The sequence below is a fragment of the Pan paniscus genome, chromosome 11 (assembly GCF_029289425.2).
Source record: "Pan paniscus chromosome 11, NHGRI_mPanPan1-v2.0_pri, whole genome shotgun sequence".
NCBI classification, from domain to species: domain Eukaryota; kingdom Metazoa; phylum Chordata; class Mammalia; order Primates; family Hominidae; genus Pan; species Pan paniscus.
The window spans coordinates 36,708,782-36,852,960 of record NC_073260.2 but is presented as its reverse complement, the minus strand read 5'-3'; the positions used below and the strand labels follow the sequence as shown (position 1 = coordinate 36,852,960).

At 34.6% G+C, this 144,179-nt stretch overlaps 1 long non-coding RNA gene across 1 annotated transcript; it reads left to right on the top strand.

The window, feature by feature from the left end:
* The first annotated feature begins 29,996 nt into the window (after window positions 1–29,996).
* Window positions 29,997–139,502, top strand: LOC130540476 (uncharacterized). Its single transcript, XR_008954446.1, has 5 exons — window positions 29,997–30,054; window positions 60,143–60,268; window positions 67,600–67,667; window positions 125,177–125,260; window positions 139,269–139,502. It is a non-coding gene; the product is annotated as an uncharacterized LOC130540476 (long non-coding RNA).
* The last annotated feature ends 4,677 nt before the right edge of the window (window positions 139,503–144,179 follow it).

Below are 144,179 nucleotides of genomic sequence, written 5' to 3'. Positions count from 1 at the left end.
ACATACAGTTGGTCCCCTGTGTCTGTGGTTCCACATCAAACCAAATTCAAATTAAATATATTCAAAATAATAGTAGTATACACAGTTTATGTTCTAATAAACAGAGATAGACATTGTTGAAAATATTTCTAATTTTTTTAGAATATTTAGATATGATTTGGCTCTTTTCCCCAGCCAAATCACATCTCGAATTGTAATCCCCATAATTCCCAATTGTCAAGGGCGGGACCTGGTGGGAGGTCATCAGATCATGGGATGTTTCCCCCATGCTGTTCTCATGATAGTGAGTACTCACAAGATCTGATGTTTTTATAAGTGTTTGACAGTTCCAGCTATACACACTCCCTCTCTTGCCTGCCACCACATAAGACATGCCTGCTTCCCCTTCCGCCATGATTATAAATTTTCTGAGGCCTCTCCAGCCATGCAGAACTGTGAGTCAATTAAACTGTTTTGTCTTTGTAAATTATGCAGTCTCAGGCAATTCTTGATATAGTGTCAGAATGGACTAATACAATTGGTTTTAGATTATTTTAGATCTCAGTATCAATAATTCAATTAGATCATCACTGAATTAGTTTAGTAAATATTCTTGTACAAATACACTATAGTGTTGCAAAATTAGCATTTGCACTTGATAATTAACTATCATCTCTGTTAAAAAAATCCAATTATATATTAGCAAACAATTAAAAATAAAAAACACATTTTACAATTTTATTAAAACAAAATACTTAGGAAAAAATTTAACAAAAAAATACAAGATTGCAATAAAAAATAAGAATTCATAAGTAAAATTTAAAAAACTAAGTAAATGAAGAGGCATACTGTGTTCATAAATTTTATCATTTTATCATTTGATATTCAATATGTCTATATTCTCCAAAAGGATTTTTATAATTACACAAGGTCTCAATCAAATCTCAGTAGCAATTTTGTAAAAATTGATTATTCTAAAAACATATAAAAAAGTTGGAAAGGCCTAATATAGTGAAAACAATTTTGCAAAATAAGGAAGTTGAAACACTTAACACTGTGTGATTTTGAGACTTAATTTAGACTGAGACCATCATATAATTCATCAAAAATATTTTAAATAAATACTACTGAAAATAATTACTGGGCACAGGTACTTTACCAATAAATTGGATTACAAAATTTGACCTTAAGACCATGAGTAATGTCTATTCTTTTAAATGTTGTCTGCTTACTAATGAAAAAATATGACTTAACAAAATTAGAACCAAGTTAATGAATAAATATCCAATTATGAAATTTCCAGAAAAACAAGGATAATCATCAAAATCTAATAAAATAAACTAAAATAACATAAATAAGACATCTTTAGGTAATTGTAGTTACTTTGTTTTATCTATATTTTGTATATATACAGTACCATATATTGCTTCAGTAAGAATTTATCAAATGCCTATTGAGCTGATCACCAGAAACTGAATTGAATGAAAGGCTTCATCAAATACTTACTGAATGCCAGGCACTGGGTTGAATGCTCAGATTCAAACATGTATAAAGCTGGGCGTGGTGGCTCATGCCTGTAATCCCAGCACTTTGGGAGGCCAAGGCAGGTGGATCACTTGAGGTCAGGAGTTCAAGACCAGCCTGACCAACATGATGAAACCCCGTCTCTAATAAAAATACAAAAATTAGCCAGGTGTGGTGGCGGGCACCTGTAATCCCAGCTACTAGGGAGGCTGAGGCAGGAGAATCACTTGAACTCAGGAGGCTGAGGTTGCAGTGAGCCAAGATCGTGCCATTGTACTCCAGCCTGGGCGACAAGAGCGAAACTCCGTCACGAACAAACAAACAAAATGAATAAGATGCACAGTCAATTTAGTTGTGGTGCATAATGGTGGGGGTAAAATAAGGGAGGAAACAAAAATAGAATTGTGTTTTTTATTTTATAGAAAGTACAGGTTTGTCTTAGGCCAAAACATAGGCAAAGGCTGAGAATAAAGAGAGGAAACGATTTCCTCTGTTTCATGAGTCATGAAAGAACAAACTGTACTCTGGTTCTATTAAAGGCTTGTATTCATAAGTAGAGCATCTTCTGTCTTTGCTACTCTAGGATTATAGGAGTATTATGAGTAAAACCTCTATGTTTAAACACATTCCAAAACCTGTTAATCAAAGCTGTAAAGTTACCCTCGGTCTGTTTAGCATGAGTTTTCATGGCTTCCTCGAAACCCTGAAGTGGGTTTTCTTTTTTCCATCTTCTCAGAAACCACAGTCAGATTCAAGAAAACGTGATTCTTGGACACTAAATGCTCCCCTGTCCCAGAAGACAGGCACTGTTTATATTAGATTAGATCCTTCAAACCTAGTTCATCACAGTGTACAGATATTTAACAGATAACCTGGCAGAGAAAAATACGATAGAACAGAGAGACTGAAGCATCACCCAACAGTTAGTAAAAGTATGAACCAGTGAAAATGAGCCTATTCAACATACTGAACATACTTGAATAGAATCAATTTATCAAATTGTGCCTGTATTTATCCTAGGATTATCTGAGCCCATGTATTACAAAATTGTATAAACAAAGGGATTAATCTATGTCCTTAGAAAATTTGATACATTCCTGATGTCAATGCAAAATCACTATCTTCATATTTGTGATATAAAAGTAAACAGAAAGTAGTCATCTTTTATCATGCAATATTTGTCAACAGTAGTTCAATTATTTATTTAATACTTAGCTCCTAATTTTAATTTATACATGCGAGTAGTTACATATGAGTTTAAATACATTTATTTTCTTAATCACTGGTATTATTTTTTACTATTAAGTCTCATTCAATAATATTTTTTATTATTTACAGTGAAATATTAGTCTCCATTTTAAGTGTACATTTTACCCAAACCAATAATACCAGGACATTAAAGAAATGTTGAATGTCATCTCTTGAGGCTTTTAAAAAATATCCTTATTGATAGAGTCATGCTCTGTTGGCAAAAATAAAACACTACGATTAAATTAATTTAGCATGTTTGAACTCAGTATAAATAATAATTAAGCATTTCTAAGGAATTATTTTATTAAACATTATTTCACTAAACAATGACTACTTGCACATAACAGTTTAATCTTTTTGCTTTTTTTTTTTAACTTTTATTTTAGGTTCCAGGGTACACGTGCAGGTTTGTTATACAGGAAAACTGTGTCATGAGGGTTGGTACACAGATTATTTCATCACCCAGGTAATAATTATACTACCTGATAGGTAGTTTTTTGACCTTCTCCCTCCTCATACCCTCCACCCTCAAGTAGGCTCTGATCTCCCTTGTGCCCTTCTTTGTTTTCATGTGTTCCTGTTGCTTAGTTCTCACTTATAAGTGAGAATATGCGGTATTTGTTTTTTTGTTACTGCATTAGTTTGTTTAGGATAATGGCCTCCAGCTCCATCCATTTTACTGCGAAAAACATGATCTTGTTCTATTTATGGCTGCATAGTATATGGTGGTGGATATGCATTACATTTTCTTTATCCAGTCTACCGTTCACGTGCATTTAGGTTGATTCCATGTTTTTGCTATTGTGAATGGTGCTGCAGTAAACATACATGTGCATGTATCTTTATGGTAGAATGATTTATATTCCTTTGAATATATACCCAATAATGGAATTGCTAGGTTGAATGCTAACTCTGTTTTAAGTTCTTTGGGGAATCACCGTTCTGCTTTCCACAATGGCTGAACTAATTTACATTCCTACCAGCAGTGTATAAGCATTTCCTTTTCTCCACAACCACTCCAGCATCTGTTATTTTCTGACTTTTTAATACTAGCCATTCTAGGTGGTGTGAGATGGTTTCTCGCCGTGGTTTTGATTTGCATTTATCTAACAATTAGTGATGTTGAACATTTTTTCACATGCTTTTTGGCCCTGTGTATGTCTTCTTTTGAGAAGTGCCTGCTGATGTCCTTTGCCCCCTTTTTTGGGGTCGTCTGTTTTTTGCTTGTTGACTTGCTGACATTCCTTAGAGGTTTTGGATATCAGACCTCTTTTGGATGCATAGTTTGCAAACATTTTCTCCCATTCTCTATGTCATTTACTCTGTTGATAGTTTCCTTTGCTGTGCAGAAGCTCTTTAGTTAGGTCCCATTTGTTAATTTTTGGGGGTTTTTTGCAATTGCTTTTGGCATCTTTGTCATGAAATTTTTGCCAGGTTCTCTGTCCAGAATGATACATCCAAGATTATCTTCCTGGATGTTTATAGTTTTAGGTTTGTTAAAATTTTTAATCCATCTTGAGTTTTTGTATATGGTGTAAGGAGGGGGTCTAGTTTCAATCTCCTGCATATGAGTAGCCAGTTATCCTTGCAACACTTATTGAGGAGAGTCCTTTCCCCATTGTTTTTGTTGAATTTGTCAAAAACCAAATGATTGTAGGTGTGCAGCATTATTTCTGCCCTCTCTATTTTGTTCCATTAGTCTATGTCTCTGTTTTTGTACCAGTACCACGCTGTTTTGGTTATTATGGCCTTCCAGTAGACTGTAAAGTTGGGTAACATGATGCCTCCAACTTTCTTTGCTAAGGATTGCCTTGGCTATTTGGGCTCTTTTAGATTCTATATGAATTTTAAAATAATTATTTTTCTAAATCTGTGCAGAATGTCATTGGTAGGTATTCTTGAGTTTCAATTTCCTGATTTTATTATTTTTATTTCAATGGTTTTTTTGGGGGTACATGTGGTTTAATTTACATGGATGAGTTCTTTAATGGTGAATTCTGAGATTTCAGTGCACCCACTTCCTGAGCAGTGCACACTGTACCCAATTTGTAGTCTTTTATCCCATACCTCCCTGATAACCTCCCCCAGCCGGAGTCCCCAAGTCCATTATATTGCTCTGTATATCTTTGTGTCCTCATACCTTAGCTCACTCACTTGTAAGTGAGAATATATGGTGTTTGGTTTTCCACACCTGAATTACTTCAGTTAGAATAATGATGTACAGCTCCATCCAAGTTGCTGAAAAGACATTATTTTATTCCTTTTTATGGCTAAGTAGTATTACATGGTTTGTATGTGCCACATTTTTTATCCATTTATTGGTTGATGGGCACTTAGTTTGGCTCCATATCATTGCAATTTGCAAATTGTGCTGCTATAAACATGTGTGTGCATGTGTCTTTTTCATATAATTTCTTTTCCTCTAGGTAGATATAGTGGGATTGCTGGAGTTAATGGTAGATCTACTTTTAGTTCTTTAAGGAGTCTCCATACTGTTTTCCCTAGTGGTTTTACTAGTTTATATTCCCACTGGCAGTATAAAAGTGGTCCATTTTCACCACATCCATGTCAACATCTATTGCTTTTTTGGCTTTTTAATTATGACCATTCTTTCAGAAGATGGTATCTCATTGTGGTTTTAATTTGCATTTCCCTGATTAGTGATGTTGAGCATCTTTTCATATATTTGTTGTCTGTTTGTATATCTTCTTCTGAGAAATGTCTATTCATGTCCTTTGCCCACATTTTGATGTAATTGTCTATTTACTTCTTGCTGATTTGTTTGAGTTCCTTGTAGATTCTGGATACCAGTCCTTTGTCAGATGCATAATTTGTGAGTATTTTCTCCCATTCTGTGGGTTGTCTTGTTACTCTGCTGATTATTTCTAAGGCCTCAAAAGCAAATGCAACAAAAACAAAAATAAATGTCATTGGTAGTTTGAGAGGTAGAGTATTGAATCTGTAAATTGCTTTGAGTAGTATGATCACTTTAACCATATTGATTCTTCCTATTCATGAGCATGGAATGTTTTTCCATTTGTTTGTGTCATCGCTGATTTCTTTGAGCAGAGATGTTTTGTAATTCTCATTGCAGAGGTCCTTTACCTCCCTGGTTAACTGTACTCCTACGTATTTTACTCTTTTAATGGCTATTTCATTTCTGATTTGGCTCTTGGCTTGGATATGCTTGGTGTATAGGAATGCTGCTCATTTTTGTACATTTATTTTGTATTCTGAAACTTTGCCAAAGTTGTTTGTTAGAAGAAGGGATTTTGGGACAGAGACTATTTCTAGATATAGAATCATATCATCTGCAAAAAGGGATAGTTTAATTTCCTCTCTTCTTGTTTGGATGCCTATTATTTATTTATCTTGCCTGATCACTCTGGCCAGGATTTCTAGTACTATGTTGAAATGGAGTGGTGAGAGAGAACATCCTTGTCTTGTTCTGGTTATCAAGGAGAATACTTCTAGCTTTTGCCTGTTCAATTGTGATGTTGACTGTGGGTTTGTCATAGATGGCTCTTATTATTTTGAAGCATTTTCCTTCAGTGCCTAGTTTGTTGAGAGTTTTTAAAATGAAGGATGTTGAATTTTATTGAAAGCCTTTTATGCATCTATTGAAATAATTACTTTTTTTTCTTTAGTTCTGTTTATGTAATGAATCACATTTAGTGATTTGCATATGTTGAACTAACTTTGCATCCCAGGAATAAAGCCTACTTGATTGTAGTGGTAGCTTTGTGATATGCTGCTGGAGTTGGTTTGCCAGTATTTTGTTGAGGATTTTTGCATATATGTTTATTAAGGTTATTGGCATAAAGATTTTTTTATTGTCTTATTGTTTTAATAATGTAAGTGGTTGGTTAAGAATAAGGACTTTGGACTCACATGAACCTACAGTTGATTCCTAGCTCTGCCATAAATTCTTTGTGTATTTTCTGTAATGTGCTAAGACTACCTAGACCTTACTTTTCTCTTCTATAAAATGGAGATGATAATGTAATATTCTAGGGTCACTTGGAAAATTAAATGTCTTATTCAAAGCACTGAATATTGTATCTGGCACATAGTAAATACTCAATACCTGTTTAAATGCATATGTATTATATGTAAATCCTTATTCTTTCAGGATATACAGTACCTAGAACTTGCCAAGTGGCTTTAGCTTCTTTGGTTGATGTTATCCAAAGTGCAATGCTATTTAGGTAAGGTGAATGAGAAAAGCTTTTATCATCACCTGTGCACATGGGCCATTTCATTACTCTTCAGGCGTGAAGCCACAGTTCCACTGGGCTATTGCCTCAGCATCTCTTTTATTTCTCCTCTTTGTTTACTCATATAAGAAAATGAGTTCTTTTGAATCATTTTAGAAAAAAATCAGAGTTTTTGAGATTTCTTTCTCATAATATAAAGAGGTTTTATGATAAAGAAGGCAAAATGGGACAATTGTCTTTCACTGTTAATTTTAATCACGGGGTTAAATATGTTAAGTGGCTGAGTAATGAATAATTAGGTCTTCATCCAGTGTATCTCTTAATTATTAAAAAAAAACAAAGAAAATCACAAACTGTCCAAAAACAAATCAAACAAATTGTTCTTTAATCATTTATGAAACATGTTAATTTGAAAGACATCAGCTTCAATTGATATGGTAGTTTATAAAATCCAAAGCAGTAACATCTCAACACCAGGGCCAAGACAAGGATTACAGCACTTCAAAAAATAATAATAATACTTTCCTGAGGTGTAAATATATATTTTTTTCTGTCAATAGAAAAAAGCTGAGTAGAATTCTGTGCCTTGCTATTCACATTGATTTTGTACCAAAGGTTTGATAGATTATGCATAGCACCTAGAAAGCAGGAAAGCAGAATGCCCTACGTAGAGCAAATTCTTCATCACTGGGTGCATCCCTGTGGAGATATTGACTGAAAGGAAAACTGCAGTCAGATCAGTACAGCAGGAATACCATGTCATGCTCTGAACACTCCTTGACGGTGTTTCTTCATCTTTTATTTTCAATCAACTATACTGTGGCCTTTCTTCTATTTTTATAGAAACATATACCTTTCAAATTTATATGTACATGTTATATAACAGTCTTAAAAGGACAGTACATTTTTAGAATTTAAAACAATAACAAAATATACAAATTTACACAATGTAGAAGAGTATATAATTTAAATATTCTTAAGGATTTAAGATTCTTAAATAATCCTAAGGATTTTTAAAGTTGGCATTTCTGGATAAAAATATATTTGATACTTAAATCTTTGATATTTAAATTATTTAATATCTTAAGAGTTTTTAAAGTTGGCATTTCTGCATAAAGATATATATATATATAGCAAATATATATCTTTATGGAGAAATGGCAGATTTTAAAAAATCCTTAAAGTTGCCATTTCTGCATAAATATATATATATAAATCAAATAGATCTATAAATCAAATATGTATCTTTATGCAGAAATGGCAACTTTAAAAATCCTTAAGATTTTAAATTCAATATGAAGTTAAAATTCATCACACTGAATTTAAAATCTAAAATTCACTGATATTTGATTTAAATATCAAATATATATCTTTATCTGGAAATAGCAACTTTAAAAATCCTTAAGATATTAAATGCTTCATGTAAACATAAAATAAATGTTTTTATAAATTTTGTATCATACTATAGATACTGTGTTTGTGTTTTGTACTCTGCTTTTAATCTCTTAATGCTTTTTCCCTTGGCATTATATTTTTCGTATTTCCCCTTATTTTTCGGACATATAATGTAAATGAGCAGCTACATAGCATTTCACTGTATGAATCACTCTAATAAATTACTGTATTCTTGGAAACTTCGGTGTTTTAAAGTTTGTTGCTGTTGTTGTTGTTATTTGTACCTCTACAGAGGGATTGTGCTGAGTCCCCAATGACCCATATGGTAAAGAATGATAAGTATGTATTTTCTAATATTAAACTCTTCTTAAACTCCTGGACAAAAATATATTTGGTCTTTTTAAATATAGAGTCAATGAAAAAAATCCTCTTTTACTGCAATTTTTGGGTTTGGCAATAGGAAAACTCCACTTTGTAAGAGAGATTTTTTGCTTTTTACACAAAATTGTTCTCTAAATTATTTAAGGCCTATAGACCTTATTGTAAAGATGGGTTATGAAATTAGATTACAATACAACAACTTAAATATTACACCAAATATATGTTGTAAATATCAGTGTGTTATTGGTTTATAGTGAATTTTGTTTGAGGGTCTTTGGACCCTAATCTTGAAACCACTGAAACCCACAACAAAAATGTGTTTCAATTCTCCATTAACCCTGCAAGACATAATTTGGATTTATTGAGAATTTATAGGAAACCAGGATATATGCTTATCTTTTCATAACATTCTCCAAGCTCTAACCCCTATTTAGATTCACAATGAAATACATCCATTAAGATTCCTCATTAGCTGGAGTTTCTTTATAAATGCTTATATTCATTTAGAAGAAAATGAATCTGTTCCACCTTTGAACTTAAAGGATTCGTTTTTCTTTAAGCTTAAGTGATTGTGGCCAATCATTTGTCTAATGCATCACTTTATTTGTTATTTTATGTAGAAATTTTTGTTTATACATGAGACCTTTGTCTGTAGCTGTATATTTTAATTCTCAGGTGTTGGTGTGACAGTATGAACATTATCCCACTTTTATATAATTAATTTTTAAAAATTATTGCTTTTCCTTTAGATGAGATGGAATACCCCATTTTTTGTGAAATGCCTTTAAAAGTATATGCTTTAGTCCATTTTTGCTGCTATAAAAGAATGCCTGATACTAGATAATTTGTAAATAATAGAAATTTATTTCTCACATTTCTTGAGGCTGGGAAGCCAAAGATCAGTGCACCAGCAGATTCAGTGTCTGAGGAGGGCTGCCCTCTGCTTTTAAGATGATGCCTCGGTGCTGCATCCTCACATGATGGAAGACAGAAAGGCAAGGAAGGTGAGAGGGAAGGAGGAGGAAACCCCAACTTGCTTTTGCATAAAGAACACACTCCAGAGATAATGACATGAATCCATTTATGAGGGCAGAGCCCTCATGGCCTAATCCCCTCTTAAAGGTCCCATTTCTTAATATTGTTACAATGGCAATTAAATTCCATCATGAGGTTGGGAGGGGACAAACATTCAAACCATGATCATATAACACTGTAGGCATTTATTTGCGGGTTGGATTTTTTCCATAGATATGTGTTGTACAATCCATGTATGCTTATGTATATAGCTCTGGCTCATTCATTTTAACTGCTATATAATCTTAAATAGCATGAACATTTATTTAAAAAACTTATGCAAATGGTCAAGGAGAACCTACAGAAATAGCACAGACTGTTGGGAACAATTCTTGAAGACTGGATCAAGAACCAGTGTACAGGCTCCTTAATGTCAATTTAACCTACATTCATTCACACAGAGCTAACAAGGACAGATATTAGACTCCAGGAAAGGACTCTGACTTTTGGGTAGAGATCCTTTATGCCATGTTGTTATGCAAATATCTACTTTCCTCTGCTTTTCCCGTGATCAAGAAAGAAACGATAGCAATGTAACATGATAGGACCTTCCCTCTATCTGTATCCATGTAGTTCAGGGTATTTAGTTAAAGTAGCAACCCTGGTGTGATTAGGAAGCTAGAGAAAGCCCTGATGTTGCAGCTGTATAAAATAGCAATCTGGTGGCAAGATTCACCACATCAGTGTTTACGGTTGGGAAAGTATCAATTCATTCCCTGGTATGATACAGGTTTGGTCAATACTTTGCAGTTAATGAGGATCAATTGCTTATGTACTATGAGTAGTTAGTTTTCATGTAGCATTACAGTAAATTAACAGTCTAACTGGAGAAAAATTAACTCTTACCTTTTTTGCCACCCCACTGATCCAAAATTCACTCTCTACCTTATGTGCAATCTGCACTGTTCCAAGCCATAAAGATTTGCTGTGAGATTGTCATTGATATTTCTATAAAAGGGGTTGAGGAATGTCTAAAATTTCTAGGGATTGCTGGATGGCTACTTGTGCTGCAGATCATTTTCATGTGAAACAAAACAAAGAAAAGGCCACTTTTAATACAAATTCAGGAGGGCCCCATTACTTGACTCCCAAAAGTATAATAAGGCTAGCTATAGCACATTGACAGAGAAAAATTTAATAAAGATACACAACACTGCTCAGTACTCTTCAAATGACAGAGACTCACTATTTTTCTCAAGAAAGGAAGAGTTATTGGGCACGGTTTTCTTAGCCTGTGTCCTGGTATCAATTTATAGTTCGTTATAGTGGCAAATACTACCTGGTATAACTCAGTAATGCTTGCCAGGAAGGCACCAGAAGAAAAATAGTGGGCTTAGACACTCTTATATTTTGTTGGGCTATGAAATTGCATTAATAAATTAGATTCATTCTCAAATGTACTAAATAATGCCACTATTAAAACAAAAAATGTTGTAACAATATTTGCACACTTCATCAATATACAAAGTTCCTATGATATAAATTCTCTTCAACAGTTGATAATGCTACACTTTTTAATTTTTACCAGTTTTGATAGTATAAAATATATTTTCTCACTTAATAAACTAAAATATCTTCAATTAGTAATGATCATTTATTTTACTTTTCTGTGGAATCCAAGTTCAAGTTTTCTGCTTGTTTCTCCATTGTAATTGTTTATTTTTCTCGTTTATTTTGAAACTCTTTCCAAAACCAGGGAATGATAAAAATACTTCCTAATTCATTTTATGAAGCTAGTGAAACATTGATACCAAGACCTGAAGAAGGAAATTGCAGACTAATAGCTTTCATTAGCATGTCTGTAAAAATTTTGAACACAACACAAACAAACAGAATTCAGAAAGGCATAAAGAATAACGCACATCTTAACAAGCTATGATTAAGGAAAGAAATATATGTTGACAGATGCAGAAAAAAAACTTAAAAAAAGGTTGATAAAAACCCTTCAAAAACCAGAAAGAAATTGAAACATCCTCAGTCCAACAAAACACACCTACAAAGATAGTCTAACCACATTGTACTGAGTAGTAAAAAAATTGAATGCTTTCCACCCAAGCTCAAAAATAAGACAGGGATATTTCTCTCACCACTTCCACATATTACCAAAAATTTTAGCAAAGCCATGAGGAAAAAAGTCAATATTAAAGAATTAATGTGTGAAAGGAAGAAGTAGAACTGCTATCATTCACAAACAATGTGATTATGCATGTAGAAAATTATGTGGAATGTATAAAATGTCTACTAGGATTAAGTGAATTTAGCAAGATAGCAAAATGGAAAATTAACAAGCAAAACTCATTGTTATTTCTATATATGAGAAGTTAGCACTGTAAAAATGAAATAAAATGTCATTTTAAAATAGCATCAGGAGTCACATATGAAGAATAAGTATAATAGGATATGTACAGGAATTCTATGCTGGAAACTACAAAATATTGCAGAGCAAAGTTGAAAAAGATCTGAAAAATGGAGCAATATACTATCTTTATGGATTGAAGTATTCAATTTTGTAAAGATGTTTATTCTCCCCAAATAGATTTTTAGAATGATACTTTCCCAAGCAATACTTTATCATGTTTCTTAAAAGAAACCTACAATATTATTCTAAAATTAAAGTAAAATGTAAGGTATCTGGAATAGACAAAGAGCTTTTAAAGGAAAACAAAATTAGACACTCCAACTACCTTTAAAAAGACGTGCTCTAAAACCATTACAAGCAGAGTAATATGGTTTTGATGACTCACCAAAGTGTCAGGTTAATTCAATGAGAAATATAAAGTCTTTGCTGTTGTTGTTACAGATGGTGCTGGGACATCTGAAAGTCAATATGACAAAAAAATGAAGCTAGCCCTTATTGTGTGCCATATAATAAAATTATTTGTAGACAAATTGTTTACATAAATATAAAAACTAGAGCCCATGACTTCCACCACGAAACACATCTGATATTGTAGTACATTTTGGGTAGGCTAAGACTACCTACATAGGATTCCAAAAGTACTAACTACAAAATAAGATAAATAATAAATTGTATTTAATTAAACTTAATTATCTCTGATTTTAAAATATGCTACTGTTGTCCTAATGTTACATTATTTCTTTGAAGCCAAAAAGATGGCAAAAGAAAATATGTAAAAGGTTCAAATAGGCAGTGATATGGAAAAGGCGACACAAAAAACAACTTAAAAAATCTCAGCATCATTAGTCATCTAAAAAATATGCCCACAGAAAAACAATATAGAAGAATGCTCATAGCAACTTTATTATAGCCCAAAATTTTAGAAAATATATTTATCAAAGATTCATGGGTAAACAAAATGTGGCATTTTCATTCAGTGGTATATTTCTTACAAACAGAAAGAAACAACTACTGATACATTCAGCAATATGGCTGAAACTCAGCGCCATATGGAGTGAAAGAGGCTAAACACAAAGGGGTATATTATGCATGATTCTATTTAATTGATGTTCCAGTAAACAAAAACTAATATATGGCTGTAAAAATTAGAAAGTGATTGCCTTCTTGAGGCATGGAGGTCTAGCATTTGCCTGGATAGATACACAAGGAAACTTTCTGTAGCAATGGAAACATAAGTTTTCTTGTTTGGGGTGGCAGTTAAACCCATTGAATTAAAGACTTGTGATGAGTGCATCTCACAGTTTAAAGTGTATTCAAACAGCCAAAAAAGGCTATACCAAACTATTTCCTAGAGGATCTCTTATTTACAAAAGCTAACATAAAAATTACTTAGCCTCATCTTATTAATTATCCCAGATAATATTCATCAACATATATTATCTTTAAAATGGTCTTTTTTGCAGCATTACATTATAGGCAATGTAAACATAGGAGGAATTTATAATAAATTTTCATATGTCTATGTTTAGTTTTCATATAACATATTTACAATTAGTTTTTATATAACATATATTTTGATGTAATCTTTTATAAATATTAAAATATGTTAAATTATTTTCATAATAGTTTTCTATTTAAATTCAAAATCGATTTCTTTGATCTAAGAATTCTGGATGAGGTATTCTGTATCACTGAGTCAAATTATGAAAATAGAGCTACTACATATTTTTTAAATTCCCAGCATCTGAAAGTGTCCATGCTATTATTTTGGCGCCAATAAATATTTCTAAATGTGTGAGTTAGTGGTGTCTGTGAATTGAATGCATTAATTTATAGTTTTTGACTTTTGAAGCTCTTCTCTAGTATCCTAATAATCTCAATATGGCCTTTATGTTTTATACTTTTTCTGTTGGGTGCCTAACTTTCTGGCTTAGGACAGTTTCTGGGACTACCATACATATTTTGGGATGAGGAAGCTATATTGAGCACATGCCATATGGTAAGCATCAAATGAATTATGAAGAACATTCCTGTGTTTTCTTCATTTATTCCTAAGCTTTTGAAACATTAGTCCTCAAATTACTGACATCATCTAATATTTTATGCAAAGATGACCTTTCTCCCCTTCTGCACATACTTTATCAGTCCAAATGACAGTTCCCATAAATATGCCTATGTGTACTGGGGAAAGCAAGCATAATGCTTACAGGTATAGTTTTGTACGTGTGTATAGCACTGTGTTTTCTAATAGAAACTTGGCAAGTAAAATACATTTTACTGATTGACAGACTAGCTCCTCTTAAAGCTTTGGGAAGGAATGCCCTCCCATCTCATGGCTTTATGCTCTCATTTGCAATATATGGAATAACACCACTACACAAGTTCTATCTCTGATCAAAAACTCTTACTCAATATTTGGTATGAAGTCACTTTGCTCATGATTGAGTCTGTTTTTTAGAAAAAAAAATAAGTTTTTTAAGCATTCTGTAAAAGCTAGTAACTCTGGATTCCCTGATCTATCAAAACTAACTTACAAATGATTATAAAAATTTAGAAACTCAGTCAAGGCAGGTCATTGGATAAAAGGTTTTTTTATTTGTTTTTGGTAATTGCAACTTCACTTCTGAGGATATGAACCTCCAGCTGTCATATGTATGTGATTAATTCAATGCCTTCCAGCCATTAAGGATGCCCCGCTACGTTTCTGTTTTCTGGCAAAAATAGAAGATAGCTTAACACAACATCTTGGCATAAGATTACTGGCATAGAACAGCAAAACACATGCAAATTGGCAAGAAAAATACCTTATGTATGCAACCATTTCCAAAAACAGCAGATGCAAAGCCAAATTCACCTTACCAGATCCTGTAGTATGCACATGCACAAAAATGTAATACTTGTCTAACTTAGTGTTATTCTGAATCTAGATTTAGATTCTCGTTTTCATTTTCTTGAGGAAAGTAAAAGCACTTTTTTATAATTTGAAATGATAAATATTTCTGTCTATACATTTATTCTGGTAAATATAAATTTATGATACTGCACATTCAACATTTGTCTCACATTAATAAATGCTAAGTGTGATGGTTAGTTTTATGTGTCAACTTGACTGGGCCATGGGATGCCCAGATATTTGGTAAAACATTACTCTAGATGTGTCAGAGAGGATGTTTTGGGATAGGATTAACATCTGAATTGATAAACTGAGTAAAGCAGATTATCTTCCCTAATATGCAGGGCTCTTACCCAATCAGCTGAAGGCCTAAATAGAACAAAAATGCCAACCCTCTGGAAGTTAAGAGGGGATGTATCTTGCCTGAACGCTTGAGCTGAAGCATCAGTTCTTTCCTACCTTCAGACATAGGCTGAATTGTTGGCTCTTCCTGGGTCTTCTGCCGGCCAGTTTTTAGACAGGAAGTTATGCCATCAGCTATGCTGGTTCTCAGGCCTTCAGACCCCCCACTGGAAGTGTACCAGTGGATCTCCTGGGTCTCCAGCTTGCTGACTGCCGATATTAGGACATTTCAGCCTCCCTTATCACATGAGCCAATTCCTGATATTTATCTCTTTTTATATATGAACATCCTTTTCACTGTTTTTCTGAAAAACCCTAATACAGGTTTTATATATTTTATATTATATATGTATATATTTCATACACTCACATATTATATTTCCTCCAAATTGAGCTTGTGGCCTAGCATTTAATGATGCATTAATCTCGAGTCTACTTATCATTTTCTGGTGGCATAAGTATAATTTATTTTTTCATGAGACATAAGACCCCCATTCCATTTCAATGAAAGTAGCTTTCCCACCCTCAGAGTCCTCTCTTATGCCTGTCTATGAAATTTTTCCAGCAAAAATTACTGCATTTACTGTATTCACACCTTTGGAAGCTCCTTTTAACTGTTGTAATAACAATAGCATGGTGTGTGTGAGTAGTGTGCATGTGTGTTTTATAGTATAAAATTATGCTGATTTTACAGGTTCATCAATTTTCCTTTTAAAGAACGTTTTTGTTATGTTCATTATTTTGCTTACTTACTTTATAGACATGCTAAGTCATGGGAAATAATGCTTTCATTGGATTTTCTTATTTATTCTAACCTCAGTGAATTTATCATAGATACAGAAACCAACCTCAAAAATCGAAGGATTGCTTTATTTTTCATTCACCTGCCATTCAATTGTTAAAAAGGTGAAGTTGACTCTACCTCTTTAATATTGTTCACACCTTCTTTGTAAGCATTGCCCCAACTGAGACTTTAATAATCTCACATAGAAACTGCATGTCTCTCAAGTATTCTTTTTGCCTCTATTTGCACTTACTACAGATGCTAGAATAACTTTTCCAAAACTAAATTATATCTGTGCCTTATTTAAAAGAACTCTCTATTGTCCACAAAATTAAATTCAACCTACTTAATATGATATAAAAATCTCCATATTTTACCCACTCTCTACGTTTGAATACTTACCTAGCAAGTTTATGCTTCCACCTGGCTTTCTGTACATCAAAACAACTTTTAGATGCAAGAATGTGCCAAATTACATTATTCACAATAGCAAAGACTTGGAACCAACCCAAATGTCCAACAATGATAGACTGGATCAAGAAAATGTGGCACATATACACCATTGAATACTATGCAGCCATAAAAAATGATGAGTTCGTGTCCTTTGTAGGGACATGGATGAAATTGGAAATCATCATTCTCAGTAAACTATCGCAAGAACAAAAAACCAAACACCGCATATTCTCACTCATAGGTGGGAATTGAACAATGAGATCACATGGACACAGGAAGGGGAATATCACACTCTGGGGACTGTTTTTGGGTGGGGGGAGGGGGAGGGATAGCATCGGGAGATATACTAATGCTAGATGACGAGTTAGTGGGTGCAGTGCACCAGCATGTCACATGTATACATATGTAACTAACCTGCACAATGTGCACGTGTACCCTAAAACTTAAAGTTAATTAAAAAAAAAAAAAGAATGTGCCAAATTAGAACTACCCTTCTTAGAAAATAAGGCTTCTTGAGATTTTCTTATTCATTGTTGATTTCCAGTGTACCTGTGGAAGTTTTTTTGAGTCATTGGCAGAGAAACCTTCAGGAACCTTATATATATTTTTCTTAATATAATTCGATCATGAAATGTATAATATCTGAGTACTTTCAGAAATTCTTTTAAGACTATAAGACTTTTAGATATTCATTTTAGACTATAAATTCTTTGATAAAATAGGTTTCTCTTTGAATTCCTAGATAATTTCCTCATGTAATGAATTCTGTCCTTTAATTAAGTTTACTAGGCCTTTGAATTCAGAAGATCAGTCTATCATTTCTGACCACAGCTGACCAAATCCTGCCTAATGGAAAAATAAGAAGCCTCTAATCCAAAAAATATTGCCGAACACACAGCACAGTCTCTCACTAACATCATCCTTAAATAGTTGGATTTTTAACATACTCTATGAGGAATAATAAAATAGCTATTGTTTGGGGCATTAGCTTTTGATTACCTTTAGGTAACCAATATTCCTGACGGTCATGTGAACTTCTATAGCTGTGCTGGAAAATCATTTAGCACTATCTACTAACCCTGAACTTGTGTAACCTATCACTTAACAGTTCCATTCCTAGGTGTATACCTAATAGAAATGTGTACGTATTTATAACAGCATTTGTTGAAATAGTCAAAAACTACAGACAATTCAAATGTCTAACAACAAAAGGGTAAGTAAAGTGTATTATATTCCTAAAATACAATATCATCTAGCAATTAAAATGGACAAGCTGTAGCCTTATACATCAATGTGGATGAATCTTGCAAGCATGGGTGAATCAAGCAAGAAGAAAGGAAGCCAGATACACCATAGTACACACCACATGACTCCTTTAAAAATAAACAAACAAACGAAGACAGGCAAAACCAATCAATGGAATCCTAGAGAGCTGTCAACTTTGTGGAAAGAGCTGGACATAGGCAACAAAATCACCTGGAAATGATCTATTTCTATATAGGCATACTCACTGTGCAATAATACACTGGGCCCTGCACTTACAAGTGGTGCATTTTCCACGTGTGTATTATACTCTCAAAAGAGGCTTAAGAATAGGAAAGCGTTTCTAATTTTATTTTTTTAAAGATTCTAGTGACTACTGTGTCTGTGTTTCCAGAATTAAACAGTCACTGAAAAGAAATACTTTTGAGATAAGGAAGTTGAAAAACATTGAAAATATGATGCCTAAATAAAATAAAAAAGAATGTAAGGAGCAGTTAGGGTATTACGCATAATAAAACTGGTGAAGTAGAAGAAAAATTTTAAAACTTCATGCAAACCAAAGTGTTAAAGCCAAAGGTAAATAAGATGAAATTTAGATATGGAGACAATAACATTAACTCTTAATCTAATGGGATTCCTAGGAAAAATATCAGATGAGATAGAACAAAAGCAATATTGAAATTAATTACCTAAGTAAACAAATTTAATAAATTTAAGAAAATTATCTAATTAAAAGAAATTCCTGGCTATAGATAACATTTAATAAAAATAATATCTTCATTGCAAAGATGGTATAAAAAATAAAATTTTCTGGCCAGGCATGGTGACTCACACATGTGATCTCAGCACTTTGGGAGGCCGAGGTGGGCGGATTGCTTGAACTTTGGGGTTCCAGACCAGCCTGGGTAACAGGGTGAAACCCCATCTCCACCAAAAAAAAAAAAAAAAAATTCTGGGCATGGTGGTGCCTGCCTATGGTCCCAGCTACTTTGGAGGCTGAGGTAGGAAAATCGCTTGAGCCCAGAAGGCAGGGGTAGCAGTGAGCCATGATTGCACCACTGTACTCCAGCCTGGGTAACAGAGCGAGACCCTGTCTCAAAAATTAAAGTAAAATAAAATATAAAATAAAATAATCTAGAAGGGAACACTATTTTCTTCCAAAGATTATTGTTCTACCCTTCCAAATATTAAAAAAAAATAGAATCTGTGGGGGAAAAAAACCCCTAAAATTTCAAGCCCAATTTGTCACTCCTATGCAAGGTAATCAAAACATAATCTCATATACCCATAGGGCCAGAAAATTTACTCATACAATAGTCTTACCATAAAACAAAATACTCTTAAATAGACTTTGGCCAATTATTAGAATTATTAGAAGTCAATCTGAAGAAGTAGAGACTTGATAAACATTGAAATCAAAAGACAATGTACAATGAAATGACTAAATTAGAGATATTTAAATAATAATAGTTAATATTTTTAAGAAATGTTGTAGGTAAATTATTATCAAAAAAACCCTATTAATAATTGAGCAAATAGCTTGTTTAAATTTACTAGTTAGAAAGATAGGACCCATTATATAAGCACTTGATAGTAAGAGGTAAGAAAAATAATGCTAGATTCATCATCTTAATTTATGAGGCTGTAGTCCGTACATACAAGTATAACTTTGTAGGTTCAAGTAGGTCTTATACATACTTATGACTATTCACTAATGGAAACATAAACTATGTAACTTTAAAGTAAATGTAAAAGAAGTCCAAATAAGCAATATAGATATAGCCCATATATTAAAAGACACAGAATTAAGAGAATTATATAGTGAATGTAAAAAATTAAGAACCAGAAACATAACTTAAGACCAAGAAACAAAAATATAATACTGATAAGAGCTCTTTATTGAGTATTCATTATTTTGAATCATATCTTTTCTTATACAACATATCTTTTCTCATAAAACTCATTTATGTAGGTGAAACTGTACTCATTTTGCAAGCAAGAAAATTTAGGCCTAGAGTAATTTAGTAAAATATAAAACCATAGAGTTAGAGGTACTGAGACCACGATTGAAACAAGGTCTAATAATGCCAAAGCCTGCACTCACGGTCACTGTACTTTATAGTCCTTTATTGAAACTATTTACAATTAAAAACAAAATCAAAGTGACAGGTTAACAGTAAAATATTTGACACATGTGTATCAGGTAGATACTAACAGCAGCAAACATAAAATATATCATAAGGGCTAAGATACTATTAAACAACATTGGAATAAATAGAACATTTATACAAGGTTACTTTAATACTAATAAGGCATATTAGTCACTTCTGAAATATTATACTCATTATTATTTTAGCATTACATATAATGCTAAAAATGTGAACACCAAAGAGAAATTGACAAAAAGATATTTCTTGGAAACCTGAAACATATTTTTAGTAAAACACTAGAGATGTAGGCATAATAAACCTAGAATTGTTTATAGAAATAAAGAATATTAAATAGAGTAAACACACATATATAAAATATTCCATGTTTGTTGTAGCAAACAAACATTTTCCAGGATGCTACCCCTTCCAGTTCTCTGCCCATAGGCTATTTCTTGCAAAGATATAAATAAATTAAAATAACAAAGGTGATTCTCTATTTTGTTTATATTTTGATTCTGACCTGTCTTTCTTTGTTGCCAGAAGAATCACATTTCTTGCAACCCTAGCAAAAGTGGCCTCCCCAACCTCAGTGATAGCAGCCTCCCCAACCACACTGGTATAAGTATTTTCCCTTCCTCTGAGGGAATTAACTCTGCATTGCTCGAGAAAGCAGTAATGACCTCCACTGCGGCAGTGGCTATGTAAGGCAATGTTGATTCTCCCCCCACCAGCCCCTTTGTTTCCAGACCTATAAGTAGACAAGAATCCCAGAAGGACCTTATAGGTGAGATACAAAGTGTTACCTGTGAGGAAGTGTATTCCACTCCCCAACCAAAAAAAATCTTCGGAATATATACAAGCAGAAATCAGGTGAATATGTGTGGGAATGCCTATTAAGGGTATAGGATAATGGTGGAAGGAACATAAAGATTGAACAGGCCAAATTATTGATATATTGGCCCACTAAACAGGAATTATTTTTTATTGTTGCTGCTCATGGAGTTAGAAAGGTCTCTAGCAGTATGGTTAGTTTGCTGAAACATACATCAAAATGGTCCACCATGAGTGAATTGGAGATGCCGAACCTCTCTTGGTTTCATGCAGAGGAAGGCATTCAAAGATCATTGAAGCGTTAGAGTGGATTTGTCATTTAAGACCTACCCTCCCACACTGGGAAGGTCCAGAAGGCATGTCTTTCACCAATACTTTTAGAAAGGAATGTGAGCAGAGCACTAGCCAGCATCTGCCAAGAGGTCTGCAATCGCTCTCTTTTCTGTATGCTAGAACTGTAGCTACTGAAATGGAAAATCTTAATGCAATGGAAATTTTTGTGTCCTGGGGGTGGCAGGGGCCAAGTAGCACTACTCAATTGCCAGGGGCAAGGTGGGTATAGTTACAGTAATGGATGTCAGAGTCAAAGCAGCATTCAGAATAGCCTGACTCATGTGGATGTATGGTGTTGGCTTATTAACTGTGGTAGTCCTAGAAGTGAAACAGATAGGAAGTCTGCTAAATTCATACTTATCTAGATAAGCAGAAAAGTTCCAGGTCAAGTGAACAAAAGTATAACTCAACCATAAAAACAGAGAGTGAAGGCCTCTCAATCAATTCCCACACTTAAACTTTTCTCTCTAAATCAACCCTTATGCCTTCATGGAAGAATCCCCTATTTTACAGATCCAGAACATGTTTAAGGAAAGCGAGGACAGATCTCCTTGAGAAACAAACTTAATATATGTTACTGAGGCCTGACACTGTTAATTTTCCTTCTAACTTTTCCCAAAGGTTCATATAGCCTTCTACTACAGTAACTAAACATAGGGAAAAGAAAATAATCAGATCTTTTGGGAACTACTGGACACTGCCTCTGAACACTGAATCTAGGAGACCCAAAACGTTACTGTGACTTTCTACTTAGAGTAGGAACTTATGATGGTCAGGTGATCACTGGAGTTTTAACTCAGGCCCATTTCACAGTGGGTCCCCATACCCACTCTGGTTATTTCCACAGTCACAGATGCATAATTCCAACAGACATATTTAGCAGCTGGCAGAATACCACATGGATTCCCTGACTTGTGGAGTGAGAACCATTATAGTGAGAAAGGCCAAGTGGAAGCCATTAGAACTGCCTCTACCTAGGAAACTAGTGAATCAAAAACAATACTGTATTCCTGGAGGAATTGTAGAGATTAGTGCCACTCTCAAGGACTTAATGTAGCGATGGTGATTCCTACCACCTACACATTCGACTTTCCTATTTGTTTTATGCAGATGACAACCTCTTGGAGAATTCTGGATTATCATAAGCTTAACCAAATAGCGATTCCAATTGCTGTCACTATAGCCAATGTGGTTTCATTGCTTAAGCATTTTAACACATTGCGTGGTAACTGGAATGTGGTTATTGATCTGAAAAATGCCTTTTTCTTTATCTCTGTCCATTAAGATCCACCGGAAGCAGTGCACTTTCAGTTAGCAAGGACAGCAATGCCTTCACTGTCCTTCCTCAAGGGTATATTAATTTTCTAGCTGTAGTTCATAATTCAGTTCATAGGGATCTTGATTCCCTCTCCATTCTACCAGATATCACACCAGTCCATTATATTTATGATATTATGCTGATTGGTAAGACATTTGAATATCATAGAGTGACTAAATTCAGGGACCTTTCATCACAGTGAAATTTCTAGGGATCCAGTAGTATCAGGGATGTCAAGATATCCCTTCTAGAATGAATAATAAGTTGTTGTATCCTCTCTACAACCAAGAAAGAAGCAGAACACCTAGTGGCCTATCTGGTTTTCAGAAGTGCCATATGCCTTATTTGAATGTGTTTCTCCATCCCATTTACCAAATGACCCAAAAAGCTGCTAGTTTTTTGAGTGGGGCCTATACGAAGAGAAAGCTCTGCAGCTCATTTAGGCTGCTGCACAAGCAGGTCTGCCACTTAGGCCATATGATCCAGCAGATCCAATGGTGTTTGAAGTGTTAGTGACAGATAGAGATGCTCCTTGGAGCCTTTGGTAGGACTCTGTATGTGAATCACAGTGAAGGCCTCTAGGATTTTGGAGCAAGATCCTGACATCATCTGTAAATAACTATTCTCCTTTTGAGAGACAGCTCTTAGCTTGCTACCGGGCCTTAGTAGAAGCTGAACATTTGACTATGGGCCATATATTTACCATGCAACCTGATCTACCTACTGTGAACTATATGGTAACTGACCCACCAAGCCATAGAGTCTGGGGTGCATAACAATAGTCCATCACTCAATGCAAGAGATACAAGATCGGTCCTGAAGAAGCCCCAACTGCACAAATAAATTATATGAAGAAGTGGCCCAAGTGCCTGTAGTTTCCAATCCTGCTACACTGCATCTTCTCTCTAAGTCAACCCCTATGTTTTCATGGAGGAATCTCCTATTTTTGTTTTATTTTATTCTGTATATTTCTCATTGGTGCCAGAAGAATAAAATTCCTTAACAATTGTATTATTCCTCTGCCATCCCTTTTGTTTATTTCTCCAACTTAAATTCTGCTAGTAGGTAAGCACTTTATTCAAAATATTATGGAAGTTATTTTGGGGATTGCACTGCTTTCATTAAATTTGGTTGCATTTTCCACTCACTTGCTGTATGAACATGTGATAAACCAAATAATAGGGCATAATAACTGTGCTTATTTTATATTGTATGTCTTTATTATATAGCCATGTTGACATATGCCCTATTACATTTCAAACAAATAAAAGGGATGATATAGAGATGTTCAAGGGGAAAATATTAACTTCGTGTATAAGAGTAATCAGTAGAATATTCAATTTATTAAATTTTCAAACCCTCTTATGTGTTAATTTCCTCATACACTAGAATGTTCTAACTTTTTAGTAACATTCTGATAAAAGGAAATAATCCTCTTTGCCATATGGAAACAGTAGAGACAAACATCATAGTTTGTGGTGAATATAATATTTTTCTAGTGTCCATTCAACCCAAGAAAAGCTTGTATCAATCCTTTTTGTAGGACAATGTTTTAATAATAGTGTAAAATGTTTACCATAGACTCTAAAAATGTTGAAGAACCAAATTCTAATTCTCATTCTATATAATAAGCATTTTAAATTCTGTTTTGTTATCTTGCATAATAGTATATAATAGTAACATTTTCTGAGTACACACATATAGAATGAGTAAAAATCAAGTTACATCATACAACTGAGTATATTTTCAGCTTCATTAAAAATTTGAGGGGCTCTGTAAGAAAACTTACGATGCATTTTACTATTTAACTTTCACAACCTTCGTCATCTTTAAACATAGGAAAGAGGCCAAGATAGGCAAAATAACCTGTATAATTGCAAATCTGTAATTCAAGTCCAGTTAATATAATTCATATCCCACTGCACTTGCTATTACATACTTGTATTTGTAATCCACTTCACAATCTACAATTTGTTTTTACTAGCTTTAATTTTCAAAGCAGGTTTGTAAGATGAGTGAAGCTGCCATTATTTCAACCTTTAGGATTTCAGCAAAGTCAGGGTCATATAGCAAAATTATGGAGTAAGAAAATGAACAAAACCTTTTTATAACAAATTCAGTGTCTTCTAGATTATAAGCAAGACTCTCCATCCCATTCCTCCTTCACTTGTTTTATTTCCTTTCCTTATTCCTCTAGCACATTGTTTTCCTCCTCCCCTACCTCCCACCTATTTTTAGTGCCAAATGTGCCATATTTAGCTTTTCTCTTTTATGGAAAAGAAAATGGACCTCAAACTGGACAAGATAGGAAAAACAATAGTAAGTGAATATAGAAACTCAAGTATGAGAGAAAATAATAAAAGTTAACCTTGCACTTTTAATAAGCCCTAGTCATTAGTTCCAGTTGAACTAAAGGATAACATTATAAAAGTTGGAGTTAGATGTGCAAATGATTATACCCAGTTGCTTGAATGTAGTTCAAAAAATTGATTAAAAGACTTCCCTCATTCCAGAAGAAGAGCAGAGAATTCTGGTCATCAGCCTTTCTTTCTCTGATTTGGATACAATTTTAAATTGTTTGACAAATGTGTATTTGTATACTCCAGAGCAGAAATAAATACTTTATCTACTGGGAATATTAATACACATACTACTCAAATATAAAACAAATCATAGAAAAATGCAAAGTTTTATACTTATGTAGCCAAAGATGATATATAAGTTCAGAATAGGAATACCAGTTGGAAGCTTCTTTTATATTTTACTAGGAATAGCCAGAGTTCCTACTGACATGAATAATTAAATCATTCATTTATTCATTCATCAAATATTTATTTGTGACTGTTATGTACCAGACACTGTCTAGGCACTGGGGATATCAACGAACAAAGGCAAAGCTATTTACATAATAAAATAATATTAGATGATTATATTACTTTTCTATTCAACAAAGGTTTTTCTCCAGAAAATATTAAATGAGACTTTTAGAAATATGTTTTATTTAAATAACTAATAGTGTGAAAGTGGATTTCTCAATGAATATAAATACCTAGGTTAAATTAAGCAGTAGTCTTTTCTGTATTATTGAAAACTTGAACAGAAGTTATTTTGGACTAAATGTGTTTTGGGGAGGAAATTTACTTGTTCTTTTTAACCTCGTTTTTTGGTCAGTATCACATTTGGCAATAGAAAGTATTATAGCTTAGTGGAAAATAAGTCATATTCTGGAGTCTTCCAGATTTGGTCCAAATTCCAGTCTTGTCACAGAGCTAGTATATGACCTTGATTACTCAATATTTCTATATCTTAGTTTCTTATTCATAAACTGAGTTAATTATAGAACATATTCCACTACATTGTTATGAGCATTAAATGAGACATTACATTTACAATATGGGGGTAATATTAAAACTAAAAATACCACTATTATTGTTATTATTTCAGACTGAATATTAAGTTGAACATGTACTTGAATCTAGGGTAAATTAAATAGAGCTAGCTATGTGTAAGAAGTAAATGATTTAGAACACAGTTTTACTAGATCATATGATAACGTTGTCTGAAGTGTATATAACAGAGTCTATCAGTGCAGTGAATTAGTCTTTCAATGACACAGTTCTAAAAGTTGACCAACTGAAACATGGAGTAATCACAGTGCCTTTCCAAACATTTTAAGATATTTATATACTATAAAACAGACAGTTCCTTAATTATGCCAACAACTTTGATACTATTTTGAATTTCCTACCTTAAATGTGCTGACACAAATGCTTAGTATGATGCAGGGAAGAGAAATGATAGAGGACAACTGTCATATGCACCTTAACTGGGCTAAGGCATATTCCTAATAGTAGATGAGCCCATGCATACAGTAGGTAGCTCCTGAAGGGTGAGGAGAAAGATCAGATGAACATGTAAACTCATAAAGCACTATGAAGCATATTTTGATGTCTTTAAACTTATATTTGAAAATTGTTATTTTTATTGTGGAATAGGGATGTACAGCAGAAATGGAGGGAAAGGCTTCTTAGAGTGAAAAAAAGCAATTTCTAAAGAAAAATATAATTTAGAGGGTATCACTTAATTTCAGTAATTCTCTTGGTTAAATCATTCTTTGTAAAATATTTGCAAACTAAAGCTTCTTATATTATTTCTATTGAGAAAGAGTTTTCAAGCTCACAAATGTCTTATAAATGAAATTGTGATACACAGCCCTTTTATATGTTGAAACTGCTTACATACTGCCAGTGAGTTTTAAATAGCAATGAGTCCAGCTTACTCACACAATAAAAAGCTGTCTTTTATGTTCTCTTAATTAGAGTTCAGGTTATTCTCTTGATACTTAAAATTATGGATAATACTTGTACTTGGAAAGCCATAATGAATTTCTGATGATGGTTAAGAGTATGGGATCTTGGGAGTAGTTGCCCTCAGCAAGAAAACCAAAATTTTTTGTCTGTAAATAGACTAACATAATTTTGTGTTCTTCATGGTATTATCACTAACTGGTAATAAAACCTTCTTAGAGATTCACAGTGTATGAACATTTTAAAAGACATTATGATTTTACATAACACCGTCACATTTTTGGTTTATTTACTTTTGTATAAGTATTTGCGAAGTACTTTTCATCTATCCCTTTTAATTATGGATAAAATATTTTGCCCTTAAAGAAATGACTACAAGTTAGACAATGTTAGCAAAATTATGTTTTCTATTTGTTTTTCCTAAGAAGAGTAAGGAGCTTCTTCATAATTTGATCTTTTTTCCAAAACTAGACACTAGGTCATAAATGTACAGAATTACATTAGATCTGGAGGAGAAGGTAGACAATGTGGAAATTATGATCTAGACAATAACATCATCTTCCCCTCAAGGAATATACTCTCAATACCTAATAGGTCTTGAGAGTGATGTGAAACTTGCTTTCTTCATTCAACACTTCGTTTTAGAGATCTATCCATGTATAAGCTTTCAAATTTAGATAAACTTCATTCATTTTACTTTCCACATTGTATTTTGAATATATATAAAGCAATATTTTAATTCATGTTTTCACTTTTAGACATTTGTGTTGTTTCCACTTTTTTTTCTGATAGAAACCATACCTATGGGAGCATCCTAATACATATCTCTGGTATACATATGTAGGAAATTTTTCTAGACAAAAATACAATTAGAAACAGAAATGCAGGGTCTTGGAATTCTATTAAAAGTGGTTATAACATTAGCCATGACCTATCATTAATTTCCTGTTTATTCATTGACATGGTCTGGCTCTGTGTCCCCACCCAAATCTCGTCTTGAATTGTAATTCAAATTGTAAAGCCCATGTGTTGGGGGAGGGACCTCGTGGGAGGCGATAAGATTACGGAGGCAGTTTCCCCATGCTGTGCTCCTGAAAGTGAGTGAGTTCTCATGAGATCTGATGATTTTATAAGGGACTTTTCCCTCTGCCACCATGTGAAGAAGTATGTGTTTGCTTTCTCTTCTGCCATGGTTTTGAGTTTCCTGAGGCCTCCCCAGACATGTGGAACTGTGACTCACTTAAACCTCTTTATTTTATAAATTACCCAGTCTCAGGTATTGTTTCATAGCAGCATGAAAATGAACTAATATGGTAAATTGGTACCAGGGGTGGGGCACTGCTATAAAGGTACTAAAAAATGTAGAAGGCAACTTTGGAACTAGGTAACAGGCAGAGATGGAACAGTTTGGATGGCTCAAAAAAAAGGCAGGAAAACGTGGAAAAATTTGGAACTTCCTAGAGATTTGTTGAATGGCTTTGACCAAATGCTGATAGTGATATGGACAATGAAGTCCAGGCTGAAGTGGTCTCAGTTGGAGATGAGGAACTCGTTGGGAACTGGAGCAAAGGTCACTCTTGCTATGCTTTAGCAAAGAGACTGGAGGCATTTTGCTCCTGCCCTAGAAATTTGTGGAATTTTGAACTTGAGAGAGATGATTTAGTATATCTGGCAGAGAAAATTCCTAAAGAGCAAAGTGTTCGAGAAGAAGCAGAGCATAAATGTTTGAAAAATTTGCAGCCTCTGTTAATGTGATAGAAAAAGAAAAACTCATTTTCTGAGGAGAAATTCAAGCTGGCTGCAGAAGATTGCATAAATAATGAAGACCTGAATGTTAATCATCAAGACAATGGGGAAAATGTCTCCAGGACATGTCACAGACCTTCAGGGCAGCCCTTTCTATCATAGGCTCAGAGGCTTAGAAGGAAAAAATGGTTTCCTGGGCTGGGTCCAGGGCCCCCCTGCTCTGTTCAGCCTCAGGGTATGGTTCCCTGCATTCCAGCCATACCAGCCATGGCTGAAAGGGGCCAACATACAGCTAAGGCTGTTGCTTCAGAGGGCACAAGCTCCAAACCTTGGTGGCTTACATATGCTGTTGGGCCTTCAAGTGCACAGAAGTAAACAACTGAGGTTTATTAACCTCTGCCTAGATTTTAGAGGATGTATGGGAATGCCTGGATGTCCAGGCAGAAGTTTGCTGCAGGGGTGGAGCCCTTGTGGAGAACCTCTGCTAGGGCAGTGTGGAAGGGATATGGGGGTTGGAGCCCCAACACAAAGTCTCCACTGAGGCACTGTCTAGTGGATCTGTGAGAAGAGGGCCACCGTGTTCCAGGTCCTAGAATGGTAGCTCCACCAACTGCTTGCACTCAGCAGCAGAAAAGTCAGACACTCAACACCAGCCCATGGAAGTAGCCAGCAGTGGGGCTGTACCCTGTAAAGCCATAGGAGTGGAGCTGCACAAAGCCATGGTAAGCCACCTCTTGCATCAGCATGACCTGGATTTGAGACATGGAATCAAAGGAGATCATCTTGGAAATTTAAGGTTTAATGACTGCCCTATTGGATTTCAGGCTTACATGGGGCCTGTAGCAATTTTCCCATTTGGGATGGGTGCATTTATCCAAAGGCTGTACCCCCATTGTATCTAGAAAGTAACTAACTTGCTTTCAATTTTATAGGCTTATAGGTGGAAGGGACTTGCCTTGTCTCAGATGAGACTATGGAATTGGACGTTGGGGTTAATGCTGAAATGAGTTAAGACTTTGGGGAACTGTTGGTCAGGCATAATTGCATTTTAAAATGTGAAAAAGATGAGGTTTGGGAGTGGCGAGGGGCTAGGGGTGTAATGATATGGTCTGGTTCTGCGTCTCCACCCAAATCTCATCTTGAATTGTAATCCAAATTCTAATCCCCACATGTTGTAGGAGGAACCTTGTGAGAGGTGATTAGATTATGTGGGCAGTTACCCCATGCTGTACTCATAATTTTGAGTGAGTTCTCATTAGATCTGATGATTTTGTAAGGGACTTTTCACCACTTTGCTCTGCACTTCTCTCTCCTGCCACCATGTGAAGGATGTGTGTGCTTCCCTTTCTGCCATGATTATAAGTTTCCTGAGGCCTCCCAAGCCATGCAGAACTGTGAGTCAATGAAATCTCTTTTCTTTATAAATTAGCCAGCCTTGAGTATTTCTTCATAGTATCATGAAAATGAACCAATACATTCATATTCTGATGATAACTGATACAGTTAAACTTTTTGACTATCCCTAATGAAATTCATCTAACACTATCACGTTGTTGGTTCAATTAGCATTTTCTGATTACCAGAGATACAAAATTTTTATTTATTTTATATCTATAAAATATTATAATTTGTATATTTTATTTTTAATGGCAATTTGTTTTTCTTTTGGAAATTGAACACTTGTAGTATTCTTCAGGTATTGAAGTCTTAGTTATTTATTGGTAATATGTAGAAATTCCTTATACATACATACATACCAATTTTGTGCTTGGAAACCTCTTTCCTGTAACTTCATCTACTCCATCTTGTGATCTTACACCATTGCCCTCCCATGTGCATATTTAGAATCAGTTTGTCTAATTACAGAAGTAATCACACATCTTAAAGAGTAAAATGGGAAAATGTGAAATGATTACTGATGTATCCATAAATCATAGGGATATTTTGATATCATTCACACTAAAGGTTATAAGGCAAACCTATGATAAAATAAAAAGGAGGACAGATAATAAGTATTTTAGCTTTTCAAGCCACACATGTCTCCGTTTTTTGTTAATTCAGATGATTTAAAAAAAAGACACATGTATTTAACTATGTAAAAATGCCATTAAAAGACACTTCAATTATGATACTGCAAAAAAAATCACTGAATAAAATGCTAAATAAATAATATTACAGTCTGAGTGCTTTTGAGTTGTAGGAAAACACATTTTCTGATGTAATATATATTGTTAAACTACAAATTTCACAGTGTACAATCAGTTATGTGGAATTTGCCTGAATTTTGAAGTCTGAAAGTTCACTAATCAATAAGTATTAGTAAGATTAGCCTGGTTTTTCTCTAACTTGTATAGGCTGAACACAGCTTATTATTTTTTAAATTCTCATACAAAAATTACAGTTATCCTAAGATTAATGACATACATGAAAACTCTAAGGCTAGAAGGAGGAAACACTGCATTGAAAATAGGTTTTTGAAAGAGAAGGTGGTTTACATTAGTCATGTGCAATTAAACCAGTCTTAAAATCAAAGTACAATAAACCCCAGGAGTCCAGCCCTGATTATCTATGAGTTAGTGATGCATGAGATAGGATATTCAAGGTGGTAATGTGAAGTGTAACCATGTGAAAAAAGCCAAGATCACTCATAAGGAGCTTCTAGTGATTTAAAGTATAGTACATTCTACTATGGAATTCTAATGTAGTTATTTTACCCATACTACCAATGGTACTTATATTAGAGTTTTTTTTTAATTTCATGGGTCAAATTCAAATATGGTCCTATGTGTTCACAGTAGTTTCACTCAACATTAAAAATATAACTTGGAAACACTGTTGATTATTTTGATCGCTGTGTATTGTCATACAGATGCTGCTCAAGGCTGCCCAACTGAGGAAGAGAGCCAGTGCTGAAATTCAGCCCAAGTTGTTTGCCAAGCCCATACCCAGGCACAAGGCTGTACAAGCTAAAAAAAATGCCTTTCTTATAATCCCACAAAAATAAAATATAAACTAATGCTGGCCTGATTTAGCTCTTCTCATGATCATCATTATATCATGATCTCCTTACAGTATTAAAGGTCAATACAATAGCATAAAGAAAATATGCAATTGCAAAGTCCAGAATGCCAAAACTGTGACATAAGTTAATTAGCACCCTCTGGAACAGGATGTAATCTAAAAAATGCCAGATCACATAACTTTCTAGGCCACATTTCAAATTAATTTGCTTTGTAGGTTGATCTCGATATTCCACCAACAACTTAATCCAGTATAATCAAAACCAAATTTATAATCTATTTACCCCAATATGCTTCTCCTCCTAGCATTTTGTTTAAATGATCACATTTTATATCAAACAACTTAATACTCCATTAGTATCACTTACTCTTTCCTGTCACATTTATTTGATATTTGACCAGAACACAATTTCTTAGAGCCTCCTTCATCTAATTCTTTATATGCCTTCCTACTACTTACTATTTCAGGTATACAGCTCTGATTTTGTCATTCTCCAGGTGAAATGCCTTTGATAGCTCTTTGTTCCCAGCACAATTACTTTGTAACTACTTGCCCTGATATTCAGTCGTCCATAAACTGCTGCAACCTACCATGTTAATCTTTTTTTTTATTTTATTATTATACTTTAAGTTTTAGGGTACATGTGCACATTGTGCAGGTTAGTTACATATGTATACATGTGCCATGCTGGTGCGCTGCACCCACTAACTCATCATCTAGCATTAGGTATATCTCCCAATGCTATCCCTGCCCCTCCCCCCACCGCACAACAGTCCCCAGAGTGTGATGTTCCCCTTCCTGTGTCCATGTGATCTCATTGTTCAATTCCCACCTATGAGTGAGAATATGCGGTGTTTGGTTTTTTGTCCTTGCGATAGTTTACTGAGAATGATGATTTCCAATTTCAACCATGTCCTTACAAAGGACATGAACTCATCATTTTTTATGGCTGCATAGTATTCCATGGTGTATATGTGCCACATTTTCTTAATCCAGTCTATCGTTGTTGGACATTTGGGTTGGTTCCAAGTCTTTGCTATTGTGAATAGTGCCGCAATAAACATACTTGTGCATGTGTCTTTATAGCAGCATGATTTATAGTCCTTTGGGTATATACCCAGTAATGGGATGGCTGGGTCAAATGGTATTTGTAGTTCTAGATCCCTGAGGAATCGCCACACTGACTTCCACAATGGTTGAACTAGTTTACAGTCCCACCAACAGTGTAAAAGTGTTCCTATTTCTCCACATCCATGTTAATCTTTACCTTCCAGGATTTACTTTACGTAAGCTGTTTTGCCCCATAGATGTCTCCTGTGAAAAACATCTTACTGAAAAAGTTTAACACCAATACACTTTACTGAATTCCCAGATTCTTTCATTTACTTAAAAAAATCCAGCTTATATATCTAGTACAATTTACCAGTTTAAAATATATAATTCATTGGTTTTTAGTATATTCAGAATTCAATTTTGGAACATTTAATCTTACAAAAAAAACCCTTATACCTATTATTAATAACTCCTCATTTCTGCCTAATGTTCCATTCCGAGGCAATTACTAATAGATCATCTGTCTCTACAGACTTGTCTATCCTGGACACTTCAAATAAATAGAAGAATTCAATATGTGGTCTTTGTGACTGGCCTCTTACACTTAGCCTACTGTTTTTAGGGTTCTATCCATGACATACTTTAACATACTGTAGCATATATTAGTACTTCACTTCTTTTTTATTGCTCAATAGTATTCCATTATATGGATATACTACATTTCATTGATCTATTTATTTATCTAAATATTTGGGTTGTTTCTGATTATAGGCTATTATGAATAATGTTACCAATAACATTTCTGTAAAAGTTTTTGGTAGGTATGTGTTGTCATTTCTCTTAATAGTATACCTAGGAATGGAATTGATGGCTCATATTCTAACACTAGGTAGAAATTTTTGAGGGACTGAAAGCTTCCTAAGGTGGCTGTACCATTTCACATTCCTGTCAGTAGTGTATCAGCATTCCAATTCTTCCACATCCTTGTTAACACTTGCTATTATCTGACCTTTGTTGTTGTTTGCTTGTTTTTTGAGACAAAGTCTTGATGTGTTGCCTAGCCTGGAGTGCAGTGGTGCAAACTTAGCTCACTGCAACCACCACTTCCTAGGCTCAAACAATCCTCCCACCTCAGCCTTCTTAGGTGCTGGGAATACAGGCACTCGCCATCACTCCTGGCTATTTATTTTCCTTTTTATTTTATGTAGAGATGGGCTTTTGCCATATTGCCTAAGCTGGTCTCAAACTCCTGGGCTCAAGCAATCCACACATCTTGGCCTCCCAAAGTGCTGGTATTACAGGTGTGAGCCACCATGCCTGGCCTGACTTTTTGATTATAGCCATCCTATGTATCTGATTCCCACCTACTGATTTACCAACTCTTTTTCATTTCAACTTTTATTTTAGGTCCAGAAGGTACATGTGTGAGTTTGTTTCATGAGTATATTGTGTGACACTGATGTATGGGGTACAAATAATCCCAACACCAATGTAGAGAACACAATATCCAATAGGTAGTTCTTCAGGCCCTTTCTCCATCCTGCCCCCCCCCACATGGTAGATCCCAGTGTCTATTGTGCCCATCTTTATGTCCATGCATAACCAATGTTTAGTTCCCACTTATAAGTGAGAGCATGCAGTATTGGGCTTTCTGTGCCCACATTAATTCACTTAAGATAATGGTCTCCAGCTGGATCCATATTGATGCAAAGTACATAATTTCTTTCATTTTATGGCTGCATAGTATTCCATGTTATGTTTGTACCGCATTTTCTTTATCCAGTCCATAGCTGATGGACATCTACATTGATTCCATGTCCTCATTAATGTGAATAGTGTTTTGATGCACATATGAATGTATGTGTCTTTTTGGTAGAATAATTTATTTTCCTTTGGATATACAGCCAGTAATGGAATTGCTGGGTTGAATGGTCATTCTTTTGTAAGTTCTTTGAGAGATCTCCAAGTTTCGTTCCACAGGCACTGAAATAGTTTACATTCCCACCAATAATGAACACGCATTCCCTTTTCTCCACAACCCTGTCAACATCTGTTATTTTTTTACTTTTTAATAGTAGCCATTCTGACTGGTGTGTGATGGTACTTCATTATGGCTTTCATTTGCATTTCTTTCCTGACTTGTGATTTTGTGTAGTTTTTCATATGTTTGTTGGCGACATGTATGTCTTCTGAGAAGCGCCTGTTCATGTTTTTTGCCCACTTCTTAACAGGGCTGTTCATCTTTTGCTTGTTGATTTGTTCAAGTTTCTTAGAGATAGTGGATATTAGATCTCTGTTGGATGCATAGTTTGCAAATATTTTCTCTCTGTCTGTTTACCCTGTTGATAGTTTCTTTTATTGTGCAGAAACCCTTTAATTTAATCAGGTCCAACTTATCCATTTTTCTTTTGGTTGAAATTGCTTTTGAGGACTTAGTTATGAATTATTTGCCAAAGCTGACGTCAAGAAGGGTATTCTCTAGGTTTTCTTATATGACATTTTATAATTTTAGGTCTTATATTAAAGTCTTTGTTTCATCTCAAATTGACTTTTTTTCTCTGGTAAAAGGTAGGGGTCCAGTTCAAGCTAGTAGAAGAAAAGAAATAATAAAATCAGAGCAGAACTGAACAAAATTGAGACCCCAAAATCCATACAAAGTATACATGAAACCAAAATCTGTTTTTTGAAAGACTAAACAACAGCTATAGACCTCAGTAGGAAGGTTAACAAAGAAAAAAAGAGAAAATATCCAAATAAGCACAATGAGAAATGCAACATAAAAACAATCCTGCAGACATACAAATGATCCTCAGATACTCTTTTCCTCTCTGTGCACCAATTCTAAAATCTAGAGTAAATGGATACATTCCTTGGAAATGCACAATCTCCCAAGACTGAATCAGGAAGTAATCAAAACTGAATAGACCAATATCAAGTTCCAAAATTGAATAAACAATTAAAAATCTACCAAATATAAAGAGCTCTGAACCAGATGGATTCACAGTTGAATTCTACCAGATGTACAAAAAAGAGTTGGTACCAGTCCTATTGAAACTACTCCAAAAACTTGGGAAGAGGAGGTCCTCCCCAACTTACTCTTCAAACCCAGTATCACTCTGACACCAAAACCAGGCAACTAAGCAACAAAGAAAGAAAGCTGCAGGCTAATATCCCTCATTAACACAGATGCAAAAATCCTCAACAAAATATTAGCAAACCTAATTCAGCAGTACATCAGTAAGTTAATTTACCACAATCAAGTAGGCTTTATTCCTGGGATGCAGGGTTGGTTCAAAATATGCAAATCAATAAATGTGATTCGTGCATAAACAGAATTTAAAACAGAAACCATATGAAAATTTCAACAGTCACAGAAAAAGCTTTCATTAAAATCCAACATTCCATCATAACAAAATCTCTCAACAAACTAGGGACTGAAGAAACATATCTCAAAATAATGAGTCATCTATGACAGCCAACATCATACTGAAGGAGAAAAGCTAGCAGCATTCCCCTAAAGAAATGGAACACGATAAGGATGCTCACTCTCACCTCTTCTATTCAGCGTAATACTGAAGGTCCTAGCCAGAGCAATCTGGCAAGAAAGAAAAATAAAAGTCATCTAAATAGGCAAAGAAGAAGTCAAACTATCTCTCTTCAGTGATTATATGATTCTATGGCTAGAAAACCCTAAAAACTTCACCAAAAGGCTTCTTGAGCTGATAAATCACTTCACTAAAGTTTCAGGATAAAAATCAGTAACATTTCTATACACCAATAATGTTCAAGCTGAGAACAAAGTCAAGAATGCTACTCCATTTACAGTAGAAACAAGGAAAACAAAATACTTAGGATTATATCTAACCAAGGAGATAAAATATTTTTATAAGGAGAAATATACAACATTGCTGAAATAAATCATACAACAAATGGATCATACAAACAAATGGAAAACATTTGATGTGCATGGATTGTAAGAACCAATACCATTAAAATGGCCATACTGCCCAAAGGAATCTACAAAGTATAGTTTAAAAATGTATAAACAACTTGTACCAATTTTAAAAGGATAAACAATACAGTAGTACAATGAGCAAAGAATTCCCAAAAGAGGAGTTGGAATAACCAATAAAAGCATGTAAAGAACACCAATATCACAAATAAACAGAAAATGACACATTTAAACAGTAAAATATATGTTCATACCTTAATGAGAAAAAAATATACAGAAACACTAACTTTATTTCTCTGAGGGAGAAATAATTTTAAGTCTTTTAAGTAATGATGGACACTTTAAGCCTAATAAGTCATGTTGGAGAGGAGTATGACAGTAACTAGCCAAATTGATAATACAATTGAGTCCTTATTTCCACTTCAAGATATATGCAATCAAACATTTTAAAAAGCCTCTTCACAAGGAGTTACGTAAAACAATGTTAATTGCAGCATTGCCGTTAATGATGAAAATGAAGCTATGTAAATGAATAGCATACTGTATTTAATGCTATGTAACTGTTAAATGAATTAATTACATACACTTCTTTGTTTACGTGAACCATTGATGTGCAGTAAAATATGTTTTTTAGACAAGAAATTATCGATCGCATATTATTTTAACACAAATATAAACAGAAAACATCTACATGTTTTATACGCATATGTATACAGAAATCTGATAAAATAGATTGTAGTGATATGCATAAAAAGTCTGACAATATGAATTGTGTGACTTGTGCAGAACAAATGAAGTGGAGAAGAATAAAATAATGTGGTAAGCTTCTTTAAAAAAAAGGTAATGGACGAATGTATAAATCTTTAAAAATGAAGCCTGAAATATTTAAAAATGTAAAAAGTTTTTAACTCAAAATGCTTTGTTAGATCATTTCCTTTGTTCTTTGTGCTAGCTGCAGCTTTTATATTGTAAATAAAAATTGGTAAAAAACATTGAAATGTAAATTCATGTATCTATCAATAGATCTATATGCTTATATAGGCATATAAATACATAAGGAAATACAAGGAGCAGATAACAGTGGCTACCTCTGTGAACTGGCGGCAGACATTGATAAGACAGTTAGCTTCCGCTGCATATAAACTTAAACTGTATGAACTTTTACCAGATAACTGTATTATCTATACATATAAACCAAATATAATTGAAGAATAAACAAGCAAAAATGAATGAATAAACAACAAAAAAGAGAGAAAATAGATATAACATCATGGAGGTATAGAAATATATATGAGAAGGGAAGAAGTAGTAGAAATTAATTCTGAATCAATGTTTCCCACAAAGGTTGTTACTACAGGTATCATTTGAGCAAAGTCCTGAAAAATTATTCCCATTAAAAATAAATAGAACAGGCAGGGCACAGTGGCTCACGCCTGTAATCTCAGCACTTTGAGGGGTTGAGGTGGGCAGATTACCTGAAGTCAAGAGTTCAAGACCAGCCTGGCCAACATAGTGAAACACCATCTCCATTAAAAACACATACATACACACACAAAAAAATAGCCATTCATGGTGGCATACACCTGTGGTCCCAGCTGCTCTGGAAGCTGAGGCAGAAGAATCACTTGAACCTGGGAAGCGGAGGTTGCAGTGAGCTGAGATCACGCCAATGCACTCCAGCCTGGGTAACAGAGCAACATTCCATCTCAAGAAACAAAATAAAATAAATCAGAGGAAACAAAAAAGTACATGAAACCAGAAAAAATAATAATGAGGTCTTGTATCATCTGAAGTTTTTAATGAATTAATAGAATAGTTAAAAATATGTAATATCAAGGAACTTACTTTCTTCTTATTTGCATTTATTTGGCATCATTATCTAGCCTTATTTCTACTTTCTGCTACTATTTTAATATCTAGTGGAAATAGATATTCTAATTTTAAGTAAACATATGTATTCAATTTGTTGCTTTATAACATAGCCATTTTTTTATCTCAGTTGTGATAGGTTTTACCATACTGCCTATTTTTAATATTTAAAAACATTTATTTTACTCCATTTGCAAAGGTGAGTACTTTTACCAATAAGTTTTTCAATTTTACTTATATTTTCTACATTATCAATTTTAAATATATTTATAAATTTTATAGATTTTACATTCATCTGTATACTACATATTATATAGTATAAGTACATTCTTCTATATAGTATATATTATATACTATAATTATACTATGTATTATATACTATAATTATACTATGTATTATATACTATAATTAGATATACTACATAGCTATTAATATCCTTAGAAAGCATGTACTGAGTTTCCATTCTATTGATGAAAATTATGATATGCTCTGATATTTTCTAGGAACTAAATGAATGCTACATCTGACCTGAGTACTCTATTAAATACAAAATAAAAGATTCGAGTGTACATTTACACACGAGCATGGTAACTGCATCATTATTTTTAAATGTTTATTTGTAGATACCACATAACATACAATAAATGGGAATGTGTATAATACATTCTTTTTCTATATTATGGAATAATATATAGCTACATAAATTATAGTAAGTGAATATTTAGTGATTTTAAAAATTGGTAAAAATATTGCGTTATATGAAAGGGTACGTTACATATTTCAATATCATGATTCTAAATATTTTACAAGTTATCCGAATAGAAACAAATGTGCTTATAGACATGGTATATGAATCATTTTTTTTCAAAGCTGAATGGCATAAATTTCTAGGTCCTACCTCAATTGTGATTTTTAACAAAATGTATTAAAAATTCAAATTAGTCCTGTCCAGTAGCTCAAATCTCTAATTCCAGCACTTTAGGAAGTAGAGATGGGAGGATTTCTTGAGCCCATGAGTTTGACACCAGCCTGGGCAACATGGCAAAACCCCGTCTCTACAGAAAATACCAAAATTAGTGAGGCATGGTGGCGTAAGCCTGTAGTCTCACCTACTTGGGAAGCTGAGGTGAGAGGATTGCTGGAACCCAGGAGGTTGAGGTTGCAGTCAGCTGTGATCATGCCACTGCACTCTGGCCTCAGCAACAGGGTGAGACTTGGGTCTCAAAAAAATTAAATCACTTTATATAATGTTATGATGGGGCTTGGCATCAGGGGATAGTTTTATACTCAACCATAATATTATTATGTTTTTTTAACTTTTAATTTTGAAGGAATTTCAGCATGATGAAAGTGGACAATTTTTACCCAAGAACTGAAATTTAGTATTTCTTGTAAATGAACAACTATGCATTTTGCTGCTTTATACAAGCCATACTTTGTTTCAGCTATTGTTAGTGCACTTAATAGGAATGCGGATAACAGAATACAAGGTTTCCTAAGACCTTTTCAGATACTCATTGCTTTGTAGTCCATGCCAGACTGAGGTAAAAATTCTTCACATTTTAAAGTATGACTACTTGAGGGAAAACCAGAGGTCTGGGAAAAACAGCATGTTAGCAAAGATTTGAATCATTCAATCAATATATAAGTAAATCGATAATTTATTGTTTAATGGATCAATGAACATTTGAATAAGATGTAGTAAAATTTTCTCTATATATTTGAAGTTTGTATATTCCTTGATTGTAAATGCTATATATATAATATTCTATATGTTATTGAATAACATATAATTCACTAAAAGCTTGAATATCCTTTTAAAGTATATTAAATATAAGCAGGTCTTTATGCAAATATTTTTAAATCTTTGCACAAGGAGATTGGTCCTCTCTAAGTTTTGCATGAGATGGGAAAGGAGTTTGGACTAAATAGTTTTTACAATCCCTTAAAATCTGAAATGTATTTTGAATGCTAGTTCTCCTCTTCAAAGAGTAGTCAATAAAATGGGGAAAGACTAGAAATAAAGACTCAACATTATAAAAGTTCTATAGTAGACATGGTTAGGTACCTTTTCCACCTTTGAAACACTATATTATATTTATTTATTTACTGTGGAAGAGCATCATCCACAGCACTGCACCCTCACAGTCAACATTATGTCCAGTCCCATGGTCCACATTAATTTGACTAGTGTTTAAAACATCCTTATCAATCCATTGGACCTCCCCATAGGATGCTGTAATAAGCCATGGGAGACTCTAAGCCAGTTCTTGCTGATGATTAAATATGTAACCTGTAAATTCAGGTTACTCTGTGAAAATGTGCTTGGTAATGAGCAAGGAATAGAGAATGCTTGGATTAGAAATATTAATAGACTGCAAAGAAGAAAGTAATCAACAACAGAGACTTAGTTCATTGTAAGGGTCTGTTATTTTCTGGATCCTGTCCATTGCCAAGGGAATCATCACTATATTTCAGCTGCAAGATTTTGTGAAACAACCATATATCCTCATTCCAAATTTTGCTTTTGAACTCTTAAGGTAGCTTAAGTTACTTATAGTTAGTTGCAACTGTAGTTTAATAGATCTAAGTTCTATATAGGAGAAATTACCAAATCAATAATTTTAAGAAAGCTAGTCCCTAAGTGCTCCTAAAATGCCACACTCAAAAGACATAGTGAGAGAATATAACAAGCATGCAGTCTAGCGTAAAAATGAGTCAAAGAAAACACCATCAGTTAGAATTCTAACACAAGCTTGTTCAAGCACAGAATATCCCATTTTTCTTGATTTCATCATTTTGCTAAGCCATTCTTGAATCCTCAGTTTTTAATAGGGTTATTGTAATTAGACTTAGATAATAACGTTCCTTTTCAGAGACCTAGTCTTTTTTTTTTTTTGCTTTGCTTTCTTTATATCATTCTTTGATTCTCAGTGATTAATAACAGTGTCATTAAGCTAATAGCAGGTCACTAAGTGGATGCAGATTGGCAACATTAACCAGAGGATACCTGTGAAGCAGACTGAACCACCACACCCAATAAATCATGCCTATTGCCAGGCTGGAGTAAAAATTCTCTGCTTATTCCAGAGGAGTTAATTTGCAGAGAAGAGACAAAATTCAAAAGCAAGTTATAACTCCATTCTTAGAAGTGACTGAGATTTTCTACTTGTTATTAATGGATATATCTTCTTTTAAATACTAACTTTTAAGTTAGTGTTATTCAAGTAAATTGTTGATTGATTTTCAGCAAGTTATTTAAAAGTAAAGAATTATGAAATATTTTAACAGAAAAAGACAGATATAATCTATCAGCTATTTGCATAGATTAATAAAGAGAATGTTACTTTCTCAAAGTCACATAGAAAATGGGTCAAAAGTTTAGGCTTACATCTGGTTCTGATGACTTTGAACAGCTGTTGTGTGTGTGTGTGTGTGTGTGTGTGTGTCTTGTGTAGTTTATTTTTTTAATAGATACGGGATCTCACTATGTTGCCCAGGCTGGCCTTAAACTTTGGGCTCAAGCAATCCTCTCACCTCGGCCTCCCAAAGTGCTGGGAGTACAGGAGTGAGCACCATGCTCAGCCCTTATAGCCTTTCGATTGTATGTAATTGTTTATTTACATTACTAAATAAGCAATTTATTAAATTAACAACATTTTTAGCTCACTATTTTAAAAGGCCATTATGGACCAATTCCTGTGATCATTTCTGAGGTTACTATGGAGAATAAATATGGTCACAGTCCTCAAGAACCCACGATGGAGAGAGATCGGAGCTACGAATGCAAATATCTATTATGTAGAGCGGTATGTAGTATGTAAGAGGATTGATAACCTGATGGAGAAACACACAATATGCTTTGGAGCCTCAGAAAGAGACTTTAATTATAGAAAATGTAACAATTGACTATGCTGTGTTGTATGTTTGGGTTTGAAAGTAGAAAAAAACTTCCCATTAATTGGTATCAATAATTAAGCATCTTCTGTGAAACTAAAATTATTTTAAACACTCATACTATCTATCTATCCATCCATTTTTTGCACTTACCTATCTACTTCCTTATAACAATATCAGAAATGAAAGTTATTTGTCTGTTTCAAATAAAATAAAATTAAAAGAAAAAGACCAAGAAAAATATTTTTAAAACAATTAGAACTATAACAAATCCAAATTTGCCTGATTCTTTCCTTAAAAGAGGAAAATTTTGCAAATGAAGTTTTTTTCCCCTGCAGAGTTGAAAGCCAAACTATAAAAATTTATTGGTTTCTGAAATTTATTGGTTCCTAAAATTTTCTCATTTTCCCAGATTCATGTTTCATATGACAAGTTAAACCATGCAAAAGTATATAAAGTGTTCAGAAATAGAAAGTAAATAGCATCAAGTAATCTTCTAGCTGCATTATTCACAGAGATATTGCTGTGCATAAAATGAAATGGTAACAGTCAGATCCAGGATGAGTGTGAGGTACAAGAGTCGATCCCTAATATTTGGTACTGATATCTGCAAAAGTTTGTATAGACTTTTGTCCTCTGAAAAGCACATTGCTTTCAAGTGGTATCAATATTTAGTTTAAAAAAAAGTTCATGAATTCATGATTTCTGACTACTTCTCAGATTTCTCTCTTGAAAAAAGGGGTCTTACACCACATTTTAAATGTTGACAATATAAAAAATGATAAATCTGAGCCAAGTCTCTCTTCTGATGAAAAATAGGTTCTCCTCCATACTCTCAAATTCCTCCTATCTGTGGTACCCATTTTTCGTATTTGTAGAAATGTAATCTAGACATTTAAACAGTCCAATTACAGACATGAAAATATTCCATTATGATTGGCCTTCTTACAAAATATAAGCTGCTTCTAATCCTTAAAGCAATTTAAATTATGGGGCGAGGTACTGAGGGGTGAGAAATAAAAAAAAAAGAAATAGGTTGTGTGCTACATAAATCATTATATATATCTATATATACACACACACACACACATATTCACATGTATATGAAAGTGAACATCTCACTGGTTTTGAAAAGTACACATTAATTTATTTTTATATATTTCACTGTACCAGTATAAACCTTATATTTCTAAAGAGACTTTATTTAAATATAATTTATTTTAGCCAATGGAAAACATGTGTCTTTTTTCTTTTTCACTAAAATGATTTTCCAAACTGTAGCACTTCATTGAAACTCTATTGCATCCTAAGTGAAATTTTCCTTATGATTCATTTTCACTTAATTTCCATTGAACTTATCTAATGATTTGCTGCAAAGATTAAATAAAACGGAGAAAAAATGTATTGATAGTTATTACATAACACAAAATGTCCACATATTATAATAGCTAATATTGTACTAAACTAAACAAAAGGTATTACCTTTATTTAAAAATACAAAATATAGGTTCATTTATATGGTGCCATAATAATGAAATTATTATCATTATATTATAAATTTTAATTCTATGGGATTAAATATACATACATATGATTTATATATATATGTATATTCATTCAACTTCCTCACATTTCCTGCTGACTCTCCTCCATTTCTCTGTCATGCTGTATATACACTTAAATCTGTCACACAGACACTGTCTACTTGATTGTAATGGATAGTAGACAGCACCACAATGTAATATTGCCTTGGACTCAGAATAGCTATTGCTCCTGTGCTCTGTAGGGTAAGCCCCACTATTTTTTCATTTTTCTTTCAATGCCTGTCTACCTTTTATATCATTGGTTTCTTATGTCTGCTGACCAAGACATAAGAAATTCTGTGAGCCTGTCAGAATCATACAATCATGAAATATACCATTCCTTGTCTTTCATGTGCATTTAAAGGGTCATATGAGGATGGACATTTAGGCTACTTATAGTTTAACACTTTTGCAATAATGCAGTATTCACAATTTTTTATGTACTAAGTGTTCATTATGAGTGAAAGAAAATATTAAAATTAAAATAGTGGGGTTAAAGGTATTGTCCTCATTTTAATACAGATCGGTGTCAACATTTACACTAAAATAGTGCTCTAATTTACATTCATAACATGTATAAAGGGAAGCACCTTTTACTCTATCTTTTTTCCAACCGTGGAGTTTATTTATTATGTATAATAATAACTTGGTGTCAATTACACAGGGAGAACAGTATAGGCAAATTGGGTGTAAATTACAGAGAGCAGTCTTTACTTACACGGAAGAGTTTGGCAATCTGAAGGAGTGGTTTGGAGCACACTTTATCCTTAGCCTGAGGTATGAATACTTGCCTATAATTTAAAATAAAAAGGGCATTCTTCTTTCGTTGGTTTTTATAAGAGTTTAGGTGAACTCCACTTCTGTTGACAATAAAGGTATTTATCAAATGATAAAATATGCAAGGGGGAAATTACATATTTTAACTTAACTGGACTTTGAAGGCAAGAGTCATTAGAAAATATTGACTCTGGAGCCAGGCTGACTGATTCTGAAACCTGGCTCTAGCATTTATTGTGTGGTCCTTGGCAAGACAGCTAATCGCCCTGTTTCTGGTCTCATTTATTTGTTTTTGAAATGGAATAACGATATTACGCAGGACTTTACAGGAGGATGTAAAGACTGACTTTTTAGATTCCACATATAAGTGAGATCATACGGTATTTGTCTCTCTGTGCTTGGCTTATTTCACTCAGTATAATGTCCTCCAGTTCCACCCATGTCACAAATGACAGCATTCCCTTCTTTTATAAAGCTGTAGCATTCCATTGTGTAAATATACCACATTTTCTTTATCCATTTTTATATTGATGGACACTTACATTGTGTCTTTATGTTCAGTATTATGAATAATGCTGAAATGTTCTTTAAAAATGTTATTTTTAAAATAAAAACAACCTAGATTAGGTACCAAAAAGAAGACAAGAAAAAGAAAAGAAAAGAAGTGTACCTAGAGTAAGAACTAAAGGAGTAAAAACGTATGTAGAGTGGTTAGAACAGTTTCTGGTGTGATTTTTAGCTAGTAATTTTATTTCTATACTTATATAGTACGTTAAAATAGTATAAAACATTTTGCATTAAATAATAACAATCTAATCAATAGACAAATATTTATTGATGTCACATTTATGGCAAAAATATTTGGTATTGAAAAGAAATATATACTTCAAATTATAAATATGTAATAAATGTTGATTGCTTAGGTTTACATAAATATTGTCTAACAATAAAATGCAGCACGTGCCGTGCCAGATTTGTGACCCAGAAAACAATCTGGAACACTGGGACTTCCCAGATATTGTAGTAGCAGAAAGACCCTGGTAATGGAAAGATAATCCTGGCATAAGATGTTAAACTGGACTGCATTATGAGATATCTGAATAACTAGACTCTTAAAAGCAAATTTATATTTATGGATCTAAATTCCATCATTTATTAAATAGAAGTATGGGACCATAAATTATCCAAGAGGTCTTCCAACTCCCCAGTTCTATTTGTTTTAAATCTGTGAACAAGCTCTGCAGGTATATAGAATAATGAGAAAAAAATGAACATAATAATAAAAGAAGGAACTTAAGTATTCATATTCAGGTTCAAGTGGTAATTATTTTCTAGAAAATTTTGCTGCCTAATTACATTTTTTATTGGGCTTGTTATTATTTTCATGTATTGGTCATTAAGGATGTGCTAGGTTTTATGTTAAATGGTTTTATTTTATCTAACAGCTTTGTTTAACTACATAATCGTAATTTTTAATAGATAGTTTTAATACAGTATGTCATCAGTATAACCTTTTATGAACTATCAAGGTGGCTTATTCGCTGAATTGTTTTTGAATTCAATACAAGTTAAAGGTTTGTAAATAGGGCGCTGTGACATAAGAACTATCGTTCAAGAAGGATTAGTTTTTGTGACAAGGAGAACTAGGGCAATCAAATGGGCCTTAGTCTTCTATTTATAACATTGGGATACTAATGCTCACTTAATGATGTAATGAATATTAGTTACACATTGTGGCTGCAAACATCTTTTACATAACCTTCATGTGTATAAAGAATTCATCATATTATCAATCTTACCTCTAAAATGTAGGAGCCAGAATGTGGCCTTGACTATTCCAATCAGATGAGCCCCCAGAAATCTTAGAGTAAATAGAAACCTGAGCAAAGAGCTTTGCAGACTCTATATCCTGGTAAAGGTTCTAAGTAGAACATCTGGCTTTTGACATGACTGGTAATGGGGTTGCAAGCTCTTCATCTGTATAACCAGTTGTGGTATCAATGACAGGAAGCAATGCTATCCATGCTGCAAAGAAGCTGATGTGAATTAAATTTTTTTTCCTGGCTACAAATACTCAAATCCAGTTTTGGTTTGGTGAGCATTCCTGGGTATATTGTGAGCATTCTACTTTTTCTTTCTTTCTTTCTTTCTTTCTTTCTTTTTTTTTTTTTTTTTTTTTTTGAGACAGGGCCTCAGTCTGTCACCCGAGCTGTAGTGCAGTGGTGCAATCTCGGTTCACTGCAACCTCTGCCTCCCGGGCTTAAGTGATACTCCGGCCTCAGCACACTAAGTCCATGGGACTACACGTGCATGCCACCATGCAGGGCCAATTTTTGTATTTTTGTAGAGACGGGGTTTCACCATGTTGCCCAGGCTGGTCTCCAAGTACTGAGTTCAAGTGACCCCATGCCTCAGCCTCTCAAAGCTCCAGGATTACAGACGTGAGCTACCATGTCCGGTCACATTCTAATATCTTTAAATTGACAATATATTTTTACTAGCCAGAGTAGGTCTCTAAAATTTACAAGTATGTATTTTGGTTGATATTTTTGTTAGATAAAATAATTTAAATGCCCAGAACATGTGATTGTGCAAAATTTGTTTTCAATGGATGTTCATCTAAAGAAATGTTTGACTTCAGGGTCAAAATAGTGTGACTTCAGGGTAAGATGATGCTTCAAGAAGAGGTGTATATCTCAACACTTGAAGAGAGATTAATGACATTAATCAAAACATTGGAAAATAAAAGTAATAATAATAATAAACTTTTGCCATTGCAAATGGGATAAATGTACCACCCATCTTTCATTCATTTCAATATATTTATTTTAGACTGTGTGCTTTTGGGAAAGTGACGGCTGTCCTAGTCATAAATTCAAAAATATACTTGATAGTATAAATATCTTAGTGATTCGAAAGTAGAAGGAATTAAAAATTTTAGATACAGAAAATATTTCACCAGAAATTTTGTTTTAATTTTGTAATTTAAAATAGACTTTACTTATTCTATAAAGAGTTAAAAATAACAGTAACATGAATTCCTCTTCTTTGTAAGAATTTAATTTTTTAAAATATAAAAGCGTTCAGATATTGCCTTTGGGAGCTTTAGTCTGTGTGTTATAGAAAGAGTCCAGCTTTGGGCCTGATTAAGGCTAAGTTCCTAAGTCTGATTATATGATTCACTGCATTTGTTGTGAGCGTAAAGCAAATCTGAAGTGCCAGTTCAGTTCTCTAATGTAATTTCAAAATTCTATAAATATCAGAACATAATAGGGAATTATTTCTGAGAGATATTTACATTTTTATTTAGAATGTTAAATGAACAGCAAATTTTAGTCTTATCGTAGTATCATGGAACTAGTCTTCTAGAGACACTAAAAGAACATATATATACATATATATATATACAATCAAGATATCATGTTATACCCCTCAAATATATACAATTTTGTCAATTATACCTTCAAAAAGATGGAAAAAAGAACAGGAAGCATAACTCATAATTTAAAAATCAGAATTCAGAGTTCAGAGATACTCTGAAACTATGTGGAACAAAAGGCCTACAAGTCAAAAATAAAAATCCATATATTTTCTTTGTATATTCCAAGTAGAAAAATTATAAGCATATTTCTGTCTCTCATTCTTTAAGAAATGGAAAATTGAAGAATAAAGGAAGGAAAGACAGATGGATGCTCTGGGCTAACACCTAACTTAAAGACTTTGCGATGATTGCTCCTTCTGGTCATACTGTGCTTTCTCCCCGATATTCGTATGGCTAATTCACTTGCTTACCTTAAATGTCACTTTCTTGTCAATGTCTGCTCTGACCATCCTATGTGAGATTTGAATTTTCCCACATCTCTGATGTTCTATACTCCATTTCATTCTACTTCCATAACACTTAAAACTGTTCGATACATAATTTATAAATTATATAACATAACATATAATTTGTAAATTTATTTTGTAAGCACTGAAAAAAATAGATTTTTATGTCTTTTGTATCTTGAGGGCTGAGGATATTCCTGACATATAGTAGGGGCTCGTTGTATTTGTTTAAAATGTGAATGATATAAAAAATATGTCAATAATATATTGTTAAATTACATAAGTATGTACTGAAAAATATGCAATTTTAACATAAAATCCCATTATTAGTTTTCAATAAATAGGTATGTAAATTGTGTGTGAACAGATGTGCCCCAAGATATTAACAATGTTAATGTAAGTATATTCATATTGAAGAACATACATATTGGCTTGCTTGTTTAGTTTACTTTTATCTTTTATTTTCTTTTTTTCTAAATTAACATTGATTACTTATTTTAAGAGATATACATGGAAAGAATAAAAGAACAACAGAAAAAAGAAAGACAGACGAAGAGTAATAAAGCTATGGCTTATATTTCAAGACTCTCCTCTGAAATAAAAACAAATGGCTGAGAGAATATAAAAGTTTGGGGAAAATGCAGTACTTTTTCAGAATTCACTTTCTTAAATGCACTTTTATTCTGTAACTACTCCACAAAATTAGTTTATCCACCTTTAGCAATTTATTATTCATATTAGTTCATTATTTTGTATGTAGTCTTTGCACTGAAAATGCACAAAATTTATGACAGCTACTTTATTCAAGTGGTTTATACACATGTAGATTATTAGACAGACTTTAACTGGACATCATTTTCATAGGATGTTAACATAATCTCTTAAAAGGAATGCCTCCCAGATACACTAACACTTAAACATTAGTTAGTACTTTGCATTTATATTTGCTCATTCTGTAATTCCATTTCTTATCATGCTGTCTGATTATTTTTCTCTTTAAGTTAGAATACAGAGTCACAGATTGTAGCCTGAGTTCTGATTGGAATTGACTCAAACATTAGCATTTAATCTTCTCCAATCAAACTGCAATAAAGAATCATGAAAATTAAAGAGAAAATTAATAACAAATTATACAAATATATACTCCTCAAAAGTAAGTGCACTGGAGTAATGTCAGCAAGATAGCAAAATAGAAGATTCTCCAGCATTACTTCACCCACAAAAGTACACTAGCAACTATTCAAAGACAAGAATATCACCCTGAATACATCAGAACTCTGAAGACAAGCAGAAAACCCCATGTGCACACAGAAATGAGAAAACCCATGACTGGTAAGAGGAATGGTCATTTTAGACCATTGATCCTGTCCCTGTCCCCCAAGCCAGCATAAGATCACTTGCAGAGAATTTCTCTAGATCTACAATTTCTCAGGTGAGAGGAAGAAATTGGAGGTTAGGCATTCAATCTCCCCACCAGTTTGTGAATATTTGTGGGGCACCTGATCTGATCCCATCCCGTGGAAGTACCAGGAGGGATAAAACCACTTGGGTTGAATTGGAGACAAGGGGTGAGGGCACTGATCACAGAAATTGGTATGTGGATCTCGGCTGCTGCTCTGCATTCTGATCAGTAAGGATGCCACAGTGAAGTGATTGGCTGACACCACAGTGCTGCAGGGGGCACCATCTGTGAGAAGGCCTAAATTCCTGATTGGATTTCTCAGAAAACCCAGATGCTTTTGTGGAACATTTCCGTGATCTGGAAACAAGTTAAAGGTTGGCAATGGTGTTTGCTTAAGTCTTCCCCAGACCCAGAAACCACTGCAAGTCTGTATTTAAGTTCCAGTGCAGCATATAAGTTCTGATGATAACCATTCCAAGCATACAACAGCAGGGCAGCAAGTTAGTTCTAGTGCAGGGCTTTAGTTCTAGTGCTCATTTTACTTCCTCCCCAGAATGAGAAGCAACGGCAGAGCAGTAATTCAATATTATGTAGTACATGTCTAACACCACTAAAGAACACGTGAAAAAGCTGAAAGAGATAGCTGTTTCCTCAAATACATAGGCATAAACATAAAGATGTAAAGATTGTGAAAACTCAGGAAAATATAACATCAAAAGAAACAAAGCACCAGTAATGGTCTTAGAAAAATTGAAGATCTTTGAAATGTATGACAAAGAATTCAGAGTAACTCTCTTAAAGAAGTTCAGATTCTTATATGGCATTTATGGACCTGTGCTGGGCCAGAAGGAAGCCCAGTGTCCTGAAGGGTGAGTCCCAAGCAAGGCAGCATTCACCACAAGCTGACTTAAAAGACCTTGGGCCTTAAGGGAACATGGGTGGTAGTCTGGCAGTACTCCTTGTGGCCAGGGGTGGTTCTGGCTATGGAGTGAGGCACCTCTCCCTTTGGAAAGAGGAGGGAAGAGTGGGAAGGACAGTATCTTGTGGTTTGAGTACCAGCTGAGCCACAATACAATAGAATACCAGGTAGACATCTAAGGTTTTTGACTCTAGTTCCTGACTCCCAAATGCTAATTGTGGACCCACTGGAGTCTGCAGGACCTCACCACACTGAATGGACTAGGACATGAGCCTGGCTGGCCTTCTCACCTGCTCTACCCCAACAGGCCTTGAGCAAACATAGGCAGTATCCAGGGAGTGGGTACAGCAGGCATTAGGCAAGACCCAGCACTGTGCTGGGTTCAGGTCTGATCTAGCACAGTCATAGTGGTGGCCACAAGGGTGCTTGTGTAACTCCACTCCCAGCTTTAGGTGTCTCAGAACATGCATGTGCGCACACACACACACACACATGCACACATCCAGAGAGAGAGAGAGAGACAGAGACAGAGACTGTATGTTTGTGAGAAAGTAAGGGAAGAGAAAAAGAGTCTCTACCTGGTAATCTGAATAATTATTCTAGAACTTGTCCAAGACCATCAAGGCAGTACTTCTATGAGTCTGCAAAAACCACAGTATTACTGGGCTTGGGGTGCACACTAAAGCAGAAACAGTTTAGATCACAACACCAAAGTCCTCTCAAATATCTAGAAAGCCTTCCTACCAAGGACTACTACAAATAAGCCCAGACAGTGAAGACCACAATAAATACCTAACTCTTCAAGATCCAGACACTGAAGAATACCTACTAGCATCAACAACATTCAGAAAAATATGACCTCACCAAATGAATTAAATAAGTCACCAGGGACCAATCCTGGAGAAACAGAGATATGTGACCTTTCAGAGAACTAAAAATAGCTGTGCTAAGAAAACTCAAAGAAATTCAAGATAACCCAGAAAAGGAATTCAGAATTCAATGAGACAAGTTTAATGAAGAGATTGAAATAATTACAAAGAATTAAGCAGAAATTTTGAAGCTGAAAAATGCAATTGGTGTACTGAAGACTGCATCAGAATCCTTTAATATCAGAATGGATCAAGCAGAAGAAAGAAGTATTAAGCTTGAAGACAGGCTATTTGAAAATACACAGTCAGAAAAGACAAAAGAAAAAAAGAATTTAAAAATTAAACATGCTTGAACAATGAGATCACATGGACACAGGAAGGGGAATATCACACTATGGGGACTGTGGTGGGGAGGGGGGAGTGGGGAGGGATAGCATTGGGAGATATACCTAATGCTAGATGACGAGTTAGTGGGTGCAGCGCACCAGCATGGCACATGTATACATATGTAACTAACCTGCATAATGTGCACATGTACCCTAAAACTTAAAGTATAATAAAAAAAAAAAGATAAAAAAAAAAGAAAACGTATTCTTAAGTATCCAATGATTATCTTTTTGATTAATAACAAAACTTGAATTTCTGACCAAGTTCACTAATAAATAATAACAGGTTGTCCTAAGACCAGCCATTTTTTTAAAAAATTAAATGTCTTAAATTTTATAACTAAATGTAAATTTACACATTTATTGTATGTACTTTCTTAAAAGAAGATATTAAAAATTGAAGCAATAAAAAAAAATTAAACATGCTATAGGATCTGAAAATAGCCTCAAAAGGGCATATCTAATCATTATTGGCCTTTATGAGGAGGTAGAGAAAGAGATAGGATCAGACAATATGGATTTTAAGAGAAAAACTATAAGAAGAGGCAAAGAAGGTCACTATATAAAAATAAAGAGGTCAATCCCACAAGAGGATATAACAACTTTATAAATGTATGCACCCAACACTTGAGCACCTAGATATATAAAGGAAATATTATTAGAGCTAAAGAGAGAGAGAGATAGGCCCCAATACAATAATAATGGGAGACTTTGACACCCCTCCTTCAGCATTGCAGAGATCTTCCAGACAGAAAATCAACAAAGATACACAGATTTAATCCGCACTATAAACCAAATGAATCTAATAGATGTTTACAGAACATTTCATCAAAGAACTGCAAATACACATTGTTTTTCTCAGCACATAGATAATTCTCAAAGATACATGAGACATTAGGTCACAAAACAAGTCTTGAAACATTCAAAGAAGTTCAAATAATATCAAGCATCTTCTCTGATCACAATGGAATAAAACTAGAAATTGAAAACAAGAGGAATTTTGGAAATTATATGAATACATCAAAATTAAACAATATGCTTCTTAATGACAAGTGGGTCAATGAAGAAATTAAGAAGGAAATTGAACAATTTCTTGAAATATATAATAATGGAAATACAACATACCAAAACCTATGGGATACAGCAAAAGTAGTACTAAGAATTAAGTTTATAGCTGTAAGTGCTTGTATCAGAAAAATGAAAAACTTCAAATTAGCAAGTCAATTATGCATCTTAAAGAACTAGAAAAGCAAGAGCAGGCCAAACCCAAAATTATTAGAAGAATAGAAATAATAAAGATCAAAGCAGAAATAAATGAAATTGAAATAAACAGTGATACGAAGATCAATGAAACAAAGTTGGCTTTTTGAAAAGCTAAACGAAATTGGCAAGCCTTTAGCTAGACCAAGAAAAAAAAGAGAGATGATCCCAATTAATAAAATCAGAAATGAAAAAAGACATTACAGCTGATACTACAGAAATTCAAAGGATCATTTGTGGCTACTATGAGCAACTATATGCCAATAAATTGGAAAATCTAGAAGAAATGGACAAATATCTAGATACATGCAATCTACCAAAATTGAACTAGAATCAAATCCAAAATCTGAGCAGAATAATAACAAGTAGTGAGATTAGAGCTATAATAAAAGTCTCTCAGCAGAGCCCAGGATCTGATGGCTTCATTGTTGAATTTCAAACATTTAAATAAAAACTAATACCAATCCTACTCAAACTATTGTGTAAAACAGAGGAGGAGAGAATACTTCCAAACTCACTCTACAGGACCCGTATTACCCTGATACCAAAACTAGACAAAGACATACCAAAACAAACAAACAAATATATAGATAGATAGATACAATTATTACATACTATAGTTACCCTCTTGTGCTATCAAATAGCAGGTCTTAATCATTCTTTTTAACTACTTTTTTGTGCCCATCATCCATCTCACCTCCCCCTCACTCTCACCCCTCCAATAACCTTCTCAGTCTTTGGTAGCCATCCTTCTACTGTGTCCATGAGTTCAATTATTTTGACATTTAGATTTCACAAATAAGTGAGAAGCTGTGGTATTTTTCTTTCTCTGCCTGGCTTACATCACTTAACATAATGATCTCTTTTTCCATCCATGTTGCTGTAAACTACTGGATCTCATTCTTTTTTATACCTGAATAGCACTCCATTGTGTATATGTTCCACATTTTCTTTATCCACTCATTTATTGATGAACACTGAGGTTGCTTTTGAATCTTAGCTATTGTAAACAGTGATGCAACAAATGTAGAAGTGCAGATACAAATAACAAGCAGGAATATGACCAAATGTTTAACATCACTAATCGTCAGGGAAATTTAAATCAAAGACACAATGAGATATCAACCTACCTCAGTTAGAATAGCTATTATCAAAAAGACAGAAAGTCACAAATGCTGTGAGGATAAGGAGAACAGGGAATGCTTGTACACTGTTGGAAGGAATGTAAATTAATATAGCCATTATGGAAAACAGTATGAAAGTTTCTTAAAATACTTAAAATAGAGCTACTACATTATCCAGTAATGCCACTGCTTGGAATGCATTCAAAAGAATTGAAATCAGTATTTAGAGGAGATATCTGCATTCCTATGTTTATTGCAGTACTACTATCAATAGTGAAAGATAGAATCAACATACATGTACATCAACTGATGGATGGATAAAATGTGGTATATATATATATATATAATGGAATACTGATCAGCCTTAAAAAAGAATGAAATCCTGTCATTCATGGTGAGGTGGATGAACCTGGAGACATAATATTCAGTGAAATAAGCCAGACACAGAAAGACAAATACTGCATGCTCTCACCTAGATGTGGAACCTAAAAACATTCATTTTATAGAAGTAGAGAGTAAAATAGTAGCTTCCCCAGGTTAAGGAAGGAAGGATGGGGAGAGGTTGGTCAAAGAGTACAAAGTTACAGTTAGATAGGAAGAATAAACTCTGGAGTTCTACTACATAGTAGGGTGACTGTACCCAATAACAATCTACTACATATTTCAAGACAACTAGAAAAAGAGGATGTTGAAAGTTATTATCACACAGAAATGGTAAAGTTAGAGGTGATGGATACGCTAACTACCTTGATTTAATCATCATGCAATGTATACATGTATTTAGACATCACACTGTATCCCATACACATGTATAGCTATGCATCAATTATAAGCTAAATAAAAAAGTACACTAATATTTTAAATGCATTCCTACTAGTACTGTTAAATAGAAGAGGAATTGTATAAAAATTTAATATCCTTGAAACATAACTAAACTTACCTAAACCTACAGATGATTTTAGAAATATCATCAAATTGAAAAAGCATTTTAAATTATGTACCTTTCCTTGAATTATAGATACCATTTGTATCTTTAAAACGTTGTTCTAATGTATCATAAGTTTTGCTTGTATAATTTCTTTAGTTGATTTCTTATCATTTATCATTTCTAATAATAGGTAATTTTTTCACTTGTGCACCTTGCATTTATTCTCTTTCTTCAAATCCATTTTTCATGATTTTGCTAAGATTATCTTTTTATATTTTATTGTTTTTCTGGACATAAAGTGATATGTGCTTGTTGACCTGGAAAAGCTGAATAGCAGAATGCTGCTAATAATAAATTTTACAATTTACAGATTATGGAATGTCAATACTAAATTATGATAGAAATTCATGAGGACTAGATGGACATATCTCAACCATAATAAAATGCGAGTGATAATTTTTGGACAGTGAGCACTTATATTTTCAGTTTGACCAGAAAGTTTACTCTATATTAGATCACATTTTTAAAAGTATCTAGGTAAAGATGCTTGAAGTTTTCAAAAGCAAACAAAACAAAACAAAACTCCTGGACATATTTTATCATTTTTCACTGTTCGATCCATATTCTCCCACGGACAATTCTCTCTAGGAAGTTAGTTCCTTTGGTGTGCAATTATTCACCAATATGCAGCTTAAGCCTTGTATATGTTGTGACTAACAAAGGAAAACTAGGCAGGCTCCTGGTTGTGCCTGCCTTTCAGCTAATTCTCTTGCCAGTTATTCATGAGATCATCTGTTGCTCTTAACTTGAATTACTCTGAAGTAATAGTTTTGACATCTCTGCCATTATTTCATTTTACTGTACTTCAGTGATTTGAATATAGTCTGAGGCCATTCAGGAACAGAAAGGTAACTAGATTCATTTTCTTAACCCAAAAGATGATGTTGTTGCAGTATGGTTTATTTAAAAAATACTTCCTCCTCCTGCTGCTCTGAAATTAAAATATTAAAAATAATTTCCTACACATGTCTATAACTCTCGGGACTCACAATTCTATTCCATCGCACAGCCTACTCATCTGTATTCCAGAACCAAAATCTTTTCATTATTATACTGTTGCAATATTTTATTTCTTTGTGGAATGAGTTTCTTTTGATAGAACTTTTCTTGGCCAAAAATGATTGTAGTCAAAGGTTTATTCTTCTTGCTGAATCTAAAATTATTTTCAAGTTTTATAAAATATATATTATTATATCAGAATTGGATTCACTTATCAATTAGATTCGTGTACACAGAATTGACATCTTGTTGAATTTCTCATTAGGAAATACAATAATTTAATCAATCAGATCCTATTTGTGGCTATAAAGAAGCGGTGTAGCTTCCTTTATACAGGTGATTCAAGGTACTTGTTAGTTTTTATGATGATGTTTATTAGAGTTATTTTTATTATAAATTGGGTCTTGCTTTTGCTTGCATTTTCTATAAGATAATTTAGATAGATAAAAAAACTGTAGATTGTGTACATTTATTTTGTAACTACTCATTTCGCTTTTATGTCTGATAGTGTAACTTAAAGCAGATAATGTTATCATCTTCAAGTCATAATTATAATGCCATTCCTTGTAAATTATAGGTCATTACTTTTCATAATTTATTGTATTATCTGGAGCATAAATTTATAAATTATGGTGATGATAGTGAACATATTTAAATGGAATTTTTGTTTCACTCAAAGGTTTTGATTTTATAATTTTATTTTTAAACAAATTAGGTTTTCTGCTCTTAAGTTTTAAAATTAATTATGTTTAAATGGAAAATTATATTTATATATTAAATGGAAAATAAAATTCACATTACTGCATTATCATTTAATATTCATTTTTCTATGGCTCCTCTTCATATAATAGATGCTATGGCTTTCCATACCTTTTCAATATTTATCTTTAGCACTAATATTTTTGTTAAAAAGTTATTTTCTTCTTACTCAAAAGTAGATCTAGACTTAAGTATACTTCTCCATAGTCTCCTGACTCTTAAGCAGTATTCTTAACTTTTGTGACTGCTATTCCTCTTCTCTCAGCAAGAGACCAAGCAAGACATTTGAGAGACGAGGCACATACAATTTTTATTTACTCAGAACACCGCCAATAAATGATGTTTTTATAACTCTCCAAAGATTTTAAACTAAAAATCGTAGTTTTCATTATATTCAGAAATGACCTGTCATAGTGAATTTTTCAATAATTATATGTCTCCCTAGGTTTATTGCTATTTGAATAACCCCTATTCCTACTATTATCTCTTTTCATTGTTCAAATTACCTTTGTGCATTGTGATCAAGTTATCAGGTAACAAATCCCGCATTATAACTATAATAATATGCATAAATATTTAGCTTTTTATTTATTTTACTGTTTCTTATTTGTAATATCTCAAGGGCCTTCAAATTTTAGACCCAAAGTCAATCAAAGTGTTTTCCTAAAATTTATGTTTCTGTTTTCCTCCCTATTTAGTTTAAGAATATATAAGGAAGAATAACAGTTTAACATAATTTCCAAAACTTCATGCCTGTATTGCTGGATTAAATCCAGTTTTTCAAATAGAAATGAGAATATTTTACCTAATATTTACAGGTTGGTCTTTCAAAAATCTTTATTTACAAGTATAAATAAAAATTCTCTGAAAAATAATTTAAAGAAAAGAGATTAGATGGAGCAGTTTGCAAACCAGGGAGATGCAGCCTTTGGTGTAAAATGAGGTGTGTTCCAGACAATAAAGGAAGATTTATCATTTATAGAGAAAGTTCTGGCCCAGGGTTCCCACTTAAGGCCTGCTTATGCAAATGAAGGATTCAAACTTACTTAGTTCTAATTGGTTAATGCTTGCTGAGTTCTGATTTTAGACAAAGATCACAGTCTACTGGTTGGTTTAGGTGGCATAAACAGGAACAGGCAGCTAAGAAATCCCAAAATTAAGGACACATGGGTTTTCCAGTACCTCAAGGTGTGTGTGTGACCTCTAATCAGTAAATGGCCACTTAGGTCCAGTTTGAATCTAGGCCACTCAAGATTCATCTTGAGAGATTGGCTCCCTCAGCGTTCACACAAATAAAATGAGAAGATAGCTTTTATTTTCACCACTAACTTTAAAATAATAAGCCAGATAAATGCTTCATAAAATAATTTTGAAGCATTTTCTCCAGGAGCTTGAAAGTTTTATATTAAATAAGAATTTGTTCTTTCTCACTTGTTCAGTGGAGTTAATTTTTCAAGCTATGAAAAATGCGGTGGCTCATGCCTGTAATCCCAGCACTTTGGGAAGCCGAGGGAGGTGGATTGATTGAGCTCAGAAGTCCCAGACCAGCCTGGGCAACATGGTGAAACCCTGTCTCTACAAGAAATACAAAAATTAGCCGGGCAGTGGTGGCACCGGCCTGTAGTCCCAGCTACTCATGAGGCTGAAACAGGAGAACATTTGAGCCGGGAAGGCAGAGGAGGTTGCAGTGAGCAGAGATGGTGCCACTGCACTAAAGCCTCGGCGATGGGAGTGAAATACACTCACTCACTCACTCACTCTCTTTCTCTCTCGCTTTCTGTCTCCCTCTGTCTCTGTCTCTCTCTCTCTCTCCATATATATACATATAAATAAATGATGGCGATGATAGTGAACATATTTAAATGAAATTTTTGTTTCACTCAAAAGTTTTGATTTCAAAATTTTATTTTTAAACAAATTAAGCTTTTCTGCCCTTAAGTTTTAAAATTATGTTTAAATGGAAAGTTATATTAATGTAACTTTTGATATTACTAAGTCATCCTTTGGTATTCATTTTTCTATGGCTCCTATTCATATAATAGATGCTATAGCTTTCCACACCCTTTCAATATTTACCTTTGGCACTAATATTTGTGTTAAAAAGTTCTTTCCTTCTTACTCAAAAGTTGATCTAGAAATAAGTATACTTCTCCATAGTCTCCTGACTCTTTTATTATTATTATTATTATTATTATTATTATTATTATTATACTTTAAGTTTTAGGGCACATGTGCACAATGTGCAGGTTAGTTACATATGTATACATGTGCCATGCTGGTGTGCTGCACCCATCAACTCGTCATTTAGCATTAGGTATATCTCCTGACTCTTAAGCAGTTTTCTTAAATTTTGTGACTGCTATTTCTCTTCTCTCAGCAAGAGACAAAGCAAGACATTTGATATATTTATATAAATATATCAAACCAAATTCAAAGATGATATTTACTCTAAAATATTGATTTCTGCACCTACTTTTCCAACTCATTTTCCTTAAACAATTATTGCTTCTTTTAGACTTCAGTTTATCTGCTCATGCTCTAGAAAGTGCTAGGAATGCCTGCAGGCTTGGTTAGGATCTCAATCCTTTGTCTTCTAGAATATTCTTATTATAACATCTGTCATATTTCATTTTCATTGCTATTTAACTGTTTTTATTTCCTACCATCATATCTTAAGCTCCTTGAGAGAAATAACTAGTTTGTATTTATCATAGTCTCCTGAAAGCTTGACATTAGATAAATGCTGAACGAATTAGAGGAATAAATTGTTGCATTGATAGAATTACTTTTTAAAGACTTTTTCAGATAAAATTATCCTGTTGTGGTAGCCGTGGAGATGCAACACTTGGAGTGCCCTTCAAGAGAGAAATTCCTGATTAGCTGGGAAGAATGCAGTTTGCTGACTGACTCCATCCTTCTGGGTAAGCTCCAGTTTATGAGCTGAAAACAATTCCTTTATTGGCAGGCTCCAGCCAAGTGTTGGCATGCAAACTATGGCAACGTGGGCATCCTTTAATGGGCCATCTTTGATCCAAGGCTCTCATTGGGTTATCTGCTACTCTTTCACATCTGTATCATGGTATGAAGCCCTGCCCAATCCTACTCCATGTCCCTTTGCTTTCACAGGTTTCTGAGAGGATAGAGGATTTATCCTGCTCAATTCTGCTTCCTTCCCCATTTATCTTTCACTGGTGTTATTCCCAAATAAATTGTTTATACTGCTACCTCCTACTCAGCATCTGCTTCCTGTTGGACTGACTGACACAACTACTGATGTAAAAGATAATTTAAAACTCTGAATCACACAAGAACACAAAGCATTTTTAAGCCTGAAATGAATTCAGATGGCTGCTAAATGCTCAGCTTTGAATCGATAACCATCATTCACTTGTCACTCCTTAGTGAGATTTATGCTTAAAGCTTCATATGTTTAGAGTTTTAGTCTTGTTTATTTTCTTCAATATTGGTTTTCTAGTAGACGTAACAGTTATTTCCACTCTTCTATTTATTTAAGAGCAATATTTTTATTATTTTAGCATGGATGTATTATTATGTTGTTCTAACTCTAATCTTAGAGCCCTTCTGTGAAATATGTGTAGTGTCACTTTAAAGTTATATTTTAATTTCTTAGCAACATTAAAAATTGCTCTATTATTACAGCTATAATTCTTGTGTTCCTGTTTCACAGACAATTTCACTACACAGGTCAAACTTAGTCCTTAACTGTAGTCTCTATAATTGGATCCATTCTTATTGCAAACTCAAAAAAATGAAAGTTCTAAAGCACAAGTCACTTAACTCTCTAAGACACAGTGATTTTGGAGACAAAATCCAGAGCAATTAAATAAACTATTGCAAAGTTGTTGTTTAGCATACCATTAAGGTCTTTTGTAATGTGAAGATGTAGCATCTGTTCCTTTCCTCTTTCTCTTCTCTCTTCTCTTTGCCTTTTTTCCCTTCTTGAAAAATTTAGTTTGATAACTTTTAAGTTAGAGTTTCACATGAAGAATGGTGGAAGTCTTGGTGGCCTACAATAGAATATCAGAGCCTATGTAAATTGAAGATGTCCATGTGGTGGGAGGTGGGATGTGATGCTGAACTGGTACAGTATCAAAGCCTGACTCTAGAGAGATGCCATTCATGCAGAAGAAAGCCCAAGGAAGAATGTTAACTTGAGTGGTAAGAAGTAATGTCTATGTATGGCACTATTCCTCATAAAGTGTTCAAACACGAGTGTGTTGAAGAGGATGTCTGCCTGTGTGTATGAGGATTGGAGGAAGTCATAGCAAAGAAGGATCAGTTTCATACAAAGGGATTGAACCTGTGTGTGTGTGTGTGTGTGTAATAATGGGAATCACTTTCTGTCAGAGAAAGGAATTACAAATATGAAAAGGGAGAAAATAAAAATGAACTGTGCATGATTGGATTTGGAGTTTGAGTTTTGGTATGAATTCATGGTATTGCACATGCAGATGAATGATAGACACATGGTAGATAGACACATGACAGATAGGTAGAGAAAAATACAGATGTAAATGCATAAATCTGTACACAGACACATGCAAACATACATATATACATACATACATACATACATACATACATATATACATACATACATACCCTAGCTGCGTCCACTAAGAGACAATTGGAGCTGTGGCACCTCAATAGTAACAAACAATTATTATGCAAAGATCTTGCTTTTGAATTACCACTCTCCACCAGAAGAAACTAAGGCTCATGAGAGAAATGGCTATTTTCAGCGCTATGGATATTAAATGACAAGATGACACTGAAATTTAGGGCTGTACCGGGAAACTTAGAAAGGTTTAAAAACTAATGGAAACATATTAAAAGGGATACAGAAGCCAGCTGAAAGCTGGTCCCACTGGTCAAGTTATGTGTGAAAATAAGTTATGATAATAGAAGTTTATATTACTTGAATAATATGAAAATCCGTAAGTCCATACTTATGTAAAATATAAATAATTTGAAAGCTTAATGAAAATATAAAAATATGTTTTATGAAAAATATTTATATAGTCTAAAATACATTGTATACTTGTATCAAAATATCAAATGTATACCCTTTATGTGTACAATTTTGTAAACATAATTAAAAATAAAATAAAATATATTTTTCTACAAAAAAAGAGAAACAAAGTACCTTTACAATGGGAGTCCTGTGAGATACCACCTTAATCAAGAGAGCTATGTAATGGAGAAATTAAAATTGTACATCATATGATAGGAAATGTAAGAGGAAAAAATAATGTTATAAAAAATTGACATTCTTTTCAAAACCATATAAACTTTATTTTTTCTTAAAATTTTATGGTATCATTTTAAAAATTAATATAATAATTTTATCCTTGCCTATATCACAAAACTTTTATAAGCCTCCCAAAACAGAAATTTATGTAATAATTTTTAAAACATTCACATAAACATCAGTCACTTTAATAATTCATCAGAAGAGAGTTATATGAGAAGTGATTCTCCTAGGTGACTGAATAGTTATATAAAGCTGGAATGATAATTGTAGATCTCAGAGCTACAGAGGAAAAACTAGTCTGCTCCCACAAATGTGTTACTTTAAGACTGTCTTTAACATTTAAGGATTAACTGGTGGAGAAAGATAATAAGGTTCAAAGGGAACAGGGAAAATCACACATGGAGAATGGAGAGAATTTAGCCAATATTCATAATTTTAAATCTGACTTAAAGTATGCAAGTACTTTATAGAATTTTATATTCTAAGAAAATAATCAAATTATAATATCAACAGACTTAGAGAAAATATTCCCCATATTTGTTACAGAATAGATTACTATCCATAATAAGAGAACTAAAACAAAAAAAGTCAAGAAAAAAATGGACAGAAATGGAAAAACAATTGACTTACAATGCTTAGGCTTACTGTATTTATATGTAGGTGTTTTTAGTTTAAAGCAAATGAAATATAGTATGGAGTTTATTTAGAGAGCAGTTATATTTATTAAAATAATATTTTGTAACTCCAAGAAATTGTGGGTGAACTTGAAAATGTTCAGATCTAAGACAAAAATGATGCCACAATACTGTTCACATTGCAGATACCCCCACTGCATTTGTTGAATATAAATACCATGTTTGCAACATTAACCTCAGTGACACCTGACAATGGAGATGCTGCTGGTATGTCAGAAGTGATTTTGGTGAGATTCCTGTTTACTTGTGTCTCTAATTACTGACACAGCATCTACTTATAGAGTACGTATCTAACTTGTAATGCGTGCATGTTTCATTAATTCAAGGGAAGTTAGGCCTAAGATATTGATCAATTCATGCAGCCTGCACACAGTACAGAAGAGGGGCTCCCAAAAGGTAATAAGAAACTATTTTAAGGATGCTACACAGTCATGAAAGACAGATAGGCATAAGAAGGAATTTCATTATTTTTAATTTTTTAATTCTTTAAGCTTACATACACAAATGTACATATGCACATAATGGGAAAGCGATATAAGTTGTGTGTGTATGTGTGTGTATAAACATAAAGAGGTTCAATGATCACTGAAAGTATTTCATCACTGTGATAAATTAATACAAATAAAACAACACTGGGCATAGGTTTCCTCTAAATAACACCTCCCAAATAACATTTCCACAGGCTGACTCAAACAGAGTGAAAAGAAACAAAAGGAATTATGCAATTTAGTAACCGTTTACTTGTGAAAAAATAAAGACAAAAATTTAAACCTGTACAATAATTTGAAAGCAAGATTTGTCAATATAGCCAAATTCTTGACCAACCAGTAAAAATTACAGGAAATTATTTTCAATAATTATGCAAATATTTTGATAGAAACATGTTCATCTGTACCAGAATTGGTTTTTATAGAAAGATTAAAATAGGACAAATGAAATTTTATTTTTAAATTATTATTATTATTTTGATAGAGTTTCTCTCTATCACCCAGGCTGGAGTGCAGTGGCGTGATCCCCGCTCACTTCAGCCTCTGCCTCCTGGGTTCAAGCGATTCTCATGCCTCAGCCTCAAGTAGCTGGGATTACAGCTAATTTTTTTTTTACTTTTAGTAGAGACGGGGTTTCACCATGTTGGCCAGGCTGGTCTTGAACTCCTGGCCTCAAGTGGTTCATCCACCTCGGCCTCCCAAAGTGCTGGGATTACAGGCATGAGCCACCATGCCCAGCAACAAAATAAAATGTTAAGTATATTGCTGTAATGGAATAAAATACAACTATTAACATAATGTTGTAAAAGTTCATAAAAAACCTCCCAAATGTTCACAACTTCATTCATAGCAGTCGCAAAAGTGGAAACAACTCAAAAGGATTACAAATTGTCATATATATATATATATATTACACAACAATAAGGATTTCGAGACCAGCCTGGCCAACATGGTGAAACCCCGTCTCTACTAAAAATACAAAAATTAGCTGGGTGGTGGCGGGCGCCTGTAATCCCACCTAATAGGGAGGCTGAGACAGGAGAATGGCTTGAACCTGGGACGTGGAGGTTGCAGTGAGCCGAGATTGTGCCACTGCACTCCAGCCTGGGCGACAGAGGGAGACTCCATCTTAAAAATAAAATAAAGTAAAAAGAAAAAGCTGAACATTAAAGAATAAATCCTCTCTAATTTTATTTGAATAGAGTTCTAGAGCAGACACAAGTAATGTGGAGTGATAAAAATCAGATCAGTTGTTGCCTGAGTCGAGGAAGCAGACAGGTGCAGTTGGAGATAATGATTGCTAAGAGCAGGAGGTAACTTTCTGGGCAGATGGTAAGTTCTTTATCTTGACTGGGTGCTATGTACGCAGATACTACATACAAATATACTTTTGTTCTTAGAAAGAATAATAAATATGAAGCAGAAAACCCTTTGAGATGATGGCTATATTTATGGCATTGGCTATGGTTATGATTTCACAGGTACAGACTTAACTCCAAGCGTATCAAGTTGTAAACATTAAAAATGTGCAGCTTTTTGTATGTCAATCATACTTCAATAAAATGGTTTAAAAATGCACAGGTGTCAAAAAAAGTCATTGTGCATCAAATGTCTTTACAACTCAAAAAATAATGTTTTAGAGGTGAGATTATGATGTAAGAATATTTGTGATACAGTAAATTAAAAAGAGGGCTTTATAAAACTGTGTAATGCATGTAAGATGTATGTGTGTGTATGTGTGTATGGTAAGTATGTGTATGTGTCTAAAGAAAAACTGCCAGGAACACATAGACTACTGTTTTTGTATGTTTATATTGAATTTAATTGTAGGTATTCACTTATTTTCCACATTAAAATTAAAAATGCAAGCACAATAAATTATTTAGAAATGGACTGATGGAAAAGCAGCTAAGTCAGAAGCAATGGAAGTAAGTTCTTTGTACCTGAATGTACACACATCTGCACTGCAACCACAAACATAATTTCCCAATTTCTAATTTTTCTATTTGTCTCTTACCACACCCTAATCTGATATTATTTAATATATCACGTTATAGTTTGTTGATCATTTATTATTATCATATTTTCTTTTTTTTCCATGAGTTATGCTATCCCTGCATAATAAGGGAAAAGTAACAATTCTATTCATTTTTGTATCCTGGTGACTAATAGAAAGTAAAAATGAAATTGCTGATTATTAAATGGATCAATGAATTCCCTAGCGGCAGAAAATATATTGGCCAATGATGGCTATATCCAGAACTACAGAACTCCTGTAAACTTTGGCCACAATGGACCAAAAATGGTTAAAACAAAAATAAATGTTTGTAGGTATTATTTTGACACTTTCTTCCCCATCTCATTTAAAATTTGGATTTAATATCAGGTAAAACAATTTAGTGAATTTTCTTCCTCAATTCATAGCACATTTTAAAAATCATAAGTCCAGCACTGGACATTTTATATTTATGTTTAAATTTGCTCATGTCCTTTCATTATCACTTCTATTTCCTGTCCTCCTATAAGAACTATAGTACACAGTTTCATACAGATACTTACATATAAGTGTAGCTATAGTGTATTTGTGGAATAAATGCTTTAATACATACAAAGAGTATTATGCTCTAAATATTATCCCCTTCCAATTATTCAAAATTATTAGTGCATTCTTGTAGGTTTTGGGAGACTTTCTTTGGCAATTTGCTGAACCACAGAGCAAAAACCACATTTAATTTCAGTAAATAATGCCAGACTGCTTTCTACCATAGCTTTCACAATTAATACACCTGAGAGTAGAGTGTGAAGTTTCCCTCCCCTTACATCCTTTCCAACCCTTGGTATTATACTCCAATGCACTATTCTGTTATTCTGATGTGTAATGTGGTATCCTTCTTGTACCATGGGTGCAAAATAAATCTTTATTATTTTAAGCTATTGAGAATTCTGGATCGTTTGTTACTAAAGCCTATAACCTGTCCTGATTGATTCAATGCCTATTCAAGCTTTCACTCTACTGAATGTTTAGAGCCATGTCAATTGGGTGTCCCTGAGGTTGTTAAGCTTGGGGTTTTACTTTGACAGTTTAGATATTAAAAACACATTTGTTTGTTACCACCTTACCAGCTATTTATGCTGGAAAGTTAAAAGGAGACTGGAGTGCAATACCAGCCAATTGTAAGCATATAAAACGTCCATTATTCTATGTAATCCTTGCAATTATTTATGATGGATCATGATTTTGAAGTTGTTCAACTGTGAGAGCTGCTACTATATGATATGTCTCTAATTATCTATATAGTCATATAAAAATACAGCCACAGTGTTTTGTATAAAACGTTCAATTCTTAAGTATGTAATAGCTGATTTAGGTAGATGGGAAGCTTGATTAAAGCAGCAGCAATCAAAGTACTAGTCAAAGTAGTAAAGTTAACCACTATCCTTAGGCAGTTGCAGAAATACTTGCAAACTAGTGTACTCTGCCATTTGGAATTAAATAAGAGCAGGGATATGGTGTCACAATTTCAATAAATCATTACATTTAATTAAACATAGCAATAGAAGAGCTACACTCTTAATTAGGACTTATGGTTATAAGTATTTTAGAAACAATACAAAGTAATCAATTTGCTGGCCAGAAAGAATAGAAAGTGAAAATACACTTACTGAACTTGATTTTTCACTCTATATTTTATTTTTTATCACAAGCATTTACATGAAAATAAAACTCCATAGTGTTTTATTCTCCAACAACACTGAGATTGTCATTGACATTTTTTCTTTCTTGTCTTTTCCAGGTGGACAATAGAAATCTTGAATGCTTATGGTATGGGTGACCGTAAAAGAACAAATTCAATGTCTAAGGGTAAGGTCCAGGACTCTCTTTTGATTTTGAGATACAGAAACACAATCTGAACCAGTTTAGGCAACACAAAGAAACATAGCAGGGGATAAAGGAACATCAATGATTGCTAAAAACAAAATAAAATGCAATTAGGATTCTATAAATTTGTATCCCATTTGTCCTAAGTTCTCTATGCAAATTTAATTCCCTCACCAAAGATTTCTTCATGAAACCATAAGCATAAACTCGATATATTTCTAGTTTTGAAATCCAAAAACTTGGTTTTTCTTAGTTCCAGTTTTAACATTCTACGACCACCCAAAGTAGCCTGGTGTGAATTACATAATCATCCCCATGACAAGGGGCTGGGCAGTATACTTTCCTTACAACCCTGGTTAAAATATTTGACTCTCCTTAAGGAAAAAACACCTGCAAGTAAATGTGCAGAGGTGAGGGGATGCAGGAGACAGAGGGAATAGATTGCATATATGTAATTTTTCTAACTTTAAAAGTTGAATATTATTAATGGATTAAACTTTGCTATAGGTAAGCATAGCAAGTAAGCAAGTAAGTAAACAACAATAACAAGCAAAAACAATGAAATAATCACTGGCCCCTTGGCCCCTTGAATCCCCCTCTGAAGCATAAGACAAAAAATAAAAATGAAAAGATTAACTACAAAATGTTTATCTAAATTACCCAGAGTTGTTAAAAGACTGTAAGATGTCTACCAACTCCACAATTATCACAGGAAATTTGGTGAAAGGAAACAAACAATACTACTAGGTGGAGAAAAATGTTGCACATTTTTTATTATAAAGAACAGCTAAGGACAGGTGTGATAGCTCACACCTGTAATCCCAGCACTTTAGGGGGATGAGGTGGGCAAATTGCTTGAGCTCAGGAGTTTGAGACCAGCCTGGGCAACATGGCAAAACCCCATCTCTACCAAAGAAAAAAAAATGGTGGCACACCAAGAACCAGGTAAGCTGATGTTGTCTGGGGCAAGAGAAGTTGGATGTCCCAGCTCGAAGAGTGAGAGCAAATTTGCCCTTTCTCTGACATTTTCTTTTAATTTACAAAAATTGTATATATTGTCACATACAAAATGTTTTGAAATATGTATACATTGTGGAATAGCGAAATTGAGCTAATTAACATATTCACTACTGCACATACTCATCATTTTTGTATGGTGAGAACACTTGAAAAATAGTATCTTAGCAGTTTTCAACCATGTAATACACTGTTATTAACTATAGTTGCACACAGCTGCGCAATATTTATTTATTCTATCCACCTGAAATTTTGTATCCTATGACCAACATTATCTCAACTCCCCCATCCCCTGCCCCTGGTAACCATCATTCTACTGCCTAGTTCTATGAGTTTGACATCAGAAAAGGGGTTGATATCCAAAATATATAAGCAACTCAAACAACTGAATATTAAGAAAATATATAACCCAACTGAAAAATAGGTGAAAGATCTGAATAGGCACTTCTCAGAAGAAGATAAAGAAATGGCCAAAAGGTACATAAAGGAAACCCTTAAAAAACTAATCATCAGAGATATGCAAATTAAAACCACACTGAGTTATCACTTCTGCATTTTTATCTATTTGGGCTTTCTCACACTGTGGAGGGCCATCTGCTTTAATCATCTCACCAATCCAAATGCTAATCTCTTCTGGAAACATCCTCACAAAGACACCCAGAAGTAATGTTTTACCAGCTGCCTGGGAATCCCTTAGCCCAGTAAAGTTGACATAAAATTAATCACACCCTACAATGGCAGAGTTGAGGAGTTGCAACAGAGATTGCATGGCCCGCAAAACTGAAAACATTTGCCATCTGGTCCTTTACAGAAAAGGTTTGGCAATTACTACCTAATTTGATTATTTCATGTCTTTTCTTTGATCCCCAAATCTCCTATGCTCCCTCTGATATTTTCTCCACTTTCATTGAGAAAATCAGTCTAACACACACAAATATTCTCATTTTCCCATCACAAAACACAAACTTATTTCCATTTCCCCCTATTTTACTCATCTTCAATCAGTTTAAAAGGAGGAAGTGCACTTTTTTTCTACAAAAGGTTTATCATACTTGTAGTGCTCCGAGTCCCATCCTTTATTTTCTTCTTCAATATATTGCCCCTTCTGTAATTCCTTCTCTCTCTTTGCATTACTCCTTGGCTTTCTATTCTTGGTTAATAAAGGTAATAACAGTAAAAGGTGAAAGGGGTTTTTTGTTTGTTTGTTTCTTGGGCATAAACTCATCCTAGAAAATATTACCAGTTTCCGTAACTGTCCTTTTCCTTCTATGCTTCCAAGTTCACAGAAATTTAATGATTCCATAAACTCATAGGGGACTGATTGATACATTTCACCAGAGTAATCCAAGATCTAGTAATCATACTTCTTTACTCCCCCAATGAATAATTCCATTTCTCAGTGATGTTAATCTCAACAAGACTGAAAAGGAAAGAAAGCTGATTGAATTAATTTATTGGAGTATTGAAGGCCAATAATCTCTCCATTCAGAAAGATATCTTATTTGAAAAGCGAAGACTTGCTACTCAAAAGGATTTCTAGCTGGTGAAATTTTCAGAACAGGAAAGAGAAAGAAACCATTGTAAGTGATAGAAAGTCTGTTGTTGTTCAGTTTTTGTTTGTTTTTGTTTTGCTGCACGAAGGGCACCACATAGTTTTTTTGTTCGTTTTTTTGTTTTGTTTTGTTTTTTACAAGGGCTTCTAATTATGATTATTATCTATTTCACATTAAGTGATTTAAACAATATATTATAGAAATAGCAGCAGGAGCAGCAATGACAAACATTGACTCAGGTATAGAATTCTGTTCACTAGGCACCGTGCTAAGAACTTCAAATGTATTATCTCAGTTGATCATCAACCCTTTGAGACAGGTATGCTCGTTTTACCCATGAGGAAATCAATCTTAGAGCGGCAACTTGCCCAAGATCACTCAGTTACTAGGTGATAGTGTAAATCAAAGCACCCTGACTCCTGAGCTTTCTATATTTGTCATTGGACTACCTCTTGTAAACAAACCCAAACTGCAAAAACTGCATTGTCACCAAGAAAATGATTTTAGGACATCACCAGTACCCATATCTAGTTGGAACAGCCAAAAGGCTGAGAAAGAAATATGCTAAGGTTATAACAATAATAGCTAATACTAATTGAGCCTTTTATATAAATTTACCCTCTTAGTATTCACAATAATCCCTATGAGATAGATACTTTCATTATAATTTTATGTATGAGGAAACTAAGTTACAGAGAGATTAAGTAACTTGCTCAAGATGACACAGGTAGTCAAAGAAGAATTATGACTTGAAATTAGCATCCTGGGCCCCCAGCTCAGTCTTAATCTCTCAGTCTCTGCAGTACTTAGTTGTATCATATTCTGTTTGGTCACATTTTTTCCATACTCTTAGAATCCTTAGGTAATCAATATTGAAACTGAAAACTACTGATTACACACACACACACACACACACACACACACACACACACAAATTCATGCAAGCCCACTATGATGAGGTATTTGGCAACTTAGAGCAGACTATTTTCTCTATAACCACAAAAAATAGGTCACCCAAGGCAGGAAATCACAAGTGGAAGAGGTATCTGAGGAAACGTGCTGATCTCAGTGAGTTATGAGGGCGTTTTGTCACAGAGAATTATAAAATGCAATTCTGGATGGCTTTGAAGAGCAGACAGCGTGAATAATTACATTATCTTATTTACTTTACATTACAACCACAAAGAAGGTAGTGCTCTTGTCATTTTGGGAGATTAAGGGGTTTATTCATTTAACAATTGGTGGTGCCCAAAATTTAAACATAGCTCTAACTCCCAATCCTGGTATCTTAATATCTGACATGCTCCAAAAAAATGACAAGGAATAAAGAGACCATTTTAGGAGTCAACGTGTTTACAAAACAAACAAGAAAATAAGAAAAACAATGAAGGGAGAAAGGAAGGATTTTTTAAAAAGATTATATTATCATTATGCCACTCTTAAAATTAGAAAGGATTTAATCGGGTGAATTAACAAAGAGAACTTCATAGTAATAAGCTTGTAAGAATGTTTCATAAATTCATGGTAAAGCAATAAAACTGAGGAAAAACACAGAAAACATGAGGGGAAATTACAAAAATTATTTTATAGCTGCATTAAGAAATTCTACCCTGTTCAATTTCAAATAGGGCAAAATTTTTATGAGGTACATAGACATATCAACAAATTAGGTTTGTTTGTTTTTGAGGAGGTGTGGGATACACGTGTAGCATTGTAGCATGAGTTAAAAACAAGTGCTTATAAAAAAATTGAAATTTAGGGGGAATCTTAATGGATATGAGGTAATTCTATGTGGGACAGAAGATGGAGTATAAAATTAAGGTTCATGAAATTGTAAAAACCTGAGTGGATCAATTGGGACTTAACCAACACCCTGAAATTGCTCAGAAATAGTAATGAGGTAGCATAGAGTCCTGGCTAAGAGTATGAGCTTTAAAATAAGAGTACCCAAATGAAAATCCACAATCAATGTACCAAATCCTCGTACCAAATGTCTGTTTCTCACTTACAAAATTGGCTTTTTATTAACAACATTCATATCATAAAGTTGGTGTGTACATTAGGTAAGAAAATATATGTAAAGTACGTGGGGTTAGTATTTGGTATATCATAAACAACAAATGAAATTTTATGATATATACAATTATGTTATTGATATCTATATAAATCTATATCTACCCATATTTATATCTATCATAAATCATTGGGTCAAAGTTGGGCTTAGCTGAGCACTCTGTCACTTCTCCTAAATATTTTTTCTGAATATTCTTCCAGGAAATGGAATGAGTGAGAATAGAGATAATCTTAATTTACAGAGAAGAGACTAATTATGGTATGTGATAATGATCCTTTTGAGTCTGAAAAGAAAAGGAGGACAGTCATTCAGGCTATTGTTCCTCTGTTAGCAATGTTTACTTCCAGAAACTCTGTTTTCTGGAAGCTCTTATATGTTCTGTCTCTCTCACACACACAAAACTCTCCTGAAAATATCTATTTAACTAGTTCACAAGTCAGTTATTTCTGTATGCATGTATCTCCAGTCTGAGATTTATCCAGCATTCTTTCAACATATATGTACTGGGTATTTAATCCTTCACAAGGTCTACAGTGGACACTGAGGGACAAACCAGAAAATGTGCTCTCTTTTAGCTTCTAATCTGGTGAGAGTGACAGAAAAAGCACAGGTGAGGTAGCAGTATAATCATGAAACACATAAAGCAAAATAACAAGGTAGAGTAGACAGAGTTTGTTCATACAGACTGATCAGGAAAAAAACTGTTAAATTATTTAGGAAATTATGTAAATCTGGAACTGGAATTACCTTTTAATAATATGCAGAGACATTAAAATAAACTGCCTACAGAGAGTGAAAAAATAATAAAACGGAGAAATACAAGAGATAAGAGACAAGGTATCACTGAAAATAAGGAGATAATAAACACATTCTTCACATTAGAATTTCTGGTTTCTGTCCCTCCTGAGGTCTGTGTTTCCTAACCATGCACCATTCCATTGCTTTACCCTGTGTGATTAAGCTCCTTGTTGATTATTTGCAACCAAATATTACATGAATACACAATACATCACATAGTGATACAGAGTTCTCAATTTGACTTGCATTTTATGGAAAGATCTTCTTTCAGCATAGGATTAATGGAGACATACTGGGAGAGGAGAATGAGTGAAAGACATTTTCTGTTACACAGATCTTTCTGTCTATTCTAAAACCTCCTCAGTAAAATTGGACCATACTTGATTTCTTACACTTTCTTGTCTCTTAGGATATTCTCTCTGCCACTGTCACCACCTTTCCCCAAAAATTGTGAGGTTTGTTTTGTCCTTCTTGAAACAAAATTTCCTTGTGCTTGGTACACTGTAAGACTTCTAACATTGTTATTATTCTTAACACCATCATCTCTATCTTTTCCTTCTTCATTATCATCATCACCACCCTCCTGTTTCTCATTATACAACTAGTAAGAGGATAACCTTGTATTTCTAAAACTAGGCAATCTGGCTCTATAGTAGAATGTACATAGATGTAAAGTAAATACCAAAGACTCAGTGCTAAATACACAAGAGGCTGCAGTAAATAACTTAAGCTTGATGTAATTCTAATTTAACTAAAAACAATCATTGTCTTTGGACCACTTAGGTTGTATTTCAGCTCAAATCACTTAATAATGGCTTCATAATGTGCTTTTCATGAGGCTGAGATAGATAGGTAATAACCTTATCTGAGTAAGTCAATATTGTGCTTTTAGAAAGATAAGTGATTTAACAGATTCAAGCACTAACTCTAAAACATATAATTTTTTTTATTTTGTAGTCTATTAAAGATCTTTAAGCCTCATCAGTAATAGTGGAATAATAATATCTACTTTGGGGTTGCTGTGAATCTTAAATAAGATGAGGTATGTGAGTTCAGTTGCCTAGTGTGTAGGAATTGTTCATTAAAAATAAGATACTTTCCCTTAAGCCTTAGTCAGATTCCAGTTCTAATAACTAGGTTCCTGGTAAAACTTGAGAATAAATGTAATGAAATAAGATTTGTATAAATGATAACTAAAATGGTAAAGTCTTATGAACTATAAAGCAGCCTTTTTATACTTATTATATAAAGCCTTGTTAAGTTCAGTAGATCACAGTGTTAATGGGTACAGTCTGCTTCTGGTGCTTTACTTTCAGAGATTATTCACTGTGGAATCAGTCAATTGGAATGTCTTTCCTTTAATTGACTAATATGTTACCTGGAAACATTTTCTTTTCCTTGAAAATTATTGCTAATTCCTGACACTATTGTCTAAAGCAACAACATTTCTTTTCACCACATTTTTTCAGCAATTTCTCTCTCTCTCTCTCTTCTATTCTTTTTTTTTATGCCCTTGTCTATATTTGAGACTATGACAAGAACATCTTCAAAATATTGCTAAGCATGTTTATAGTCTCTCAATTTGTTCAAATATTTTTTGACAGGTGTACTGAAAAATAAACTACTTAAGAAAAGAATAGGCCAGGCATGGGGGCTCACATCTCTAATCCCAGAACTTTGAGAGGCAGAGGTGGGTGAATTGCTTGAGCCCAGGAGTTTAAGACCAGCCTGGGCAACGTGAGGAAACCCCATCACTAGTAAAAATACAAAAATTAGCTGAGCACGGTGGCGCACATCTGTAGTCCCAGCTACTCCAGAGGCTGAGGTGGAAAGAGGAGGTTGCAGTGAGCCGAGATTGTCCTACTGCACTACGGCGTGGGCAACACAGTAAGACCCAGTCTCAAAACAAACAAACAAACAAACAACAGAATATTAAATGTACAATACAATTTAGACATATATTAATTATACTTTCCCTGTTTACTGTTAATTTTAAAAATGCCTAATACTTCCACAATGGAGGCAGTCTGGTATAATGGATATAGCCGCATTCGCATGCCAGCTCCACCATCTCTGATTGTGCGAGTTTGGGACAATTACCTAACCACTTTTAAGCTTCTTTTCCTCAGTATCAAAATAATATTGAGAATTTATCCATCATAGAGTTATGGTAAGAATTAAATGAAATTATATGTGCCTATTGCATATCAAGAAATAGGAAAAATTTAACTCATAGTGGCTATTTTCTTTCAATAGTATGTATTACTTAGCAAGTATTTACAAAACTTTCAAATGCATTATCTTGCATATGATAACTCTGTTATTTGATAGAGAAAGTAGTATAAACCCCATTTCATAGGTAAAGTAACTAGAATCTATATTTCCTGCCTCCAAATCCTTGTACTTTAAATAGGCAGTCACATGTCTTTTAACTGAGTTCCTAGACCCAGCAGGACATTCTGTAGTTGCTCCCAAGACAGAGATATCTAGACAACTCATTTAGAACAAGTTTCTTCCCGATCTTTGAGAGCAAATGCTCATGACTATTCCTTTCATTTGGCTTTTCAATACTTTTGGAGGAATTTCAATTAACTCAGAGGTTAGTATAAGGATGAAAAGTTAAAGTTAACTAAACAAGTTATTTCATATATTTTTACTATGTGTGCAAACCAAGACGTTGCAGAGGCTTGCAAAATATTTTGAAAAAGAAAAGGATACAAAATATCATTTGAAGCTAATGATTAATAAGAAAAAATAAAATGATGGAATAAATGCAGGCAACAAACATTTAATAAGGACCCATTTGAATATTCTTACTCTGCAGTGAATTCAACTGGAACCCAAGTTTAATTTTTTGAAGATATCATAAAGTCAATAAAATAATACATCTAGCCAAACCATTAGGAATATTGTAATTTTAGACTCTATTTACATTAAATGCTCTTTTAAAAAATTGCTTCAGTGTTCCTAATTACATTTAAAAACAGGATTCATAAGTATACATGGTTAATACAACTCTGGCAATGCCATATTTTTTTGGTATTTCTGAAAAAGGAAACCACAAGATATTTTTCAGCAGAATTCATTTTCATGAAACTACATAGCAGATTTGCTGACCAAACATGTTCTAGTAATTTGTGCTTGGAAGGTTTTTTTTTTTTAATGTATTTCTATGCTGGATGACTATGTAGATGAGAAGATGCGTCTGTGTATGAAAAGTGGCCCAAATCCTACTCTCGGTGATACATGAAAGCTATGAAAACACCGAATAAATACCCTGTACATAAGCACATCTTATATTTCATGTTTAAGTTAACAAGAATTCAAATGTTTATAATCTCCAGTGAAACTTAAGAGATATTCATATAGCACACACAACTGCTTATATTAGATAGCCATCTGTTTATAGATATCAAATAGCTCATATTTTGAAACAATTTTTTTGTTGTTATGTAAGTTAAAATTTGACACATGGTAGGGTAAGAGGCAATAGTAAAAACATGCTGCTGAAAAGAAACCTGATTAATTATGAATAGAAGGATATTATAGCACAGATTTTTTTCCTATTTCTCACAACTATAATTGATATGTCAATATTATTGTGAAAACTGTTTCTTTATTATTATATTTTAAGTTCTAGGGAACATGTATACAACGTGCAGGTTTGTTACATATGTATACACGTGCCATGTTGGTGTGCTGCACCCATTAACTCATCACTTACATTAGGTATATCCCCTAGTGCTATCCCTCCCCATTCCCTTCACCCCACAACAGGCCCCAGTGTGTGATGTTCCCTACCCTGTGTCCAAGTGTTCTCATTGTGCAATTCCCACTTATGAGTGAGAACATGCGGTGCTTGGTTTTTTGTCCTTGCGACAGTTTGCTAAGAATGATGGTTTCCATCTTCATCCATGTCCCTACAGAGGACATGAACTCACCCTTTTTTATGGCTGCATAGTATTCCCTGGTGTATATGTGCCACATTTTCTTAATCCAGTCTATCATTGATGAACATTTGGGTTGGTTCCAAGTCTTTGCTATTGTGAATAGTGCTGCTATAAACATACGTGTGCATGTGTCTTTATAACCTCATGACTTATAATCCTTTGGGTATATGCCCAGTAATGGGATGGCTGGCTCAAATGGTATTTCTAGTTCTAGATCCTTAAGGAATCACCACACGGTCTTCCAAAATGGTTGAACTAGTTTATAGTCCCACCAACAGTGTAAAAGCATTCTTATTTCTCCACTTCCTCTCCAGCACCTGTTGTTTCCCGACTGCTTAACGACCACCATTCTAACTGGTTTGAGATGTTATCTCATTGTGGTTGTGATGTGCATTTCTCTGATGGCCAGTGATGATGAGCATTTTTTTCATGTGTCTGTTGGCTGCATAAATGACTTATTTTGAGAAGTGTCTGTTCATATACTTCTCCCACTTTTTGATGGGGTTGTTTGATTTTTTTCTTGTAAACTTGTTTGACTTCTTTGTAGATTCTGGATATTAGCCCTTTGTCAGATGGGTAAATTGTAAAAATTTTCTCCCATTCTGTAGGTTGCCTGTTCACTCTGATGGTAGTTTCTTTTGCTGTGCAGAAGCTCTTTAGTTTAATTAGATCCCATTTGTCAATTTTGGCTTTTGTTGCCATTGCTTTTGGTGTTATAGACATGAAGTCCTTCCCCATGCCTATGGTCTGAATGGTATTGCCTAGGTTTTCTTCTAGGGTTTTTATGGTTTTAAATCTTTAATCCATCTTGAATTAATTTTTGTATAAGGTATAAGGAAGGAATCCAGTTTCAGCTTTCTACAGACGGCTAGCCAGTTTTCCCAGCACCATTTACTAAATAGGGAATCCTTTCCCCATTTCTTGTTTTTATCAGGTTTGTCAAAGATCAGATGGTTGTAGATGTGTGGTATTATTTCTGAGGGCTCTATTCTGTTCCATTGGTCTATAACTCTGTTTTGGTACCAGTACCATGCAGTTTTGGTTACTGTACGCTTGTAGTATAGTTTGAAGTCAGGTAGCGTGATGCCTCCGGTTTTGTTCTTTTGGCTTAGGATTGTCTTGGCAATGTGGGCTCTTTTTTGGTTCCATATGAACTTTAAAGTAGTTTTTTCCAATTCTGTGAAGAAAGTCATTAGTAGCTTGATGGGGATGGCATTGAATCTATAAATTAACTTGGGCAGTATGGCCATTTTCAAGATATTGATTCTTCCTATCCATGGGCATGGAATTTTCTTCCATTTGTTTGTGTCCTCTTTTATTTTGTTGAGCAGTGGTTTGTAGTTCTCCTTGAAGAGGTCCTTCACATCCCTTGTAAGTTGGATTCCTAGATATTTTATTCTCTTTGAAGCAATTGTGAATGGGATTTAACTCATGATTTGGCTCTTGTTTGTCTGTTATTGGTGTATAATAAGGCTTTTGATTTTTGCACATTGATTTTGTATCCTGAGACTTTGCTGAACTTGCTCATCAGCTTAAGGAGCTTTTGGGCTGAGACAATGGGGTTTTCTAAATATACAATCATGACATCTGCAAACAGGGACAATTTGACTTCCTCTTTTCCTAATTGAATACCCTTTATTTCTTTCTCCTGCCTGATTGCCCTGGCCAGAACTTCCAACACTATGTTGAATAGGAGTGGTGAGAGAGGGCATCCCTGTCTTGTGCCACTTTTCAAAGGGAGTGCTTCCAGATTTGCCCATTCAGTATGATATTGGCTGTGGGTTTGTCCTAAATAGCTCTTATTATTTTGAGATACCTCCCATCAATACCTAGTTTATTGAGAGTTTTTAACATGAAGGGCTGTTGAATTTTGTCAAAGGCCTTTTCTGCAACTATTGAGATAATCATGTGGTTTTTGTCGTTGGTTCTGTTTATATGCCGGATTACGTTTATTGATTTGCATATGTTGAACCCAGCCTTGCATCCCAGGCATGATGCCAACTTGATTGTGGTGGATAAGCTTTTTGATGTGCTGCTGGATTCGGTTTGCCAGTATTTTATTGAGGATTTTTGCGTCAATGTTCATCAGGGATATTGGTCTAAAATTCTCTTTCTTTCTTGTGTCTCTGCCAGGCTTTGGTATCAGGATGATGCTGGCCTCATAAAATGAATTAGGGAGGATTCCCTTTTTTTCTATTGGTTGGAATAGTTTCAGAAAGAATGGTACCAGCTCCTCTTTGTACCTCTGGTAGAATTCGGCTGTGAATCCATCTGGTCCTGGACTTTTTTTGGTTCGTAAGCTATTAATTATTGCCTCAATTTCAGAACCTGTTATTGGTCTATTCAGGGATTAAACTTCTTCCTGGTTTAGTCTTGGGAAGGTGTATGTGTCCAGGAATTCATCCATTTCTTCCATATTTTCCAGTTTATTTGCATAGAGGTGTTTATACTATTCTCTGATGGTAGTTTGTATTTCTGTGGGATTGGTGGTGATACCCCCTTTATCATTTTTTATTGTGACTATTTGATTCTTCTCTCTTTTCTTCTTTATTAGTCTTGCTAGCCATCTATCAATTTTGTTGGTCTTTTCAAGAAACCAGCTCCTGGATTCATTGATTTTTTAAAGGGTTTTTTTGTGTCTCTATCTCCTTCAGTTCTGCTCTGATCTTAGTTATTTCTTGCCTTCTGCAAGCTTTTGAATGTGTTTGCCCTTGCTTCTCTAGTTCTTTTAATTGTGATGTTAGGGTGTCAGTTTTAGATCTTTCATGCTTTCTCTTGTGGGAATTTAGTGCTGTAAATTTCCCTCTACACACTGCTTTAAATGTGTCCCAGAGATTCTGGTATGTTGTGTCTTTGTTCTCATTGGTTTCAAAGAACATCTTTATTTCTGCCTTCATTTCATTATGTACCCAGTAGTCATTCAGGAGCAGATTGTTCAGTTTCCATGTAGTTGAGTGGTTTTGAGTGAGTTTCTTAATCCTGAGTTCTAGTTTGATTGCACTGTGGTCTGAGAGACAGTTTGTTATAATTTCTGTTCTTTTACATTTGCTGAGGAGTGCTTTCCTTCCAACTTTGTGGTTAATTTTGGAATAAGTGTGATGCAGTGATGAGAAGAATGTATATTCTGTTGATTTGTGGTGGAGAGTTCTGTAGCTGTCTATTAGGTCCACTTGGTGCAGAGCTGAGTTCAATTCCTGGATATCCGTGTTAACTTTCTGTCTCGTTGATCTGTCTAATGTTGACAGTGGGGTGTTAAAGTCTCCCATTATTATTGTGTGAGAGTCTACGTCTCTTTATAGGTCTCTAAGGACTTGCTTTATGAATCTGGGTGCTCCTGTATTGGGTGCATATATATTTAGAATAGTTAGCTCTTCTTGTTGAATTGATCCCTTTACCATTATGTAATGGCCTTCTTTGTCTCTTTTGATCTTTGTTGGTTTAAAATCTGTTTTTTATCAGAGACTAGGATTCCAACCTCTGCTTTTTTGTTTGTTTTCCATTTGCTTGCTAGATCTTCCTCCATCCCTTTATTTTGAGCCTATGTGTGCCTCTGCATGTGAGATGGGTCTCCTGAATACAGCACACTGATGGACCTTGACTCTTTATCCAATTTGCCAGCCTGTGTCTTTTAATTGGAGCACTTTGCCCATTTACATTTAAGGTTAATATTGTTATGTGTGAATTTGATCCTGTCATTATGATTTCAGCTGGTTATTTTGCTCGTTTCTTCCTGGCATTGATGGTCTTTACAATTAGGCATGTTTTTGCAGTGGCTGGTATTGGTTGTTCCTTTCCATGTTTATTGCTTCCTTCAGGAGCTCTTGTAAGGCAGGCCTGGTGGTGACAAAATCTCTCAGCATTTGTTTGTCTGTAAAGAATTTTATTTCTCCTCCACTTATGAAGCTTAGTTTGGGTGGATATGAAATTATCGGTTGAAAATTCTTTTCTTCAAGAATGTTGAATATTGGCCCCCACTCTCTTCTGGCTTGTAGAGTTTCTGCCAAGAGATCAGCTGTTAGTCTGATGGGCTTTCCTTTGTGGGTAACCCAACCTTTCTCTCTGGCTTCCCTTAACATTTTTTCCTTCATTTCAACTTTAGTGAATCTGACAATTATAGGTCTTGGAGTTTCTCTTCTCAAGGAGTATCTTCGTGGTGTTCTCTGTATTTCCTGAATTTGAACGTTGGCCTGCCTCCCTAGGTTGGGGAAGTTCTCCTGGATAATATCCTGCAGAGTGTTTTCCAACTTGGTTCCATTCTCCCTGCCACTTTTAGGTACACCAATCAGACATAGATTTAGTCTTTTTATATAGTCCCTTATTTCTTGGAGGCTTTGTTCATTTCCTTTTACTCTTTTTTCTCTAAACTTCTCACTTCATTTCATTAATTTGATCTTCAATGACTGATACCCTTTCTTCCACTTGATCAAATCGGCTACTGAAGCTTGTGCATGTGTCACATAGTTCACACCATGGTTTTCAGCTTCATCAGGTCATTTAATGACTTCTCTACACTGTTTATACTAGTTAGCCATTCGTCTTTTTTCAAGGTTTTTAGCTTCTTTGTGATGGGTTCGAACATCCTCCTTTAGATTGGAGAAGTTTGTGATTACTGATCGTCTGAAGCCTTCTTCTCTCAACTCGTCAAAGCCATTCTCCATCCAGCTTTGTTCCATGGCTGGCAAGGGCTGCGTTCCTTTGGAGGAGAAGAGGCGCTCTGATTTTTAGAATTTTCAGCTTTTTGGCTCTGGTTTCTCCCCATCTTTGTGGTTTTATCTACATTTGGTCTTTGATGATGGTGACGTATAGATGGGGTTTTGGTGTGGATGTCCTTTCTGTTTGTTAGTTTTCCTTCTAACTGTCAGGACCCTCAGCTGTAAGTCTGTTGGAGTTTGCTGGAGGTCCACTCCAGACACTGTTTGTCTGGGTATCACCAGCGGAGGCTTCAGAACAGCAAATATTGCAGAACAGCAAATGTTGCTGCTTAATCCTTCCTCTGGAAGCTTCGTCTCAGAGGGGCACCTGGCTGTATGAGGTGTCAGTCAGCCCCTACTGGGAGGTGTCCCCCAATTAGGCTACTCGGGGGTCAGGGTCCCACTTGAGGAGGCAGTTGGTCCGTTCTCAGATCTCAAACTCCATGCTGGGAGAACCATTACTCTCTTCAAAGCTGTCAGATAGGGACGTTTAAGTCTGCATAAGTTTCTGCTGCCTTTTGTTCAGCTATGCCCTGCCCCCCCAGAGGTGGAGTCTACAAAGGCAGGCAGGCCTCCTTGAGCTGCGGTGGGCTCCACCCAGTTTGAGCTTCCTGGCCACTTTACCTACTCAAGACTCAACAATGGTGGACGCCCCTCCTGCAGCCTCGCTGCCACCTTGCAGTTCGATCTCAGACTGCTGTGCTAGCAGTGAGTGAGGCTCTGTGGGTGTGGGACCCTCCGAGCTATACATGGGATATAATCTCCTGGTGTGCCATTTGCTAAGGCTGTTGGAATAACGCAGAATTAGGGTGGGAGTGTCCCGATTTTCCAGGTACCGTCTGTCATGGCTTCCCTTTTCTAGGAAAGGGAATTCCCTGACCCCTTGTGCTTCCTGGGTGAGGCGATGCCCCGCCCTGCTCTGTGGGCTGCACCCGCTGTTGGACAAGCCCCAGTGAGGTGAACCTTGTACCTCAGCTGGAAATGCAGAAATCACCCATTTTCTGCATCACTCATGCTGGGAGCTGCAGACTGGAGCTGTTCCTATTTGGCCATCTTGGAACCTCCGAAAAGTGTTTCTTAATATCATAAAACCTCTATCATCAGTAGAAGCATGGAAAAGATTATCTCTTGATGTATGTAAAAAATAAGATGTCGGTTGTAGGGAGTCCAAGGTAATGTATGTATGTGTGTAGTTCAATATAAACTGCTTATGCAGTGTTCAATACACAAAGAAATGTATTTATTGTTTATGATAAATATATACTTATTGACACATTTATATATTAATTTAAATAAAATTATATATAATTTTAATAATGCAAAAGGTAACAAAAATACATAAATAATATACCTTTTTGAAAAGAATAAATTATGCAATGTATCTTCTCATTGTTAGCGAGGTTGTTGATATGTGGGGTTCTCTATACTCTAATCAAATGAAATAAAATTTAAATTATAAAAATTGATCAGAAAGGTCTATAATAAAATAATGGATGATAAATATTAAATATTATTGAAATAGAATTGTCTAATCTAATTTGAAATACAACATATGTAATTTGAAAATAACACATCAGTCACCTATAATAATGCCAACCAAACTTACAGTTCAAAAACAGATACTTGGGAAAAACTAAAATGAAATAAGAGCCAGATGTCAATGAAATAATCACAGTTACATAATTTTGCTAAGGATTACTAACCAAAACGGTGTTGTGTCCATAAAGCTTAAAGAATTAACTTAATTGAACATGTAATAAAAAGTTCTTGTTTAGTATAGATCATAGGGAACAATGTAAATTTTTCCAAAAATGAAACCAGCATTTATCAAGCTTATTATTGTAAAGTTAGAGTTGAAAACAAAAGCTACCTCCTACCTTTATTAGTGAATTTAGATATTTTTAAAGTCCAACATGAAATTAGCAAAATATGCCCATTTCTATGTGTCAAACTAGGGGTATTCTAGCAATACAGACATGAACTTTGGAAGAATTGTACTAAAATTATTTTTTCTTACATATTCTTGAATTAGGTAGGGAGAGAAGCAGGGACATAAATTTTAGAAAAACCACTTTGACTTACTTTTAGCCTACAAATTGAAGATGGTTTCCAATTCCAATTTCAATTCACTTGGAATTGAAGTATTCTAGTGAGGAAAGAGTAAAACAAATTAAAAGCTAAATATTTTTTGCTCATTAGTATAAGTGTGACTTGAGATTTATCATCTAGTGACTTGGTGACAACTCACAAAGTAATTTGAAACTATGAAAAAGTATGACTGTAGGAAATAGGGTTTAACCAAATGGCAGTAAACAGCCTAAGGGGAAACAATTATTTTAAAACTTACTATTGTAAGTGGAGTATTTAAATCTCCCACTATTATTGTGTGGGAGTCTAAGTCTCTTTAAAGATCTCCAGGAATTTGCTTTATGAATCAAGGTCCTCCTAATTTGGGTGCAAATACCTTTAGGATAGTTAGATCTTCTTGTTTAATTGAACATTTTACCATTATGTAATGCCCTTCTTTGTCATTTTTTATCTTTGTTGGTTTAAACTCTGTTTAGTCAGAAACTAAAATTGCAACCCCTGCTTTTTTCTGTTTTCTATTTGCGTGGGAGATTTTCCTCCATCCCTTTATTTTAAGCTATATGTGTCATTGCACGTGAGATGGGTCTCTTGAAGGCGGCATACCAATGGGTTTTGATTCTTTATCCAGCTTGCGATTCTATGTCTTTTAATTGGGGCATTTAGCCCATTTATTTATTTATTTATTTTTAATTTTTTTTATTTATTGATCATTCTTGGGTGTTTCTTGGAGAGGGGGACTTGGCAGGGTCATAGGACAATAGTGGAGAGAAGGTCAGCAGATAAACATGTGAACAAAGGTCTCTGGTTTTCCTAGGCAGAGGACCCTGCGGCCTTTGGCAGTGTTTGTGTCCCTGGGTACTTGAGATTAGGGAGTGGTGATGACTCTTAACGAGCATGCTGCCTTCAAGCATCTGTTTAACAAAGCACATCTTGCACCGCCCTTAATCCATTTAACCCTGAGTTGACACAGCACATGTTTCAGAGAGCACAGGGTTGGGGGTAAGGTTATAGATTAACAGCATCCCAAGGCAGAAGAATTTTTCTTAGTACAGAACAAAATGGAGTCTCCTATGTCTACTTCTTTCTACACAGACACAGTAACAATCTGATCTCTCTTTCTTTTCCCCACATTTCCCCCTTTTCTCTTCGACAAAACTGCCATCCTCATCATGGCCCGTTCTCAATGAGCTGTTGGGTACACCTACCAGACGAGGTGGCGGCCGGGCAGAAGGGCCCCCCACCTCCCAGACGGGGCGGCTGCCGGGCAGGGGCGCCCCCCACCTCCCAGACTGGGCGGCTGCCGGGCCGGGGCGCCCCTCACCTCCCAGACAGGGTGGCTGCCAGGCGGAGGTGCTCCTCACTTCCCAGATGGGGCGGCTGCCGGGCGGAGGTGCTCCTCACTTCTCAGACGGGGCAGCTGGGCAGAGGTGCTCCTCAGTTCCCAGACAGGGTCACGGCCGGGTGGAGGCGCTCCTCACTTCCCAGACAGGGTGGTGGCCGGGCGGAGGCGATCCTCACTTCCCAGACGGGGTGGCAGCCGGGCGGAGGCGATCCTCACCTCCCAGACGGGGTGGCAGCCGGGCAGAGACGCTCCTCACCTCCCAGATGGGGTGGCGGCCGGGCAGAGGCACTCCTCACCTCCCAGATGGGGCGGCCGGGCAGAGGCGCTCCTCACAGCCCAGACGGGATGGCCGGGCAGAGGCGCTCCCCACATCCCAGATGATGGGCGGCCAGGCAGAGACGGTCCTCACTTCCTAGACAGGATGACGGCCGGGAAGAGGCGCTCCTCACTTCCCAGACTGGGCAGCCAGGTAGAGGGGCTCCTCACATCCCAGATGATGGGTGGCCAGGCAGAGATACTCCTCACTTCCCAGACTGGGCGGTCGGGCAGAGGGGCTCCTCACATCCCAGATGATGGGCGGCCAGGCAGAGATGCTCCTCACTTCCTAGATGGGGTGGCGGCCAGGCAGAGGCTGCAATCTCAGCACTTTGGGAGGCCAAGGCAGGCAGCTGGGAGGTGGGGGTTGCAGCGAGTCGAGATCATGCCGCTGCACTCCAGCCTGGGCAACATTGTGCACTGAGTGAGCGAGACTCCGTCTGCACTCCTGGCACCTCGGGAGGCTGAGGTGGGCAGATCACTTGAGGTCAGGAGCTGGAGACCAGCCCGGCCAACACAGCGAAACCCCATCTCCACCAAAAAATACAAAAACCAGTCAGGCGTGGCGGAGCGCGCCTGCAATCCCAGGCGCTCGGCAGGCCGAGGCAGGAGAATCAGGCAGGGAGGTTGCAGTGAGCCGAGATTGCAGCAGCACAGTCCAGCCTCGGCAACAGAGGGAGACCGTGGAAAGTGGGAGACAGAGATGAGGGAGAGGGGGAGACCGTGGAAAATGGGAGATGGAGACGACGGGGAGAGGGAGAGGGAGAGCCCATTTATATTTAACATTAATATTGATATCTGTGGATTTGGTCCTGTTGTCATTACAGTAGCTGGATATTTTGCAGGCTTGTTTATGTGGTTACTTCGTAGTGTCACTGATCTTGTTCTTCGGTGTGTCTTTGTAGTGATTGGTAACAGTCTTTCTTTTCCATATTTAATGCTTCCTTCAGGATATCTTGTAAGGCAGGTCTAGTAGTAACAAATTCTCACAGCATTTGCTTATCTGAAAAGGATCTTATTTCTCCTTTGCTTATAAAACTTAGTTTGGCTGGATATTAAATTCTGAGTTGGAAATTATTTTCTTTAAGAATATTTAATGTTGATCCCCAACTCTTCTGGCTTGTAGAATTTAACTCTGTCATCTCAGCTAAAAAGCTTCTCTTTTTATTTATTTATTTTCTTTGAGACACAGTCTCACTTTGTCACCCAAACTGGAGTGTAGTGGTGTGATCTCTGCTCACTGTAACTTCTGCCTCCTGGGTTCAAGTGATTCTTGTGCCTCAGCCTCCTGAGTAGCTGGGATTACAGGCACGTACCATCATGGCTGGCTACTTTTTCTATTTTTAGTAGACATGGGGTTTTACCATGTTGGCCAGGCTGGTGTTGAACTCCTGACCTAAAGTGATCCACATGTCGGCCCTCAAAATTGCTCGGATTACAAGTGTGAGCCACTGCGCCTGGCCAAAAGCTTCTAAAATTAATAAACAACTTCACCAAAGTCTCAGTATACAAAATCAATGTGCAAAAATCACTAGCATTTCTACACACCAAGAACAGTTAAGCTGAGAGCTAAATCACAAATGAACTCCCATTCACAGTTTCCATAAAAAGAATAAAATACCTATTAATACAGTTTACTAGGGAGGCGAAATATCTCTACCAGGAAAACTATAAACCACTGCTCAAAGAAATCAGAAATGACTCACACAAATGAAAAAACATTCCATGCTCATGGATAGGAATAATCAATATCATGAAAATGGCCATACTGCTCAAAGCAATTTACAGATTCAGTGCTATTCCTAGTAAACTACCATTTACATTCTTCACAGAACTAGAAGAAAAACTATTTTAAAATTCATATGGAATCAAAAAGCAGCTGTAACAGCCAAGGCAATTCTAAGCAAAAAGTTCAAAGCTAGAGGCAGCACAGTACCCAATTTCAAACTATACTACAGGGCTACAGTAACCAAAACAACATGCTACTGGTACAAAAACACACACATAGACCAATGGAACAGAATAGAGTACCCAGAAGTAGGACTGCGCACCTACAACAATCTGATCTTCAACAATCCTGACAAAAACAAGCAGTGAGGAAAGAACAGTCTATTCAATAAATTGTGCTGGGAAAACTGGCTGGTCACATGCAGAAGATTAAGTCTGGACTCCTTCCTTACACAATATACAAAAACTAACTCAAGATAGATTAAAGACTTCAATTTAAAGCTCAAAACTACAAATACCCTGGAAGACAACCTAGACCATACCATTCAGGACACAGGGACAAGCAAATATTTCATCCTGAAGACACCAAAAGCAATGGCAACAAAAGCAAAAATCAACAAATGGGATAAGGGCTTCTGCACAGAAAAAAAAAAAAACTATCAACAAAGTAAACAGATAACTTGCAGAATAGGAGAAAAATTTTTCAAACTATGAATCTAAAAAATGTGTAATATTCAGCATATAGAAGAAACTTAAACAAATTTACAAGAAAAAAATGAACAATCCCTTTAAAAAGTCTGCAAAGGACATAAAACAAACACCTTTTTACAAAAGGCATACATGTGGCCAACAGTCATATTAAAAAAAGCTCAATGTCACTAGAGAAATGCAAATTAAAATCACAATGAGATACTATCCCACATCAGTTAGAATGGCTACTATTAAAACATCAAAAAATGGCCAGGTATGGTGGCTCACACCTGTAATCCTAGCATTTTGGGAGGCCAAGGCAGGTGGATCACTTGAGGTCAGGAGTTTGAGACCAACCTGATCAACACAGTGAAACCCCATCTGCACTAAAAATACAAAATTAGCCAGGCATGGTGGCACATGTCTGTAATCCCAGCTACTTGGGAAGCTGAGGCAGGAGAATTGCTTGAATCCAGGAGGCAGAGGTTGCAATGAGCCAAGATTGTGCCATTGCACTCCAGCCTGGGCAACAAGAACAAAAAACTCCATCTCAAATAAAAAGTAAAAAAATAACAGATGCTGGAGAGGTTGTGGAGAAAAAGGTATGTTTATATACTGCTGGTTGGAGTGTAAATTAGTTCAGCCATGTGGAAGACAGTGTGGCAATTCCTCTAAGACCTAAAGACAGAAATACCATTCAGCCCAGCAATTGCATTACTGGGTGTATACCCAAAGGAATATAAATCATTCAATTATAAAGACAAATGTATGTGTACATTCATTGCAGCAGCATTCACAAGAGCAAAGACATGGAATCAACCTAAATGCCCATCAATGATAGACTGGATAGAGAAAATGTCATACATACACACTGTAGAATATATGCAGCCATAAAAAGAACAAGATTATGTACTTTCAAAGGACACAGTTGGAACTGGAGGCCATTATCCTTAGCAAACTACCATAGGAACAAAAAACCAAATACCACAGGTTTTCACCTATTAGTGGGAGATAATAATGAGAACACTTGGACACATAGAGGGGAATAATACATACTGGGACCTTTTAGAAGGTCAAGGGTGGGAGGAGGGAGAGGATCAGAAAAAATAACTAACAAGTACTAGGCTTAATACCAGGGTGTATAAGTCAGGGTTCTCTTAGACAGACAGAACTAATAGTATAGATGGATAGAACTATTAGTTCTAAGAGAATCCTGACTCATACTCATACACACACACACACACACACATTTGATCACAAAGCTTATTATTTTAAAGTTTTATATAGATAAGCTAGATATATATATAGGGGAATTGCTTAGGTAGTAACATACATCATCACAAGGTCCCACAGTAGGCTACTGGCAAGCTGAGGAGCAAGGAGAGCCAGTTCGAGTCCCAAAACAAGAACTTAGAGTCTGATGTCCGAGGGCAAGAAGCATCCAGTGTGGGAGAAAGATGTAGGTAGGGAGGGAGGCCCATCTCTCCTTTTCAAATTTTTCTGCCTGTTTTATTTTTATTTTTATTTATTTATTTTTGAGATGGGGTCTCACTCTGTCGCCCAGGCTGGAGTGCAGTGGCCTGATCTCAGATCACTGCAACCTCTGCTTCCCAGGTTCAAGCGATTCTCCTGCCTCAGCCTCCCAAGCAGCTGGGACTAGAGGCGTATGCCACCACACCTGACTAATTTTTTGTAGTTTTAGTAGAGACAGGGTTTCACCATGTTAGCCAGGATGGTCTTGATCTCCTGACGTCATGATCTGCCCCCCTCGGCCTCCCAGTGTTGGGATTACAGGCGTCAGCCACTGCTCCAGCCACCTGCTTTATTTATATTCACTGGAAGCTGATTAGATTGTGTCCACAAGATTAAGGGTGGGTCTTCCTTCCCCCAGCCCACTGACTCAAATGTCAATCTCTTTTGGCAACATCCACACAGACATATCCGGGATTAATAATTTGTATCATTCAATCCAATAAAGTTGACACTCATTAACCATCGCCCTGGGTGATGAAATAATCTATACAACATAACTCCATGATGCAAATTTACCTATGTAACAAACCTGCACTTGTACTCCTAAACTTAAAATAAAAGTTAAAAAAAAAAAAAGGAAATTTTTTCTTTTCTGCCATATTTGGCAGGTCATTTTTGAACATAATGAAAATCATTATTTTTTAAATTTGAAATCTTTAAAGAGTGTTATGCACAAAATTATTTGTTGCTTATTTATTTAAACTCTAACCGTATGTTCTTTTAAACTAAGGGTCTAGCAGTTTCAAGATTTCTAAGTTTCCTTTTCCTTCTTTACTCAACTTATGATTCCATATCATAAAATTTCAGGACACCAATAGTAATTTCTATGAATCAATATTTTTCCTTAAATCAGAATACTGGTATTTAATAGATCAAATATTTACATTTTAGACCAATTTATTTTTGCCTAAACACTTCAAAGCAATACAACCAAAGATGTTAACCTATTTAATGTCTTCTCATTTTAATCATTATAAGTAACACATTATACATTATGTGTCTTAGTTATATGTATAAATAAATTTACAACTAACAGACATTTAGTATTTTAAACTTTATAATTAAAACCAATTTTGTATCTCATTGCAAGAGATATATGTATATCTCAAAAACTGCCAAAAAGTTTTTCTTGATGTACTTGGTCTACATATAAGGAAACAGCAATTTTAAGAAAACAACAGTAAAAGTCTATTTTAAAATTGATACCATTATCTGAAGATTGTAGTACTTCAGCTATTTTAAATGTAATACTATTACAACGTATCTGTGTACCCTAGGAGCTAAGGAACTATCTCAAGTTCTCTGATCTTTAGTTTTTTTATCTTATTCCATGCTCCTGTCTCTACGTTTCTCGTCTAGGTTTGGATACTGTGATTATTACATTACATTTTATAGGGATATATACTAAAACGTTTACTGGCCTTTGAGTTCAGGAGGAGTAATAGCCACTTTAGCACAGCGGCCCCAGGATTAGTTCCATTATCCCCTCAAAGGAAGTCCTAGCCTCTAGAGATGCAATATGACCCTGTGCTTCCATTGCATTTCAGGGTGATACTCCAAAACTTAAACTCCTAGTGTCTAAGTCCTGATCACCAGAAGTGTTTTGTTTGATTACAGATCGTGTAGATGGCAAGACATTCCCAGAACTGCAAGCACCAGGCTCCTTTTGCGCCCCTCTCCAGATTGCGGTTTTCCTGTACTGTTTCTTTTCCCCCAGGAGTTAAGATGACTTCAAACTTCTCTTGTAGCAAACTTCCAGAAGCTTTTCGCAATATTTGTATCAGATTCAGTAAGATGAATCCACTTAGTTAATCAATATGAAAAAAAATTATGAACAAGTGTTGGAGTCAGTGACAAGATATGTTTTCTAAAACCTCGTGATTACACAGCATTGTCTTAGAGTCCCTTGTCATGCATCCTGGGAAATATACTGCTGCAAAACTAGCAAGGGCATAGTCTTAGAGGGTTGATCAAGCTGGAATTGCTTCTTTAGCAACTCCCTTCCCACACATGGCTTAATTTAAATTTCCCGAGAAAAACTGCCTATGGCTGCTTGGTAAAGACTAAGAGAGTTGCTTCAGGCTCTATTACCCTCAAGTACTGAGCCTCCTTTTTCTGGTTGATTGCCTTAAATTCAGCTTCTTCCCTAATGCTGTCCCATTTGAATGAAGTCCAGGAACTTAAGATTGTTATATATGCAATTGCTAGGAGACAGAGATAATACCATTGAATTCTAGCTACCTCTATGATAATGAAAACAACCAAGGAAAATCATTTAGTAAAGCTGGCTTTTGAAGTCTAGCTATGTCATTAAATTAGTCATGTGATTGAAAGCCATGCAGACTATCATTTTTGATCACCAAAAGTAGATTTTAATTAAAAAGTCATAACACAGTCAATGGTTATGAGAATAAACTAATATAATTTATGGGGAACATTTTTTGATTATTTGTTTTTAAATATGCTACTAATCAGATAGAAATTCACTTTTGTTCTTTGAGAAACAAATTTAAACACATGAATGATAAAACATGTCTCATTAGTTTTCAGTAATAAGGCAAGAAAGGAATTCGTGCTCCATTCCACAGGAGAGCTTTGCAGATGACACGAACGAAACAATTTTTAATGTAGTTGAGGTTGGTTCTTAGAAAAGCCCATTTTATTTTTTTTCTCTATGCTAGGTAAGAACATTTCTTGAAATCTTTGGCAAATTCTTTTTTCTTTTCTGGTCCTTCTACTTCCTCCAAACTTTTGTCACAGATCCACCTAAATTAAAATGTTGAGAGATTGCTATTTATAATCTTCATTTATCTAAACCCTCTATTCTTGGTCCTAAATATCACCATGATCAACCAGCACGTTCACATACACAGAATGCTATTCTTTTTCAATGTAATTTGTGAAGTTGGAGGGAAAAGGCCAAATACAGAATACTTGAAATTGTGAAATATATTTCCCTTCCCTGCACCCCTCAAGTGAAAGGTACTGTAGTATTAGCATTTTTCCTTTTATCCCACTCAAATAGAGATCCTGCCTTCCAACCAACACATTTATAAGCATATATTTCTCTGATATTTTTAATGTACTTTTTTCCCACTGGCTTCACATGACCAGAAACAACAACTCAGCAGAATCTCTTAAATATTGATATGAAGTTAAACATAATACCAAAATCTCTCACAGGCTCTTTCTTTCCTTCTCTGGGTAAACAGATCTCTTTCTGCCAACAAACTCCCAGAGTGAAGAAATTGTCCAGGGCTAGAGAAAAGTAAGTGGAATAGGTGTTCCAATACAAGCCCCCAAGTCTTTCCACAGAGTCCAGAGTCTGATTTTTCAAAATTATTTGCCAAAAGGGTGTTCTCAAAATTATTCCAACTTAAGTTGGGATTATGGTAATTATAAAATCAACAACAACAAAAAAATTCCAATGAGGTACCCAGTTCGCAAACTCCAATGACAACTGTTTTCAACATTCAGTGGCTGACAGGGCAGAAAATCTGAAGCTGAGGGACAAGTAGCACCTCTGAAGCCCTTTAGGCTAAAAAAGGTATTTGACAGAGAAGGAGTCTCTAATACTTCATGAAATATATTCTGATGTCATCTAGAATGGAGGTTGCAATCTGCTGCATTTGGGGGTTTGCTTCACTGTGCTCCTGGATGTCACATAACAAGCCGTAATCTTTCTTCAAATAACATTTTGCAGTATTTGCTGAAGTTTTTACTGCAGATACGATACATAGCCCATCATGACCAGTGTCAAATCATTGGTTCAGAAAATTTATCAAGGAGTGGGAAAAAATACCTTGAAGGATCTGTAGGTCACTAATGCTGCCATCTTACACCTTGAACTTGGCCAATTTGGTATGGTTGCATGAAGCTCCTGGAGAGGAAAAAATCTTTGCAAGTTATGGGATATTTAGGCTGTTTGCCAGATGTCAGGTGGGTTATGACATCTGCAACAACATAACTGACTTCTCTTTCTTTGCTATGGAACAGAATGCTGATAGGCTATACCACATCTTTAGTGGCCGCTTTGAAAGAAAGTTTTCTGACTTCAGTGAGATTATTCTCCCAGACTTACACAAGGATTGCCAATTACTTGATTTTCAGTAAAGTGCTTGCAGGAAGCTGGAGACTCATCTGTAAGATGCTAAAGTACTTTTAAACTACACAAGATGGTACCATTCTCTAAATTCTCAGTAGCCTTTTGTTTTACTATTGCTAAAAGTTCCTTAATTGCCACAAATAGCTCTTCTTCAAGTTGTGCAGTTTGTGCAAGTGAGAATTGCAAGGCTAGGATAGAGCTGGATGCTCACTGCCTCAGTTTTCATCTTGGGGTTTTCATATTTACAGAGTCATCTCATAACAAACTTGGCAGCATTGAAACTGTCAAATGAAACATCCACAAGAATCTTTGCCAAGCCGTCACCATAAGGACTTCATCAGCCCGAGGGAAACCAATGCTCTGGAAGGTACAATGTTCCATCAGGTTTTTCAAAACACAATTTCTCTGGGTTAGCAATCAGGATGTTCAGACAGATGTTGACCAAAATGTAGAGAGATGCTTCCTCCTGCACCACACAGCAGCCCAAGGGATCCTTTTGAGCATCAGGAAGGATGATGATCCAGGGTGAGAGACCTGGTGCAAAAGGTGCATCATATTGACTGCCTCCGGTAGGGCTTCCAGAAGAGAGAAGCCATCAAGCCTGTCCAGATCTCCTAAGATGTGATGTTAGCCCAAGCTCAGAGATTGCAGGGCAGAAGCTCCGTGTGCTGCACACAGCACTTCTATCGGGGAATGCTGTAATATCTAACAGTGAAATGATAGGGTATAACTTTTTTGAGCTAAAGTAAAATTCAAGACTTCCTATGGAAAGAATTATTCAAGTAATTAGAATCAAATAAATAGAAACTTGACCAAATATATATTCCTGTGAAATTTTAGGTATTTACTAAATAAATCCTAAAAGTATTACCCCAGAGGAAGGGAGAGGGACACAAGAAATGTGGCAAGGCAATGGAGAAACAAACACAGAGTTTAAAGGGAAGAGGTTTTAATCAAATAATGAGTAACTCCAAGGCAATGATTCAAATTTTTAAATAATCAAAATTTTAAAAAATTCATAAAATAGATATGATAAAAAACAGAATAATTGTTTCAATAGTAATCCCCAATATGTCTACAAAACTATGTAAATATTAATCAATATTTTAAAAATAAATTATAAAAATAATAATTTGGATAAAAAATGACTAATTATATCAACAAAAATTCCACGTACAAGACTTACATGCAGGGAGGTGGTATTTTTCTTTTTCACTGGAATAACATTAATTTTTAGTATAGACCTATACTAAATAATAAATATGTACAGTATATCTGCATATTTATATAAAGCTTACATATTCCCTGAGAAAAAATTACCTTACAACTTAACATCTTAAAACAACAATGGTTTATTATTTCACACAATTTCTGAGGGATCAGGAATAAAATGAGAAATGAAGTTTAAAAATTACTGTGGAATAAAAATGACCAAAAACCTTTTTTGACAAAATAAGAATTAGTAAATGATTGTCAAAGAAGCATACAGAGATATGTAATAACTTGATAAAAGCAGAGATAATAAACTTCAGTTTGGTCTAAAATCAAAATCTAACAATATGCTGTTACAAAGAAAAATGTGTAAAGAAATATTAAAATAAAGTATGGATAAAGGAATTGTCTGTCTCTACTTCTAGAATTTCCAGCTGCTCTCCAAAGGCCAAAAAAAAAAGTTTACTAAATTGAAATCATTTAACTAAATTTAAATTAATTAAAAATTGTTGTAGCCCTTTTGTTTCCCGTTCCCTAAATAGAAAAAAATAGAAACTAAATATTATGTAGCATAATAAAAGAGAACTATTAAATAGAAGAATGAAAAGGAGTCTTTTTTAAATAAAAAAACATCATTTTTGAAAATTACATCATTTGATGTAGGAATAAACTAGCTAAAATCCCTCTACTGATAGGATTAATATTTCAACAATTGAGATCCTATGTTACTGTTTTATGTTGGGCTAGAGTACATCTTTCGCCCACTCCATTGTGCTACATGCTTGGGAAATGAAAAAATTGATGATTCCAGCAGAAATTGAAGGCATTGCTCAAACCAGAGGACTAAGCATTGGGACATTTTCTGGTGAAAGAATCAAAGGATCCAGTTGTCAACTTGTGAGTAGGACAGTAGTTTCTGAAAAGTGAAGGACATCATGTGACGTAAAGAGATGTTAAGTCATCCAACAAATAATTTTTTTTAGTGTTTTACCTTACACTTAACTCTAAGATCTACAAAATGTCCCTCCTCTTCCTAGTACTTACACTAAGAAAGCTCAAATGCTCAGAAAGTGAACTCACGAGGAATCAAATACTTGTGCATTGTAAACTCTGAGAGTGTCTCAAAAATTTACCTAAGGTGGATGCAGTGAAAAGAGAACACTTCTATACTGCTGGTAGGGATGTGAACTAGTATAACCACTACGGAAAACAGTGTGGAGATTCCCCAAAGAACTCAAAGTAGAACTACCATTTGATCCAGGAATTCCATTCCTGGGTATCTACCCAGAGGAAAAGATGTCACTACACACACACACACACACACAAAAAAAAAAAAAAAAAAAAAAAGATACTGGCACAGCATGTAATAGCAACACAATTCCAAGTTGCAAAAATATGGAACCAGCCCCAAATGTCCATCAATCAATGAATGGATAAAGAAATTTTGTGTGTGTGTGTGTGTGTGTGTGTGTGTATTCCATCATACACACACACACACACACACGATGGAATACTATTCAGCCATACAAAGGAACAAATTAATGGCATTTGCAGCAACCTGGATGGAACTGGAGAATATTATTCTAAGTGAAGTAACTCAGGAATGGAAAACCAAACATTGTATGTTCTCAATCACTCACAAGCGGAAGCTAAGCTATGAAGATGTAAACACATAAAAATGGTACAATGGACTTCAGGGACTTGGGGGAAAGGATGGGAGGGGGTGAAGGATAAAAGACTACAAATTGGGTTCAGTGTATACTGCTTGAATGATGGGTGCACTGAAATGTCACAATCACCATAAAAAATTAAAAATAAATAAATAAAAATAATTGTCAGGGAAGTCCTCTCTGAAGAATGGGAAGATGGGCAATGTGATAAACCATAATAATGAGCTACAGCTTACTATCTAAAATTTAAAGGAAAACAATTCCAGACACAAAGAAGAAAATATTCAAAAGCTCAGTGGTATAAATAAGCTGGAATTTGTGCAGATCAAAAAGATAGATGAGAGGGGTGCAGCATAGCAAGGGAGACAGTGGAGAGTACTGGCTTTGAGAAGTAGGTAGTAACAAGATTATATAGACCATGCTAATGTAGAAGGAAAATAAAATCTGGGGTCCCAAAAATCACTAAGTTAAAGGGATGAGTCAAGCTGGGAATTGCTTAGGACAAACCTACTTCCCATTCTATTCAAAGTCATCCCTCTGCTCACTGAGATAGATGTATGTCTGATTATCTTCTTCTGAAAGGCTCATCAGAAACTCAAAAGAATGCAACATTTGTCTCTTACCTACCTGTGACCTGGAAGCCCCCTCCCTGCTTTGATTTGTCCTGCCTTTCTGGACAGAACCAATGTACACCTTACATATACTGATTGATGTCTCATGTCTCCCTAAAATTATAAAACCAATCTGTGCCCCAACCACTTTGGGCACATATCATCAGGACCTCCTGAGGCTGTGTCATGGGTGTACATCCTTAACTTTGGCAAAATTAACTTCCTAAATTGACTGAGATCTGTCTCAGATATTTGGGGTTCACACTAACATCCCCTACAAACCTCATGTTGAAATTTGATCCACAATATTGAAAGTAGGACCTGGTAGGAGTGGTTTAGATCACGGAGAGAGATCCCTCATGAATACATTAATGTTCTTCCTGAAGGTTGATTTCTTACTCTATTAGTTCTTGAGAGAGCTGGTTGTTAAATGGAGTTTGAGACCTCCCCATCTCTCTCTCTCTTGTATTTTCTCTTACCATATGATTTCTGCAGATATTGGCTTCCCTTTACCTTCCACTCTGAAGGGAAGCAGCCAAAGGCCCTCACCAGAGGCAGATGAGCCTTCCAGACATCAGAATCATGAACCTTCAGACATCAGAATTGTGAGCCAAATAAACACTTCTTTCCTTATAAATTACTCAGTCTTGGGCATGTTGTTACAGCAAAACAAAACATACTAAGAAATACACAACGACTTGTTTGGATGTTATACAGAAAGCAATTAAAAAGCCATTGGAGGAGTTTAAGCATGGAGAAGGAAGATGATGAGTGGAAGTGGTTGTGAAAATGGGATTTTTAAATGACTTATCTGACTGCTATGTAGAGAATGAATAGAAAGGAGACCAATTAGAAAGCTATAGTGATAATCTTAGTGAGATATTATTGTAGCTGTAAAGAAGGATAAAAAAGGAGAAATGAAGGGAAAAATACATGATTCAAAATATGTATTTGAGGTTGAATCAATATGATTTGTTAATGAATTAGAGCAGACAATAATGCAAAAAAAAAAAACCAAATGAACAAATTATGACTACTAGGTGATCTGGTCTGGCAAACCAGGTGAAGGGCCTTAACATTCATATTTACGGGAGAAACTGTGGAAGGAAGTTCTCTTGGAGAAATGAACAGTGAGATTTATACTTTTGTTCTGTATATTCATAAATTTCAAATCCCTATTAGATATGCAAGTGATGATGACCTTTAGCTAAACAAGTGAAGAAGACTGAACATAGTATGTTTATGTACATATATACAGACTGATTATATGTTAAATTATATACACTTAAATTAATTTTTACAGGTGATTTATTTTTCTTATACCTATAATGTATTGCAAAAAAATAGAATATAAGTTTCAACTTCTACTTAATATTTTGACAAATTTCTAAAAGTAGGTTGTTTACTGATTAAATTTATTAAATCTAGAAATTAAGAACACATGAAAAAGATTCTCCCAATCCTTGAAACTATCATAATCATTCTTGAGGAAGAAAATATTAATAATTTAAGAAAATATTACAAGTTTAGCTACAAACTATTCAGAAATAAGTGGTCATAAGAATGCATTATACTTAAACTAAGGGAATTCAGCCAATGTTTATCCAATAAAAGATGCAGCTCTTTTAATTTATTATAAATGAATAAAAATAATGTACAATTCAAGATGCTTAGGAACCAAACCAGTAAACCTACAGAAACTATGAAACTAATGAATAATAAAGACATTAATGAGTTACAAAACAATGGGCTTGAAAAATATGCAACTTCATTTCCTTGAAACAGAATACATAAAAGTGTAAACCAAAATGTAAACACTTTGCAAAAACTAATTAAGAAACACATAAAATTTATGAAAACGTAGTCACATTTCAGGAATATAATGTTTGCTATGACTGTATATATAGTACGTGTGTGTTTGTATATATTCAAATATATATATACCTATTTGCTAATTTGTTATATTAATAATATGAAAGAGGAAGAATAATACCAAAAAAGTATATGAAGTGGAAAAAATTTTAAATGACACATTATAAGGAAAATAAAAATTGAAGACAATAATTTCAGTAAATGGTAAGAGATTTCTATGTACAAACGTAGTCTAAAATGTGGACAATGCTTTGGATACTTTATGAGATAATATGAATGAGTAATATTTTTGTTACAGTACAACTGAATATATTAAAATAAATATAAAATATGTTTCATTAATTTCCTTCAAATGTGATATTGATTTACCACAGTTTTAAAAATAAGATCTTTTACATTTATATTGAATACGTTTAACATTATTTTAGCTCACAAAATAAAATGCAGATCTATTAACAATACTCTATTGTGAATAGAATAGAAACTAACAATCCTAGGCAAAAAACCTACCATATGCAATCATAAAACTGTCCACTCAATTGCTGTTATTCACATTCTTATCTTCAACGGCATATTATTTTAGAGAGAGTTAGAATAATATGATTTTGAAAATTTTGCCCCTCTGGTATTATAAGTTTTTTCCAACTCTTTATTCTTATGCATTATCATGAAGTTAAATAATTGCTTTTCATATTGGAAAAATGGCAACGTTTCAATTTCAAAGAGAATGAAATGGCCAGGACATAGACAAAGTTAAGGCCTTTAAAAAATAGTATGTTGGGGAAGGGGAAACAGGAAAGAAAATAAAGAGAGGCAGTAAAATAGAGGCAATCTTAGTTTGGAAATAAAAACATATTCCACATACATAGATGTACAGTAGAATTGAAAGGAATATAAGTAAGATGTTGCAGGCAGAATAATGGCCCCCAAAGACATCTGTGTACTAATCCTTATAGGTCAATCCTTGTATGTTACCTTGTAAAGCTAAAATGACTTGGAAGGTATTATTAAAATAAGGGTTTTGAGGTAAAGACATTGTTCTGGGCTACCTGAGTGAGCACAGTGTAATCACAAAAATCCGTATAAGTAAAAGATACAGTCATGAGGAGGGTCAGAGTCTAAGAGAGATTTAGGCTTTGAACATGGAAGAAGGGGCCATGAGCCAAGAAAAGTGGATGGCCTCTAGAAGCTGGAAACGGGAGGGAAACAGATTTGTCTTTAAAGCCTTCAGAAGGAACTCAGCTCTACTAACACCCTGATGATAGTGCATTGACTCATGTCATTGTAATGTAATTCAGCAACAATAGGTGTGTGTATATGTAGCTTTAATTTGATATGAGTGAATAAAAATAAAGCACTATTCATAATGCTTGAAAACAAGACAAATAACCCTACTGATAAAGAGACTAATTTATGTTGTCATTAATAAATTAGAAAACATTAAGCTAGATAAGTATGCCCATACATATGTAGCATACCTATATGCGTGTGTGTGTATATATATAGAGAGAACTATTCTTTTCTAAAAAGTACAGACAATACTACTACTAAAGTTTCAGTCCTGTGTTATTTTGATATTTGAATAAAATAAATCTATATTGATGATACCATGTGTCACATGCCAGGTTTGAATATCCTCTAATACAGAATTAAGTTCATTTAACTGCCTAAGACTGTCCAAAGAAGTGATAGTAATACCACTGTATGTTTTAAATGATTATGCAAAACTCTTCATTATAAAATGTTCTTAAGTTCATCAAGTTCTAGTATTTTACATTAAAAAAACTATTCAGAAAACAGTTTATTTTAAAAGTGATTACAGTACATACAAGCAAGTCTGTCTTTTCTGGCATTTAGATATATAGTAGTTCCCCAAATGGCATAACTAGAAAACATTTAGGTAGTTACAAGTGCCAGGGAGTGAAATCCATGCAATCCAATCTTTCCCTATCAGGGTGCCTGTGTTTCATTTGATTTTTTCTCAAATACCAAAGTAGAAATATAGTACATGTGTAATGATGATAGGTTCTGGATCTTACGTTAACAGACTGCAATCATTCAATATTCTATCATAATGTTTATCTAAATTATTGATTAAGGTCACCAGGGAGCTCCTGGTTACCAAATTCAACTATCTATATTTAAACATCCCCATATGGCAATATTGTATCAGTTATAGTGAAGACTAGGGGTTTTGAAACTCTCTTCTCAGATTCCTTCCAGGGTATAGCCCACTACACATTAGTTTTCTACAGCCTTTCCACCTTCTTCTCATTCCAAACTCTGCTCTGAAATATCTCATCCTCGGTTTGACCTCTGGACAACCATTGCCATTTACTTTTCTTCTCTACCTGTTGTTCTGAGCTATTTCTTACAACGCTATTTCTGACTATCAAATATTGATTGATTTGTGTAGCTTTTTAATTAGTTGTTTTACAAAATCTAATTTTAGTTCAGAAAAAAAATTATATAGTCTCTCTCAAATAAGGAAGACCTTGGAAGTTGGCAAGGGTAAAAAAACTCAAGAAGCCAAAGGGGAGCGGAACTGATGAGGTAGAGAGGCTTACAAACGTGAATTTCACTGACTTCTTAGTACAGTGGATTTTGGCTTCTATTAAGTGTCAATCACAGTGCTATGTATTTGATCGACAAGAAGAAATAAACTTGAGGAGTTTAAAGCTTATGAAATAAAATTAGAATTTTATAGGTTATATAATAATCTAATGATATTATTGAACACTGTTCTCTATACAAGTGAGAGGAAATGTTCACTAAGGAATGAAAAGCATTGAGCCTAAAAGACATCAAATGGTTAGAGGTCAGCACAAAGAGATTGGTGGGGAGGCACAGACACAGTGAAATTCAGGTAGAAGGGACAGCATATATCAAAATATGAAGATTTGAAAGAATGTAGTAGAAACTACACTTCTAAGTGTCCTGTTGCCTGCTGTATCGATCAAAACAAGCCTCTCCATCTGAAAACTGCAGCCATTCCACAGGGTCTCATTGACCCTCCCCATGTCCAGATAAACATGATTAGGGCTAAAGAAAACAATGACAGTTTCCCCTGCCATCATTATGAATAAGACGGCATATCATATCTAATAGCTAGAGGAGACTATATTGTGTATGCTAAGTTAAACAAAAATCAATTGGACTACTTTATCTAATCCTTGTTTTCATGATTGAGGAAATCTGGCCCATCAATCCCTAAGAAAAGCAATTTTTTTCTATTATAATTACAATTGAAGATATGTCTCAAACTTTGTGGATATTAAATGAGAGTGAGAAATATATTGCCTTTTCACTATGAAGACACTGGCTGTAAATATAATATTTTTTTTTATCATACTCCTGTGTGTGTGTGTGTGTGTGTGTGTGTGTGTGCATATTTGATTTGCCAGTTCTTCTAATTTTCACTCCCTGGCACTTATAATTTATTCTATTACTTTGTTTTGTTTTATTGGTAACTTTGGTAAAATTTAATCTTTTAAATGTACTTTTCCATAAGTTTTGATAAATGCATATAGTTGTGCTATCACCACAAGATATAGAACAGTTTCACAAATCCCCTAGTCCTTCACATCTCTTTGTAGTTAACTTCTTTTCCACTCAGTGCCTACTAGTCCATGAAGATACAGAATGAGTGAAGGTGGCTGCTATCACATAACATAGTGCACTTGAGATTCACCCATGTTTCTGTTATGTGAAGGGTTGGTTCTTTTTAATTGCTAAGTAGTGTTTTATTATAAAGAGGTATTAGAGTTTATTCTCCAGTTGATGGACATTTGGATTGAATAGTTATTTTAAGCCGCTATGAATAAAGACATGTAAACATCTGCAAATAGGTTTCTGGGAGTTCATAAATTTTCATTTCAATTAAGTTATATCTAAGAATGGGATTTCTGGGCTATACGATATGAGAATAGTTAACTACAGAAGAGTCTATTAAACAGGTTTTCCAAAATGGCTGTATTATTTTGCACTCCCACCGGCAATGCTAAGCGTTCTACTTGTTGTATTTTAACAGTGTGTAGTGATATCTTATTTTGGTTTTGCCTTACCCTATTGAATAATTTTGAACAAATTTTGAAAACAAAAATTAGGGTGATATATATGTTTAAATTTTGTATCAACAATGTTATTGTTTTGTTTTAGGGGTGTTGTTCATTATTTACCTCATATTATATACATATGTCTTATATCAGCTATGCCATTTACAAATATGTTCTCCCTGCCTGAGGAGTGTTTTATAATTAAATGATTATACAGAACTCAATATTAAAATGTATACAGAAGTTCTTAATTTTGACAAAATTTGATTTATGTATATTTTATTTTTTTAATGGAGTCTCACTCTGTCATCAGCCTGTAGTGCAGTGGCATGACCTCGGCTCACTGCAACCTCCACCTCCCAGGTTCAAGTGACTCTCCTGCCTCAGCCTCTGGAGTAGATGAGATTACAGGTGTGCACCACCATACCCAGCTGATTTTTGTATTTTTAGTAGAGACGGGGTTTCACCATGTTGGCCAGGATGGTCTCAATCTCCTGACATCATGATCCGCTCACCTTGGCCTTCCAAAGGGCTGGGATTACAGGCTTGAGCCACCACACCCAACCTATCTTTTTTTTTTTTTTAATGAATTGCACTTTTGGTATGGTAACTAAGAATGCTTTGTCTCAATCAGGTCCGAAAGATTGTCTTCTATGTTATTTTTTGTTTGGAAGTTTAATGCTTTTAAGTTTTACATGAAGGTCTAGGATTCATTTTGAGTGCATTTTTGTGTGGTTCCAAATAATGGATCACAATTTATTTTTATTTTTTATTTTTGGCATATAGATTGGTCTGGCATGTAGATTGTTCTTCAGCCATATGTTGAAGAGATTATTCTGTATCGAATTGCCTTTGCACCTTTGTTGAGAATCAATTGACTATGTATGTGTGAGTCTATTTACAAACTATTAATAGTTTCCATAGAAAAATATGTCTATTATTTTTTCAATTCCATGTTGTCTTAACTTTTATAGCTTTATAGTAAGTCTGACAATCAAATAGTATAAATTTCCATCCTGGTTTTCCTTTTTAATAATGGTTTTGGCTATCCTATTTCCTTTGTCTTTTCATTTTAATTTTAGAAAGAACTTGATTTATAAAAATATACTACTGGAATTTTTATTGGAATTGAGTTGAATCTATAGATCCATTTGGTTTCTCAATAATTTTGAGCCCCCAATCCATGAACATTGTCTCCTCACATATTTAGGAATTATCTGATTTTCTTCATCAGTGTTTTGTAGTATTTAGTGTATATATACTGCATTTAACATTAAGAGAAGTATTTTCTAATTGCTATGACATTGTGTTTTTTGTTTCAATTGTGAATTTATCATTGGAAGAATGTAGAAATACACAGTTTGTAAAAAAAAATGAACTGTTGTGACATTGCTAAACTTACTTTTTAGTTCTAACAAGTTTTGTGTAGTTTGTATAGTGCTTTCATGACAGACAATTATGTTGTTTGCTGAAAAAAAAATTTATCTGTTCTATTTTAATATGTATGCTCCTTTTTGTTCCATTGGACTGGCTAAAGCAACAACAACAACATTAAACTGGAATACTGTGAAGTAATATACTTGCCTTGTTACTGTTCTTAAGGTGAAATGATTTGGTCTTTCATCATTAAGTATGATGTTACATGCAGGTATTATGTAGATATTATTTATTTTATTGGATATCATTTATAATTCTGTTTTTATTTTAATGATGAAATTATACTTCTATTTGGTGCTGTTTCTTATTTTGGAAACAGATAATTGGAAGTCCTTTCTCTTTTCTAATGTAAGTAATAAGTGCTATAAATTTTTCTCAAATCAATACTTTATCTGTATATCATAAAGTTAGGTGAATGTGCATTCATTTCCATTCTCAACAAAATATTTTCTAAATTCTCCTGAAATCTTATTTTTTTGTACTGTGGGTTAAAATCATGTTGTTTACATTATAAATATTTTGAAAATTTGCAGATTTTATTACTAATTATGTTTAATTTTGTTTTAAAAAAATAATTCACATCATTTCTAATATTTTAAATTTGTAGGTCTGTTTGATGGCCTGTAATGTGATATGTCTTGGTAAATTTTTTCACTTTCATTTGCAAATATTATGTATTCTGTTCATGGTATCATATTCCATTAACAACACTTAGGTCAAGTCAGTTAGTACTGTTCTATTCTATTTCCTTACTGTCTACTTGTTTTATAAATTATTTAGAAAAAGTATTGAAGTTTTTGACTGTAATTTTGGATTTGTCCATTTATTTTTCTAATTCTATCCCTTTTTACTTTATATATTGGGAAATCCTTTTGGTAGTTTCATATACTCTTTGAATTACTTTTTGGAAATTTTTCTGTTTATCAGTAAGCAATATCATCTTTATTACTGGATATCGCCTTCTTAATTCTTTTTTGATACTAATATATCTACTCCAGCTTCCTTTTGATTATTACATGTTTCCATATGTTTACATTTATATTACCTATTTATAATCAAACTAGGTTTCTTGTAGACAGCATTCAGTTGTTTTACTTCTTCATTCACAATCTCGTTCAGTTTCTGCATTTAGATAAGTTACACTTTATGAAAACATTTATTTGATTAAAATAATTTTGCTCAGTTTTTTATTCTTTTATTCCACTGTCTCTGATTGTTTGTATTAAAGAGGATATTTTAAAAAGCCTTTTTATATCCACTAGTGGCTTACGATTTCTATCCTTTTTTTCAGCAATAAAGTAGTGATTTTAATGGTTGTCTTAGCATTTACAATATATATGTTTAATAATTACCTTCAAATACTGCATCATGTGTCATGTAAGACCTTATAATACCATATTACCATCTCCACCAGTCCACTATTATTATTATATAATTTAAATTATATTCATGTATGCTATAAAGACAAATACAGTGCTGCTACATTAAAAAATGTTTATGCTTTAGGGAAATTGTATCTTAAAAAATGAGTATTTTTCAACTTTATTAAGTTATAATTGAAAAATAAAAGCTATATGTATTTACAGTATGCTATGTAATGTTTTAGATGTGAATATGCTATGAAATCATTAACACAATCAAGCTAATTAACTCTTACCTCATGATTATCTTTTTTTGTGTGAGAATAAGATCTCCCTTAGCATTTTTTTTTTTTTTACTTATTTGAAAATTTCAACTTTTAGATATGGGGTTACATGTGTAGGTTTTTTATATGGGCATATTGTGTGATGCTGAGGTTTGGGGGATAGATCCTATTACCCAGGTAGTGAGCATAACACCCAATAGGTAGTTTTTTGATCCATCTCCTTCTACCTTCCTATGCCTTCTAGTTGTTTGCAGTGTCTGTATATCAGTTTGTTCTCATGAGGTTAATAAAGACATAACTGAGACTGGGTAATTTATAAACTAAAGAAACTCACAGTTCCACATGGCTGGTGAGGCCTCACAATCATGGTGGAAAGTGAAGGGGGAGCAGAACACATCTTACATGGCAGCAGAGCAAGAGAGAGCTTGTGAAGGGGAAATCCCATTTATAAAATCATCATATCTTGTGAGACTTACTTACTACTATAAGAACAGTATAGGGGGAACTGCCCCCATAATTCAATTATCTCCACCTGGGCCCACCATTGATACGTGGGGATTCTTACAATTCAAGGTGATATTTGAGTGGGGACACAACCAAACAATATTATTTTACCACTGGCCCCTCACAAATCTCATGTCCTCCTATTTCCAAACCAATCATGCCTTCCCAACAGTCCCCCAAACTCTTAACTTATTTCAATCTTAACTCAAAAGTCCACAGTCCAAAGTCTCACCTGAGACAAGCCAAGTCCCTTCCACCTATGAGCCTTTAAAATCAAAAGCAAGTTAGTTACTTCCTAGATACAATGAGGGTATAGGCATTGGGTAAATACACATGTTCCAAGTGAGAGAAACTGGCAAAAATCAAGGGGCTACAGGCCTCATGAAGTCCAAAATCCAGCAAGGCAGTCAGATCTTAAAGCTCCAAAATGATCTCCTTTGATTCCATGTCTCATCCAGGTTATGCTGATGCAAGAGGTGGGTTCCCATGGTATTGGGCAGCTCTGCCTTGTGGTATTGCAGGGTACAGCCCCCCTCCCGGCTGCTTTCACAGGCTGGCTTTGAGTGTCTGCAGCTTTTCCAGCTGCATAGTGCAAGCTATTGGTGGATCTACCATTACTGGGGTCTGGAGGACAGTGACCCACTTATCACAGATCCACTAGGCAGTGCCCTAATAGGGACTCTGTATGGGGGCTCCAACATCACATTTACCTTCTGCACTGCCATAGCAGAAGTTCTCTATGAGGGCTCCACCCCTGTAGTACACCTCTGTCTGGACATCCAGGCATTTCCATACATCCTCTGAAATCTAGGTGGAGGTTCTCAAACCTCAATTCTTGACTTCTGTGCACACACAGATCCACACCAGTGTAAACTGCCAAGACTTGGAGCTTGTACCTTTTGAAGCAATGGCCTGAGCTCTGTGTTGGCCCCTTTTAGCCATGGCTGGGACGCAGGGCACGAAGTCCCAAGACTGCACAAAGCAGCAAGGGCCTGGGCACAGTGGATGAAACCATTCTTTCCTCCTAGGCTTGTGATGAGAGGGGCTGCCGTGAAGAATTCTGACATGCCCTGGAGACATTTTCCCCACTGTCTTGGTGATTAACATTGGTTTCTTGTTACTTATGCAAATTTCTGCAGCCAGCTTGAATTTTCTCCTCAGAAAATGGGTTTTTCTTTTGCATTACATTTTTCAGGCTGCACATTTTCTGAACTTTTATGCTCTGCTTCCCTTTTAAACATAAGTTCCAATTCCAAATAATATCTTTGTGAATACATAAAACTAAATGTTTCAACAGTATCCAAGTCACCTCGTGAATGCTTTGCTGCTTAGAAATTTCTTCTGCCAGATACCCTCAGTCATCTCTCTCAAGGTCAAAGTTCCACAAATCTCTAGGGCAGGGGCAAAATGCTGCCAGTCTCTTTGCTAAAACGTAACAAGAGTTACCTTTGCTCCAGTTTCCAACAAGTTCCTCATCTCCATCTGAGACCACCTCAACCTAGACTTTATCGTCCATATCACTATCAGCATTTTGGTCAAAACTATTCAACAAGTCTCTCGGAAGTTCCAAACTTTCCCACATTTTCCTGTCTTCTTCTGAGCCCTTCAAACTGTTCCAACCCACCCCCCCCCCCCCGTTTCCCAGTCTTAAAGTCACTTCCACATTTTCAGGTACCGTTACAGCAGTACCCTACTCTAATGGTACCAATTTACTGTATTAGTTTGTTCATATGCTGCTAATAAAGACATATCCAGGACTGGGTAATTTATAAAGGAAAGAGTTTTAATTGATTCACAGTTCCACATGGCTGGGAAGGCCTCACAATCATGGCAGAAAATGAAGGGGAAACAAGACACGTCTTACATGGCATCAAGCAAGAGCAAGCTTTTGTAGAGGAACTACCATTTATAAAACCATCAGATATTTTGAGGTTTATTCACCACCATGAGAACAGTATGGGGGAACTGCCCCCATCATTCAATTATCTCCACCTGGTTCCACCCTTGACACGTGGGGATTATTACAATTCAAGGTGAGATTTGGGTGGGGACACTGCCAAACCATGTAAGTCTATTACTTTCATGTTTATGTCTATGTGTGCTCAATGTTTAGCTACCTCGTGTAAGTGAGAAAATGTGGTATTTGTTTTTCTGTTCATGTATAAATTGCTGAGAATTATGTCCTCAAGCTAGATCCATGTTGCTGTAAAGAATATGATTTTTTTTTCTATTTTATGGCTGTGTAATATTGCATGGCATATATGTATCGCATTTTCTTTATTTAATCCACAACTGATGGGTACCTAGATTGATTCCATGTCTTGTTGTTGGGAATAGTGTGGCAATGAACCTAGGAGTATGTGTGTTGTTTCAATATAATGATCTATTTTCCTTTGTGTATATACTCAGTAACGGTATTGCTGGGTCAAATGATAGTTCTTTTTAAGTTTGTTGAGAAGTCAACTAATTGCCTTCTCAGGTGGCTGAACTAATTTACATTCCCACCAACAGTGTATAAGCATTCACTTTTATCTGAAGTTTCACCAAATCTGTTCTTTTTTGACTTTTTAATAATAGCTATGCTGACTGGTGTCAGACAGTATCCCATTGTAGCTTTAATTCATATTTCTCTGATAATTAATGATATTGAAGACTTTTTCATATATGTTTGTTGCTTCTTATGTCTTCTTTTGATAAACATCTATTCATGTTTTTTACTTGGTATTTGTTTTTTATAGATTCCGGATATTAGACCTTTGTCAGAAGCATAGTTTGTGAATATTTTTTCTCATTATGTAGGTCGTCTGTTTACTCTTTTGATAGTTTCTTTTGCTGTGCAGAAGCTCTTTAGTTTAATTAGGTCCCACTTGTTGATTTTTGTTTTTGTTGCAAATGCATTTGGGGACTTAGCCAAAAATTCTATGCCAAGACCAATGTTGAGAAGGGTATTTTTTGGTTTTCTTCTAGGATTTTTAGAGTTTAGATCTTAAATTTAAAACTTTAATTCACCCTGAATTAATTTTTTGATTATAATGAAAGATAAGCAGTTTCATTCTTCTGAATATAGGTATCCAGTTATCCCAGAACCATTTCTTGAATAGGAAGTCCTTTCCCCATTGCTTGTTTTAGTTTGCCTTGAAGATCAGATGGCTTATTTCTGAGTTTTCTCTTCTGTTCCATTGGTCTACGTGTTTGTTTTTGTACTGGGACCATGCTGTTTTGGTTATTTTAGCCTTATGGTATAGTTTGAATTCAGGTAGTGTGATGCCTCTGTCTTTGTTCTTTTGCTTTGGATTGCTTTGGCTATTTGGGCTCTTTTTTGTTTTTATATGTTAGAATAGTTTTGCTAATCCTGTGAATAACATTGGTAGAGTGATAGGAACAGCATTGAATCAATAAATTACTTTGGGCAATATGGTCATTTTAATAATATAGATTCTTATAATCCATGAGCATGAAATGTTTTTCCATGTTTGGTGTGTGTTGACTCTGATTTCTTTCACCAATGTTTTGTAGATCTCCTCGTGGAAATCTTTTATCTCCTTGGTGAGATACATTCCCAGGTCTTTTCTTTGTGGATATTGTAAATGAGATTGTGTTCTTGATTTGGTTCTCCCATGAATGTTACTAGTGTATAAAAATGCTACTGATTTTCATACATTGATTTTGTAGCCTGAAATTTTATAAAGTTATTTATCAATGCTAGTAACCTTTTGGCAGAGTCTTTAGGGTATTCTGGCTATAGAATCATACTATCAGTGAAGAAAGATAATTTGAGTTCTTTTTTTCCTATTTGGATGCCTTTTGTTTCTTTCACTTGCCTGATTGCGCTAACTAGAATATTGAGTATTATGTTGATTGGGGTGGTAAGAATGATCATCCTCATCTTGTTCCAGTTCTCAAGGGGAATGTTTCCAGCTTTTACCTATTCAAAATGATTTTGACTGTGGATGTGTCATAGATGACTTATTTTTTTGAGGTATGTTCCTTGGATGCCTAGTCGATTGAGGATTTTTATCGTGAAGGTATACTGGATTTTATCAAAACTTATTTCTACATCTATTGAGATGACTATATCATTTTTGCTTTTGATTTGTGTATGTGGTGAATTACATTTATTGATTTACATATGTTGAACGAGGAATAAAGTTTACTTGAACGTGGTGTTTTAACTTTCTGGTCTGCTGCTGGATTCATTTTGCTAGTATTTTATTGAGGATTTTTGTGTTTAGGTACATCAGGGATATGGGCCTAAGGTTTCCTTTTTTTGTTGTGTCTCTGCCAGATATTGGTATCTGGTTGAGGCTGGCTTCATATATTGACTTAGGGAGAAGCCCCTCCTCCTTGATTTTTTGGAATAGTTTCAATAGGATTGGTATCAGTTCTTGTAAGCCTGATACAATTTGGCTCTAAATCCATCTGTTTAATGGATTTTTGTTTGTTCGATTGGTAGGTTGTTTATTATTAATTCAATTTCGTATCTCAATATTGGTCTACTAAGGGTTTCAATCTCTTCCTGATGCAATCTTGGGAGATGGTATTTTTTCCAGGAATTTACTCATTTCCTCTAAATTTTACAATTTATGTGCAGAGAGTTGTTTGCAGTATTCTCTGAAGATCTGTTGTAGTTTTCTGGTATGAGTTGTAATGTCATCTTTGTCATTTAACATTGCACTATTTGGATCTCTTCTTTTGTTGGTAATCTAGCTATCATTTTTTTTTGAAGGAACAACTCTTGCTTTAATCAATCTTTTGTATGGTTGTTTGCATCTCAATTTTTTCATTTCATCTCTAATTTTAGTTGTTTTTCTCCTGCTAGCTTTGGGGTTGGTTTGCTTTTTGTTTTCTAGATACTTTAGGTGTGATATTAGGTTATTGTGAGATCTTTCTAACTTTTTGATATGAGCATTTAGCATTATAAACTTTCCTCTTAACATGGTTTAGCTGTGTCGCAGAGATTCCGATATGTTGTATCTTTGTTCTCATTAATTAAAAAATTCTTGATTTCTTTCTTAATTTTGAAGTTCCCTAGGAATTATTCAGGATTCAGGGCATTTAAATTCTGTATATTTGTGCAGTTTTGAGAGATGTCCTAATGATTACTATTTTTATTGTACTATGGTCCTAGAGTGTACTTGCTATGATTTAAAATTTTTTTGTATTTATTGAGACTTGCTTTATGATCAAATATGTGGTCAATCTTAAAATACCTATCTTAAAATACCAATCTAAAATGTGTGCAGATGAGAAAAATGTATATTTTGTGATTTTTCAGTGGATTGTTGTGTAGATGTCTATTAGGTCGAATTGATCTAGTGTTGCATTTAAGTCCAGAGTTTCTTAATTTTCTGCCTCAATGATCTGTTTAACATGGTGAGTGGGCTGTTGTAAGTCTCCACTAGTATTGTGTGGCTGCTAAGTCTTCACAGAGGACAAGAACAACTTGTTTTATGGATCTGGGGCTCTAATGTTGAGTATACATATTTAGGATAGTTAAGTCCTCTTTTTGGATCATACCCTTTAACATTATATAATGGCTTTTTGTCCTAATTTTTTATCATTTTAAAATCTATTCTATCTGATATAAGAATGATTCCTGTTCTTTTTAATTTTCTGTTTGCATGATAGATCTTTCTCCAACCCTTTACTTTGAGTCTGTGGGTGTTGTTACATGTGAGATGGGTCTCTTGAAGACAGCAGATGGTTGAATCTTGTTTTTTTTTTTACAGTTTGCCACTCTATGTATTTTAAGTGGGGGCATTTAGTCCATTTGCATTCAGGATTAGTATGGATGTGTGAGATTTTCATCATGTTATTGCATTTTTAGTTGGTTGTTATGTAGACTTGGTTGTGTATTAGTGTTATACTGCCTGTAGGCTATGTGCTTAAGTGTGTTTTTGGGGTAGCAGGTGTCATTATTTTAATTTGATATTTAGCACTCCCTTAAGGTCATCTTGTAAGACTGATCTAGTTGAAAGGAACTCCTTCAGCATTTGCCTATCTAAGAAGCATTTTATTTCTCTTTAAATTATCAAGCTTAGTTTGGCTGATATGAGATTCTTGGTTTGGAATTTCTTTTCTTTAAAGATGCTGAAAATAGGCACCTAATCTCTTCTGGATTGTAAGGTTTCTGCTGAGAGGTCTGCTGCCAGCCTGATGGAGGGTCCCTCTTTATACGACCTGATCTTTCTCTTTAGCCAATTTTAAGCTTTTATGTTTTGCATTGACCTTAGTGAATCTGATGACTATGTACCTTGGAGTTGGTCATCTTTTACAGTATCTAGCCAGGGTTCTCAGTATTTCTTGAATTTACACGTCAAACTCTTCAGTGAAATTAGGGAGTATTTTGTTTTAACTATCTCTTTAAAAATGTTTCCCAAGTTGCTTATTATTTCTCCTTCTCTCTCAGGAATACCATGTGTCATAGGTTTGGTCTCTTTACATAATCTCATATTTCAGGAAAGTTTTGTTCATTTTTAAATATTTTTATTTTGTCTGACTGAATTGATTCAAATAACTGAGCTTTGAGCTCTGATATTCCTTTCTCACCTTGTTCTATTCTGTTCTTAATACTTTTGATTACATTATGAAATTTTTGTAGTTAATTTTTCAAGTCTAAAAATTTGGCTTGCTTCTTTAACATGGTTATATTGCATTTCAGTTATTGGATTGTTTTACTGTATTCCTTCGATTCCTTCTATTGTCTTTCAACTTTCTTCTTAATCTCAATAAGCTTCTTTGTCATCTAGATTCTGAATTCCATGTCTGTCGTTTTAGTCATTTCAGACTAGTTAAGAACAATTGCTGAGGAGTTAATGGATCCATTTGAAGGTAAGGGGACATTCTGTTTTGTTTTTTGTTTTTTTTTTTCATTGTCAGAGTTCTTGCGCTGATTCTTTCTAATCTGGAAGGGATGGTTTTTTCTAACTATGGTCTAAGTTGAGTATAGTCAATTAGCTTTATTTCTGGATGTTTTCAGAGGGACAAAGCTCTATACAGGGTCTTTATTAGTGGCTGAATTCTTGCCTTTGGTTTCACAGGGAGATATATTAGCAAAATATTTTTGGTGGTGTAGTTTGGGCTGTAATCCAGTAGATGGCACTTAAGAGTAATGGGTGGTTGGTAGGCTCTTAGCTGTCAGCTTCTCTTATTTCCTCATCCATCCTTATCCATGGATTCATTTGCATCCATGCTCTGCTATGCTGTGGAAAGCAAGATGACTCCCTCACCTAGTCTGCTCCTGGGCCTGGGGGGATTCCCCTCCAATCACTGGCAGTGCACCTGTATTTTTTTTTTTTCATTGTTAGGTATCTGGGCAATGGGGCTCCCTGGGCAGAGGTCAAGTCAGGGAAATAGGCCACACCCTTTCCTGGCTGGACTTGTGAGGAGAGGCATGCCCAGCTTCCACTCCAACTTAGGAACCCATGCATCTGACACCTCTCAGTGCTGTGAGAGTGTGGGGTCCTTTCCTGCTCAAGTGCCAGCCACAGATACCAGGTTGGTACTCCTGAGCTTAGCAGTCCTGGGCCTCCACGATTGACTGGTGGCTTCATCCTCTGGACCCTCCAAGTCAAGTTCTGGATGCAATGGGGGATCTGAAGTACTCCCAGGCCACTGGGAACATAATCAGGTGAAGCAAAACACCCAGGCTGAGTAGCAGAGGCTGCTCTGTGCACATGCTCCTGCAGGATGGCCAGACAGGGGACCTGGGAGGGGCTGGTGGGCAGGAGCACCTACAGAACAGATGTACCCTAGTCCCTGGCTAAGGTCTTTTATTTTTATTTTTTTGGCTATTCTCTTCCCTAAGCCGCAATAGGTTTTCACAAGAGTAATTTTTGGTGGTCTTCTTTAAGCAGCTCAAAGTTTTTGGAAATAAATGAGATAAGGAGAAAGAACCCAGACAGAGTTTCATACCTATCTTATAGCAGCCGTTATTTCTCTTTTCCAAGTTTTACATGACAAGTGAGGCCTTCTTAGGAATCTTGTCAATCTTATTTGTCAGCACTTGTTTTGGAATATGAAAAAGAGTCTATGAATAGATGTAAATTTCCCTTGTTTATGTGACCATCAGTTTCTATTTTTCTCACTAGTTTTCATTCAGTCTTTAGCAATATGTTAAAATTTTTAATGGAATTTCTTTTACTGATACCTGCTGGAGTTAGACACAAGTAAGCAAGTTCTCATCTCCCTTGTCTCATTGGAAACGCCAGTCTTCACTTAGATTTTAGGTTGTTAATCTGTGACCTTAGAAAAATAACAAACTTGCAGATTATCTGGCATTATTTTTGCTTTTAAGAGTGGATTCAGTGTTCTTTCCAGCTTTCTACATACTAAGTGGAAGACAGAACCCAACATTTGTGTTGTGCTTTTTTTTTTTTTTTTTTCTTTTTCCTACTGTCTATTCCTTTCACAGCCATAGTTTCTACCATGACATGGTGAGAGGGACTGGCTAACAAGAGCTGAATAAATTGTGATAACCAAGAAGAACAACTTGGAAGCTGTTTACAGGATGGATCATTTTTCTGACACACACAGTAGTAGGACAGTTTTACTATCTCTGCCTTTGTGGCTGATTGTTGATTGTTTACCTTTTAAGTTAAAGTTTTATTCTGAGAACATTGTAGATTCATTTATAGTTGTAAGATATAATACAAAGAGCCCATGTTCCCTTTATTCAGTTTCTCTCAAAGATAACCTTTTTCAAAACTGTAGTGTATATCACAGTGAGTATATTGACATTGATACAGCCAAGATACAAAACAGTCCCATGTGGTCATTAGTTTTTGACTCAAAGCATTCTAACGTTTTCTAATTCTTTTTCCAGAATGAGCCTAGTTTTCTTAGCAAAGTCTAGTTCTGGTTCTGTACCTGTTTCTGATTTGTGCATGTCCATTCAATTGGTGACAAATATCTGGAGATCTGATTTTACAGCCTATGAGATGATGTCAATTGGTAGCATAAAATAAAAATTATCCAGTTATATTTTATGGATTATTAAATTATATATTTATTTTTCTTGAGGATTGTTGTACCTCTATCTTTAGTATGGTATAATATTCTTGCCAAGCAGAGCTCAGATAACTAAATGTATGTATACATACAGGTATACAAAGTACTTGCTATAATGGAGAATGGGATGTGTATCTTCAAGATCTTTACCACAGCCAAGCAGTGATTTTGTGCATGTTGTGCCTTTTTGATTCATGATTGTTGTTAAGTCTGATGTTAGTAACACAGCTGTGTGTAAATGAAAAAAAAAATTATTAGCAATAGAAAGGTCATTAAAATTTTATTTTTAAATTTATTTTAATTTATTTATTTTTGAGGCAGAGTCTCACTCTGTCACCCAGGCTGGAGTGCAGTGGCATGATCTCAGCTCACTGCAACCTCTGCTTCTTGGGTTCAAGCAATTCTCATGACTCAGCCTCCTGAGTAGCTGGGATTACAGGTGCAAACCACCACGGCTGGGTAATTTTTGTATTTTTAGTAAAGATGGGGTTTCACCCTTTTGGCCAGGCTGGTCTTGAACTCATGACCCCAAGTGATGAGATTGCCTTGGCCTCCCAAAGTGCTGGGATTACGTGCATGAGCCACCATGCCCGGCCTCCATTAATATTTTATATTGGTCTGTTTATAATTGTACTACTTTTGGATATATGACCAATTTTCTAACTCACACATGCATGACCTGCTCTCTCTCTTCCTCTCTGCCTGTCTGTCTGCCACTCTCTCTCTCTCTGAAAACTCTGAGGTATGTTAATCATATATTTCTGCTCATAATCTGTGCGTTTACTAAAGACAAACAAATCTACCATGAAATGAGAGAAGATGTATTAGTCAAGTAACAGTTTTTAGCTATATTGAGGTATAATTGACATATAATTGATATAGAAATAGCGATAATTGAAATAGAAATAACCCAGAAATTAAACCCAGCTATAATTGAAATAGAAATAACCCACACACATACAGTCAACTAAACTTCAACAAAAAAACAAGAATATACAATAAAGACAAGAAAATTATTCTGGCAAATGATGTCTGGAACACTGGATATTCACACTCAAAGAAAAGAAATTGAACCCCTATCTTATGCCATACACAAAATCAACTTAAATAATTACAGACTTAAACCGAAGACCTGAAAATGTAAAAATCGTAGAACAAAACAGGGAAAAATCATCATGACATTGAACTCAGCGATGATTTCACAGATATGACACTAAAAGCAGTAAGAAACAAAAGAAAAAGTAAAATGGGACTCTGTCAAATTCAAAAGCTCCTCCACATCAAAGGACACAATCAACAGAGTGAAAAAGCAAACTATGGGTTGATAGAACATATTTACAAACTGTATATCTGATAAGGAATACAAATGGTCAATAGGTTTATAAAAATGTACTCAACAGCATTAGTCATAAGGAAAATGCAGATCAAATGATATCACCTCACACTTGTTAGGATGGTTTTTAATTTTTTAAAAAGTTAATAACTGTGATCTGTGTTATTTAGATTGCAGAAAAATTGAAACCTTTTTACACTGTTGGTAGGAATGTAAAATGGCAGAGTAGCTATAGAAATAAGTATGGAATTCCCTCATAAAATTAAAATAGTATTATTATGTGACCTAACAATCCCTGGATATATATATATATATATACATATATATATATATATATATATACATATATATATATATATATATACATATATATATATATATATATATACATATATATATATATATATATACATATATATATATATATATATATATATCCAAAACAATTTAAATCAGGATCTCAAAGAGGTATGTTCACTGCCATGTGTCAGGCCTCTGAGAAATGTCCCAGAGAAACAAAAAATTAGTGAAGTCAAGAATTAACAGTAAGTTTGAATGCTGACAAGCCATTAATAAAACAAAGTTGTGGGCCTAAATTAACCCACAATATGACTGGTCTGCAATGGAAAAGAATAAGATATAATGTGTCTTTGTCCATCGTCTGTTGCTGTAACACAATACCTGAGCCTGGGTAATTTATAATGAAAAGAAATTTATTTAGCTCATGGTTTGACAGTCTGGGAAGTTCAAAAGCATGGCCCTCACTTCTGGTGAGGGTTTCTGTGCTGCATTGTAACATGACAGATAAGGTCAGAGAAGTGAACAAATGTAAAGAAAGAGGACCGAACAGGAGGAGGAATCTTGCTTTTTAACAATGCACTTTTATGGAAATTAATCTGCTCCTAAGAGAACTAATCTTTTCTCTCCAGAGTGAGAACTCACTTACTGTAAGAACACACCAAGCCACTCATGCAGGATTCACCTCCATGATTCAAATACCTTCCACTAGGCCCCACCTTCCAACACCACCACGTTGGGAATTAAATTTGAACATGAGCTTTGGTGTGGCAAACTCAAACCACAGCAGATGAGATAGGAAGAAAACTTTGCTAGAGTGTTTGTAAGTTTGATAAAATTACAGCTACTACAGTATAACCCAAATGAGGTGAACGGAATTGTTCTTTGTTCCTGATCTCAGTTGATGAGCCAATAATCACAAAAAGAAAATATTTCTGACGTGTAGGGTAGAGTTACAAGCATAGGGATCATATGAGGTCTCTAGACAGGTTTAATTTCTGAAACTTAATAGGATATGGCTCTAATTTTGCTAAGCAAAAAAAGAAAAAAACTTTGTGAATTAATCAACACCTTTTGTCACACCTATGCAAATAAAATTGATCAAATAAAGTATAAAATTGATGATTTTTATATACAAAATTACAGAACAAACTTATGTCTGTTCTGTTAAATCTATGTTTTAGGGACAGAAACTTGAAAAGTAGAGAACGTGGGAACAAAACTAACACATTTTCTGCCAACATTAGGAATAAGTGTGAATAGCATATCCCTTGGTAGTAGGTGGATAGGGTGCACTTTACATTCTGAGATATTCCAAACATAACAGGTTTTTTTTTTTTTTTTCAGCTCCCAAACTCAGTTGATTTCTGAGCCTTTCCTATCACGTTATTGACTCTCCAAGGAAAGTATTTTATCACTGACTTTTTAAATGCTGATATCTGATGACATATCACCTCCTTTGTAAATATAATAATGATCAGGTTTTGTTTTTGAGTTAGGGTTTTACTTGTTGCTCAGGCTGCGGTACAGTGGGATGATCACAGCTTACTGCAACCTCAAACTCCTGAGTTCAAGTGACCCTCCTGCCTTAGCCTTCTGAGTAGCTGGGATTATAGGAGTTTATCATCACTCCCAGCTCCCATAAGAATTTTTTTCAAACTTGAATAGACTAACAGCAAGCTTTATAATTTTGGTAATAATGTGTTTTTTAAAACATTGAAACACATCTTGTGTTTTCTATTTCATTATTTAGTCCTTCTAAGTCTGACAATCTTGCATTTCTTGAAAACAAACTTCTAAATTCTTTTTCTCTTAGTTATTTCTTCACTCAAAGCTAATCCGAGATTTTTCCCTGAGGTTTTTCAGAGGAGATGAAGCCGAGAATGTGTGAGTCCAGAAATAACTAATTTCATGTTTCCAGCCTCATAGTTTTCACAGAATTGAGACAATTGCATTCAGTCCCAGATTCCTCACTTCCACTCTATTGATCCTTTAATATGATCCTATCTTCTTTTAACTTAAATTAGTTCAAATTTGTTTTGTCTTTTACAACTTAGAGTATGCTTACTAATCAAACAATATAGTATATTCACAAGCCTATGAAATGTTCAGAGGGTCAAAAAGCAGTGGTAGAGAGAGGGTCTGAAGAAGCTAGTTGGATCTTGTGGTCACTGGATGAAGTAACAAAACTAAACCAATTTTACTAAGGATGAGGGTTGTCACTAAAGACCCACATGTAATTATTATTTAAATAGAAGCTTCATAGTTAATATGATCAACTTCTATTTCCCTTTGTAAATTCAGCATGGCAACTGTCAATCTATCCTATTATGAGACACATACTGTTAAAAACACAGTTCTGAGTCAAGTGATTGATTTTTAGATATAATTTTATTTTGTGACAGTCCTGGATAGAGAGATACAAGATTTTGCCTGATTGGATTACTTTCCACCTGATGGGGTTTTTTTGTTTGTTTGTTTTGAAGTGATGATTTAGCTGCATACCTGGGCATTCAAGTCCAGTTTCCAATCTTCTCTTGACAACAGCTTCATATTATATTTAGGAATCTCAGACTGATGTCCCCAACATGTGTGCTAATTGCACATGTTTTGCAACTCTCACTGTATTGTATGATTTGCATTAAGGTTCATTAGTCTCCTCTACACTTTGACTTGGTCCTAAATTAGCCATTAAACGTAGCTGACTGCCTTAACTACTGTCATTATCGATTTGCCTCTCTTATTTTTACTAGATTGATATTCACTATGTTTAATTTGCCTAAGTTTTTTTCTTCTCATTAAATCAATTCTCCTAGTTGTTCATAACAGTGAGGCATATGGGAAACAAAATTCCAATATGTTTCTTTTGTCTTAAGCTCACTTTAGTCAGATCTTACCTGGGGAGAATTTCCAGCTGTTATATACAGCTTTAAAAGGTAAGGATATTTATCTAACAGTTGAGGAGAATAGCAATTTGGGAAATACATCAATGATTGACATGGGTAAAAGAGAGAAAACAAAATACCTTTAAATTCATTAAAAATATAGTCTTTATTGTTTTTTCATATTAGTGAAAATAAATTCATTTTAGAATAGAAATACCAGTACAGACCTCTTTTTCTGGCCATTTACATCCTAATAGAGTATTTCCCAACTTTCCAAATGTATTTATACTTTAAAATTTTATTATTGAATGTTTTTCTTTGCTGATATTTCATCTTTTAGAAGTAAGACAAAAACCAGTTAATTGTCTAAGTAGTTAGCTCTTAGATGCCTGTGTGGATCCACGGTTTTGTAATCCCCCTCCTCCTTAAAAAGAGAGAGGAGAATAGTAGGCACAGGTTAGCAGGGACGAAGAAAAGGTATCACAATTGGGAAGTCTCTGATTGTGGGAACAGATTAAATGAGTTTTGCCAACCTTACAATTTAAACTAGAACTCATAACTATAAGCTCTTTGATCCACATGCCTTGAAGGAATGGTATTATTATGCATATCATTATACATAAAATGGTATCAGAATATTTGATGCTTCTTTGATGTAGGAATTCAGTTATACTGCAGTGAAGTTCCTACTGGAAAGCCAGAATAAATACTTAATGCTTTTCCTTTAGATATTGTTTTTATTAAGAAGATATTTTAATAGTCATCTTAAATAGCGACGTACCATTTTTCCTACTCTTCAGCTCTTTTTTTCTGAGTATCATATAGATTCAATAATTTTCATTCATACTTCTATGTGTGTCAGTTCATTAGAATTCTTATACTTAATCCTCACTTTTTCCAAATAATTTTTTTCAATCAAGACTTTATTAATAAAGTTCCACTGTGTCTACTTGACATGACCCTGTTAACTTTTGAAAGTTTCATTTTTTTCTCATCTGAGAAAACGTTGCAGGGTCATCTAGATTTTTTTCTATTCCCAGACCTAGAATCAGCCACTTTCTCAAGGAATCCAGGTTCCTTGAGAACATCCTTTCAGTGATGATTGTGTTACAGAGTGTCTTCTGTAGTTTGGAAGTGTTGTAATTTCTGCCTTGTAAAATCACTGTTTGCTGTGTAGTTCATAGCTATTATATCATACAAAATGTCCTCTCAAACTTTTAAATTTCTTTTTGTGGGTCTAATTCTACCTTTAGTGATCCAAATATCATGATCTTGTCTTCATTCTGATTTTCATTTGTCTGACATATCTTTGCCCATCTTTTTATGCATATTATTTCTGAGTTTTTTGCTTTAGATATGTCTCCTATATTTAACATACAGTTAAATTTGACTTTGTAATTCATTCAAAATTTTTTTTTCCTGTTAAGTCAATTTACATTTCTTGATATGACTTAAAAGTTGGTTTTAAATTCTGTCATATTATTTTCTTATTTTTAATGTATGGATTTGCAAATAAAAAGTAAATCTAAAATAATGTATGTAAATTTAAAACACATTCTCTATGTCATATGTCATATCTTTTCTTTATTGTTTGCTTGTATTTCTAAATATGAGACCATTTATATATTTGTTATCATGGCTACTTTTATCCTAATATTATATGTATGTATCCTAATGTCTATATATAATATTACTTATATCCTAACATATATTTTATCCTAATATCATATAATGTATCCTAACAATACACTCACCTCCCATACATACACACACATACACTCACAAATAAACACAAACATTTAACCGATTTTTGCCATATCTCTTGGTTACCTATTATGATCAACATTTTCTTACTACATCTTGCTCCTTTCTCTCTGCTTGTTTTCTCCTGATTCTGTGTAGCAAATAATAGTTTGATGCTATTTTATTGAATATGATTACTCTTATTAATTTGTCAGTTTAAAATGTTGTATTTATTCTCGCATACTACCTAAAGGAACTAATAAACTTATTTTTCATGTTTCCTCTCTATTCTCTTATTTTTATCCCCTCTAATTCTTAACCACTTATCCATATGACATTTGCACTTATTTAGTTTTAATTGTCTGACTACAGATTATTTTATCTTACTATGTAATAATCATGTTTTATGATAATAGCCACAGGGTTTTCTTTTTCCTTTTTAATCCTTATGATTTACATTTCTTTGGCCTAATTTAAAGAACACCAGTAGAGCTTTGAAAGAAAAAAGGCAGGGGAGAGGGTGGGAGAATTTTAGGTATTGTCTAGTTCCTGATCTCATAGCGATACAGGAGATAGAAATAAATTATTTTGGCAGATAGTGAAAGTAAAAGAGTCCTTGGCAATGCTTCCCTTCTAACTAAAAGCAGCTCGAGCACTTTTTTTTTTTTTTTTTCTCCTAACAAAGAGCAGCCTGAAAAATGGAAATGCGAACATACAGAAGCCGGAAGCTTGCATGAGGGAATGCGGCAGCTGCGCCAATAGAAAAGAGCTACCTGGTGGCCAGGCATGTCCAACATGGAGGCTCCATCTTCCCTTTTTTGTTACCACGTGTACAGTAAAGGAATGGGCAACATGGTACCAGCCAGGCAGCGAACCCATCTGCATAATAAAAGTGTAGGCTGGGGGAGGCCAGAAATTCATGCCCTATGCAAATGGCACACCTAGTCCTAACCAGTATTTCGCTCCTCATGCAAAGAACACACCTGATCTGACCAATCTTGCACGCCCCATGTAAACCAGACACCGCCTCCTCAAGCTTATCTCTAAAACCCCCTGCATTTCACCCCGAAACCGAAACCGGCAACCCGTTCAGGACCCCTCTCTCTGCAGGAGGGAGTTCTTTTCTTTCTTTTGCCTATTAAACTTCCACTCTTTACCTTACTCTTGTGTGTCCACGTCCTTTTTTTCCATGGTTGTGGAACACTGAACCTCAGGTATCACTCCAGACAACGAGGCCATTTCAATAGGAAAAAGTTTCAATAAATGACTATTAAACGTGATCTATTTTTAAATTTTAGTCATTGCCATTTTTACTTCTAGAATTTTTATTTGATGCTCTTTTTAATAACAGCTTTTAGATATAATTCACATACCACAAATTTATCCTTTTAAACTGTACAATACAGTGTACATATTTTCAAGGTTCATTTTTGTTTCAGTATGTATCAACAATTCCTTCTTTTTTATTGTTGAATAATATTTCACTGTTTGGATATATCACATTATATTTATTTAACAGTTAGTGGACATTTGGAACATTTTCACTTTTCAGCATTATGCATAATGCTGTTATAAACATTTGTGTGCAAGTTCTTCTTTGAATATATATTTTCAGTACTCTTGGATATATACCTCAGACTGCAACTGCTGAGTAGTATGCTTACTGTATTTTTAACATTGTGAAGAACTGCAAAACTCTTTTCCAAAATGGCTGTTAACATGTTACTATGCCACTAGTAATTACACATAGTTTAATATTTCTTTTTTTTTTGGAGACAGTCTCACTCTGTTGCCCAGGCTGGAGTGTAGTGGTGCTATCTCGGCTCACTGCAACCTCTGCCTCTTGGGTTGAAGCAGTTGTCCTGCCTCAGCCTCCCAAGTATCTGGGACTATAGGCACACACCATCACACATGGCTAATTTTTTGTATTTTAGTAGAGACAGAGTTTCAGCACGTTTCCCAGGCTGGTCTTGAACCCCTGAGCTCAGGCAATTTGCCTGCCTCAGCCTCCCAAAGTGCTAGGATTATAGGCATGAGCCACTGCTCCAAACCTAATATTTCTATATCCTTTCCACAACATGTTATTTTCTATATAGTCATTGATTTTAGCTATCCAATTGGATATGAAATGATACCTCAATATGATTTTAGTTTGCATTTCCCTAATGACTAATGATTTGCATTTCCCATGTGTTTATTGGCCATTTGTTTGTCTACTTTGAAAAATACTTCTATGTAAATGCTTTGCCCTTTTACAATTGGACTATCTGTCTTAAACTTTGAGTTGTAAGTGGTCTTTTATGTCCTGCATACAAGTTCTTTATTGAAGATATTAATTGCAAATATTTTCTCCCTTTTCTTAGATTGTCTATTTCTAAGAATAGATCTAATTCTAAAAATTAATAGATTTTATTTCTTAAAGTTAGATTTACAGAAAAAATTTTTAAAAGTACAGAATTCCCTCTCCCTGGTTTATAGTTTCTCCTACTGTTCATGTCTTACATTGGTATGGCTCATTTGTGGAAATTAATGATACAAAAGTGATATATCATTATTAACCAAAGTCCATTGTTTACACTAGAGTTCACTCTGAGTTGTGTAGTTCTGTGGGTTTTGCCAAATGCATTGTGTCATGTTGCATTAAAGTGTTCCTGGGATTTGGGTTTTACTCAGATGTGGTGAGGGCAGCAGATCCGTAGATGATTGCTATTAAAAAGATAGTTTATTACAGTTCCCAAGAGGAAGGTAAGCAAGGTATGGTCACAGGGGAGAACACCAAACTCAGTTGCAGGCAGAGAGGGAAAGCTAGGCAAACTAATTGAAAGTCTTATGATTTTTGTGGGAAGAAATGGGGGAGGCAGTGTAAACAGGATAATGAGGTTTAAGATTGGATAGTTTAAATAATTTCACCAGTATCTCGGGTATAAGGGATGCCTCTAGGTGTCTGATGCCTAGGGAAGGGATCTGATGTCAAGGAAGGGAACTAGTGTCACAAGTGTAATAGCCCAATAAAGCTAGTGGGTGGGGAGTATGGACTCTGAATTGGTTAGTTTGCATATGAAGCACAGGCACACAGGAGAATTCCTTACTCTCTCCAGGAATGTTAACCCTAAGAGGAGCAGTACTGTCCTAGTCAACAAGACCCCAGGTGTCAAAATATCCGACTCAAAAACTAGAAAACATGGTTAATATACATGTATCTACCATGACAGTATCATACAGAATCGAATCCTTTCATTATCCTAAAAATCCTGTGTTTCACCTATTTATCTCTTTTTCTCCCCTCAAGCTCTAGCAATCACTGACCTTGTAATTGTCCATATTGTTTTGTCAGAGGCTTTTACACCAGAACAACTCCATCTTGAAAAGGAGCTGGGTGAAATGAGGCTGAGACCTACTGTGCTGCATTCCCAGACGGGTAAGGTATTCTAAATCACAGGATGAGACAGGAGGCTGGCACAAGATACAGGTCATAAAGACATTGCTGATAAAACAGTTTGCAGTAAAGAAGTCAGCCCAAACCAAGATGGCCACAGGAGTGACCATCACTGCTACATTTCCAAGTATGCAGCCTTTTCAGGTTGGCTTTTTCCACAAAGCAATATACATTTAAAGTACCTCATTGTATTTTCATGGCTTGGTAGCTCATTTTTGTATTGCTCAATTATATTCCATTTCATAGGTGTATCAAAGTTTATTGATCCCTTCACCTATTGAACTGCTATAAACCTTCATGTGCAGGTTTTTGTGTGGACATCAGTTTTCAACTCATGATGGGTAAAACAATGAGAACCAATGGTGCATCACATGATGATGTGCTTAGCTTTGTAAGAAACTGGCAACTTAACGTGGCTGTACCATTTTGCATTCCCATCAGTAATGAATTAGAATGTCTGTAGCTTCAATCCTCTTCAGTATTTGGTATTATAGTGTTTTTGGATTTTAGATGTTCTAGTACTTGTTTAGGTATCTCATTTTTAAAATCTGTAATTCCATAAATGACATATGAAGTTGAATGTCTTTCATATGCTTATTTGCCAACTGTCTACTTTCTTTGGTGATGTGTCTTTTCACATGTTTTACAGATTTTTTAACTGGCTTAAATATACAGTTTGATAGAAGAAATAAAACTTAGTTTAGTGGGGTGACTATAGATTCTAATTATCTATTATATAATTCAAAATTGCTAGAGGAAATAATTTGAGTAGTTCTAGCATAAAGAAAAAACAAATATTTATGGTAATAGATATCCCAAAGTACAAAGATTTGAGCTTTAAAACTTATATAAATGTATTGTCACATGTAGCCCAAAACTATGTACATCTCTTATGCATCAGTTTTTAAAAAATCACGCTTTTGCTGGGCATGTACACAGCCCTGAACATGTGTGCAGTATTCTACACTCTCAGGAGTAAATCAGAGCTTTACAAAGCTTTCTATGGAAATCTTATTCTCCTACTACTTCTTTCAAGAGTTTCAGCTAGCATCTTGTTAGCAACAGCTGTTGTAGCCACCTCAAGCAGGTTTAATATTAAACAGTTGTCATTGATTGTTTTCTACAAATGCACTGAAGACAGGACTGTTTGCATAAAGGAAACTCTAAGGTCAAATAAAAACAATCTGTGAGAATAAGGCATTTTCAGAGAGCTGCCAACAGGTGAATAGTGATAATTATCTGAGAGACGATTTAAATACATTCTGCTCCTCCAATGACTAGCAGGCTGCTGTTTTCCAAAACCACCATTGTTATAAAGTTTTTGTTCTTTTGTTTTTTATGGCTACTGCAGAACTGGGGACAGGTGATTTTAGGGTAAGTTAAACATCACAAAGCTTTCTAATCTTACCAGGATTCAGCCATTTTATTTTTAATACCGCTTTTTTTGGATTGTTGTAAATCTTTAATTTGAAATTCTGGAAAAGTCAGTTTTTACTCTTTTTTTTTTTCAATATTCTCTTTTTTTTTCATGGAGAAGCAGACTTTAACAAGTCCTTATTCTTTCATTCCAGATATTTTTTCTTGTTGATTGCTTTTTATAGAATCCAATTTTCTCGTAAGATTTTTCATGTTCTTATCTATGTCCTCCTTGATTTCATATTTTGAACATAATTATAAGTTATTTAAAATCTTTTTTACTATTCCAATATATGGATTACCCATTGTCTTTTTATTTCTTTTTCATTCATATGATCTTCTTTTTGCAATATCTAGCATTTTTTGAGTGATATACCATTGCATATCCAAAATTATACAGTATCTAGATAATACTGTCTTCCCCTGGAGGTGATATACTCTTTCTTGTTCTAGAACAATAAAGTGTTGCTGAATCACTTCTATCTAATTAGAGACAAAGTTAGTTTAGGCCTGGGTTCTGTCTACCTTTTAATCACCTGTTTATGAGACATAGCCCTCCACATTCTTTTCTGATTTTGGTTCACTACTGTCAACCTGGAATGATTAAAACAAAATCATAATCCAGGTTTAAAGAATTTATTCAAGAGAAGAGCTGGGGATGCCCATCAGGAAAAAAACATACTCCAGAGAAATGGGATCAGTGCTCTAAAGTTAAAAGTCAAGGTCTTGCTTATATAGGCAGAAAACAAAAATATTTAGTAGGATTATACATTTTCTATCCTTGGCTGGTTTATGAAATATAACAATTTAATAAGTTACAGTTTGTCTTATTTTCCCTGCAGCTTGCTTTTTTTTTAATTTGAAAGATTGTATTTAACATTTCATCTTAAGACGAGGTGATATTCATGAAATCATTGTGTAAGTTGGGTAAAATGAAAGATAATATATAATGAAGATCAACAGTGAAGGGGGAAGGAGTCTTCCCTGGCACCCTTTAGTCATTTACAACATTTTCCAAAATAATGTAGGTAAGGAAAAAGGCTAATTCATAATTAGAGAGACAAAGGTTACAACTGCCTAGGTTACAGATACTTGTCAGGTGACTCAGGCCCCATAATCATACTTTGTTAAGGCTCAAAATAATTTAATGTTCCAACAGCATAAATTTTGAATTACTTATTTTCACATTACCAACCTTCCCCACTTTCTTGAAACATGGACATTTATTTGTAAGGGAAAACTTAAATTTTCATTCTATACACCATTCTTTTTTGTCTCTATGAAAAAAATGGAAAATATTCCCAGGAGCAATGTAGCTTCACGATTTCAGCATACCTCTTTGATGTTCTCACTTCTTCAAAACCTTTGCCTCTGTGTTCCTCATTTCATGAGCTTTCTAATGCCTTAAAATAGACTTTTGTTTTATATTTTATAAGTCCAAAATTGTTATGTTTAGCAGCAGTGTTTTCAGCATTTTATGTGGAAGATCATATGTAGATGCAGCAGTTCTAATTTATTTTTTTCTAGCCAATCATAATGATTAGATGTTCTAAAGACAATCATAAGTATGAGAATTCAATACAGAGAAGAAGGGGCGGGGGAATCTTTAGATCTGAGAATAGGTTTTATATTCACTTTCCCCAGCTCTCCAATGGATGCCCCCCAACCTTCTCTCTTTCTCATAAATGCTTAGAGTAATGCCCATTATTTCCATTTATTCTTTTATTCTGGAAAAGTGTTTCTGGGTTCTGCTTATATTTGTTATTCTCAGATTTTTCCTGCCACTCGACCAACAAATTTTGTGTAGCATCTGCTAGTTTGAGGTTGTTTAGTTTATAAGTTTAGTTTATTTAATCTTCTGACGTATTTTAAAGAAAAATATAGGCCTCATGTCATTTCACCCATACAATACCAACAATCATCTTTGGAAAGCAAGGGCAGCATTTATTCCATTAAAATAAAGTGTGACATATTATAAAGTGTTGTTATTGAGAAGATTTTTGTTTGAATAGTGCACGCACACATACGTATTATACATGTGATGGTTAATACTGAGTGTCGACTTGATTGGATTGAGTGATACAAAGTATTAATCCTGAGTGTGTCTGTGTGGGTGTTGCCAAAAGAGATTAACATTTGAGTCAGTGGGCTGGGGAAGGCAGATCCACCCTTAATCTGGTGGGTACAATCTAATCAGCTTCCAGCAAATATAAACCAGGCAGAAAAACGTGAAAAGGAGAGACAGGCCTAGCCTCCCAGCCTACGTCTTTCTCCCATGCTGGATGCTTCCTGCCCTGGAATATCAGACTCCAAGTTCTTAGACTTGGACTGGCTCTCCTTGCTCCTCAGCTTGCAGACAGCCTATTATAGGACCTATTGATCATGTAAGTTAATACTTAATAAATTCCTATATATATATATATATTAGTTCTGTCCTTCTAAGAGAAACCTGACTAATACAATACACACAATTTCTACTTTACATTTTTCCCACAAAATATCACATTTTTCACTGATGTCTGCATTAGAAGCTTTATTCCCTTATTTATTGAGTTATGTTATTTCTTCATATTCTATATTGATTGTGAAGCATATGATAGATATTTCATTTTTATAAAGGATTAATTGCAAATTAAGGTATATTTAAGTCTTAATAATATCAAACTTATACTTTACAATTTCACTGCTTTTGTATGTGATCTCATATATCTAATTTTCCTTGGTTTCTCTTTTAGTTTGTTTTTTTTTTGTCCTAAACTGACATATTTAATATTTATTATCTTTCTCTGATTCAAAGAATTTGTTTTCAAAATGCTAATGAAAAGGTGTGGTTTACATCAGTAAATTGTTCTGTTAGGAAAAATCCATCCTGTGAAAAATGTAATGAGAAAAAGTAGAGTAATCCTATAAAAACTGAAAAACATTATGATACACACAAGAACACACACATGCATGCACATATATCTGAGAAAATTTAATATAGACTGGAACTAGATAACAAGAAGTATAAATATTTATATTTTAGATATAAAAATGACTGGTTATATACAAAATAATGTTCTTATATTGCAGATAACTTACTTACAAAATTCATTTTAATTAAAACCAGGAATTAGAATAATAGTAAAATATTTCATGCTAGAATTTTAGATTATTTTGGTCAGTTTTATTTATTCTCATTTTTGTTTTGTTTCTTATTTTTACATATGCCATTAAATGGAGGAAAGTATAACACAGTGCTGCAGTATCTTCAGGTAATTGTTTCAAAATTGGTTCTAGTGAATTAACGAAAGTATTTAAAATATTGAGAAACCTGTCATTATTTACCAATTCTATTTGGAATAACCTAGACAGCAATAAATCAAGCAAAATGTGCAGAACTTCACAAAATGATTAACTCATTCTCTTCAATGAATTATATCACTCTTTTTGTGTACAGATTTTCCAGCATCAAATTAAATTTTAAAATAACTACACTGGTTATGAGATTGGTAAACATGCATTCTAAGGCATAGCTGTGCTATTTTCTGGCAATGTTCTCTTTGATAAATTCCTTAAATATTCAATCATTATTTATTTAATTGTAAAATAAACATACAGAACACTTGCTATTTCAACACATAACACTATTTGACTAGGTAGGTTATTTTATTTAATTCTCTCAATATTGTAAGAAGCAAGGCATTGATAGCTTAATTTTATACATAATAAGATACCAAGAGTAACTCATTGTATGTGTGTGTGCACATGTAAATTTTTGATATAATTTTAGACTTATAGAAAAGTTACAAAAATAGTGTATATAAATCATATATCCTTTATCCAGAGCCACCAATTATAAAGTTTCCCATTTATCATTATTCTCTTTTTTCTGTTTTCTCTCTTCTCTCACTTTCTTCCTCACTCTAAGAGTATATGATTTTGTGTATATATTTTAAAATCATTTGAGTGTAAGTTAGGAACATAGTACTCATTTATTCCTTAGTACTTCACTATGTATTTACTAAGATTGAGGTTTTTCTATTATATACCACAATATAACTATCAAAATCAAGATATTTAATATAAATGCCATGCTATTATCCATATTAGATCCTGTATACAAATTTATTTTATTGTTCCAATATTGTGTTTTAAATTTCTTCTGTTTTTCCAATCCTGGAGCTAATTAATCCAGAATCACTTACTGCATTTACCTGTTATCTTTCTGAGGCATCTATTATATAAAACAGTTCCTCAGATCTTCCTTTTCTTTTATTGTGGAACATATTATAATTGAAAACAATAATTATATATGACATGGCAAATGTCAGGATAGCTGTTGTTGGTAAAATGGTTTGTTATAATTAAATGAGATGCTACATGTAGGAAGCATTCAGTGAAACAATATATCAAAAATAGTCTATAAATTTATTCTAACAGTATGTGTGATATACTAAAAAATTAACTAACTAAAAATTAACTAAAAGCATTGACTATTTGGAAAGATATCCATTTAAATGGTTGAAATTATTTTAAAGAATAATTTCTATCTTTACATTATCATTGATACATCATATTCAAAGTTGTGTTTAGATGTAATTAAAAGAGTAATCATCTGATTGACTAACCAACTAATATCATTAATTTTTCATCTCTTTGCCTTTAGTTTTTCTGTTTCTTTGAAGTTATGTTTGTCTTGAAATATGGTTTCTAATCACTTTTTGTAAAGTATCAATTCCATTGTGTCTTAGCTATGCGAAGTTGTTCAAGTTGCAATTTCCATTTTTATTCGTCACTTATTTAAATTGAGTCTAAGTGATAGTTCCTTTCCCCACGAGGAAGCAAATAGTAAATATACAAATGGCATTCAAAATATTTGTTTAATTATTTATGAATTGCACCATTGGTTGTAAATTAAGATCAGATACTTAAGATGCACACATGCATGAGTTAAAATCAAGTTACTAACCGTTTGCCTTATGGCAATTTGAGTCTCTTGAAATCCCCATTTCCTTAGATGTAAAATAGAAATGACAGTAGTATCTATCTTATAGAGCTTTGGAGATATTTAACTAAAGTAATGAACTTACAATGATTAGCCTGGTGTCTCACAAATGGAAAGGGTTCAGTTGGATATTCCTATAGGCCATATATTTATGTTTTTTTCTCTGTGAACTTCAGAGGATAGTTCGAAATAATTTTTTTAAACACTTAGAGTTGTGTAATAAGGAAATATATTGCCTGTGAATGCTCTACGTTGAAAATAATCAGATTCTGTAAGAGGTACTAAACAGTCTATTTCTCCAGTCAGGCTAAGCCCTCTAAGCTTTCTATTAAGACATTTTTAACATTAGATTTTATGATGCTAAGACTTTATGTTCAATATCTGAAGACTAGCTAGAGATCATTTTAAGAGAATTTTCTTATCATAAAGTAGGCCCATTGAAATTTTTAATACTGATTAATATTAAATTTTATAAGACTTTAGAATATTCTTCAGGGACTTTTTTGTTTTTATTGTTATGCTTCACTCTTCTGGAATGTGAGCAGCATATATTAAATGAGGACACAAGAAAAGTATCTTGATAGCTTTAATGATCTGGTCAGATTAATATTTATTATATGTTATAGTAAGCAATATTTAATTATGATAAAATAATAATGATTATAATGGATGAAATGTAGTGAGCACATACTATTTGTTAAGCACCATGGTAATTTTACATATTTCACCTATCCTTATAACAATTTTATGATAATATGGGGAGTTTTATTATCATAATTTTATTACAGAGAAATATTAATTATATATAGATTTTATTATCTCCCAAATCAAATTAGTAATGAATTAGAAAGCATTCAAACCCAGATCAGCTGACACTATATAAACCACTCTTTTCTTCCTATACTAGATTTTCAAAAGTTTGCCCTATCAGTGGATTGTCTAAACAACAATATTGCATTGTCAAAAATTTTGAACCTATTACCCTTTTACATCACAATGGTAAAATATCTTTGGCAGCCGTCAACAGAAATCAGATAGAATTAAATATAAGGAAATGTATTATCTCACAACACTAGAAGTCCAACGATAAGCTTCAAGGTTGAATTAATTCTAAAGAATTTATTTTGGTTTACTTCTCTATGATTTTTCCTCTATCCTCAGGCTAGTAGTCAGAGAAATGTCTCATACTTCTGAACAAGATTCAAAAACAGATGAACAAAAAGTATATAGTGTCTCTTCCTGGAGAGCTATTAGCATTAAAATAATCACAAAGACCTCAGGAAACTGTTACATTTCATTAAATTCCATGCCCATTTATAAATGAATGTCTATCTAAAGGCAATATCATGCAATCATTGACTTAGTTCTATGACTCAAACAAGAAAGATAAGATGACTATGATCAGCTTAGGCTACCAGAGCACACAGGATGCCGGAACCTACTTACAACACGAAGTGAAAGAGGTGGAAGGAACTTTGTGGGGAGAAGACCTATGTTCACTAGAAATCTTTTTGATATTTACCACACATATCAACATAATAAATGTTCTGAGAGCTCCTAAATTAAAGAAACCCATTTAATTTCAAACATCTAAATATTTTCCAAAATTATATGACTGTGGTTGTTTCACAAGGTAGTTATTAGCATAGCAGAATACAAAAATGTCCATTGCAAAATTTGGAGATATTTTGTTCGAACTTAATAATTATCAAAATAAATTATAGGAAATAAAAATTGCTTCCTAGCATGCACACACAGTCATACGACAGCATAAACTGCAGATCTGTGGCTAAAAGGTTTACAAGTTATTTATCATTTGATTTTGACATACAACGGAATTTGTACTGTGACTGAAATATATCTGAGCAATGTTCTGACTAAAACTGGATGAAATTACAAAGATTTAAGTATGGTCAATGAAGAACTTGCAAACAAAACCTGCAAAAGTAATTTAAAATTATCCGTCATTAAATCTGTTGAAATTCATCATCTCAAGTAATATCCCTTGATTTGCTTTCTTTTATATATGTGTTTGCCATTGTAATTCAAGACTTTTACTCAAAAATTGTAGAAAGAAATTCTACTCAGTATGTCTTCCACACATCATCTAAAATCTGTCAAAAAAATCTAGGAATAGTAGTGTCTGAACTTGTGATGACTTGAATGTAGAAAATGTGTCAGAGTCACACAGCACTTTTGCTTATGTTATCTGATATGATACTCGCAGTAACCTTATAAAGTAGCTACTATTGTCATCATTTTTGCACTTAAGGAATATTAAGCTGCATTACTTTCATTTTCCAAATTAAAAAGTAATTATAAAAATCAAGCTAATGAAGACCTATAAAATCAGGTCATGTAAGTTTTAGATAAAGGACTAATACAATTCTGCGAACAGAAACAAAAGTAATATTTAACACTTGGCCACAGTTTGTCAACAACCTACATAATTAAAATGAAACCTCTTCTGAAACTCAGGACCTTAGCATACCTGATACCTTTTACCTGGGATGCTGATAATTTTTTATAGCATTTATATTTAACAATGGCAGTGATTAAAATAAAAAGATACAGTGACTATTGATCATATACTGTGTGCTAGGTGCCTTATGCACATTACACATTCTTCTCACAATAACCCTGAAGGGTTGGAATCATTATCTATGCAATGACAACTCAGAATCAAATAATTTAGAAATTTATTTAAATCCTTAGACTCACAGTGAAGATGTAAAACTCATTTCAAATGTTTGAAAAACACTCAAAATAAATCTTTCCTCTAGAATAGTAGTCAATTTATAAATTACCAAATAATCTGACTTCTAAACTTTGATTAATTATCAATAGCAACAATTTAAAAGAGTTAATTTAAAGAAAATACCTCATTTTTCCATGTGGTTTTGTTACAGTGGGTAGCTGCAGACATGAGCTGGGCAAGAGAGGCCTCTTCCTAACAGGAATGTCAGGTGACCATTAGATGATGGTCAGGCGGTTGTTAACTGTCTCTCTAAAATAATAATCAGTCACAGCTGGTGCAAGGGAACGGCAGTCTCCCAACAGATAGAAAACATCTGAAACTGGTGATCAGCAGCTTCCTGATAAGATCTCAGGAGTTGGGCAAATGGGCTCAAGCATACACATTAAGAGGCAAAATAGCAGAAATTAACTGATATATGACTTCCTAGGGACATTCAACTGGTAAGGGAAGTACTCCTCAAGTGAGCAAGCGTACAATTTCAGTTAAACACAGTGTGCCTATTACCTCTGCAAGCACTAGCAGCCACTGGGCATGTGGACAGCCCACACCAAGAGAAGAATCGGGGAGAAGGAACACAAGACCCAAGAAGTGTGCCTACATATATTAATAAAACCCCAAGTCAGAAGGTCAAACCACGCACTTGATGTCTCAAGTCTCCCACTTGGCCCTCTTACAGGTATACTTTACTTCCTTTCCTTCCTGCTCTAAAGCTTTTTAATAAACGTTCACTCCTGCTCTTCTTCTGCCTTATGTCCCTCAGTCAAATTCTTTCTTCTGAGGAGGCAAGAATTGAGGTTGTTGCAGACTTGTAAAGATTTGCCACAGGTAACCTAACTTTGGTGCCACGTGGCTCAGGTTATGCCATTAACAGTTTGAACACAGATATGGTAACTAGGGTTTCTCAACTTCAGGACTATTGACATTTTGAAGCAGATAACTTTTTTGTGTGTATGACTGCACTGAGTGATACCTATTGTAGAAAAAAAGAATGATAATTAACCAGTGTAGGCTAAAAAAGTGTGAGGGGGAAAAGGAGGGAAAGAAAAATGATTAAAGAACAGAGATTTTATTTGAGGAAAAATAGGATATACTTTGGTAAGGAGCAATGAGACTCAAAAACTGATTGGATCATTTCCATGAATTTAAGTAAATTCAGCTGACCCTCTTTGCCAGTAAAAGTCAAGAGTATGAATGAGGCGCCTTCAGGTTTTGATATGCATTGGTATTCTAAAGATACTTTACATAAACTCCAATTCCAGAGTCCAAATGTCAGAAATCCTAATTAAGTCTGCCATTCTAATACCACCAGCAGAACTCCAGGTGATTCACTGGTTAGAAATACAAACGCTCTGACAGGAGTCCATGTGAATACAGCCAGTCCTCATTTAACATCATCAACAGGTTCTTGGAAACTGACTTTTAGCAAAAAGACATAATGAAACGAATTTTGTCATAGGTTAATTGATATAAACAAGAGCTAGGTTTCTATGACATATTTCTGGTCACTAAAACATTGCCAGACTTATATGTAAAGACCAAAACACTTCTAATATTAAACATTGAAATATGAGCTCCACATACATTTAAGAAAGATTAATAAAAACAAGTACAATTATTATTTACCCAATTATTCTGGTTCTGGGTGGCCACTGGCTGGGGCCTATTTGGGCATGCAGGGTGAAAGGTGAGAGCCAGCCCTGGACAGGACGCCATCCCATTGCAGGGTGCACTCACACACACACCCACACGACATACACACTACAGCTGGGACAATTTAGGCATACCAATTAGCCTAATGTGCATATTTTTGGGATGTGGGAGGAATTGGGAGTACCCGGTGACAACCCACGCAGGTGTGGGCAGAATGCACAAATCACATACAGAGAGTGGTGCCAGAGGGGGATATATTTTTTTAATTGCTATTATAACAAAACAACATTGAACAAAACAACATTTGAGAATCCATTATGTTTGGGTTTTAGATATCAAGATTATTTCCAGGTGGTGGTATCTTGTAAATAGGAACAACTGTTGAAAGATCCAGGTACAAATACTTAGACTACCAATTATGGGGAAATACACAACTTAGAAATCACTGGGAAAACCTCCTCTTACAGATGAGAGAACTAACGTGAAATTTCAGAATGAGTGCTTTAAGTTCTTCTGACACAGAAACCACCTTGAGGGAAGGTAGAAAGATTCTTCATAACTCTCCCACTGCACATAGCCCAGCTCAACAGTTGTGGCACAAAAGTTCACCTGGAAGTGTATAGCTATTCTCCCTAAACAGTATTGCTATTTTCAAACAGGTAGTATATAAATACAAAAACATAATGGTCTGCGTGCAATTACAGTTCCAACATCTCATTGTATAAGGAATTAGGAAAGGAGGTATCATTGGATAATGGGACTAGAAAATTTGACTTGAATTTACTTTCTTAATAAGAAGAGGATATTGTTTTTATTTCCATTATTTTATTGGAATGGTTTGAGAGAGATGATGGAGATTATTGGGAAGGTAAAGATCATCTCTAAAATACCATCTGTATTACTACGTTTTCACACTGCTAATAAAGACATACCCGAGACTGGGGAGAAAACAGATTTAATGGACTCACCGTTTCACGTGGCTCAGGAGGCTGCACAATCGTGGCAGAAGGCTAGGAGGAGCAAGTCACATCCTATATGACGGCAGGGAAGGGAGAATGAGAGCCAAACGAAAGGGGTTTCCCCTTATAAAACCATCAGATCTCATGAGACTTATTCACTACCACGAGAACAGTGTGGGGGAAACCGCCCCCATGATTCAATTATCTCTCACCAGGTCTTTCCTACAACACATGGTAATTATGGGAGCTACAATTCAAGATGAGATTTGGGTGGGAACACAGCTAAAACATATCACCATCTATCAGTCTGAGTCCTCCAAAAAGCAGACACCAGGATAGAAATGGATATAAAAGAGATTTATTGGTAAAACATTCGTGAATGATAAATGGGAGGAAGCAAGAGGAAGCAAAAAGAGCTTTAGCCTTTGACGCATGTCCGAGCTCTGTGATGAGAAAAGAGGAGCAAAGGAAGATTGGGCAGGAAGAGTCTCAGAATGTTCCATCTAAGCCGTATTTTCTTTCACTGGGAAGAAATGCTTTGATATTCTAGTAACTTTTAAACATTGATTAGTGAAATTGTTTTCAATTTTCCTTGACATTAATGTGTACTTTTAATATTCCTTAAATAAACAGCTAATTGTGTAAAACAATTTATATTTTTAAAAATACTATTTTGTTCTCAAAATTTATAGCTCTGCAGGTATTTTACATATTGAACTTCCTCCTTATTCTCCCTACAGTTTTATTTAGAATCTATTTGTTTAATATACCACAGCAAAATGCATTTGTCATGTGTGGCTTGTGTAAAATAGGCATTTCATTCTATTTTCAATGTGGCTGCTTTCTAGAACAACGACAAAAAAACGTAAATGGATACATGTATGTTGATGTGTTGCATTGTATATTATATATAAATATATGTAATATAAAATATATGACTATATATAATATATGACATAACAAATATTATATTGTTATATATAACAATATATAACGTATATACTATATAACATAATATATAATATTATATATAATATAGAAAAATATGTAGTACATATAAATATATATATTATATATAAACACATTTTTTTATACACATATATTTTGTTGGTTGGTAAAATTTTGGGGGGAAATATGGTTTTATGCTATTTTATTTTATTTTTATTTATTTATTTTGAGACGGAGTTTCGCTTGTTGCCCAAGCTGTAGTACAATGGCCAGTCTTGGCTGACTGTAACCCCCGCCTCCGGGGTTCAAGCGATTCTCCTGCCTCAGCCTCCCGAGTAGCTGGGATTACAGGACTGCGCCACCATGACCAGCTAATTTTTTGTATGTTTAGTAGAAACAGGGTTTCACCATATTAGCCAGGTTGGTCTCGAACTCCTGACCTCAGATGATCTGCCTGCCTTGGCCTACCAAAGTGCTGGGATTACAGGCATGAACTGCCATGCCCAGCCTATGCTATTTTAATAAACTAATCATGGTTTTGTGTGAACTAAGTATGAAACCATAAGCATGTATTTTACACTGCCTTGCAATAGATTGCATTTTGAAGATTTCTGCTATTTTCAGAATAAATAATGAAAATAGCTGCATATTAGAGTTGAAATTAAACCTTGTAGAGCGGTTTTCCATATATCATATTTTTGAAGTGTTCATTTACAAACATATTTTTCTGATAATAATATAGACCCCAAATTAATATTTTATTGTTTGCTAATTTATCTAAAGCAAAGTCAATAAACACTGGCTTTTTAAAAATGCGGCATGCAAGCCATTTTACTACTATTAGAGAATTCCCTCTTGTATATAAATCTTGAAAATTTCAATGAAGACAACTATGTCTGTTTTCAGTATGGCAGCTAAAAGAAACTAGGGTTTCTAGATTTGCTACCTCCTATTCAGAGCTCAAGAATGTGAACTTGACATGGCCAATCAAATGCTCTTACCTGGATTTTTGGATATGGAATGAGTGATGGGGTGGTTAGAATTTATTCATGGTAGTAAGAACAGTGATGTTCAGAGTTATTGACAAGGTCCTACAGCTTGTGTACTGTGAATACTAGACTCTCATTAATAAAACGTAATTTTACTTTATTTTTATTTTCACTCTATTGATTTACTAAGATTAATATCCTATTACTAATTAAGTATTCAGTATTCTTTTAAATAAATCTCTCATTTTTTGCTTAATGCTTTCAGTTTTTCTTTCTGTTGCAGACCACCAAGGATTCAGACCGATACCAATGATGCAATAAAGACAATGAACCCTCCAGGAAAAAAAGAGAAATATGGGTTTAGTCACCAAGGAAGAAGGCAGTAAATAGCTTTGAACACTCACATTTACACTCTAATATATCTGTGTAAAGGATATGAAGGATATAAATAATTTAGAAATTGTGGGGGAAGTAGGTGTATCTCTAATATTGAACAAAAAGAAGATAAATGACCAGATCAAATACCTATGTTGACTTCTATTAACACACTGTAAAGATTTCCTCACATGTTTTAACTATAGGGCTGAGATAGTTAAGAACAAACCTTTAACTTTGAGAGAGGTATTGCCAAATTGTAATTTCGGAAGAATTAAAATCCTTCCCTGCTGCCATAAACAAAAGTCAGATAAAGCTAGGTAAGGAAAATTTGAAGAAACTTAACTGTTGGAATTTGGACAACTGGAGTTTCCTCATGCCCTATCCAATACTGAGCCTTCCTTGTTCACTGAAGTCCCTTCACTTTTGTGTATTGAGACTCTTCCTTCCCTGCTTAAAAATGTTGCTATTTTCTTGCCTCAGGGAATTTTGTTGCAAAAACAATACTGTTTCACTTATACTTCTTTCGCTGTTTTCACAATTATAAATAGTCTGGTCCAAGTACATCCTAAAGAGCACAAAGAAAATAAACAAATGAACAAACAGAAAAAAAACTAAGTCTTCCTCATTTAAAAAATAATATCAATTATCCAGTTGCATGTAAGATATGAAAATTCTCTATCAATGTTAGAGGACAATTATTATAGTTGCACCAGTTATAGATTTCAATTTATATTGAACTATTTAGTAGATTGTTTAGTTCTTATAGTATACATGTAAACAAAAGGTTTCCTCAAAGGTGACCCACATTGAAAAATGTGAAGTCTTCAGATTTCGTTTCCACAGTATAGAAAGAGAAGTTTAAATATTTTGGAAGTTAAAACTAAATGAATTCAGCTAGTGTGTTAAGCTGATGCAATACCTTCTTAAAATGCACAAGGTCACAAGAAATAACTCCAGGCTGGAGTGGACAACCAGAATCTTTGAAAATTACTTTAATCACAATGTGAAATGCTACAGTTGAAATGAGTGAGTGCTCTAATTTCAATTGAATAGTAATAGACATTGGGTGATTTTTTGTTGTAGAGTGATACTTTGTTACAAAGGCCATGTGACTAAAGTGACCACCTGGACATAGGAATAGTCTAAAAATCATGACCTGATCTAGAAATATCTTGGATGATGAAGAATTACCGTACATTTTGTACTAGATTCAATCCTGCACCTTGTCCCCAGATCTTCATATTTGGCTTTATTATAGTTTGTACTCTTTCTATAATCATGAGACCATGTTGTCTCTGCATCTGCTGTATTCAGACTGAAGCACCTATGATAATGGATCCTCGTCTCTCATATGACTTGCTGGTATACCCTAGAGATCCTGGCTATCCAACTGACAGTTCTGGGCACCTCAATTCTTGATCTAGGCCTTTCCTTTTTATATGGCTAGATAGGACACCACAGCTCTCTGCCTAAAAGTCATCCAGGCACAACCAAAAATGAGGGGGAGTTAAAGCTCCATAGGAGTTTATTTGATCAATGAGAGACTAAAATCAGTGAAAAAAATTATTCCCCTCTTCTCCCACAGTGGGCTATTCTCTGATTTAGTATGTATGAGTTCTTGAAAGATATACTATGACTTTAAATAGTCAGTTGAACATTTCAGCTGTCAACTGTAATGTAAACCTTGCATCATCTCTCCTGATTTTCCTATTATATTCTCTTTGTCCTTTTTCCCTACTACTTAGAATAATACTCCTAATAAAGTAATAATATACAAACCTTCTGTGTCAGACTTGGCTTTCTATGGCGCGGTTTAGACAGATGCATCTATAATTAGGATGAGATCATATCCAACAGTCCTCAAAATGTCTGGATATTCCTCTTTCATTGGTTATAGAAAATATAAGGACCCCATTGTTGGTGGGAAGTTGTAGATAATAACATAGGTCACACAGTGGTATCCAATTATTAAAGTTGTCTTCTTTGGTTAATTGAAATGCAGTATAGATGGAACGTTATGCTAAGTGAAATAAGCCAGGTGCAGAAAGACAAACATCATATGTTCTCGTTTTATGTAGGATCTAAAAATCAAAACAATTAAACTCATGTATGTAGACAGTAGAAGGATGGTTATCAGAGGCTAGGAAGGGTAGTGGGGGATAAGGGGGAGGTGGGGATGATAAATGGGTAAAAAAATTAGAAAGAACAGATAAGACCTACTATCTGATAGCATAACAGGGTGACTGTAGTCAATAATAACTTAATTGTACATTTTTAAATAACTTAAAGAGTATAATTGGTTTGTTTGTAACTCAAATGATAAACGTTTGAAGGGAAAAATACCCCCATTCTCCATGGTGTGCTTATTTCACTTTGCACGCCTGTATGAAAATATCTCATGTACCTCATAAATATGTATACCTACTATGTACCCACAAAAGTTAAAAGTTAAAAAAAGAGAAATACAGTGGTGATAATGTTACATGGTACTGAGGAAATAATACTTGCCAGATTAGGATAGTCTTAATTCTTTTAAGCCTGTTAAGAACCTTGAAAAATATAATATAGTCAGGAAAGCCAACTACCAATGCAAAACACAGAGAAACCTGGCCTGAAATTTAGGACCAGTTTCTAATTTTGATATTATGTCTAAAACAACACTCAGTGATGAATAATTGTCGAGACCTGAGCAACAGAATGGTGACATTTGAATGGGTAAACCTGAGGACGTTTATCCTCCAGATTTCACTATTAAATCTCCAGAATGAAAGAAGCAATGACTTTCCACTTTCCGGAGAAGACCAGCCACTCTTTTCTGGAGACCATGCTGTGAGCTCACCTGAGGTAGGCCCCTCACCATGTAAAGCTGATTTTCCTTAAGATCTGCTCTCACTACCCTCATACTTCTAGGCTGCTTATGAAGGACAGCTCTATGCACAGCCTAATTAAGTACCAAATAAATTGTAGGAACCAGTGGAATAAGTATGAAAGTGGATCTTGAGAGTTTTGCTGGTGAGGACAAAAGACCGAATATGGAAAACTCAACTCTTTTTGAAAAGAGAGTCTAATCTAATAGGTTGTCGTAATGGGTCCTTAGAACTTCCATATGCCTTTAGTAAATTAAATGGAATTTGAGAATACACCACCTGATTATGTTTTGCAGATGGCTCAGAGAAAATTGGTTTAATTAAGGTAATAACTAATGTACTGGTGAAGATGATATAAACCTTTGAAAAGATCAATAGTGGCTTTCCTCCATAGGCCAATATTGATGGTAGAAGAAGCTGCCCTAGAACTGGGCTTGTTAGGTAGGAGTCAGCCAATGACTTTTGACTTCCTACATATCTTGCTGAAAATGCTAACATAACAAAACCTTACTTCAGGCCACTTCTGAGGATTATAATGTACAAACATAAAGTATTGTAGTGGCCAGGCATGGTTGCTCACACCTATAATCTGAGCACTTTGGGAGGCCAAGGTGGATGGATCACCTGCAGTTAGGAGTTCAAGACCAGCCTGGCCAAGATGGTGAAACCCCATCACTACTAAAAATATAAAAATTAGCTGGGCGTGGTGGCACGCACCTGTAATCCCAGCTATTTGGGAGGCTGAGACAGGAGAATCACTTGAACCTGGGAGGTGGAGTTTTCAGTGAGCCAAAATCACACCATTGCAGTCAGCCTGGGGGTTAGGAGTGAAACTCCATCTCAAAAAAAAAAGAAATTTCCTGATTTTTTTTTCCAAAAGGGAAAGAGGTTATTTTCTATATAACCTTCTTTTGAAAAGAGGTTTACATGAAGGAAAATGGGAAGAATAAAGAACATCAAAAGAATACAAATGACACATATTTTATATAATTTTTGAAAAGTATATAAATTATATTTTTTTATATTTTCTATAACCAATGAAAGAGGAATATCCAGACATTTTGAGGACTGTTGGATATGATCTCTGCACTGACACTTGAGTCAAATGATGTAAAGACTCATGTTGTTCACATTAGAATAAGGCATACAGATGACAGGAATGAAAGGAGGCAGTAAAATAATGTTGGCCAAAATTCACCTCATAATTGTTTGAGCAAGTACACAGCCTCACACTATTTTGTTTTGCTCAGTCTCCAAGTATGTAATTGGATACATTTATTTAGCAGTTGAAATTATATGTTTCAATTTTCTGTTTATAAGATATAACTTTAGATTATTATGGGATGTTATTTACTCTATCACTCATGATTAATTATCTACCTCCTAATAATTACATTTCTTGTAGGCCACTTGCTTACCAAATGGAATAATAATGATAAGTAGTAACTTTAAAATTCATTGTCTTTATTTCCAAATCATGTGTTCTTTCCATTATCATTGTGTAGTTATATTCTTAACCCATTTTATGTTAAAATATTATTCTAATTTCTTTTATTATTAAAGAAATATATCCTCATAATTGAAAATAGAAAGAATAAAGAACATCAAAAGAAAACAAAAATTCGCTACCAACTATGCATAGTTTAATAAGTTATTCACAATATCTCTAGCATTATAGGGTCAAGAATCTTATATAAAACATGAATGATAGCAACAAGTTAATGGAGAAAACCAAGAATCTTATCAAAAACACATATTTTTCATAAGCCATAAGATGTTTTCCTGCATTGAGATAAGAACCCAATAGGCTCTCAAATGTCTGGGGAAATATAGCAATAGGAATGCAAGTAGCAAAGAAATTGAGCCATTTTTGTTATCTCAATGTCACTATAAAGGTTAACAATAAGTTATTAGGCTAGTATTACTGTCTTCTATAAAGTTACATGCTG